Consider the following 143,207-nt stretch of genomic DNA (forward strand, 5'->3'; position numbering starts at 1 on the left):
TGCATGCTATATAATACTGCTAGGAGTAGAGTGCAGAATTCCCTAAGAAAGGTTGTGGGTATGGAGGAAATAATGGGCATCTCTTGCGAAGTATCTCTCAGCAAACTTCATCTATGTTACTTTTTTCCTCAAGCTCCACATGGTGCCAAGATGGCTGCAGCAGCTCCAGCCACTACATTCTCTTGAATTCAAGTGCAGTGAAAGAGAGCCAGGCTCTTCTGATAGCTCCTCCAAAAGTCCTGAGCCAATTTTGTCACTCAAGGGCAAGACATGCTTTAATTGAGTAGGCCTGGATCATAGACTCCATATGTAGAGTTTCCGAAACTGTTTCCAAAAGAATGGATCTTGGGGTGTGTGTGTGTGTGTGTGTGTGTGTGTGTGCACGCACGCGCGCGCATGTGCATGTTTCGGGGTTGGAGGGGATAAATAATACTCTCCACTAAACTCACCAAATACCAGATTTGGAGATTCCCAGGAGCCTCAAGAGGATGAGGGTGGTGTTCTGAGCAATGGATGGTGTGTGCTGGTCACTGGAAGGCACAGCCCGTTTCTAAACAAGAGTAAGTCACCTCCTTCACCTCTTAGGCAGTTTTCACCAGCTTCTCCAGGCTCTAAGTTCTGGCTGCGTCTATCCTCCCTCATGGATCTCTGTCACACCACATCATGATTGCTGGGTTGGCATCCTGCTCCTATAAGAGGCAGCCACCAGCAGTACTGCCAGGATACCTCTTCAACACTAATTATGGCAACAATAATAACTTCTCTAGAAATCCACACTGTCCTGTCAGAGTCCCTGGAGTGGGCTGGAAGAGGAAAGGCCAGTCCCTCCTTCCCCAATACCTATCTTATCCTTGGTACTTCTGGCTATTTCTCATCCCCACAAGATCCCCTTTCTATTTGACATTTCTATTGACAACTGGCTGTAACTGGCCCCCAGTGAGGGTCATTTAGAATACCTGACTTCTGAAGACTGGCAATTATGTTGCATGAAACAAACAGACATCCTCAGCCTGAGGATGGCTCTGGCTTGTGTGGGAAGTAGCCAGTCTGGCAGGAGTGAGGAGAAGTAGGCATCAGAAGCCCAAAATCCTGTCTTGGCCTCAGAGCCATTCATCAGAGGCTGATATTTCCTTCATTGCTGGCCCAGGGCCAGGGGAGTGAGTGGCTCATTTCTGTTGCATTACGATTTGAATCCACATGCAAACCAGAGGGCTGCGTCTATAAATAAGATATTATAGTTAAATCAATATTGATTATTAGGAGTTAGTGTTATATTTAAGGCCATAAAACTGAATAAATATTATGGTAAAAGTGTCCTAAATCTCATGGGCAAAACCAATGAGACATGGGCCTTGGACTATTGGAACCATGACCCCATTCCCCCACTCCCTGAAAGGAACTTTCAAGCAGGTAGCTATCCCTGATGGGGGGCAAGGGAAAGTCAAAGTATGGGACAATGGTCATGTCCTCCAATGCATTTCTCAGCCATCTTCTTAACTTTATTCAGACCTTGCTACATGTCATTCATGTCACTCATGTCACTCATAGGCTCAGCTGATTCCCATGACTGGTAGTAAAAGGGTAGCTTGTTCACAATAATCACTATTGTACTCACCAACTTTATTTTTCTAAGAAAAGCATTTTTCTGGCTTAAATAGTATTTTGTGTTTATTATAGAAATCATAGAAAAGGCAATAAACAAAAAGAAGATATTAAAATATCTTTTTTTTTTTAAGATTCCATCTATTTATTTGACAGAGAGAGATCACAAGTAGGCAGAGAGAGAGGAGGAAGCAGGCTCCCTGCTGAGCAGAGAGCCCAATGCAGGACTCGATCCCAGGACTCTGAGATCATGACCTGAGCTGAAGGCAGAGGCTTTAACCCACTGAGACACCCAGGCGCCTGAAGATATTAAAATATCTTACCAGAATCTTATTCTCCAGAGATAATCACTGTTAACATTTTTGGTATATATCCTTCCAGTCATTTTTCTCTGCACGTGTGCACATTTTCTTTTTTTTGAAGATTTTATTTATTCATTTGACAGACAGAGATCACAAGTAGGCAGAGAGGCAAGCAGAGAGAGAGGAAGGGAAGAAGGCTCCCTGCTGAGCAGAGAGCCCGATGTGGGGCCTGATCCCTGGACCCTGGGATCTGACCTGAGCCGAAGGCAGAGGCTTTAACCCACTGAGCCACCCAGGCACCCCGTGTGTACTTTTTCTAATAGGGTGGGAATATGCAGGCTATTTTGCAATCCAGGCAGATTACCTTGTATTGTGTATACTAAAATTTATTTACTGATCCCCTTATTACTGTATATTTAGATCGTTTCCAGTACTAATTAAATTACTTTTCAGTTTTGTTCATTCATTTATAAGTAGAACTAAAAAGTCCTTAACTTTGAGAAAATAAGCCTTTGTTTTTCCAGATGGCTAAGAGGAATGAAGCCTGAGACAAGAACAAAGTGCCGTGTCCAGCAGAACACAGGAAGTCACTATGCCCCTGCTCGTCGCATGGAGCAGAGGCAGAAGCACTCAGTGACTGGCTCTAGTGGACACTGACATCAGTCAGGCCTCCCCAGTCAGTCTCTGCCATGCATCGCCTCTCCCGGCAGAACCTGGAGTCCTCCAGAGGGCTTTCTCTGCCCCATCATAGAATGGCTCAGCCTGAAGAATGTGGGGCTGTCTTCCTCCCAGTGAACACAGGTTGGAAATAATCATTATTGCATACAGTCATGACAGGAGGTAACTGCCCATGTCCACTGCCCACTGCTCTTCACCAGCTAAGGACGTAAAGACGATCATACCTTTCATCCATCATCCACGGAGGAGACGTGACCTAAAGTCTGCCGGTAGTCACTGTCTCCCAGGACACTTGATCTCGAGCAAGTGCCACAAGGATCAGAGGGCCCTTTGGAGGTGAATTCCAGCAGTATCAGAAAAACCATGTCACCAGAAGTCCTTTCCTCTCCCATCTGCTTTAGCTAAGGACCAGTTTCTCAGCTCCCGGCTTCCAGAATCCCAGGCTTCCAGAGCCTCCCTGGTTCCTGCCTTTCCCAGGCCTGGTCTCCCAGCTCCCTTTTGGTTAGTTATGCTGAGTTAATTCTGTTGCTTTCACACAAGAATCCTAACCTACTTCATCCCCACTCACTCATTCTTCCAGAGTCAGGTCAGATGTCAACGCCTCACTGAAGTCTTCCTAGGTGCCCTAAACGTAATCAATAGTATATTTCTGCTTCACTCTCACACCCACAGCTTATAACTTCTACACCTGGTATTTACCTATATTATAGGTAATTTTTAACAGACACAGAGCCAGGTCATGTCTTCCACCATAATGATGGGCGCTTGTTGAATGAATAAATAAATAAACAAACATGCATTTCAGTGAGACTAGGAATAACATATTTTGTGTTCAACCATCAACTGATTAACCAATGTTAACAGAGACACTCGCTGTTGTTCAGTATTTAATTCAAATGAAAAGTCACAAGTGTTTCCATCTTCTGCAGCTGTGAACAGTGAAGTAGTCCTGGTCAGTTGGGAAAATATGGACATTAAATTGTAGGTATTTCCTAGTGCTTTTATACTTGCATTCAGCATTAGTTGGTGCATCTGGCTATTATTAGACCCAAGTATGCCTCAGGTGCCTCTGTGATTCTATATCAAGAATCATGAACTGGCCACCTGCAGGCCAAATGCCTCCCCAAAGCCTCCAAAAGTTGCCTACAGCTTTGTTGGGTCCACACTGGTATTTTTTTAATTGATTAGTTACCAACATTTAAAAATCAGATTACACACACACACACACACACACAAAATCCAGATTTCTGACTTTTCTTGAGAACGTAGAGGATCTAGCAACACCAATTTCCATTCCCTGCATGTCAACCATCTGCTGGAGCTAAGCCTGGCTACCCACCCCCAACCCAGACTCAAGCCTTTTATGGAACATAAAATCTCCCCCACAAAGCCCACTTCACACATCCCCTCACTGGCCTGTGAAGTCTCTGCTCACTATGGCTTTACGGATGGAAAGATGGCTGGTTGGGGGTATTACAGAAGGGCAATGTCCTCCTGCTGAGTAGAAGTTTCCAGGTATCATAGTCAGTCATAGGAGAAGGCATATGCAGATTTTCTCCTTTCCATCCCTCCCTTCCACATTGGAGAATTCACCTGCTTCTGTGAAACTAAAACCAAGGGGCACCTGGGTGCCTCGGTCAGTTAAGCATCTGACTCTTGATTTGGACTCACCTCATAACCTCAGTGTTGTGAGACTGAGCCCCACATTGAGCTCTACACTCAGCATGGAGTCTGCTTGTTATTCTCCCTCTCCATCTCCCTCTGCCCCTCCCCACCATGCGCTCCCTCTCTCACTCTCTCTCTTTCTCCCTCTCTTTCAAATAAATAAGTAAAATCTTTTAAAAATAACAAAATAAAATCAAGCTCTTCTTTTCTCTGTTAGCTTCCAGAGGCAAAGGCCTGTCCTTCCCAATAGGCCAGGGAGGGGTATTCTGACACCAAGAGTCTCCAAAGTCTAAATAGAACCAGTTCGGGACAGACCTTCCCATTCTGCCTCATAATAATGTAAACCACAGCCCAGTAGGCACCACTGGATTCTTCAGCCTTAAGGTCATGTAAGGAACACCTCTTATCACTTGTCTGGATAAGACAGGGCAACAGGGATGAGGGCTGATGGCTTTCCAGCCTGCTTGCTCTTAGGACAAAGCACAGTTTGAGGGGGCAGTGAGAGTATGGGAAAAAGACCAGCTGGGTCCAATCCCTCCCCATGGCTCAGTCATGATGAGTTCACCCAGTTGGCTCAACCCTAGGCCAGGCTGCCTCCACACAAAACAAGTTTGATCCTCAGCCCCTCTATGAGCTGACATTGTCAGACCCAGGAAGGAGAGGGGTTGGTAGTCAGAACTCTGGGGTGACCCTGAGTGGAATAGGAAGAGGACCTAGGGTGCAACCCCAAGCAACTCAAAATCTAACAAAGCAGACAAAGCAGAAGTGGTGAAGGACCCTGAGAAGGAGTGTCTGAAAAGACAGGGGAAGAGCTGGGAGAGTGTTGCTAGGAAGAAATATGTCAAGGAGAAGAAAGTGGTCAACAGTTTCAAAGGCAAGAGAGAGCCTCAAGATACAGAGTGGGAATACTGCCCTTGTAATTTGAGGTTTATTGGGAGCCCCCTTAGAGTAGTGGTTGGCTCTGGATCACACCAGACTAGAGTGTGTTGAAGAGTGATTAAGAGGGAAATATCAGGGACACTTGGGTGGCTCAGTTGGTTAAGTGACAGCCTTCAGCTCAGATCATTATCCTGGAGTCCCAGGGTTGAGTCCCACATCAGACTCCCTGGGAGTCTCCTTCTTCCTCTGACCTTCCCCCCACCCCCTCATTCTCTCTCTTTCTCTCTCTCATTCTTTCTCAAATAAGTAAATAAAATCTCCAAAAAAAAAAAAAGAGGGAAATATCCAGAGACAATGATGGAGTAGAAATTCTTCTAATCAATCTGGCTTCAAATAGAAGGTCAAAGATACAGTAATAACCAGAGAAGACAAAGGTCAAAGAATGACTTTTAATTGGAGGGCACCTGGGTGGCTCAGTCATTGGGTATCCAACTCCTGATCTCAGTTCAGATCTTGATCTCAGGGTCATGAGCTCAAGCCCCATGTTGAGCATGCAGCCTACTTAAAAAAAAAAAAAAGGAATGACTTTTTATTGGAAAAGACTGACATAAATGTGGCCAAACCTTTGATTGTATGCGACTCTATAACATGGTTTAAGTTCTTTCCCAAATTCCAGGTACCAAGTTCCTCCACCAACATGGGAGAGTAAAAGGAGAAAATGACTGTGAAAAAGAAGTGTTGAGTGATGCTGTAGATAATATAACCTCTTGGAGGGGTGGAGGGTGGATGCTGCATGCTGCAGGGCTCTGCTGTAATGGTCTTTGAATTTCTCTCCCTCTCTGGCTCTGATAAACAGAAGCTGAGCATCACCCTGTAATAATAATAAAAAGACATGACAACTGTTATCCAGAATCTACTTACAGCTTTATCACCAACTACATGACTCCACTTCAGGCCTCGGTTTCTCCGTCTGAACTTTAAGGACATTGACCTAGAACTTTTCTGAGAATCCACCCCCTTTGACACTCTTTCTGAAGTTAGTCTGCCTGGATTTAATCCCAGCCCTGCTATCTTCTATTTGTGTGACTTGGCTGAGTTACTTAAATTTTCTGTGCCTTGCGGCGCTTGGGTGGCTCAGTCATTGGGCATCTGCCTTCAGCTCAGGTCAGGATCCCAGAGTCCTGGGATTGAGCCCCACATCGGGCTCACTGCTCAACAGGAAGCCTGCTTCTCCCTCTCCCACTCCCCCTGGCTGTGTGTCCTCTCTCACTGTGTCTCTCTCTGTCAAATAAATAAAATCGTTTAAAAAAGAATTTCTATACCTTATTTCCTCATTATTAAAACAGGGCTAATAATTGTCCTACCTCCTGGGTTTGTTGTGAGAATGAAATGAAGATTAACATATATAACATCTTTTGGATAGTGTCCAGGACCTAGAAGAACACTATACAGGCATTGACTAATGTTACCATTATGGTAGTCACTTGGCCCAGGAGAGACACCCAATGAATAAATGAAGTATTCTGGTCTCATTTAAAAGGGCAGGAGAATTTGCAGTGGTATAGATAGAGCCAGAGAGTATAATGCTAAGTGATATGAGTGAGTCAGAGAAAGACAAATACTGCATGATCTCATTCATAGGTGGAATTTAAGAAAGAAAATAAATGAGCAAAGGAAAAAAAAAAAGAGAGAGAGAGAGAGAGAGAAACAAACCAAGTAACAGACTCTTAACTATAGAGAACAAGCTGATGGTTACCAGAGGGGAAGTGGGGGTGGGGGGTGGGGGGGGTGAAATAGGTGACAGGGATTAAGGAGTGTACTTGTGATGAGCACAGCATGATTAAAGTAAAACCTCAAAGGGGGTGGGGGAGTGGGGGTGGGGTGGGGGACACATAGGAGAAAGGAAAATCTAAAACAGGGGTGGACAAACTTTCTGTAAAGGACCAGATGGTAAGTATTTCAAGTTTTGTGGGATATCTGGTCTATTGCTACAACTCAATTCTACTGTTATGGTAGAAAATAGCTACACACATGTTAACAAATAGGTATGACTGTCTTCCAATAAAACTTTATTTATAAAAATGGGCAGTGGGCCCAATTTGCAGACCCCTATTCTCAAACAATGGACCCTGGGAAGAAGGATGGTGAGTTTTCCTCTGTGGTGAGAAACTTTCAGGCCTCCAAACCCAGACCAGAGGTCTGACCACTCCTGGCTATAAACTCACTAAGAAAGTAAAGCTCCCAACTCACAGAACAAGCAAATAATAAACGAGTTTTGAAAATAATTAAAATTGAAAATTGATTGTCTAGGCCAGAGCAGATTTATGCAAAGGGCCCCTGCTCCATGGGGAGTGGAAGAAGGGTTTCTAAGCTCTGTGTTGAACAAGCTAAGCATTTTTTCAGATTATTCCCAGCATAATATGCCAAAGGGAATAGGCTCCATTTATTATTTCCTTAAAAAAATCAATGGGCTGAAACATTCCCTCTAGACCTATAATATTTATTTCAATGTTCTGTCAATAAATATAACAAGGTTAGCTTTCTATCAGTTTAGTTGGAAGAATCATTTGAGGGAAGTTCTATTTGTTAAGCTCGATTACAGAAAGCAATCAATAGGGGAAAATTCCCTGGTCACTATAGGCAAGAAATATAGAGCTCAGAGGAGCCATCCCAGAAAGGAGATTGATGCCACTGCCCCATAATCTCTCCTTCCTTCCCCCAGAAGCAGGAGATGTGGGTGCAACATTGAGTTATGGAGTGTCAGCCTAGAGCAGTCCCCATTTGGCACTAATAAGGAAACTGAGACCCAGAGAGAGAAAAGGAATACTCAGAGTCACCGAGTAATAAAACCTAAACTAAAATCTAGATATTTTGATCTCAGATTTCTCCCAGATCTTGAGTCATTCAGTTTACTTGGGTTGAACTGTGGGAAACAGAGACCTATAGAGAGAGAATGTTTTTCCCTTTCATTTGAATTCAGCTTCACTGAAGAGAACTTTCCAAACACAGTAAAGGTAGAAGGTCTCAGAAGGGTATTGAAAGGACAAAGGAGGGGTGCCTGGGTGGTGCAATCAGTTAAGCATCTGCCTCTTGGTTTCAGCTCAGGTCATGATCTCTGGGTCATAGGATTGACCCCCATGTAGGACTCTGCACTAGTGTGGAGTCTGCTTAAGATTCTCTCCTTCCTCTCCCTCTGCCCCTCCCCTCATGCTCATGCTCTTTCTCTCTCTTAAATAAATACATAAGAAAGGACAGAGGAGAAATATGCCCTCTGTGAGGTGGGGATATCTGGATATGTAGAGATTTAGGGGAGATGTTTCACCATTTTTCCCTAGCCCTCTAATGCACACCCACACACACATAGGCACACACATATATGCACTCCTGGTTGGGTCGGGCAGTATGTCCTCTCTCCTAGAACCTGAGTCTTACCTTTAGGCATTATTGCAGGAATGTGCGAGATGAACTCACTCAACTATACCTAAGCCTTTCAAAAAATGAGTCATGAGGTACATGGGATTTGGGATCAGAAGACTTGACAAGATGGCTCAACTGCACCATATTCTTGGCTAGGTGAAGTCATTCACCTCTCTAAGATTCTCTGCCCAATGTGTAAAATGGGAATAACAATGATGACATCTTACTCATAAGGTAGAGGAAGTATAAGGAATATATGATATTGCTGGACAGATTAAAATAATTATGAGTATGATTGATTGCTTATTATTAATAGAATTTACTGAATGTTGGGTGCCTGGGTGGCTCAGTGGGTTAAGCCGCTGCCTTCGGCTCAGGTCATGATCTCAGAGTCCTGGGATCGAGTCCCGCATTGGCCTCTCTGCTCAGCAGGGAGCCTGCTTCCTCCTCTCTCTCTCTGTCTGCCTCTCTGCCTACTTGTGATCTCTCTCTGTCAAATAAATAAATAAAATCTTTAAAAAAAAAAAAAGAATTTACTGAATGTTTTCTGTGTACCACACATTGAGCTGATACTTGTTTTATCACATTCAATTTTTACAACAACACTATAAAGATGACATGAATATCTCCATGCTACAAGTATGGGAAATAAGGCTTGGAAGTTAAATAACTTTCCCAAGGTCACAAAGCTAGGAAATGGGGGAGTGATGTGAACCCAAGTTAACCAACTCCAAACCTATCCTATAGCCACTACAATTAGGACTATAGTAGGTCCTGATCCAGAGGAGAAAGTTGCCTTCTTTATCCTTCCCCTACCCCGCAGACACCATCTCATTCAGAAGAGCTGTGTCCTGCAAAAGCAGTCCTGAGAGGAAAGTATATAGAGATACAAGCCTTTCTCGAGAAATAAAAAAGGTCTCAAGTACACAACCTAACCCTACACCAAAAGGAGCTGGAGAAAGAACATCAAAGAAAGCCTAAACCCAGGAGGAGAAGAGAAATAATAAAGATCAGAGCAGAAATCAATAAAATAGAAACCAAAAGAACAGTAGAACAAATCAATGAAACTAGGAGCTGGTTCTTTGAAAGAATTAAGATTGATAAACCCCTGGCCAGACTAACCAAAAAGAAAAGAGAAAGGACCCAAATTATTAAAATCATGAATGAAAGAGGAGAGATCACAACCAAAGAAATACAAACAATTATAAGAACATATTATAAGCAACTATACACCAGCAAAGTTGACAATCTGGAAGAAATGGATGCATTCCTAGAATCATACAAACTACCAAAGCTGAACCAGGAAGAAATAGAAAACCTAAACAGATCCATAACCAGTAAGGAGATTGAAGCATTCATCAAAAATCTCCCAACAAATAAGAGCCCAGGGCCAGACGGCTTCCCAGGGTAATTCTACCAAACCTTTAACGAATTAATACCTGTTCTCCTGAAACTGTTCCAAAAAACAGAAATGGAAAAAAAAAAAATCCAAACTCATTTTATGACGCCAGCATTACCTTGATCCCCAAACCAGACAAAGACCCTATCAAAAAGGAGAGTTACAGACCAATATCCTTGAAGAACACGAATGTAAAAATTCTTACCAAAATACTAGCCAATACAAGCCAACAGTACATTAAAAGGATTATTCACCACGACCAAGTGGGATTTATTCCAGGGCTGCAAGTTTGGTTCAACATTCACAAATCAATCAATGTAGTACAATACATTGATAAAAGAAAGAACAAGAACCATATGATACTCTCATTAGATGCTGAAAAAGCATTTGACAAAGTACAACATCCTTTCTTAATCAAAACTCTTCAAAGTGTAGGGATAGAGGGTACATACCTCAATATCATCAAAGCCATCTATGAAAAACCCACAGCAAATATCATTCTCAGTGGGGGAAAACTGAGAGCTTTTCTTCCAAGGTCAGGAACACAGCAGAGATGTTCACTATCACCACTGCTATTCAACACAGTACTAGAAGTCCTAGCCTCAGCAATCAGACAACAAAAAGAAATAAAAAGCATCCAAATCAGCAAGGAAGAAGTCAAGTTCTCACTCTTTGCAGATGATATGATACTTTATGTGGAAACCCAAATGACTCCACCCCAAAACTGCTAGAACTCATACAGGAAGTCAGTCAAGTGTCAGGATATAAAACAATGCACAGAAATCAGTTGCATTTCTATATACCAACAGCAAGACAGAAGAAAGAGAAATTAAGGAGTCAATCCCACTTACAATTGCACCCAAAACTACAAAATACCTAGGAATAAACTTAACCTAGGAGGCAAAGAGTCTGCACTCAGAAAACTATAAAGTACTAATGAAAGAAATTGAGGAAGGCACAAAGGAATGGAAAAATGTTCCATGCTCGTGGATTGGAGAACAAATATTGTGAAAATGTCTATGCTACATAAAGCAATCTACACATTTAATGCAATTCCTATCAAAATACCATCAATTTTTTTCAAAGAAATGGAACAAATTATCCTAAAATTTATATGGAACCAGAAAAGACCCCGAATAGCCAGAGGAATGATGAAAAAGAAAGCCAAAGTTGGCATCACAATTCCAGACTTCAAGCTCTATTACAAAGCTGTCATCATCAAGACAGTATGGTACTGGCATAAAAACAGACACATAGATCAATGGAACAGAATAGAGAGCCCAGAAATAGACCCTCAACTCTATGATCAACTAATCTTTGACAAAGCAGGAAAGAATGTCCAATGGAAAAAAGACAGTCTATTCAACAAATGGTGCTGGGAAAATTGGACAGCCACATGCAGAAAAATAAAACTGGACCATTTCCTTACATCACACACAAAAATAGACTCAAAATGGATGAAAGACCTCAATGTGAGACAAGAATCCATCAAAATCCTTGAGGAGAACACAGGCAGCAACCTCTTCAACCTCAACAGCAGCTATTTCTTCCAAGAAACATTGCCAAAGGCAAGGGAAGCAAGGGCAAAAATGAACTATTGGGACTTCATCAAGATCAAAAGCTTTTGCACAGCAAAGGAAACAGTCAACAAAACCAAAAGACAACTGACAGAAAGGGAGAAGATATTTGCAAATGACATATCAGATAAAGGGTTAGTATCCAAAATCTATAAAGAACTTATCAAACTCAACATCCAAAGAACAAATAATCCAGTCACAATAGAGCACAACATGAACAGACATTTCTGCAAAAAAGACATCCAGATGGCCAACAGACACTAGAAAAAGTGCTCCACATCACTCAGCATCAGGGAAATACAAATCAAAACCACAATGAAATACCACTTCACACCAGTCAGAATGGCTAAAATTAACAAGTTAGGAAACAACAGATGTTGGTGAGGATGCGGAGAAAGGGGAACCCTCCTACACTGTTGGTGGGAATGCAAGCTGGTGCTGTCGCTCTGGAAAACAGCATGGAGGTTCCTTAAAAAGTTGAAAATTGAACTACCCTATGACCCAGCAATCATGCTACTTGGTATTTACCCTAAAGACAAAAACGTGGTGATCTGAAGGAGCATGTGCACCCAAATGTTTATAGCAGCAATGTCCACAATAGCCAAACTATGGGAAGAACCTAGATGTCCATCAACAGATGAATGGATAAAGAAGATGTGATATACACACACACACACACACACACACACACACACACTGGAATACTATGCAGCCATCCAAAGAAATGAAATCTTGCTATTTGCAACAATGTGGAAGGAACTAGAGGGTATTATGCTGAGCAAAATAAGTCAATCTGAGAAAGACAGTTATCATATTGATTGCTCTGATATGAGGAATTTGTGAGGCAGGGCGGGAGGTTGTGGGGGGTAGGGAAGGAAAAAAATGAAATAAGGTGGGATCAGGAGAGACACAAACCATAAGAGACTCTTAATCTCCCAAAACAAACTGAGGGTTCCTGGGGGATGGAGGTAGGAATAGGGTGGTTGGGTTATGGACATTGGGGAGGGTATGTGCTATGGTGAGTGCTGTGAAATGTGTAAGTCTGATGATTCACAGACCTGTACCCCTGAGGCAAATAATACATTTTATGTTAATAAAAATAATTTTTAAAAAAAGAAGAAGAAGAAGAGAGGCTGTGTCCTAGATACATGTGGGTCTTCATTTCTTACCTCTAGGTCATCTCCATGGCCTTGAATATCCAATAAGGCTTTAGTGAGTCAATTGCTTTGTGGACACTGTCCAAAGCCATACCCCTTCTGTAGAAGACTTGGCATTTTAGCTAACCAGTCCTTCACCTAGAGACTAAATGGTCCCAAACAGAAAGTAACACTGACTGTCCTGGTTATCACTGAGGTTGGGTGTTATTGTTGGAATTTGGGGAAAAGGTAGACAATAGAAATACAAATACACCCAACAGACTGCTAACACTACTACTTTGGTGTTCCTCCACATATCTAAAACTAAATTGAATGTCCCTCCAAGCAGTCAAGGAGGGTTTCTCCAAGCCAGAAACCTGGGAATCATCAGACTACCTCTCAGCAGGTCTAGCATACACTTCTTCCCCTTGGTACAAATATAGTCACACTACTTTGTTAACTTGAACCCCTCAGCTGACTGATAGCAAGAAATCTGGTCTTGTGAAGAGTTATCTTCCACTCTACTTCCTTGCATATCCCCTACCAAGTATTTCTAGGAATCTTAAGGGCTGCCATCATCTTCCCACAAATCTGTCCTAACTCCTGTTCATTGCAGTGATAATCAGCTAAATACCACCACCTTGGGAGTTTTGCAGAGCCATTTGAACAGAACTAGAACTCAGAGCCTTTGTACTACTAAAGAGAACAGTCTATGTTAGATTGAGCTTGAAGGTCCCACCACAGAGTTCTTGAGCATCACATTGCTAATACATAATGACAAATGTCTTTGACTTAAACATGCAGCCTTTTCCTCCCAGAAGATAACTGCCAAAAAGATCTCAGCAGGGCTTGTCTACAGCCACTGGCCAGCCTTAGAGAGAACAAGGAGTACACAGACAAGCATGTGCACGCACTAAGACTAACAAAGTGATCTGAAACAAATAATAGAACACTTCCTGTCCTATTGATTCTTTTCCCTAAATATCTCAAGTCCATCTAAAGTCCATCTACTGATCTCTCCATCTCCACCACTACCATCATATGAGTTCAAACCACCACCATCTCTTTTGAGACTCTTAAAATTGCCTCCTAACTAGATTTCCCAGTCCACTTTGGCCCCTCCAATCCATTCTCTGGGCAGCCACCAGAGTCATCTTTGTAAAATGCAAATCTGATTATGTACTACCCTTGCTTAAAACTCTGCAATGGATTTCACTGCACTTAGGACAAAATTTAAAATCCTACTGTTTTGGGGTGCCAGGGTGGCTCAGTCAGCTAAATGTCTGCCTTGGCTCAGGTCATGATCCCAGGGTCCTGGGATCAAGTCCTGAATCAGGCTCCCTGCTTAGCTGGGCATCTGCTTTTTCATCGCCCTCTGCCTGTTATTCCCCCTGCTTGTGCTCTCTCTATCTCTTTTTCTCTCACTTTTTGACAAATAAATAAAATATTTTTTATAAAATAAAATAATAAGATAAAATAAAATAAAATCCTACTGTCTTATTCTGTTCCCCCAAAAGCAGACCATGAGACATAGATGTGGGTGCAGGAGACAGTCTCAAGAAGCACAAGTAAAGTAGGGAATGAGGACAGTTCTTAGGAAGCAGAAGTTTTAGACTTGCTACCTGTTGACTCCATTATGTAGCAGCAATCCTAGCTCCTTTCCTCATAGGCTGGTCTACCACCTATGGTAGGTGAGGAATCCAAAACAACTAGCTAGAAATCTTTGTTCTAGGTTCAGTGAAACCCTTACTATTTTCCCTGGTGGAGGTAATTCACCCAGAGGGACTAAGACCTCTAGTCCCACAGAGCCTTAAGATCCTAGGACAGGAAGCACAAGTTTCCCCAGGTTGGGCCCTGGTGAGAGGGCCCAATCCGACTTTCACCCCTTAATTTTCAAATCCATATATTTTAGCTATCGGAACACAACACCACTTAATAGCCATTGGTGTAATGTATATGCTTCATCCTGGAAGACAATGCCAGGGTATCACTTCTCAAGATGCCCCCTTACTGGGTTTTTCAGAGAACATTACAGCATTCTATCAGGCTGACAGCTTCCTGGTGATATGATAGGACCAATGAATTCCAATGTCATGTGTCCACTGTCATACCTCCTTTGCTGAAAGGTGTTCCTTGATATGGTGTGGAATCCCATGTCAGTAAGTCGAACACTCTGTAAGCCTTTGGATAGTGGTGCTAGAATAAATAGTTCAGGCAGGGAAGATATATCCATATCTAGAGTGTCATCTCAATAAGGACAAAATGCTACCCCTTGCAACGGCACTTGCCACCAAGTAAGCCCTCATCCTCCACTAGGATCAGTATTATACTGAGAGTTCAGTGTTGGTTCTGGTGCTGACAGGTCATACATAGAGCAGCCACAATAGCTGGAGACACCTTGGTGAGAAGCAGCCCATGCTACTGGGGTCATGCACAGGCTCCACACTTACCACAATTCTACTCTTTACATGGGCCCATAATGTATGTATGGAATGGCTGAGGACAGAGACTGGCTGACACCCAATGGAGAAGTCTCCTTGTCCCCAAGTTATCTAATGTCTTTTCTACACTGGATACTCTCTGGTGAGCATTAATATGAAATACAAAAATCTGAAAATCTTGTGTCCATTCCTATAGGGCCATCCACACCTCTTATCTTCAAGACTTCTAATCTCTGAATATTCAATCTTGCTTCTTCCAAGTCCTTGATCAATTAGCCAGCCAATTCACCTTTGCCCAGTACTTTATGTATATGGTCACCTGAGACCACATGACCCTTCATAAAAAGTTAACAACCAAATATACTACCTGAAGCTTTACCCAGTTGAAGATTTCCGCTCAGCACTGTCCTTTAGGGCCACCAACATATTGAGTTGACTTACCTGTGAAATAACCCAGGATTTCCCCTTTTCCAACACCTAGTCATGGAAGGTGATAGATATGAGCTGAGAGGAAGGTGTTGGTTCATCAAAGATGGATGACATAGGAGGCTAAGCCACCTGACCTGTTCTTACTTGTGCCCTCCTGACTTGTTCAGATCTGACTCTATCATATAATGGATTACTGATGCATCTACCCTACTTTATGACTCAGATTTGATAATACCTAGCTCATGATATGCAGCTCTGGCTGTAGAGTTACTTGATAGTCCATGATCAGGTGCTCTGTCTCTGCTAGGATGCAGTAACAACCCAGGAGTTGGAGTAGTTTTCTACAACAGGAAGCATAGCCTAACTCTCTTAATCTAGTGCTCCTCCTAATTGGGCTTCTCAGAATCCACCATAGATACCTCTAACACTAGTTACCAGGTCACATGAACCAAGTACTGGGACAGTTTACACTGCAGCACAGGCTTGTTATTGAACTCTCTTTTGATCTAGGACCCATTCAAAACTGGCAATCTCCTGAGCCCCTGAATAAATGGATTATAATACTATTTCCAAGTGTGGCATGCACTGCCCCAAAACTCTGAAGAGTCCCACCAAGCACTATGTGTCTTTCTTAGTGGCAGAACATTCAAGGAACACCTCTGTAAGATTTACCAATCTGTCAAGCTATAAATCTTTTTAGGACTTATCTCCCACCTCCTGACATGCTTGTCTCTTAGTAGGCTATCCGGAGTACTTGCCACTTCTTATTCATTGTGTTTGATGAGAACAATGCCATCAACATAATGGATTCACATGGTGGTTTTGGACTATCAAGACAATTAGGGTCCCTTTACACTATACTATGGCAGAAAGCAAGAAAATGAACATAGCCTTGGGGCAAGACAGTGACTATGTATTGCTGTCCTTCCCATGTGAATACGAACTGCTTCTACTCCTTCTTCCTGATGTGAGTTGAAAAGATCAAATGTTGCATATTAAATGCTGGAGGCTATGTTGATCTGTTCTAGTAAAGATACCATATTCAGCATAGCAGCTACAACTGGGGTCCATTTGATTTAGCAGTCCACTGTAACCATCCATGAGCAATCTGTATTTTTCAGAGGCCATACCAATGAATTGAGTGGGAGTCTGATGGGGAAAATTAACCCTGAATATTTAAGTGTTTGTTACTGATACTAATTTCTACAATGCCATCTAAGATATGGAACCGCTTCAGATTTAACATCTTAGCCAAGAAGCAAGAACATTTTTAAAGGCCTCCTCTTGGGCTTCTTGCCATAATGGTTAGGGAACCAATGTAAAGGTTTTGGCAACTACTAAGTGTACCTATTCTAATTATATACTCAGAAACCAGGAAATGAACAGAGTCTATGTGGGTTTAAGAGTCTAAGCTAGGGCTCTCAATATCCCCTGACTGAAAAATGGGAGCCATTGAAGCATTTGGGTTCCCAGCTCAGACCTTAAATTCCATGACCCTCAAAAGAGCTTCAAGTTCTTCTTTCCCCTAGTATTACTCTAAAGCATAGCCATAGGTTCCTTTGGAGGAAGATTGGGGAAATGTTTATTGCATACACTTGAAGGGATATTGCAGTGTCCTTTCTCGAGGGGACTTGGTCTCTTCTTAAATCAATGGGCTCCGTTTGAAAACTGGCTCTGATCTAAAAAATGAGTAAAGATTAATTATTTTCTGTTGCAGAGGTTGACATAAGCCTTTTACTCATCCACAAGCCAAGCAATACCCTTATTGGCTGCCAATATATCTAGCCCTTAAGAACATGATCTATTGGCTATCATCAAGTTCCCTTTGGGTCAAAGCCCCTAGCAGCTACTGCAGCCTTCACAGCTTAATGTGATATTGACCCTTTCCACTGTTAGTTAACTGCTAGCACCTGACCTCTGCAATTCCAAAATTCTATCCTCCTCATTGTAATCAGGGAGCCCAGTCCCATGGTAGCCTCTCTTACCATCAACCCTGACCTTCAGAAGATAGCCACCACTGAGCCCCTCAGTGATGCCATATGCTCTAAACTGCACATTCCTTGTTGCCTTAGTGAAGGGAATATCCTCTGAACCCTTTCAGAGAACACGGTCAGCTGGTCTTACAATCTCATACACATATCTGAATCCTCTGACCATTTCCTTAATACTCTACCAGCACATCCCAGCATCACCAATTTACTGCTGTCAACCTTTATGTCCAAGCTTCATAGAGACAATCTGTCAGTATATTAGCACTGACTCTAATGCCTTTGCCAGACATGAAATTCTGATTCCCAGGAAAGCATTCTTACATTAATAAACACTCCCTGATCTAGATATGGTCCCACTCTCCCCCACCCTATTCGAAAACCTTCAGGATCTACCTCTGTGTGTATTCCCCTGGAACATACTGAGAGTTCATGCAGCTCTTCTGGTAAATAAGCTATTTCCTTCTAGCTCAGAATCCGTACTCCCCTACTCAAGCTATGCTGAGAGCTGACCCCAGTTAGTTTTTCTACTTCCATAGTGACCTTGGGAGTCACATATTAAAGATGGGAGAGCCATAAGTTGGAAGGAGCCTGGACTCCTAATTGCTACTTGGTAGAAAGTCACCAGTGAGCAGAAACACCTATTTTGGAAGCAAGAAATAATCTTTTATTCGTTAAGATACTGAGATCTTAAGATTTATCTGTTACAGCAGCAGGATAAAACTAATATAAGATTAGTTACCTTGGCTTATATAACCTTAACTAACATAATGCTCTAGTTACCCCACCCCCATGCTTTAAAACTCACAAAACAAACTGACTCAAGGCTCCAAAGATAGAAGGAAATTTTTCCTCAAAGCTAAATTCTACTTTAGACCTCTTCATTTTTTGCTCCAGGATTAACCTCCTCACAAGATGATTGAAATTGGGAATGTCAGCCCCTTCCAAAAGAAATCTCACCTTATACACACACACACCTACAAAGACGTATCAGGCCTAAAGCCCCAACTATATAATTGAATAATAAACTAATAATATATTTTCCAAAATCTAAGCTTTCAGTTTTAATATGGGTCATCACTGGCCCACAAGTCGGGCTAGGCTGTGCTCAGCCCAGTTTCTTGTTATTCTCCCATCTTTTCAAAAAGTCTTACTGTGCTCCTCTTATTTAAAAAAAAAAAAAATTTTTTTAATCAAAAGAAAAGGAGGCGTGCCTGGGTGGCTCAGTGGCTTAAAGCCTCTGCCTTTGGCTCAGGTCATAATCCCAGGGTCCTAGGATCAAGACCCACATCGGCTCTCTGCTCGGCAGGGAACCTGCTTCCTCCTCTCTCTCTGCCTGTTTCTCTGTCTACTTGTGATCTCTGTCTGTCAAATAAAGAAATAAAATATTCTTTAAAAAAAAATTTTTTTTTAAATAGATTTTTGATCAAAAGAATAGGAAGGAAGGAGAAAAAGATGAAAAGGAAAAAGAGGAGGAGAGCTCAGGGAATGTTTGTAAAGGATGCTACTGCACCCTCTCCACCCCACAAATTACCCACACTGGACACTTCAGAAGGCATCTCTTGCTTTGTCATAGTCAGGCCTGAGAGGTAGCGTCATGGTTGAGAAAGAACTCAATATCCAGAGTCCACAGGACAAATTCTGGACCTGAATCAGCTGCTCGCTGGCTCTTCATTTTGTCAACTCACTGAGTTTTGGGTTTCGCATCTGGAGTTAATTCTTATTTCCCAAGCCACACAAGCCAGAGGTAAAAATGAGATCAAATAATAACCCAAAAGATACAGAAATGGATGTGCCATCACCTATGCCAATGTCCCTGCCATTATTGCTGCCATGGAACCACTGTCAACCCTCTTCAGTCATTCATGCATTAAGTATATATGCATGTGCAGGGGTACAAGAATAACAAGGAACTCACAGCCCTTGCTCTAGGGGAAGAAACAAGTTCTCGTCAGATAATCAAATAAATTAGTGCATAATTACAAACTGATGTAAATATTCTGAAGGAAAGCAAAACCATTCTATGAGAGCAAATAAAGAATAAGTTGGTTTAAATGCTTCTCTGAGGACCTAACACTTGAACTGACATCTGAAGCGTGAGGAGGAGCTAACTAGGCAAGAGAGAGGGGGTGGAGGAAGAACACCCCAAGCAGATGGTAGAACAGGTGCCCGGGCTCTGCAGTGGAGGGACAGGGACATGAAAGGATTGGTGGACATAAAAGGCCAGCATGGAGAGATCACAGAGGCCAAGGGAAAGACAGCCATGAAATGAGGCTGGGAGGCAGGCAATGGCCAGGTCCTGCGGACCTTAAAACCTATTAAAGAGTTCGGTCTTCCTGGTAAAACCAATGAGAGGACCGTGAAGGATTTAGACAGGGGGAAGTAACATGACCAGATTGCTATTTGGAAAGGATCACTTTGGCTTGCGGTGTAGACAATGGATTGGAAGCAGCAGGTATAGAATCAGAGGTAAGCGAGGAGCCCTTCATAGTAATCCAGGCAGGAGATGATGAAGGCTTAGACCATGGGTGTAAAATCAACAGGACCTGGGCGGTGGGTGGATAATGGGTGAAGAGCAGCTGCTGCTGACATCTTGTGCTCTCAGCGTCTCATGAAATTTTCAAGGTTCTTTTGGTTTTGAACAATGGAATCTCATTTTACATCGGGGTGAGATTTTTAAGTCTGTGCCTACGACAAGAATTGCATATAGTCAAAAGTATCATTGAAAAACTCTTAAACCACTCATAAAGTCCAATATCCATGGATTCATTTACACAGCCATGAAGAGGAATTTTTAGACATGCTAAAGGTAGAGAGGCATTGAACTAGAATAAAGAAAGCCACAGAAGGAAAGCCCATATGCAAATGTCTGCGCATTCATTTCTCTCTGTGCTTAAGACAACTATTCAAATCCCTAGCAGTGAATGGCGGGGTGGGGGGAGAGGTTGGTTGGGGATGTGGGTGGGGAAGTAATTAATATATAGGGAGAAAGGGTAGGAATCTTTAAAATGCTCCTATTTCCCTGAACATTTATTTCATCCAGTTTTAATAGCAAGCCTTTATAATTCTAACACTTACTAACAGACTATTTTCTTATACTAGGGGCCTAGTGTAGGACTTCCACCTCAATCCACTCCGCACTATACTCCTCCTTCCCCAAAGGTGAGTTCTTTCCCAAGAGCCCTGTCCCTATCCCACTCCAGATCTACCTGAATGCTAAGATGAACTCAGCTTGGGTCAAGCCAGGACCCTGGTATCAGTCAGGATACAAAGTCATGCTACTGTAACAAACGACACCTGAATCTTAGTAGTTTCAGACAAAAAAGATGGTTTCTTATTCAAGTCATTTGCATTTCATGGGTTGGTTGGGGCTCTGTTCTATGTCTCCTCACTCAACTAATGAAGCAGACATCATTTCCAATATTTCCAATCACCAAGGCAGAGAGAAGGAGCTCTGGAAAGGCCTTAACACAGCAATTAAATATCCAGACATGGCACGAGTCACTTCCACTTACAACTCATTGGCCAGAATTAATAACCAGGCTTCACCCAACCACAAGAGGGCCAAGAAGTACAATTCTTCCATGTGTTCAGCAGGTGCATAGCCAGAAATATTTGACAAACAACACTAATGACTTCCACATGCTCTAAATGTACAATAACAAGAGAGAGGAAATACGAGCTTTAATTATTAAGTCTGTGTTTGGATCCCAGGCCCTGTGCAACCATGTGGCTGAATAAAATGTGCCCCACTCATGCCCCAGGGGGTGGAGTCTATGCCCAGAAATAGACTCCCAAACAGCATTTGAATCATCTATCTTGGAAATTAAAGAGATGTTCCAATAGAGGCAGCTGACAGCCTGGGGCTTGGCTGCACTACCTCTCTACCCCCTCCCCAGGCTCTATGGGGACCAACACAGCATGAGATTTATTGGGGTTGGAGCTCACTCTGTCACCAAAAATCTCTAACAGCTCTTGGAAGTGCCTGGGCTTAGAGGCAATGGATATGCAGTTGAATCCCTGCCCTTGAGGAGCTCCCAACATAATGACTATTATGTACTATGGTAGATAGTTTCCAAATATGGTCATCAACCACTCCCTTTCATTCCCAGACACAAATGATGCTCTTCCCTTCAACAGGTGGAGCATATTTCCCCTCTCCTTGAATCTGGCAGGCCTGGTGACTTGCTTTGACCAATAGAATGCAACAGAAGTGAGGTTCTAAACTTTATAAACCCAAGACTTAAAAGGAATGGCCATTTCCAGTTCTTCCCCCCTTGAAACCCAGCCACCATACTGGAAGGAGGCCAAAGCTAGACTACTGAATGATTGGAAGCTGGAGGAGAGAGTCCATTTGGAGAGTCTAGTCACAGCAGGGCTCCCAGCTGAGTATAGCCACACAGGTGACCTCACTACACAGATGGAGCAGAACTGTCCAGTTGAGGATGAATAACTCATAAACTCATAAGCAAAAGTCAATCACACTAAAGTTTTGTGAAGGTTTGTTTCATAACAGCAGATAAGTGCAAAACATACAATTACCAGATTCATATGCACAGTTCTGGGGGATCCCAGAGAAAGAGGATTTTAAGAGGTGTTTTAGATTGGGTTCTTTGGAAACAGACATTGAAAAAGAGTTGCACAAGATTTATTGGGTCATGCAGGTCGCCCTGGAGAAATATATCTATAGAAGTGAGGAAATTAGAATTGGATTACCAATGCGGTTGCATCTGAGGCCTCAGCCAATCCTCTAAGATGCCCTAGAGGTGGAAAGAAATTCAGAGTTGTCCCAAATTCAGGCAAAGGGGACTGGGTCTTGTATCCCCTCCTCAGCGGGCACCCACTGTGGGCTGGCCCTAGCAAGGAGGCATAACCGTAGTCAAGACATCTCTCTGCAGCTGAGAACAGTCCCTATGAAGGGATGCAACTGTCAGCCCTAAGAGCCAGTGTTCTCAGTAGCTGAGGATAGAGGTGCTAGCCCACACAAGAGGAGAGCTGGGAGGATAACACAGTTTCTTCCACAAGGAGTGATTCTGTGGCAGTCAAAAGGGGACAGGGAAATGCCTGGTGAAATGAGGGAGGGGAGCAAGTGTGCAGGCAAAGGAAACAGCAAAAATGAAGGCTCAGATGTGGGAATATGCATGACAAGTACAAAGAGAAGAATCTATAGAATAGAGAGTAAGGGATGAAACAACACCAAGCACAAAAATGTGGACTTTGTCCAGGGGCAGGTTTTGTTGTTGGGTTCCCAGAAGGTGAGGGGCCATAGACCCTGGAGACTTGGTTGGGGTGGCTCGGCCATGATGTGATGCAGGGCACCTTGCGAGGCAGAAGCTTCTACCTTACCTTCAAGCATGGGGAAGGCATGGGACACCCTGTTGCCTGAGAGGGCTCCATGTGACCTGGAATTTCAAGGCATTCAAGTGCATCAACCCAACTGTTAGAGCCCCACTCCTTCCCCATCAAGGCCCTGACCAATCAAGGCATAACCAACTTGCTATGTTAAGAATTCAACTTTCTCTGGAAATCTGCAGCTCTTATAATTAATTCCTGGGCCAAACCTTAGTTTTTTTCTGCCCTCCAGCTGCAGAAGAAAGTCTCTTTATCTGATGGCAAGGAAGCCCTCTGGCTTTCACACTGCACCTTAAACTGGTGATTAATCACCCTCCGACTTTAGTTGTCTTTTTCCAATGCACCGACAGCCCCCAGAAACAACCGTCTGATTCCATAGTCTTTATAATTATTACTTCCTCTGAGCCTCTCAGATGCCTGTGATAATACTCCCACCCGTATTTTCCCATCCCAGTTCACCACTGGTAAAAAGTTTTAACAATTGTGCTGCTAGAGCATGTCAGGGGCCATTAGTACGTCCGCCCACCTCCAGCGAGAGGGTTCCCATTACCAACTGGCCAGTGAGCGATACAATTCCATCCCATTTGAGAGTCTGTTTCCTAGGAACCACTCCCAACTCCAACTGTAGTAAGTCAGGTTCTCTAGAAACAGATGGAAGATGGAGATTGGCACGCAAAGGGCTTATTGGGATCTTGGTACAACATCCGTGGAAGAGGGAGGACAGCAGGACTGGGCAGAGGGGGAAGTTGAACTCTTATGCATTTGCAAACAGAAATCTGTCAGTCCTACGGAAATCTCTAGAGCAGGTATGGCCCTTTAGAGATGTCCCAAAATGAAGGGAGAATAATTCATTCAGTCATTGAATTTGAACTGCCTCTAGAGAGGGACATAACCTTGGGAGGGGACATTCCCTTTGGCCAAAGATCATTCTTAAGGAGAAATCAGCTGAACACTGTTGGCCACCAGTGCTCCCATCGGCTGGAAGAATGAGTATGTCAATCCCAAAAGAAGAAACTGAAGGCATATACCACAGCATCCACTATACCCAGAGAGTGATCTTAGACAACACAAGATGGGCAGTGGTGGTCAGTATCAGTTGTTGAGGTCAAGTAAGTGTCCACTGGATTTGACCATAGGGAGGTCCCTGGAGACCAGGAAGCACGCTTATTCAGGAGAACAAGGAGGGAGAATCCAAGCAGAAGGCACAGAGTGAACAGAAGTGGGGAAGGGGAGATGACTCTTAACCTCTTCAGACCCCACTAATGGCTACCTTCCTACATGGACCTAATGCCTAGAATAAGTTATCATTTATGTGTGGCTCTGAGTATAGACTGCATGATCTCCATACAAACATGTACGCAGAGGCATGTCCACACCCAGCTATGCATTGAAACTTCCTGAGGTGGGGATTTCAGCCATCAGCTTGTGAGCAAGTCTCTATCTTCATTAGCGCTGCACATCAGACTTGCAGAAGCAGAGCTCACCTCTTCCTGAACACCTGGAAGGTCAAGGTACCCCAGCTAGTGTCCCAGCTTTGTTGTTAAGCCTGGTCAGAATCCTGGCAACAACCCAAAGCAAGGAGACCCTGAGACACTGAACAGCACCAACAACAGTAATGTTTAGTGATTACCGGCTTTGCTCGGTACCTTCTAAGTACTTTAGAAGCATTAATTCATTTCACCCTCTCCAAACCCTGTGAAGTGAGTATTTCAAGTATTCCATTTTACAGATGAAGAAGCAAAGGCTCCCAGAAGTAAGACAACTTGCCCAGGGTTGCAGAACAGGGGATTTGATTCCAAAAGAGCCTGCTTACCTTGAGACAAGCAGGACATTGAGGATGGGCGGGCTCATTCACTCACTCAGCAAATATTTAGGGCCAAAACTGTTTTAGTTTAGGAAATATCAGGGAGCTATGCCCACAGAGAGCCCTTCCCTCCTGGGGCTCATTTTCTAGCAGAAGAGACAACATAAGCAGAATACTGTAACATCTACTCATTTACATATGTCAAAAGGTTCTGTGTGTGCTTTAAATGTCTCCCAGTTTCCCCACTGAGGCACTCACTCCCCAGCTGCTGGGAGTGCTGGTTGCCCCCAGCAGTCAGCTGAGTGTCTCTCCTTCAGAACTGACCTCGGAGAAAACAGCTGTCCCACACAAGACCCTTCCCCTCCCTGGGGAGCCCATGGCCAATGTCTGGTCCAAAAGGGGTCACAAAAACCCCAGTGCTCCCTCCTCGGTGTGGAAAAAAGTCATCCGATCCCTAATCCTTCCCTCTGCTTGGTTCTGCTTCCTCCACTCCCATGGGTCTTGGTCTGAGAGCCCTCCCCAGCAACCTTCCTGCAAGCAAGGCTAAATCAGAGTCTCTTTCCTGTGCACCCAACCCATGACAGAAGGTCTATATTCTGTGGGGGGGGGGGGGGGAGAAAAAAAAATCAGAGCCCAGCAAGGGGCCTTGGGAGTGTGGGGGCTGAAAGCGCAGCAGATTGCGGAGTTCGGTGAAATAGTTAAGGTGATGGCATGAAGGAGTAATAATCAGGCAAAGACTTGAAGAAGGAAAGGGAGTGAGGTCCTCAACTCTTTCCCTGAAAGGAGCAGAAGAGCTGACATGACCCGACTTGATACTTCCTGGGGCTGCTGCATAGAAAGGGCCAGAAGCAGGCGGGCCGGTTGGGAGGTCCTTTCAGTAAAAAAGGGGAAAAGGTTAGTGGATTTAGAGAGGGCGGTGGCTGCTGAGACTTTGAGAATTGCTCAGAATAGGGATGTACCTCTCAAATCCAGCCAGCTTAATCTGCCGATGGACTGGAGGTAGGAAGTGAGATACAGAGAAGAATCGAGAACGATGCCAAGGGGTTTAAGATATTGTGATTTATAATAAGAAATATATATTTGGTCTCGTAAGCATTCTTGGCACAGAACTCCTAAAACCCTTGGCATTTCCTAAGTGTTGACAGCGATTAAGCTGTCCTTTATTATGTCAATGAGGTGACTTTTGGAAAGCCCCTAGGTAACCCCGGGATGGGGGCTGGTTGCCAGGGGACCCAACCGCAGGATTAGAACGTTGGAACTTTCAATTCCATTCCCTACCCCCACCCCCTGGGAGGGGAGAGAGGATAGAGATTGAATTCAGTCACCAATGGCCAATGATTTCATCAATCGGTCCTAGGTAATGAAGCCTCCATTTAAAAAAAAAAAAAAAAAAGATGAGGTTCAGAGAGCTTCTGAGGTGGTGAACAGGTGGGATGCAGGGAGAGAGGGCGTGGAAGTTCCCCATCCTTTCCTCATACCTTTGCCCTCTGCATCTCTTCTATCTGGCTGTTGCTGAGTTATACCCTTTTATAATAAACTCGTGATCTAGTAAGTAAATCCATTTCCCGAGTTCTGGGAGCTGCTCTAGTAAATTAATCAAAGGAGCCTAGTGGGGTGGGAACCTCTGATTTGTAGCTGATGGCTCAGAAGACAGGTGACAGCCTGGACTAGCAATGGGCATCTGAAACGGGGGACTGGGCCCTTAACCTGTAGGATCTGGCGCTATCTCCAGGTAGATTGTGTCAGAAATGGGTTGAACTGTAGGACAGCAGCCAGTATCAGAGACTTGCTTGGTGGGGCGGGGAAAACACGAGTTGTAATTGCTATGAGAATGACAGTATGTCCTGAGCAACGAACGGAAGGAAAGACTTGCCAAGTGCCGACGTGGTAAAGACTGCAGGTGAGGCAGGTCTCGGGAGACCAGAAGGTCCACTCTGGACAAGCTGACTCTAAGATTTGTAGAGTACCAACCCCGGACCAAGTAGCCAGCTGAGCTCTGTGACACAGTCCAGTCCCATTGGGTCTAACAGGTGGTGTTCAGGGACGGAGCAGGAGTGGGTGACATGGAGGGCTCCATGGCACGGGGCCTGACTCTGTAATCCTGTCACCTGCTATTCCACGACCCATTCCAAGCTATGATGGCAGCCTGATTCTGGGGGTGCCAGACAGAAACCCTGACAAGAAGTCACCGAGTGATAATAAAGAGTCAGACGGCACCTGCGTGGGATTGAGTGGAGAGTATATCTGGAGGTAAGAGATGGGGTCTGAGCAAAAAATGCATCCCTGTATGCAGAATGATGATTGGAGTATGTGTGAGTGCTTGTGTGTGTGCTTTTGTGTGTGTGCATGCTTCTACGGTGTGTGTATATGTGTCTCTATACGCATGCTTCTAGGAGCGTGTGGACATGTGACAGTGCAGTCCAGGGGCTGGACACACCCTGGAGTGTGCAAGTGTGTATGTGAAAGTCACACACCGATATGGGCAAGCAAACGTTGCCAGCTCCAGGCCTGGCACACCGCAGACACAGTTAGTTGTGGAACAGCTTCTATCAGCATTCAGAACAGAGCACCTGGGTCACCCAGATGGTGGGGGTGAAAGGCCCCTTAGCCACCTTGTGCCTTCGGGGTCCCCTCAAAGTCCCTGCAGTTCCCCCATTCTCTGCCCTCCTGCTCCCCTATGCTGCGATCAGGCTGGGCTGGGAAAACTGCCGGCACAGCTCCGGGGAGGGAGGGTGGTTAACTCTCCAATTGCCATTAAACATAATCAGGAAGAAATCTGTGCAGAGCCCAGTGCTCTGGCCGATAAGTGATTCCCCAGAACAACAGATAAAAGCCTGGCACTAAAGTGCAGCCAGAAACGATGTGTAATTGGGATGAAAGAACCCTTAAATCTGCATGCTGCTTTTAACTTAGGAGGTTTAAATTACAATTAATAGTTCCCTTGAAGAAGGCAGGAGGGAAAACAGAGGAATTCCAAGGCTGTGAGCTCAGAGCCCTGGTCTCCATCCTCGCTCTTGCTCTTCTGTGTCGGGGGGGGGGGGGGGGGGGGGGGGGGGGGGGGGGGGAGGATGCTGGGAGGGTTCAGAAGGAAGGAGAAAAGGGGAGATTTTCAGGGTCTCGGACCCCCTGACGGGTTGCATCCTTTACAATTCTTAAACTTGCCAGTTCCCAAACAAGCTCATCCAAACCCCTGATCATTTGTCCGGCCCCCCTCACAGCATTTCTTGGATAATGCCAATGGCAAAAATTATCATCCCCAGGGCACCTGGGTGGCTCAGTGGGTTAAAGCCTCTGCCTTCAGCTCAGGTCATGATCCCTAAGCAGGGAGCCTGCTTCCTCCTCTCTCTGACTGCCTCTCTGCCTACTTATAATCTCTGTCTGTCAAAAAAATAAATAAAATCTTTAAAAAAAAATTATCATCCCCATTCCACAGAGGGGGGAACCGTGCAGAAACGCCTGTGCTAGAGGTCTGAGGTACAGATAATTCACCTGCATCTCCAAAACTGGGAGGGATCTGAAAGCTCATCCCTCCTTACAATTCCCTGGGGGATACGGAGGCCCAGAGATGAGAAGGTATTTGCCCCACATCACACAAGGCAACCATGTGGAGTCAGCACTAGAACCCAGGCCTCCTGACTCCAGCAGCCCTTCCCTCCTTTGTAGCTCTGACCAATGAACTCAGTGTTCTCCGTGGAGAGGACGGTTCTCTGCACCAGCCACGCAGACCCTTCCTTCCCCCACCTGCTCCCAAGAGGAGTGATGGAGCCCTGACTGTACTGACCTGAGGAAGGTTGGCAGTCCCCCCTGCCCCTCTCCATCTTTGCCAGCCCTGGTCTGGGCTATCCCCCTTCACCCCAGCACACAAACTTGCCAAGTTTCCCTCTGCCCAGGACTTCCTGCTTTCTGCTCCCATATGTCACGCCCTGGGCTCTTCCTCTGGGTTCTGGCCCTAAGGGCAAACCGTGGACAGTAGTGCTGTGGACAGGTGTTCAGGTGGGTGACACCAGGGCATAAATCAGAATCATGAAGCCGGCTGGCTACTTTCCAGGAACGAGGCTTTGGGTCCTTAGACGACCCCACTGGAGAGTCAGAGAGAGCCCCGAGAGCTGCCTGGGCACTCACAGTGCTGGCTAAGGGGCTGCCCCTGGCCCTCGGCTGGGCGCACAGACTCCTGTCTTGGTGGGAACTCAAAAGCTCCCTCCCATGAGCCCATGAGTGTCTGGGTGCCTAAACCCACTGTCCATGGCTTCGGAATGTGTTCTCTGGGCTAGCCTGCTTCAGTCCCCCATCTCCCCGTAGAAAGTGCTGCTTGCTGCCTGCTCTTGGCCCTTCAAAGTCAGGCAAATTCTAAAAGAGCTTTTTTCTAAGACTGCCAAATTGTGTAAGCACATACATGCACGTGTGTGAGAGAGAGGGAGAGCAAGCACCATGCATAGGGGCATCTGTGCTTATGGGACACCTGTCTGTGCATGAGTGGGCATACGTGTGCATATATGTGTGCGTGTGTGCACTGTGTGCGTGCGTGTGTGTGTTCTGTGCGTGAGTCCTTTTAAAAGAACACAGCGGGATCCGCTCGGGGCCCTGTGTAGCTGAGCCTTATTTATAGCTCTCCTCTGTCTGGTTCGTTTCCTCTAACTTCCCTGCAGAATGATATGAATGAAAATGACACTATTGACTATCTTGGTAACCATAAAAGACCTTATAGAAATAAGATTTTTATAGTCGGTGGACTGGGAGAATCAAAAGACTAAGAGTTATGGACCCGGAGGATCGGGGAGAAGCAAGCGGAGACGGTAGGAGAGGTCCCCACGGTGGGTCGTCTGCGGGTTTTTTAAAACAAACTCATATAAATAAAGTGATTGTCTTGAAAGAGTTATGAGAGCCCTGAAGCTGGTGGGCAATATCTCCGTGGCCTCGGCGAAGGCGGGAGGGCGGGCGAGCGGGCTGCCTGAAAGGAAGCCCCCTCTCAGCTGAGCTTCTACTCCCGGCCTCCCAGAGGCGAGAAGGATGCCCGGCAGGACCAGCGCCACCCTTGTTTTTCCCAGGAAAGAATATAAACCCCCACATGGGTTCAGACGCCTGCTGGGTCCGGCTGGGCAGCCCCTCCAAGCTGGAATGGGAAGACCACGCCCCTTCCAACCAAGGCTGAATGTGTAAGCCCCGCCCAGCGGCCCTCCCCCCAACACTGTTCACGGTGTGCCTCCGCAGCAGCGTTCTAGGCTGAGCCCGCCCTCCTCCACTGTGGCAAAATTCAAAGCCACTGGCACCACGTTTTACTGGGGCCCGTTTTACATTTGTCCTTCAGAGATGAGCAAGACTCCATCCTACCCTCAAGGAGCTCCCTCTCTCGGGTTGGGAGCAGGGAGAAGGGAAGGGTAGGCAGGAGGAGGCAGAGCGGAAGTTTAGGAGGCAAGTGAAGTGCTCGCACAGGCACACAGGTGCACACGCATACAGGTGCACACGCACACGGGTACGCACGCACAGGGATGCACACACACGGGTATACAGGTGCACACGCACATGGGTACACACACAGGTGCACATGGGTACACAAGCACACAGGTGCACGCATGGGTATACACGCACACGTGTGCACACGCACATGGATACCCACGCACACAGGGACACAGGAGTGCAACTACAGACAGCAGTGTTGAAACTTGGCAATGAAACTTCTGCTGTTGTTCATCCCAACAAACCGGGTGCTGGGCCCTGGGCACACTGAGCGGTATTAAACCCAACCCCCATCCCAGAGGAGAAGCACACGCCCAGTGAGGAAGAGGACACTGATGGGAACACAGCCACAGCACAGATGGGAAGGGCTGAAAGGCACAAATTGCCCAGGGAGCAAGGACTACCTCTGCCTGGGGGTCAAATGTCAAAAGACATTTCTGGGGATGGGAAGGGCAGGGAGGTCACTAAGAAGAGAAGGAAGGGCATGTCTGGCAGGGGGGATGGTAAATGCAAGGGCCTGGACGTGAACAAGTACAAAGCAGCTTGGGAAATGGCTCAGGTTTCCAGAAAGATCGCCAACAGGAGGCTTCGGACCAGGGGGAAGGGATGTTTGGAGGGAATATAGGGGCTGGGTCTTGATTGTTTACCATAGCTCTTCTTCTGGGGAAAGTAGGGCCACGTGGAATCACCTTGTAGGGAGCGGGGGTGGGAGGAATGTTATGGTCACAGTCATGTCTTGGAAATGTCACAGTGGACACAGGGAGGTCAGAGAGAAGGGGTGACCTGGCCCAGGCACTCAGGCAGTGGCAGTGGCAGTGACATTGGAGAGAGTCACATCAGAGGTAGAAAGTCAAGATAAGGCGGGAAGGGCTCCTCCCAGCTTTGCATCCGAGAACTGCTCCAGTCCAGCTAATGGATTTTCAGACAAAGAGCAGGACTATGCACTTAGCTGTCAAGCAGTCCGCTGCCCAGCTACCCTGGTGCTTCTCCTTCACTCTCCTCTCTCCTTCCGGTCCTTCCAACCACCACCACCACCCCCCCACCCCGCCACTTGTTCCCAGCCCTCTGGAGCAACACCATGTCCCTGCCCTCTTCCACGCAAAAGGGACAATTCTGAAAACCAGACAGAAGCCTCTCCATCTGGTCGGGGGGCCCTTGGAAATAACAACCCGGCCCAAGAGGCCACCTTGCCTCTGCATTCCTCGCCCTAGGGACCTGGGGACGTGGGGTAAAGGCCAAGGAGTGCCCGTGGCATTGCCAACACCCTGACTCCTTGTCTGCCGGCATCGATCGCGCTGCTTCCTGACCTTTCAGAAGGAGAGGTGCCCTGAATTCCATGCCAGAACAGAGCCTAGAGCCAGTGGTGATGACTCCAGGAGTCCAGCGCCCTTGCCGCAGCCCCTCTGGGATGGGGTGCATCTGGGGGAGCAGTCTGGCCCCTGTCAGCCGGCCTGAGCGTGTCTGAATCGAGGCTAGAGGAGCGGGGCTCGATTCACACCGACTCAAGCCGTAGGCGAGTTTATGGTTCTTGATTACACCCAGCAGGGAGGCCTTCTTAGTGATGAGAGAGAAAATATTCCACAACCTGTCTTTGCAATGTGCTGATCTCTTGGAGAGAGGGAGAGCGGGAGGGAGTGGGGGAGGGGTTGAGAGAGAGAGATTTATGAAATATGAGTGAGGAGATTAGTTTTTTTTTAATTCAGGGTTCCCCAAAACCGCCTCAACATTTCTTCTTTCCCATCATTTGTTTTTGCCTCCATGTAACTTGGAGGCAAAATGACCCCTATGAGCCTCCGGAGGCAGGTGGAAATCTTTGAAGTATGGCAGGGGGGCCACTCTCAGGGTTCCAAGCTGCTTCAGAGGGGACCAGGGCAGCACTGCCTCTCCCGAAGGCCCCTTCTCTACCCAACGGGTTCCTCACATTCTGCTTTATACTCAAACTGCCCCCACTGCACACACTCAGTGCCCAAACACGGTGCCTGGCTCACGGTCCCAGCTAAGGCACGGACAAAGGGAAGAATGGCTGTGTATCTGCTCTCCCTCCCTGGGCGGAGACCTCCTGTGTCTCCCACAGCCCAGGGCCAGTGCCTTGCACGAAGTCAGCCCGGATTATGTGTTCTGAAGAAATGAGGAAGCGCAGGAGAGAGTCCACACCCTGTCCGGCTTCCTCGTGCTGGCTAAGCTGTCCTTCACTCTGCATGCTATTTCTGAAGTTCATTCTGGTTTTCAGTGATGCATCATATGCCCCCAGAAAACTGGGATACCAGGGGAAGAGAGGGGGCTCTGTGCTTTTGTTTCTTAAGAATTCGTGGGAACTAGAATTTTAAATTGTTGCATCTGAAAGCACCTCCCAGGGGATGGCCATGGTGGGGTACGGGGTGAGGGGATCCCTCAACGTCTGCAAGAATGCCGAGGTCTTCCCTCCCAAGCCATTAGAAAGGAGTCTGGGGGCTGATGCTGTGCCCTTTCCTCTACTCTCACCTGTCAACCCCAGCAAGCTCCCCTACGACCCATTAAAGACCCCTGCCACTTCCCTCTGCCTCATTCAGCTTGCTGGAGGGATGGTGGGGGTCCGCTCAGAAGGAAACATAAACAACAGAACTGGAACCTCCAAGAGAAGACCTGGGATCCTCTCTGAGCGGACAGAGCGCCCCCTGCGAAGGGTGGGTAGATGGCACACTGGCCACAATGGCAAGAGAGGAGGCTCTCCCCAGGGCCAACCCTTCAAGGAAACTACAAGACCTTCAAAGCCTCCAAGTTCAGTGTCTGCTGGGAACGTTAGGCATTGGGCATCTGGTGGACCCCGAGGCGCCCTGGGTCAGCAATCAGGGCTCTCCGCCGCTGCCAGCATCCCCAGCCGGGCCAGTGCCCACCTGCCTTCTTCTGCCCCCCGGGCTGCACCCCGAGGCTGCCAAGGACCGGCGTCAGCCAGCCCCTCGCCTCTGGTTCTGTGCACAGTGCGACCCACCAAAGGGTGGGGGGGCAGCGCCACGGGGACGGTGCCCCAGCTCCAAAACTTTACACTGAAAGTTAATCCACTGAAGCGTAGCCCAAAATAAGCGCGCTGCCTAATGTGCCGGGAACTGGCGGTCGCAAGGCCAGACTGGAGCGGATGTCTGTGCATCTCCGCCCGGAGCCTGCATTTAGCGCCAGCGAGGGAGTCTGGGCTGGAGCGCTGCTTTCACACCGACTCGAGCCGTGAGTTTATGGATCTTGATTGCACCCAGCAGGGAATCCTTTTTAGTGATGAGAGAAAAAATATTCAACAACCTGTCTTTGCATTGGGTGTGTTGGACACACTTCCCTGCTTCGGAATCAGACATATGCCCGTGGTGGGAGTAAAACGGCTGTCAGCAGGCCAGAAACACTCCTCTCCCGTCCCGTCCCCGCGGTGGGGGCTGCGGCCGGCCCAGCTCCTCCGGGAGGGGAGAGGCAACCCCCCACCCAGCGCGGCCCTCCCCACCCCGCCTGGGCCGCCGCCCCCCTCCCGGCCGCGGGGAGCGTGCCTGGGCAGTCCTCGGGGAGCCGGCTCCCGCGTGGGGCCCGCTGACAGCGAGCCCGGTAGAATATTGTATTAGTTGGTTGTGAGCTGTGTTCTCGTCAGGGTATCTGAGTTTCACAGAACAGACGGGGTGAGAGTTTTTGTGCTATATCCAGATTGGCTTAAAATAATGCCGTTTTTGTAGCTTATTAAACCACAGAAACTACACCAAAGTCATCTACGCTGCTGCCAGCAAACTCTCGGAGTTGGGGTTGGGGTAAGAGCTGAGCTCAGCCTGGGGCTCAGGCCCTGCCGCCCAGTTGGGGGACCTGGGGGTGCAGAGGGGAGGAGAAGGGAAGTGGCCATCTTTTCGTGACACTTCCTTTGGGAGCCAGGTTGGGGGGGTGTCTGTGGCAACACTGGGGCAGAACCCCAGAACCCCTCTGGGACATCTAAGAGAGCATGGGGCTGGGGGCCTGCAGACACAGGGGCCCCTGGGGGCTGAGACACTGCGCTGAGACAAGAGAAGGTAGGTGGAGGAATGGCAGGTCCCAGACCCTATCTAGGCAGGGTGATGGGCACCTGAGTTTCAGCCTCTGTCCCAGGACTGCAGGAGACAGATGGGACCTGGGACACCAGGAAGGGGAAGGGTAAAGCCAAGCAGTAAAGCATCAGCACCCCTCCCTGGCCAGGAAGACCTCCCCTTTCTTGTCCCCTCTCCCAGACCCCAAAGAAAGCTGTATCCTCTCCCTGTGGAGAAGATGGAAATAAGGGGGAAGGGGTCCTACAAGAAATGCCAAAACAGCCTTATTCTAGATCATCCTGCCCCAATCTGGGCAATCCTAACCAGGGCTTAACTACTGTGAGCTTCACAACAAGCCTATAAGATATATGTCGTCATCATCCCTGATCCTCAGAAGAGGAAACTAAGGCTCAGAGAGGTGGAGTGATTTGCCCACGAACACCCAGCTTCAGAGTGGTCCCATCGCAACTTGAATCCCCGAACGACCACAGAAGGAGAGCTCTAACCACTGTGCCCCAGTCCCTGAGCACTTGAGACTTAAAGATGAATCATGATCAGCTCTAGTTCTTGTACATTCCCATGTGACGTGTTTAGAAACGAGCACACCTAAAGACAATGAGAAGTATTTGAGGTGAAACCAACACTCCCCATTTCCTGATGGATGTGTCTGCTGGCCATGCCTCTGACCTCCTGGCTCCCCAGCCTAAAGTGTCGGTTAGGAGAGAAAACGGGGCCCACCTGTATCTCTCCAGGGCTCAGGGATGCCCTGGCTACTTCTCACAGGCACCTTGTCTCGGACCCCTGGGCCACAGGCTGCCCTGCCCTCCGGAGGGACCCATGGGTGTGGCAGGAGCTGCTCTCCCCCATCCCAGATGCCTGCAAACCTATGAGCCAATTCTCAGCAACTCCCCGCCCCCTCCCTCCCCACCAGATATCCAGGCTACCACCAGATAGGACGGCTTTGACCTCCCAGAGAGCAACCCCTTGACTTCCCCCACCACCACCCTATCCTGGCCCAGGCCCCACCGCCCTTTTATGTGAATGGTCACCTCCACTCAGCTCACCGCTCCCCCGCCCCAACTCCAGTCTCTCTCTCTTCTACGTGGTTGCCAGCGTGCACCATGTAACCACACTGCCCTCCCAACATAACGCCCTTCTTGAGGGCTCCCACCACCCACGCTATAGGCCGGAGGTCTTACCCCTCAGCCTAGCCTGCCGAGACCCTTCACAAACCACATTACTCACCCCTGTGCCTCCAGTCCGGTGCACCCCATACACCAACCATGCAGAGTAACCGGCCCCCCAAACCAGAGCTCCTTTGACACCTCCCTGCTGTGGCTCAGTTACAACCCCTTGCCTGATACTCAGGCTTTATAGGGTTAACTTCGTATCCACAAAGGAACCTGACACAGAGATAGAAAATCAAAATAGCGGTCCAAAGGCTCCCCGTGTGAATCAGAGACCACGCCCTCCAGGTCCAGCAGGCAGTGCCTCTCAGGGGTTCAGATTTGGGCGCAATTCCCAGCCCTAGTATTTGGGCATATCATTTTTTTTAAGTGCCTCAGTTTCCCTATCTGTAAAATGGGGAGGATAATAATACCTAACTCCTCAATTGCTTGTGAAGATTAAAATAGGTGATCTATATAAAGGCTTGAAACAGGCTTCGCATACAGTAAGCATTATGTAAATGTAGGCTGCCATTATTATTATTATTATTATTCCCATCATCACCATCACCATCACCTCACATGGCCCATCCGAGCCCCGCTCCTTTTGACTTTGATCTCTGATGACCCTAACAAATTCTCCCTCCCTCTCCTCTCTTCTTCCCTCTCTCTACCCCCCTCTCCATCTCTTTCACATGCCCACCTTCACACATGTATGTACCCAGATTCATATATTCAGATGTGCACGGGCACACACACACATGCGTAGAAGCGCCCACATGCTCACACACCACCTCCTCACCCTCCGAACTTGTCTTGCACGTTGAGGTCCTCTGCAGCCCCAGCCTCAGGGCCCTGGGCTCTACCTCTCTACGCCTTTGCCACATCCGAATTCAAAGTCAGGAGCTCCCCAAGAGCCCTGCCCAGGCTCTCACTGTGACCCAGAGAATTAGGCACAGCCTATCCCCAACCAGAACCCGGCCAGCTGCACTGCTCCGCGGCTGGGGTGCAGGTAACTGGTGGACAGGGGAGTAGGGCTGGGGCAGCATGATCAGCAGGCACGTGGGCAGAGGGTGTCTCCAGGGGGATGTGGTTGCCTCCTTTTTCACCTTCTGCTCCGGCACATCCCAGCCAGTCCTGCATGTCAAACCCTGGGGCAGGAGGTCCCACCGGAATCAGAAGTGTCTGTTTCCTGGGCAGTTGGCTGTGGTCTGCTCTACAAAGTGCTAAGGGCTTTGGAGACCTTCATTCATTAGTGGTAGGCAGGGCTTCCCTCCCGACCTCACAGAAGCTTCTAGACGAGGCCCTTTCCCACCAGGAACCTTTCATCACACCCAGCTAAGGCTCACTTCTATGCATCCAAGCCTCTCTTTTGGGGTGAGGGGCAGGGGATGGAGGACTTGGAGTGGGGCAGAACTGAGTTCAAACCATAACCTCCCTACTGTGTGATTTCCAGGACATCCCTCCATCTCTCTGAGCCTGTTTCCTCCTGGAGACAAGAATCTGTACGAGGTCTGTTGTGGGGAGTGACAAGGAAAATGAGTAAGAACATGCCAGAGAATTCTGAAGCACCAGACCATAAAGGTTGTTTACCGTCACCTTGGGCACTGCACTCGCGTCCTCCGTTTGCTCCCGGCGCGCAGATCCGTCTTCTGCCCTGCTCTGCGCCCCAGGAGCCTCTCCAATACGAACGGTGTCACCCAGGATCCCCACCCACTGGCTTCCAGTCCAGACCAGCTAATATTCAGCACCAGCAGGAGATGGGAGGGCAGGAAAAGAGAGAGATAGGGAATGCATCTCTGTTTCTCCCCGGTCTCACCGGATCCCAGCACTGGCTATGATGGTCCATAGCCACGGCTCTGTCAAGTGGTCCCTCTTCTGTCCCTCCTTCTCTTGCCTCACCCCTAAAGGTAGCCACAGCTTCCTCTCCCAATTACTAATGTGCAGATGGTTCACTATCCTTTGTTCTTTCTCTTATACCTGCTCTCCCTCTCGAATCAAACCATCCTTGGCTAAGCCTCTTGGGTGTGCCGATTGTCCCCTACCGATCCCAGTTCTGATTGTAACTGGACCTACCAGCATGTACCCTGCTCACTCCAGCTGTTCTATGTCTTAAAGACACCCTGGGCTCACAGCTCTGCCATCTCTGCTTGCTGAGTCTCTGTGGCTTTGGGTCACTGAGGACTCACAGGATAGAGTTAGAGAAGACAGGAAGGGACTGGAAAAATTCTAGGGTGGCCGCCCCACTATTCTTTGCAGGGGAAGGAGCTTCCACCATGCCCTTGCTGCCAATGCTGCCTCCAGGCAGAGTGGATAGCCTCTCTGGGTGAAGACCTGCCCAGACCCTGAAGCTCAAGGACAGCCTCTGGGAGACCCGTCCAGGAGAGGCCTTTGTCCCCAACACCTGGAGCTCAGCGTCTGCTTTGCCTGTGCAGGGGAAGCTCTGGTTTAATTAAGGATCTTAGGAGAGAATTCTTTCTTGTTATTTTCTGAATAAATTAAGGAAGTAACTTTGATGCAATATCATTTTCATCTAATCAGGAACATTCCGAAATTACCATATTGTTTTCCATTAGAAACCCCATCAGCCCCCAAATCAGATAACCAGCCTGGAGGTTGCCAAGGCCCCTCTGTCCTGGGGCTGTTGCGTGCTGCGGGGACAAAACAGGACTCGTAGCTCCTGACACAAGCCCTTACTGGGAGCCCAAGACTGCTCAGGCCTCCTGACAAGGCTTCTCAGTCCTGGCCAGGGCTGGGGAGGGGTCCGCCAGGCCAAGGGCAAAGGGGGAGGGGCCTGGGAGCCCTGCAGAGCAGGTTGAGTTGGATCAGAACCTGCCTCCTGATCAGAAGCTGATCAGAACCTGATCAGCTTCCTGGCAGTTGGGCTGGGAAGGAGGAGAGGTCAGGCTGCTAATCTCGGGCCCCCCCCGTCTCAGCCTGGGCAGCCTCACAGGGACGAGAGGAAGGGAACTTACGGAGTCCCAGCTGGCTGGCACCAAGGGCCAAGAGAAGGGGAACCTGGGGATACAGCTGCTAAGAAAGGGCTGAAGACCACCCACATGAGGTGGGGCCAGAGGCTGCTGGGGATTTGCGAAATCTCCCCTGCAAAGCTGATTTCCCATCTCTGACATAGCTCCCTGAAGGCTCAAGCTGAGGGTGTTGAGACCACAGCCAGCCCGGGGCCCGTGGAGGGGAGATGGGAGGGTCCCAGGCTGGACTGCGGTCCACAGAGCCTTTGCCCTTCACAGCCGAATGGCAGCTGAGGCCGGCAGGAATCCGGGGCTGACCCCACCCACCTTTCTGAAGCTCCATGCGGTGTGGACAGCATCCCAGCATGCACTGAGAAAGACCCAAGCCCACCCTTAAGAGAAGAGGGTGATTTTGTTAGACGTGCCTGGTGACCAGGTCAGAATCTCTTTCTGTTGGTCTGTTCCTCCCTGTGGCTCTTCTCAGTCTCTGTGACTTTCTTGAACTCCTATGTGTCTCTCCCTCCTCTCTCCCTTCCCCTCCCCTCCGTCCCCGTCTCCTCTCTCATTCTTTCCTGTGTCCCTTCCCACCATGCCCCGGGCCTTCCAGAAGCCAAGGAGAGCCTTACCCAGAATGCAGTGGGGACACCCCACCATCACCCCCGTCCCACCCCTGCGACCGCCCGCGGGTTCTGCCTGGCTCCTCATCGCCCCGGGGCATTTTCCAAAGCTGGAAAGCAAAGGAGGGGAGAAGCAAGGGAGAGATGGGAGCCTCTCCACAACCCTCCCGATGCTGCCCCAGAACCAAAAAGTGATGTCATGCCAGTGTGAAGGAGGAAGACAAGGGGGTGCTAGAGAATGACAGGGAGGAGGAGGGTGGCTGTCATGTGGCGGAGAAAAGTGTGTGTGAGGGCAGATGGGGGTGAACAGGTGGGGGAGGGTCCAGGGAGGATGCAACCCTGGGGCAGACTGGGAGCCCGCCTGAGGGTCTGGCTAAGCCCCAGATGCTCTTTGAAAGTGGTGAGCTATTCTCCTTGCCTCTGGGCCCCGGAGCTCAGCAGAGGGCCAGGCACATGGAAAGCCCAGGGAACACTTGCTGAGCTGAATCAATAACTCAGAGAATAATACGAACTACAACACACCATCCCTCATCAGCACGCGGAGGAAGGGGGCTCTGGAGTCTGGATGGCAGCTCTCATCCACGAGGCTGGGGAAGGCAGCCACCAGGAGGCACTGTGAGGACCAAGGTTGTGGTCTTCGGCACAGGGACTGGGTTTGGGACTCCGAGCCCTCCGGAACCCAGCATGTCCAGAAAAGGCTAGCCGCTAACAGGTGGATCCATTCATTCGTTGTGCAAAGCTATCTCAAGGTGGCTGTTTGTGCAATGCTCTTGGGTGAGGTCCGCTTGCCTCCCTGTGAGTGTGGGCGTGGGTTTGGGGTGTGCACGGAGGTAGTGGGCACAAGTGTAAGTCAGTCAGGAGTAGGTATGGCTGTAGACCAAGTGGGACGAGGAGCATGTGTGGGAAGGACCTGCGTGGGAAGGCTTAAATGGAAACAGCCGAGAGACAGGACAGAGTGGGGACAGTAGAAGGGGTCCGAGGGCAGCCCACAGCACCAAGACTCAGGGCGAGCTCCCACAGCTGCTGTTTCGCTCACTTTCTGCTTTAGGCCATCAGAGGTGGGGGCATTTTCTCCTAGAGACCCCCACCGAGAATCTTGCTCGGCCCCCACCGCTCCTGGCGGGGAGGGGCCCCTCCCATCTGAGCCCACAGTTAACCACTTGGCACAAACCGCCCACTTTACCATATGGCCTCTATCCAGAGTTACCAAGAGGTGCTTTAATACATCTGGTTCTATGAATACTTCCCACAGTCTCTTCTGGGCTTCTTCAGCTTTGATTTCCAAATCAGCACTCGCTAGCCAGCTGCCCGGCTGTCACGCACTGCCAGGAACCATCTTCCTGTTCTTTACCTCCTGCCCAGAGTTGAGCCAGGTCTCTAAGCTCCTTGGCCCCTGGGTAGTAACAACCTTCCTTCTTTCTTGACCCCACTCCCCAGCCTCAAGCCTCCCTCCCTGCTTCTCCAAATGCCCCAGCCCCAGGGAGCCAAAGAAGGTCCCTGGATCCCCTAAGAGACCACAGCATTGGCCCCCAGACAGCCTAGAGGAAGTGCCCAGAGAGGTACCTGGCCTGAGTCCTGGCTGGGACCCAGCCCGGCGCGTAGGGACGCCCTTGCTGTGGCTGGCTGAAGCTTGTTGGCGAAGCCGGCCTGGGGGTGCCTGGGAGCGGGTGGGGAGGGTGGCCTGACAAGGCTCAGAGAGCGGGCACACCCTGGGTGAGGTCATGCCTGCCTCACACCTCTGGTATTCTGGCTGATCGCTATCTCCTCCCCCAGCCCTCGGGGTTACTCTGCTGCCTCTGCCCAGATGGGGCTCCGAAGAGGTGCTGATAGGGCAGAGCCCCGCTGGAAGCCAGGGGGAGCCTCCACAAGCCCTGGCTGCTGGTCTGTGGTTCCCACCGCCACCCCCGCCATTCCTCCCGCCCCGGCAGATGGACAGAGTCAGGGCCGCCAGCCCGTGGGAGAGATGTCTGCTCCCCAGCACACCACCTCCACTATGGTAAACCCCGTCCCCTGGCTGGCTGTTCTCCCTCCCACCGCTCCCCTGGGAAGCCAGGCCGGGAGGAGGGAGCCCCAGGGGCCAGGTTGCAGAGGGCTTCCCCCTTGGGAACACACCTAGTCACCTCCCACCCCGCCCTTGAGGCCCCGCTCACCTCTACCTCAACCAAACTGGATCCGTTCCAACAGCCTTTATCAATAGGGGAACCGTAGGATTTATCACGTAAACTGGAGAGCGAGAGGGTGAGAATCACCCGCTGAGATCACACGCTGAGCTCGTCAAAGGCAAACTAGGTATGTGACCCACTGTGGGCCGGAGCCCCAAGAAGACACGTGGGCATTCCAGTGAGCTTTGGCTCTGAGCAAACCTGACTCTTTGGCCTGGGGTTCTCGGGAACAAAGACATGTCCAGCTCTGGATCCTTTTTCTTTTAAATTCTTTTATTTTTCTTAATTTTTTTTTTTTAAAGTATCCCCTATACCCAACATGGGGCTCAAATTCATGACTCTGAGGGGAAGAGCTGCAGGTTCTACCGACGACATCATCCAGGTGCCCCTTCTTAATTATTTCTTTTTCAGCCCTGGGCCCTTTTTCTTAACAGAATGGTGGGGTCGGGAGGGGGCTCCTTAGGGAACAGAAAGAGAGGACAAATACCAGCCGCTCTCAGGAAACTCACTTATGCTTCCTGTTCTCTTTACGCTCCTCATCCCTGGACGCGTCCCTGAATCAGGGAAGCTGTGGACCTAAAATGAAGGCAGACCACATTTTTCCAGGGGGACATGATCTTTCTGGGTGACTGCTGACTTCCCCCTTCCTTCCCACCCTCATACCCCCAACACACACACCCCTTTACTGGGTCTCCTTCTATCTGCCTCCCTCATACACAACAGGGAAGCCAATGGGTCTCCAAGTGTGGTTCCCGATCAGTTGCGTTAGCATCGTCTGGGAGCTCCCTAGAAAACCAGACTCTTGGGCCCCACCCAGACCTACTAAGCCAGAAGCCTTTCAATCTGCATCAGTTGAGAAGCTCTGCTCTACTCCTCTCAAACTTGAATGGATGTAGAGATCACCTGGGGATCCCACTATAATAGAGATTCTGGAGCGGAGGCAGAATGTGGCTCAGAAGGTCTGGGAGGGACCCAATATTCTGCATTTCTTAGAAGCTCCCAGGTGAGGCAGGTGTTAGTCCACAGATTTCCCCCCACCCCACCCCATCCCAGCTTGGAATAGTAAAGCCCTGGACACCCTAACTCTCAACCCTGGCTGCACTTTCAAACCACCTGGGGCGCCTTTAAAACTTCCGCTGCCTGAGTCTTGTCTCCAGAGATTCTGGTTTCATTGATCTGAAGTGAGACTGAGGCACGGGTAGGTCTTTAAATCTCCACAGGTGATTCTAGTACAATCTGAAGTTCTTAGCCAAGGGCGGTAAGAAGTGCTCAGCGCACAGACACACACACACACACCCCGCCCTCACCCTCTGGGTTCCTCCTTCTCTCTCCGGTCTTCCGGATCCCCTTCCACCTCTGCCTGCCCACGTCTGGCAGACACTGGACACACAGAAGCACAAGCACGTGGACACACAGAGAGATGTGAGGACAGACAGACTCTGCAGCAGAAGCAGCAGGCAGGAGAAGGCTGCAGGCACCGCAGACACAGGTAATCCATCTGTACGGTGTATGTGTTGTAAACCCCTGCAGGTGTGGAGAGAGAGACAGGCACACACGGGCGAGCACATGCCTTCAGGAGCACACACCAGCCGCAGGAGAGTCAAAGACCTCCTCCGTCTGTCTCCAGTGCTATGACTCTCGGTCCTGTCATTGCTCCAGAGGAGGGGGCCTGAGTCTGTCCCTAACTATCAGCAAACGGGGGGAGCCCAGGCTTAGACCCCCTCCTCTCCCTCGACACCACAGAAGTACTGTGGTGCGACCAGAGGTCTCCCAGGGAACCCGTTAGTGGCCGGCTGACTCAGCCTCAGGATCCCCTGGGGGGCTCAGGGGTGCTGATGCATCCTAGAGGCTGTGGGTGCCCTCCGCCCCTCAGCCCAGTGCAGTGCTGCTACGTTGGGGCCCCCTTTGAATTTCCAGTCGTGAGTCCTGCCCCCCACCCCGTGTGCCGGTGGGGGGGCCCCCCCGCAGACAGGCCTGATTGATGACTCAGGGGGTCTGTGGCTGCCGCAGGCCTATTTTATGATGTCATTAGGCAGCTCCGGCCGCGGGAAGGAATCCCTCCTGACATCATAAAGGACTTGATATTTCGCTAATGTTATCTTGGCGGCGTGTCGCCCTGACATTTTCTCTCTGCAGCGCTCCCCCCAGGACCGGGACTTGTCTAACTACAGCCTGGAAAAAATGCAAAACAGACAAATGCACCCTCGGGGGACAGCGGGAGAAAGCTAATAGACCAGTCCCCGGCTCCCCACCCACGGAGGTGGTTTAGGTGGGAAGCATGATGTGTTTGTCAAGGGGGACCCGAGGCTGCCTTCCTACGGCGGCGCTCCTGCCTTGGGCCCTGCCTGCTCAGCCGCGGGCGGAAGGCAGGTGCTGCTGCTCCAGGACCAGCTCGGCGGCCCAGAGGCTATGGGACTTGGGCTAAGCCCTCACCCTCCTGCACCACAGTGGCCCCTTCCACACCACAGGGGCTTGACCATTTCAGACCATCTTAGAAGGCTCTGGGGAGGGCAGCAGTGCCGCACAGGTACGGAGGGACGACGCCCTAGGCTCTGAGCTGAAACACTAGACACCTGCGGGGAGGCTGGGTGGTTTGGTTTGCAAGCTTCCCCCACCCCCGGGAATGGTTTTGGGGGCCAGACTCAGAATAGCAAGAGGTTTGGGGGACAGACTCAGCAGAAAGTGCCATCTTCTCCTTCCCAGGGTGGCACAGGTGGGTCAGGTCTTGGAAAAGGAGAAAGATCCAACAGCCACAGGTACCCTTCCTAGATCCACCTCCAAAAGGACCCCAGGCTAAATCAACCAAAAATCTTCTCCTACCTGAGCAGCAATCGCCCACAGCACCCAGACCCCAGAATCCCCGGCAGATGGGCCTCCAGCTGACCCTGACCACGCCTGGGGGCAGGGAGCTCATTCCTTCCCCCACGCAGCCCAGTCATCTCCCTCCCCGTGGCTTCCCACAAAGGGTCCAGATTCTGTTTTGTGGGCATGGTGGGAAGGGGCTGCTCCCTCCACCTCAGGAGAGCCCCACCAAGACAGGCACAAACACCGTGCCCTGGCCCCACCCTCCAAGCGTGCCGGAGGAGAAGCCCGGCTTTGTGCTCTTTTCAAAGACTGGAGTATCTTCAAAGAGCATAACCGACCATTTTAACCTGGGGTCCAGGGTTGGGACTGCAGTTCAATGGAATGAGTTTCTTCTGTAATCCTGTGTATCTTTTGCATTTAAAACACTGTTTGAGAAGGTTCTACAGGCTCCGCCAGACTGCTAAAGAAGTCCATGGCATTTGGGGGGGGAAAAAAAGTTAAGTCTGTTCCAGACTCTGGACAAAGCCACTTTTAGCCATGAATGCATTCTTTGGAGAGCTTGCTCTGGCCTGGGTGTGTGTCTCACCTCTGGAGAAGGCCCGCCAGCACCACCCATCTTTGAAGAAACTACTATAAAGGAAAGATGGATAAGACCAAGACCCACTTCCAGGTGCGACCTTGACGATGGTGCTTTTTCTGTGCCCTCGGGTGACTATGCGCCGCCAGATTCCTAGGCTCCTGGATCTGAGTAGGAATCAATGGCACCGCTGAGCACTGTTCAAGATGAGCAGGCAAAGAGGGACCAGACCCAATCCCAGCTTCGGAAATTTCCCACCGGGTAAGTAGGCTTACTCCAGCCACACCCCGCTGCCCACCCTTCCCAGCACACCGAGGGCTCCCTGCGTGCTCAGCTCTGCGTGCACTGCTGCTCCCTGAGCCTGAGTGCCCATCCCATGCCCTTCTAGTAGCTAACCTTCCCTCAGCCTCCCAGTGCCTGGTTGTATTACTCACTTGACCCTGAGGGCCCATGTCCCAGGGAGAGACCCAGCTGAGCCTCCAAGAAGGACCACCTTGGCCTTGGATGCACTTGTAGCTATGGTGCATGGAGATAGAAGATAGCCAATGCCGGTGTTGACTCACCCATATCCAGGTGAGGCTGCCTGAGAATGGACTGGGGCAACTGGGCAGGGAGGTCCAGTTGGGGAAGCCTGGAATCCAAACCCAAATAGGTGGGGGAGGGCTGGGTCAGGAATCAGCACTTGGGCACTTCCTCCTGAGTTGGTGGCCCCCTACAGGACTGCTGCGGGGCAGAGGAGAGAGGGCAGTTTTCCTCCCAAGGGCCCCACTGCCTTGTTAAGGGAGTCATTTCTGAAGCCACGCCCTTCCAGAGCCGCCAAACAAGGATAACCCCTGATTGCCCAAGCCGGTAGATGGCCACTCGACACTCTCCAAAACGATGAGCAGTTCATTCATTCAGCAAAAATGTATTGAGTGCCCATTATTTGCCAGATGATGGAAACGAAGACAAAAATTCTTGTTCTCAAAGAGCTTACATTCTCAGGGCGCCTGGGAGCTCCATCAGTTAAGCATTGACTCTTGATTTCGGCTCAGGTCATGATCTCAGGGTCTGTGTTCAGTGGGGAATCAGCTTGAGATTCTCTCTCTCCCTCTCCCTCTGCCCCTGCCCCCAACTCACATGCTCTCTCTCAAATAAATAAATCTTTTTTTAAAAAGCTTACATTCTCTTGGGAAGACAAGCAACATGGAAAATAAATAGGTAAAAAGTATAGTATGGTATTCCTAGAATGTTATACGAGCTGTAAATAAAACTAAGGAAGAGCAGGGTGTTTGTCACAGAGAAGGTAACATTTGAATAAAGACCTAAACAGGGTGACAGAGGGAGCCAGGAAGAGATCTGAGGGAAGAGCATTCCAGCAAAGGACACAGCACATACAAAGGTCCTGAGGCAGGGACACGGCTGGCACATTTGGGGAACAGGGATTGTAATGCAGTTAGAGAGAAGTGAAAGGGAGGAAACAGAGACCCTCACACATAGGGAGATTGAGCATGTGAGGCTGGAAAAGCTGCTGTGATGACTTCGACTTTCCTCCACAGGAGGGGGAAGGAGTGAAGGTCCTGAGCAGGCAAGTGATGTGCTAGGACTTGAATGTTAACAGGATCAGCATGGCTGCTGTGAGGGACCAGACCACCGAGGAGCAGGGAGAATACTGACGCAGCCTTCTGCTGGGACAGCGGCAGTAGAGGTGGCGGCTGGGTTCTGGGCGTGTTCTAAAGGGGGAATACTGAACGCAGGCACTGCTGATGGCTCTGGCGTTATTTCTGCACAACCGACCTATGAAGCACGTCATTTGTCCCCATCGTTGAAAAGGACAGAAAAGGAAACTCGGGTCCAGAAAGGTCACACAGCCAGTGAGTGAGTCAACACGGTTTTATCCCAGTCTGAAGCCCGACTTCTTCACACTCCGCTTCGGCGCCTGCCTGGGCAGGCTTCCAGCAAGGAGGACATCTAGCCAAAAGACCCCAAGAGAGGGGAGCAAAGTCAGGATACTTACCAGCAGAGAAGTGTCCCTAAAATGTCATCTTACCCAGCTTTCTCTATACATTAAAGCTCGAATGATACTTATTGGTCTTAAGTGCTTTTATTTTCACTCACAGTTTCCAACTTTTAATCAATCTTTTTTTATTTTAAATTCCATCCAAAACCATCGGTGAAGGGAGAGGACTGTCAGGGGAGGGGAGGCATTTGATGACGGCAAGATAAGAGCTGAGGCACCGGAATGATCCATCACACTCCTGTTCCAGCACAGCTGTGAGCTGGGGCTTGGGAGCCTGGGGCAGGTAGGGAAGACAGTCCCTGTCCCTGCAGGACAGCCACACGTGCAGGGAACCATATCCAGGTGAGGCTGCCTGGGAATGGACTGAGGCAACTGGGCAGGGAGGTCTAGTCGGGGAAACCTAGAATCCAAACCCAGACAGGGGTCAGGGAGCCCCAAGTCACATCCCAGAAAAGTTCCAGTTGATGGCAGAGGGATCATCAACAAACAGTTGAGCTGGGGCACACATGCTCCAAAGTCCAAGCCAACAGATCTTCCAGCAGGTGGTCAGGCCTCCCTTTAGCAGGAAAGAGGGCTGGGAGGGACACCACAAAGGAAAGGAGAAAAGGTCTTCTGATCTCGCTCTCACTGCTGCTGGGGGTGAGGATTAATACGCAGCGGGCGAGATGATAACTTTAAAAGGCCAGGAGCTTGTGTGGCTCTGAGGTTGAGTCCACGTGGGAGATGGATGTAGGGAGCCCCCCTCCAGAGGCTGAAGTGGGCTTCCAAGTCTCATCTGTTATCGCCACAGCAGCCTGGGCCGGATCTACAAGAGCGAGCTGCATGAAGGAGAGAAAAGTGGAGAAAGGGAGCTAGGGCAGCTACATCCAAGAGTCCATCCTGCTCACCTTGATGCAGCCATGCCTGCATTCGGAAGTCGATACCAACACCCTCACAGGTAGATGTCCATACCCAGAAATGCACCTGCTGAGGGGCACAGCCAAGGAAGCACTCACTAATGCATGCAAAGGGCAGACTTCTAGATACTGACAATGCACACAGAAGTACAAGGGTCCCGGAGAGGACACACATGCTGAACAGCGATGCTTACATCGATGACAACAGAAAGGTGTGGAGTCATGTCCACAGATCCTGGCAGAGGGGGCAGCCGTGCATCAGGACGGACACACAGCTGCACATGCAGTGAAAGATACATACACATGGACACCCGTTCATACAAGTGGATATGTATAAACACACATACACAGAAACTGACAGATGTGTACACGCAAGCTGTTCACCTACACACAGATGTGCAGACACACACACACCCAGACACACAGATGTGCACAACTACCTAGATCTATCTATCCTTATATTGATATGTGATTCATATATGCACATTATTAAGAACACATGTTCCCGGATGTACCCTGGGCTGCGTGCACACACACACAGGCACGCACAAGGACATAGTCAATATGCAGGCACATGCACAGGGGCTCGGCATCCCTGAGCTGACCAGCTTCAAGCCAGGTGCTCCCCTGACCCACCCCTGCCAGCCACCAAGCCCTGGTTGGCTCCTCCAGGTACTCAGGCCCTGCCACATCTCCTGTCCGCCTGCTGGCCCCCCGCCAGGCCTCAGGCTCCTGGAAGGCAATTGCCCCACTCTCCCAGGTGCCGACTCAGCCACATTTCACACCCAGCTGTGGAGCCAGGCCAGTGAAGCTTGCTGGAGCCTGCTTGGGGCAGCAGCGCGGGGGCGGCGGGAGGGAGCCAAGATCCTGTAGTGGCAGAGAGAAGAGCAGCCTCAGCTGCCGTGCAGGCCTGCCTGGCAAGGCTTGCTCCCTCAACTCCAAGTCATCCACCCTCTGTAGGCCTCGGCCTCCCCACCTCTGAAATGGGACAATGTGCCCGTTCCGCTGACGATGTCAAGTGTCCATATCACGTCCCGGATGAAAGAGAGATTTTGCCTCACCTTCTCTTGTCTTTGTCTTAAAGTAACTCGGAGACACAGGGCGAACTGCCCCTGTGTTACACTAGGGAGCAGAGCTCTAGAAGGGGAACTGCAGGGAGCAGACAGGACGGTAATCCGGGTGCCCGCTGCAAACTCCAGGTCGTTCCCGGTCAGGAATTACGCAGCACAGAAGCTGCCGGTCCCATCCCTTGCCCACAGCAGACATCATTAATCGATCACAGTCTCTTCGGGGGAACCCAGACTTGGCCTGGACATCCTTCTCCGTGCACCGCTCCAGGCAGACATGCGTAATTGACCAGAGTTGGCAGCTAGGTTGACATTCGCTGCCGTGCTGTCGCTACCTCTAATTCATCTAATTCCGAGGGCGGATGGGGCAACTGAATGCTTTGGAAGAACATGGGCGGTGTGCCTATCAGAGGCATTTTAGCACTATTTCCAAAGGCTATTGACATCCTAGGTTCCCCCCACCTCCGCAATCTCATGACCTACACTGGGGTGCAGGTTTAGGGACAGGTCCCTGCCGTTGCTCTGTCTCACAGAGGGAGACACCGAAGTTCCGGCGAGTGCATCCAGGGTCACACAGCTAACAGCCAGAGTGGGAGTGGGATTCAAGCCTCGACTCCTGTCTCAGTGCTCTTGGACCACCCCTGGCCCCCTGCCAGCTGGGCCAGGCCAGAGTGTGTGGGCCTGGGGGAGCCAGCGAAGCAGGGTGGGGGCAAGAGGGGCCAGTCTCCTCCCAGCAGAAAGGAATCGACCCTCCAACTAATTGGTTCAGAGTGCTTCTTTTGACCCTAATTAGCTATTTGTCATGTCCCCATTTGCATACCAGAAAAGATGCAAATTTGCATATTTGTAAATGAGGCTGAGCCTGGATGTGGGTTCTGGAAGAGCTCCGCGGTTGCTGGCAGGCGGGGAGGCAGCTGGCTCTTGCCACTGAAGCATGGGCCGTGGATTGAGGAGATTTGGAAGACAGCTCCTTGGCTTGGGTCTGCAAGGTGCTCTCAGAGGAGGTCAGACAAGATGGCCCGCTTCGCTCCCTCCCCTGGGGCCAAGTGGTGGGCAGGGAGAATGGGTGAGCCCAACGCTGCTATTTTGATTAGATGAAACAAGGAGGGGGGAATATAAAGTAATTTCAGGACGCTCTGTGCTGGGAAGCCTTCTGTTCCCGTCCTTGGATAGAATCTGTAACACTTGCAAAGGGGGGGATGTCTCCCTCCACCTCGCTAGAGAGGATGAGGTTTAGAAGGGAATGGAGGTCAGGGGGAATCACACACTCTCTCTCTCTCTCTCTCTCTCTCTCACACACACACACACACACACACACATACACATACACACTCTCCCACACTCTCAGATGCACACATACACTTGTGCACACATCTACAATTCACTTGGACATGCACGCACACACACCACACCCACAAGCCTCTGCCCCCCAGGAGCACCCTTACACACAACACCCCAGACCCACAGAGATACACACACAACTCTAACTAGAGAGGCACATTCGCACATGCAGACATTCCCAGACTTCCCGCCACATACACATTCACGCCCTTACACATACAGACACACACTCAAACACTTGAACATAGATGTAGGCATACAGACTCACTTAAGCTGTGCATAAATATTTACATACACACACACACACACACACACAGATATACACGAGAACATCCTTGCTAAGACCAAATTCCCTGGCAAATTCTGGAAATTAGGAGCCCTTTGCCAGAGCTTCTGATGCCTCGATGGGAGACCAGAGAAGCGAGATGGACATCCTTCCTAGAAAGGGAGCAGGTGTAGCCCCAGGGAATCAGACCCCGAGGAGTGACTGGTTCTTTCTCTAGGAAAGCAAGGACTAGCAAACACCCTGGTGCCTTCTGGGTTTTTGTCTAGGGCTCAGAGCAGGGTCTGGGTGAGCCTTGACAAGCAGGAGAGCATGGCAGGGGGCTCGGGGGGAGCAATGCTACAGTGTTGGGGCCTGCCGTGCTTTGAGAAGGAAAGGATCATGCTTCCTCTGATTTCCATGCTGACCTCAGCGGCCAGCGTGGAATGAGGCGGCACAGAGCTGCCACCCCTTCGGGCATGTGGGCACCAAGAGGCCGAGCTCGAAGGGAGCCTCAGACCCATAAAGCTTCCCAGGATTTGGGGCCCGGGTGCTGGACATGGGGACCCAGCAGCCCAGAGTCAGGTACAGAAGGCTTCCACCACTGCTCCCGTCCCCAGCATCTCCTCCCCAATGCCCGCACCCCAAAAGGCAAGCTAAATAGCTCCGTATTTGTAAATTAAATATAGCTGTACTCCAGCTTTCCAAAGAGCTGGGAAGGAGAGAAGGAGAAAGAAAAAGAGAGAGAGGAAGAGAAGAAAAGCTGCCGCCCTCAGGAAAGTCTGGCTGGTACAGATTGCCTGAGTCATGAATATTCATCTGGCGAATGAGGAGAGCGGGAGTCTGCATAACAGCTCCACCCACCCAACTGAAAGAAATGTCACCGCCTTTGCCAATAAAGTGCCAAAGGAAGCCGGTGGAGGCTGCCAGCCAGACGGTGCCAAACTGCTGACTTCCACTCCCAGGCGTGGAGAAAGCACATTGTTTCCGGCCCAAGGAGCCGCCACTCGGGGCTGGGGGAACGGAGCTGGCTGCTCCGAGAGAACCAGGAAGAAAAGTGACACCCGCCACCCACGGGAAGCCTGGTGGGCAGCGCGCCTGGGGCCCAGCCCTCCCCAGCGCCTCTCCAAAGAGGGGCTCAAGCCAACCATTCAAGGGTGACCATTCTGGCCGACCACCGAGGCCCCAGCTCCCGACCGAGAGCTCCGGGAAGGAATCTCAAGAGGGTCTCCTGGATGGTGACCAGAGCCCAGAGGCTGGGGGACAAAATGGGTGTCACTTTGGGGCCTAGAAGTCCACGGTCACCTTGGCTCCATTTTGCAGAAGGGGACACCCCAAATGCAGGTGACTCTCCCCTCTTGGGGTCAATCCTATTGTCTCTTCTTTCAGGAGCTCTTCTGTGACCCCTTTCCTTAGGACAGTCTGGCTTTCCGTCCCCAGCCTCCCCATCCTGAAAGCTTGCCTGGATGCCAGTCCTTTTCCTGCCCAAGGTTGCTTCCCCGCGCCCCTCCCCAGGGCTGTGAGCGTGGGGGTCCGGGGCCTTGGCTGACGAGGCAGGCCAGTGTTCCAACCCAGCACAAGATTCAGAGATGGCCTCTTGAGCAGTTTGGCCAACAGAGGCATTTTTCCTCCATCCATTCCCCTCCCAGGCCGTTTCCACATCCTTGGGTCCTTTCTGTTGCCCCGACCTTGCTCATCATGCCCCCAGGAGGTCAGGCCTCCTGTTCCTGCAGCTCAGTCTGGGCCCGTTGGCATGAGGACAAGCGCTGAGTGGCTGGCCTCCTTTCCCTAGGCCCTGCGCCCCATGAAGAGAGCAGAGACGTTTCAGCCCCCTCGGCACCCCATCCTCATGGCGGCACCCACTCCGTGGTGTTACAAACTGGCCTCGCCTGCCCACCAGTCGGCCACAGCTGGCTCCGTCCCGTAATTGCCTAAATGAATGGAATAAGTGGAGCCGGAGAGAGGACGTTCTCTTAGTACAGAAAAGCGATTAGGGTTGTGGGCGTCTCCAGCTGCGGCTCCGATTATGTAAAGTTTGGGATGTGTATTTGGGACTTAATGAGAATATTTATGTGTTCGCTTCTTACCTTCACAGAACTGCTCATTTCAAGCACTGCAAGTACTCTTGGGCTGAGTACGTAGCAACACGAGCCAGGGGACAGGCTCCAAGGGAGCAGCACCACCTCTGGGGAGCTGCGCTCTCGGGGTTCATGGACCCCCCAGAAATCAAGGAGGACACCCATCTGGAGCCTGGCTCCCTTCTACAGCTTTCCTTGGCAAGTCCGTGTTCTGCTCAAGGTCTCCGGGGACTGAAACTCCTTTTTCGCTTCCTTCATGGTTAAAGTATTAGCAACTGTTGGAAAGTTCTTCCTGGAACTGAACCAAAATCTGCCTCTTCGCCACATGCCTGAATTGGCCCAAACCTCGTCCCTGGGACCGCACAGGACAGGTCACTCCATCTGTCCCAGGTCAGCCACGAGTCCTGCAAAAGGTAAATGGGTGTTGAATTGAAAAATTTGCTGTGGTTAAGTAAGTTTGGGGAAATTCTACATCAGTTTCTTTGCTGCAGGACTTCTCTGAGCCATGGGGCCTCTGGGGTTCCTGGGCATCTGCCTTGGGCTCAGGTCATGATCCCAGAGTTCTAGGATGGAGCCCCGCTTCAGGCTCACTGCTTGTCAGGGAGTCTCCTTCTCCTTCTGCCCCATCCCCCTGTTTGTGCTCCCCACCGCCTCTCTCTCTCAAATAAATAAATAAGTTATTTTTTTTTTAAAAGGACATACCTGAGCCTTTCCTGTGCTCACACGCATGAAGCTGAGGGTTAATGTCTTTGCTCACAGAAGCCTTTTCTGCAGAACAACCTCATCTAAAGAGCACATTTTAGGAAACACGACTTCGGCACGTTAAGAGCAAACATTTAATTCCTTGGCCTGAGCTCCTTCAACATTTCTCCTCCACTGGGCATGATGCCTGGGCCTCTCCCCACTCTGGTCCCCCGCTACAAATGAGCTCTGCCATGTGCCCGCGTCCCTCCACAACTCCAGACAAGTTCTGGCCACCAACCATCCAGAAGAGCCTTTACCTTCACTCTCCAAGATTCCATTTTCCCACTGATGTGATCAAAACACCACCGGGAGGATAGGCGCTGAACCTCCCTGAGTGTCTCCCCTGAAAGTCCCCCCACAAGCCACAATTGGACCTCAATTCCTTATTCTGCTCTCAGACCCTGTTCTCAGACTCCCTCTATCCCTGCTGTTCCTGCCATGTCTTCCCTGGACAGCATGATGGTAAGTCATGGTGTGCCCCCAAAATATCTGGGCACCAACTAGTAATTCCCACGCAGTCAGGCTTTTTCACGGCATCACCCAAAGAATACACTTGTCCCAGCATCTAGTCCCCACAGACTCACAGACAGAGCACCCCAGTCATGCTGGGCTCCAAGATCCGGCAGGCTTGCGGGGCCCAGGCCATAGCCCACACCTGCACCAGGGGACCCTGGCTCCACCAGGCCTCCCCTCTCCTGTACCTTTAATCACTCCCTCTGTGCCTGCCTTCTCATCATCCCTCAAGTATGTGTTCAAGCCCAGGCATGGAGAAGAGGCTCATCTCACCGGCCCAGTCCAATAGATTCTAGTGGTTCCCTGGCCTGGCTGTTGGGAAAAAGGCATCGTCGAAACTTCCTCAGGTTCTATAGGCTGGTTAGTGATGCCCGTTAGGGTTGGGGAAGGGGCACGGCGGTGCCCACGCTGGTTCATGTCATTCCCCCAACAAAGCTCAGTCCCTTTCCCTCCAATCTACTTTCCCGAGCTAGCATGCTCTTTTCTCCCATAACAAACACCCACACATAATACGCCCACGCATGGCCCCATTCTCCCATCCAAACTGCTCCCTCCAAGGTCACCAACAGACTCCTTTCTATCAAGTCCTATACCGGACTTGCCCTGTTGCCGAGTGCCTCTGCAGCATTAGCTATGGTGGACCTTTCTCTGGAAATTCACCCCCCACCCCCGCCCGCCCCGTGGATTTCCAAGGCAATCTGTGTCCCCGGTGGTTCCTCACCTTCCCGACCATTCATACGGCTCTTCTCCCACTTCATCAATGCGGCCATGTTCCGGGGCCCGATTTTCCAGCCTTCTTCTGCTCCTACCGAGGCACACCCTCCCTCTGAGATCTCGTCCACAGCTTGGTCCTTGGTAAAAGCCCCCTGAGCCCCTCACATGTCCTCCTAGGATCAGTCCTGCTGCCTACAGGCCACCGCCAAGAGCCAAAGGTCTGAAAACCCAGCACCTTCTCTCTCCTCCAGAATGGGCTCCCACGCTGGGGTTTCCACAATGCATAATCAGGCTCAAGGATCACATTCCTGGCCTGCGTCTTGACTCCTTAACTGCATCCACGAAACCACCACGTACCAAGTCCTCTTATTTAATATTTATCTAATTTCCAAAATAAAAACATAGTTTTATTATTTATTCTGACTGAAGAACATGATATATCATCAGTATATAAAAAAAAAATCAAACCAATACTTAAAAGTATGAAAAAGAAAGTAAAAATCACTCAAAATCCTACCACCCAGATATAACCACTCCAGCATTTTGGTGAACAGCCTTCCAGACATATCTCTATGCATATATACACACAGAGATCTATGTATATAATTTATAGATGAGGGATTGTATTATACATACTGTTCTCACTGACACCTGCTTTTCTCTCTCAACAATATGTCATAGACATCTTTCTATGTCAATAAATAGAGCTCTACAAAATTATTTTAATTACTTCATAGTATTCCATTGTATGTAGTATCAGACTTTATTTAGCTGGGTCTCTATTGATCCTTTAGAATGTTGTCAAGACTTCATTGTCGTAAACAATATTGTGGTAAATATCCATGCGCTTATCTCTTTGTTTATCTTGTGCAATTACCTCCTTAGGATAAAGTCCTACAAATGAAATTGCTGCGATAAGAGTATGCTATTTCCAGGGTTCCTGGGTGGCTCAGTTGTTGAGTGTCTGCCTTTGTTTCAGGTCATGATCCCTTGGTGCTGGAATCAAGTCCTACATCAGGCTCCCTGCTCAGTGGGAAGCCTGCTTTTCCCTCTCCCACTCCCCTGCTTGTGCTCCCTCTCTTAATGTATCTCTGTCAAATAAATGTGTTTTTTTTTTTTTAAAGAATATGCTATTTCCAACTGTGCCGCTCTGCCCTTTCAGCAAATGTACAACAATGTACTTCTCATTAACACCAGCATGTCTGCCCACACCCTCTCCAGCCCCAGGTTTCGATGTTTGGCCAAATTAGACAGCAAAAGACACTCATTTTTACTGTCTTTCCTTAAATTTTTAGTGAAAGTAAATGAGTATCTTTTCATGGGTTTTGTTGTTTGGGGGTTTTTTTGGTTTGTTTTTGTTTTTGTTTTTGGTCATTTGTAATTATTTTCTTTGTGAATTGCCTGTTCGTGTCTTTTGCCCATTTTTCTAATTAGATATTTATCTTTTTCTTAATGAATGGTAAGAGTTCTTTGCATATTTGAGATCAGATTAAACAATTATCTCTCATATATGCTTTCCCTTTCTTCAGTTTTCTTTTAATGGTCTTTCTGGTACTTAAATTTTTAATCTTCATATATTCAAATTTATCAATCTTTTCTTTTATGATTTCTGAGTATCCCAGCATGTTTAGAAGGAAAGTCCCTAACTTAAGATGACCAAAATAGTCATTCATATTTATTCATTTGTATTCATGAATACTCTGTAGTCTTCAGGGCTTGGTCTTATTGGAGTAAGACAGAAAACCAGCTTGCGTTGTAATGGCTGGCCCATGCCAGCACCATTTATAAAATAGCCTATATTAGGGATGCCTGGGTGGCTTAGTTGGTTAAAATAGCCCATATTTTCCCAACTCGATAGAAATACCATTTTATCATACACAAAATTCCCTTAAATACTTGTATCTTTTCCAAGCTCTGTATTCTGTCCCAGTGATCTATGCTTACATAAGAAGTTTAATTATTGTCCCTTTATAAAACATTTTAATACCTGAGAGGGTAAATATTCATCATTTTTCTTTTCAAGAATTTCCCTTAGCTACTCTACTTTTTTACTTTTTCAGATTAGCTTTATATTATTTTTGATAAATTTTTAAAAATCCTGTTGGAATATTGATTGGATTATCTTAATTTTGTACATTCACTTAAGGAGCATGGACAGACTTATGGCATTAAATCTTTTCACCCAAGAACTAGGGATAATTATCCAAGTTTCTTTTCTTTTTTCTTTTAAGATTTTATTTATTTATTTGTCAGAGAGAGAGAGAGAGAGAGAGCGAGCACAGGCAGACAGAGTGGCAGGCAGAGTCAGAGGGAGAAGCAGGCTCCCTGCGGAGCAAGGAGCCCGATGTGGGACTCGATCCCATGACGCTGGGATGATGACCTGAGCTGAAGGCAGCTGCTTAACCAACTGAGCCACCCAGGCGTCCCTCCAAGTTTCTTTTCTATCCCTCAGGAGGTCTTTCTGCTTTTCCTCATGCAAATTCTATATGTTTCTTATAAAGTTTATTTCCAGACATTTTGTGTTATTATTTTCTTCTTCATGGTATGGACAAGGCCTTTTATTTTACCTTCTAGGTAGTCATTTTGTAAATAGAAAAGCTATTAGTTTTTGTATATTGTTTTGTTACTGGCCATTTTACTAAACTTTATTTTTTCTGTCTGTTTTCAGGAAATTGTCTTGGGTTTTCCAGATAAATAATCATCTTATCTGCAAACTAGAATTATTTTCTCTCCTCTTCCAATATGTATCTTTTTTATTTCTTGTCTAATTATAATGCCTAGCAGTTTAGGGAAAGTGTTTTTTAAAATACTGATAACAACAGCTGCTGTGGTCTAGTTTCTAACTTTAATAAGAATATATCTAGGATTTCACCAACCTAATGTCTCCTGTGAATCCTTTCTACTCCTGTGACCACTATCCTGGTCCAGCCTGTATTAATCTGTCATCTGTGTCATCACAAACGGGATGAACAAGGGTACAGGCTTTGAAGTCAGATGACCTGGGTTCAGGTCCTGACGGTCATTTAGCAACCAGACAATCTTGTTAAGTTATTCAAGATCATTGAAATTCCAAAAAAGGAGGGGGGCAGTTGTGAGGACTAAGTTAGATAATCCACACGCTATGTGCAATATCTGTAAATGATGATGTTTTTAGGTCTTTGCCCCCAACTCCTCCTTCCAATCCTACCCCTATTCCATTCTTAGGTTGACCTTTCCCAATACCACTGGGCTCATAGCACTCTACCACACCCTCCCCTGCTCACAAGACTGCAATTATCCCTCACTGCCTACAGAATGAAGGCCCAAACTCTAAACTTGTGTCTGAGATCTTCCATTATTCAACTCCAACTATCTTCCAGCCTGACTTCCTATAACCCCAGACCACCCCCTCATCACACATCCCTCCCAAACCTTTACTCCATCCTAGATGTTCTCCTCACTAATGGCTGCCTAATACCACACAGGTCCTCACTCTACACTCAGATCCCTATATCAGCATTTATATGTATCACAAGTAATACAAAATTAAAATCTAAATGGATTTAATAAAGTAGATTTAGCAGCTCACTTAATAGAATAGTCCAGATGCAACAGCCTTCAGGCACAGTTTGATCAGGGCTGGAGCAACATTTTTCTGTGATGTTTCAGGCTCTTCCCACCTCCATATGTTTATAATAGTCTCCGGTTGTGTTCCCAGTCACCAGATGCCTGCCAGGAATTAGATCCACAAGCTACCTCATTCAAATCCAGATAGAGAGATTGGATGTCTTTCTCTAGTCATCTAACAAAAATTCTGGCCTTTGTCTCACTGGGCCAATATAAACCAATCCTTGTGACTGTGTGTTGACTGGTGTAGAAACAACCCGTGTGCCAAAAATGGGTCTGGGAGAGAAGGATTATCTTGATTGCCGCCTAGGACTCCCCTCCAGAGCCACACAACCATTGGAGATGGGTCAGGGGTCAATGACCTCAACTGCATTACAACCTCTTCTGCCTCACTCTCCTGGGACTCGGGCTTCCTTTAAAGCCCCAGAGTTCTGATAATGTGCCCAATCCCTTTTAGTTCCCAGACTCTCTGCTCAACACATGGTAAGCACGGCCATATAGAATTTATTTATAGAGTCATTTGTCTGTTCCTCCCAATTAGTAATCACAGAACTGATTAATAAAGTCTACGAAACACTTTATACAAGGTAGCCCTTTCGACCTTCACAACAACCCTCTGAGACTCAGAGAGCTTAAGTGACTTGCCCTGTGTCACAAAGCCAGAAATGATGTTGCCCCAAATGCCACTGCAGTAAGCTTGCGCTCCCTCTCTCTCACACAGACATGCACCCCCACACACTCTGTCCTCTAACCGCCCACTCAGGCCCAACCCAAAGATGCAAAAACCCAACCCCCTGGCACGACCTCCTTTTTCCCACTTCACCCCAATTTCTAGAGCTCTTAGACTTCCTCCAAAAAGTACAAAGAAAGTTTTCTTGCCAGACAGCAGTTTCTAAGATTTGTGTGACAAGGCTGGGTACAATTCAAATGACTCTGGGTGATTTAATCTGCTTGGGGCTGGGGTGGTAAATCAGTGCAGCCCAGGCTGCCACAGCCGTCCCAGAAACCCATGAGCCGAGCTGCTGGTAGGCGTTTATCTGCAGATCTGCAGGTGAGGGGCCTGGAAGCGTGAACCGCGGCCCAGGGAGTTCCCCTCTGCTGCACTCGGAATACATCTGGAGGGTCCTACGACCCACAGCCTCTTCCCGGCCTACATGTTCCACCAGGAAATAGCTTTCCCAAGGATGCGCCCCGACTCCTCTTCTCACCTCCCCGCTGCTCCCCTCACCCCGCTCTCAGAACAGCCCCCCGCCCCCGCCCCCAAGTCCAAGCCCCCACTGGGCGTCTCGGGGAAGGAGAGCAGCGTCCTAGGTCAAGCTCCCACTGAAACTGCAGCCTGGCTGCCAGGTCCTCGCGCCCCCACACACACCCATTACCTCATTTCATCTCCACAACAACTTAATGAGCGAGGCATGTCCGTCCTCAGTTTACAGGTGACTTAATTGAGGTTCAGAGCGATTAAATAACTCGCCCAGGGTTATTACACACTGGGCAAGGGGGCAGAGCCAAGATTTAAATCCAGATGCCTCAGACTCCCAAATCCTCCTCCTGGGGCATCCGCCCCTCTGTGGAGGCCAAGGGGAAAGGAGACAGCAGTGTTCCCTGGAACTGTGTCCTTTGAGAAAAGAGCGGACAGTCCCCGACTGAAGGGGAGTTGTTGCTTGGAGTGAAGGAAACGAGAGTTTTTCCCATACACGAGAGATGTCAAAGGAGAAGGTAGGCACACTGCTGTATGCTGAGCCCTGAGTCTCCTGCTGTATGCTGAGCAGGTGTGCCCACATGGGAGCCCTGTGCCAGGCATCCGACACCCAGCATCTTCCCCAGGAGTCCAGCAGCAGTGGGCGACAGATAAACATTCCCCAACACGCAGGCTGGAAGACACAGAGTCCCCATTTGCAGCATTTGCCCACTTCTGGGATGTAAGTACTCCCACCATGGCCAGCTTGGAGCCACCCATGGGACGTCCCTGACCACAATGCTGAGAAGAAATCCCTTCGGTCGGTTCTGGAGCCAGCAGGAATGCACGCCAGCACACCACTGCTGTAAGTGAGGTTTATTAAACCCGCTCAACAGATGAGACTCTACAAAAAGGCACTCGGGCCTGAAATCCACTTCTTGGCAACTTTCTAAACCCACGTCTGTCCACAGCCTCATGCTCCCTGAACCAGGGGCAGCACAAAGGGCAGAAGGAGACCAGAGGGCCGAAGTCCAGCAGACTAAGATTCAACATCAGGAAGAACTTTCTGAATGTCCCTCCAGGCTGCCAGGAAGGCAGTGTCTCACCAAGCCCGGCACGCACTGAATGCTCCAGAAAGAATCAATGAAGAAATGAGTCATCGAATAAATGACAAAGCCATTACATTGACTCTTCAAACTCACCAAATCCAAAACTGAATTCATTCATTTTCTTTCCCCAGAAACCTAACCCCCTCCTCCCCCAGTGTTTCCTGTCTCGGTGAGGACCACCAAGCCAGAAACCCTGGGGTCCCTTGACTCTCCTTCTTCCTTGCTCCTCACACATAAGCAATCAACAAATCCTATCTCATCCACGTCCTGGTTCCTCCTGAACAGATGCTATCTGTAACATACCCGCTCTGTCCCACGGTTCAGACTGTCACCATCTCTCTCTGAGCGGACGCAGTATGCCCTAACTGCCCTCCTGGCACTCCCCCAGGCCTGTACCCACTCCCAGCTCGTGTCAATTGCATCATCAATGCTGTCCACATGATCTGTCAAAGTCGGCCCTCTGAGCATGTCCATGGCTCCTCATTACCCAGAGCATGGAATGGAAGTCCCTGGTCCTCCAAGGTCTGACCTCATCTCCCACTCCTATCTGATCCCTTTCCTCTTTGTCTACTACACATTGGTGCTGATTCTGGAACAACACCAGACTACACAGGGTCCTCTACATATCCTCCTGGCCCTGTTCATTTTACACTCCCTCCCCCTCCCACCTCCCTTCTCTTCACCTCAAAAACTCCTTTAAGACTGAAGTAAGATGATCTAGAAGATGATTCCTGGGGGCCTTTCAGACTAATATTTTATGATGACTCTAATGCCAAGTCCTCACAGTCAAAGCCTTCTGGATTTTACAGTCACCACCTCTCTTCGTGGGACCCTACAAGGGTCTTTAGGGGACTTCTAGTTCAAGTCCATCATTTTATAGAAAGAAAATCTCTGGCCCAGAGAGGGAAAGGCATTTGCCCAAGACCACACAGCAAGTCAGCAGTGACAGAGGCAGGGCAAGGAGCTGGCACCTGCATCTCAGCCCAGGACTCTTTCAGCCACACACTCTCCACCCTGATCCCCTGATGCCAGCACAACCATCCTGACTGCCCCACCCCAACTCACCTCTGCACACCCAAGCTAGATTAGCATCTTTCCTGCCTCTGCTCACACAGCAACAAGGCCATTCCCTCACCTCCATTCAGCTTCCAGGGCATTCCACCTCCAGGAAGCCCACCCTGTTTATCAAGCCAAACCCACCCACCTCCCACATCCTTTCCCAAACCCCCTGTATTGGTCAGAACCCAGCAAGTACAGTTTGATTCACTCACAGTGGTCAGTATCTTGTCCCATCTTGCCAGGTAGGACACACCAATATCTCATCTTCTTATTTTCCTTCTCCTCCTTCTCCTTCTACATCCTCCAGCTGATACCCAACTGTTCAAGGTAACAGAGAATAGTGAAAAGAACATCTGAGGTCAGGCCCATGTAGGGTCAGATCCCAGTTTGGTAGATCCCTGACTGCTCAATCTTTATCCGTCTGTGCCTCGACCTTCCTTATCTCTAAAATGGGTCCTATCTCCCAGGGTTGCTCTACAGACTGAATGACGTCACCCATGTTACAGGTCTAGTACTTGGTGGGCTCTCAATAAATGACAGCTCCTTTCCCCACTGCCTTGCTCAGTGAATCCCCAAGACACTTGGAGAGAAAAGCTCCTCTGGGCTGGGAGGTGGGCAGACTTGTGGACATTTTCTCTCCCTCCCATTTCCAACAGGCGATGAGCAGCCTGTGTGCAGAAACACGGGGCGTATCCAACCCCCTTCCCCACCCCTAACAATCTGCTTTAACCTTCCTATCTCAAATGCCTTGTTTATTTTAATAGCACCCGTTTCACTTTTCTGTGCATGCAAAAAAAGAAAAAAAAAACTTATAAAAACAGATTTAAGAGGAAAAGAAGTATTTCATATCTGCAGCCCTGTTTCTTTCTCAGGAAAAAGTGGCTGTGATTCTGGCAGGAGAGAGGGAAGCTCAACAGCTTCACTTCACCGCAGCTGCCAGAAGAAGTGCATTTCAGAGTGGAACAGAACCTCCAAATTAAACAGTATATCTCCCAGCCAGGCGCTTCCTGTGCCCGATTCAGCTTGGCAGGTGACACCCCAGCTCGAGCAGGGATCCAGCCCCGACATGAGCAACTCGCGAGGCTCTCTGTTCCTGCCCACCTCCAGCGCAGAAGATCTGGCCCGGCCCGGCCCGGCCCTGGCAGAATGCTGACCTCCAGGATGAGGCTCCAAGAGGGGGAGGAGACCGCTGGAAAGGGAGTGGACATGCCTGGCCAGTGGCCAAGGGGACCAGGACCCCTCCCAGTCCCTGAACATTCAGGGACTGGCCCTTTCCTCTTCCCAGATGAGGGAGGTTTAGCATAAAGATCAGACCCAAGTTCAGGAAATCTGCGGCTATTTCCCCTCCTTCAAAGCTGTCATTTCAGAGGGCTACTCTGGGTGGAATCCAAGGGTCAAACTCCAGAAGGGCTCTGCTCCATCCCCCACAAACTCCCCCTGAAAAGATGAAGAACTGAGAAAGCAGAAAATAGCACTCGGCCTTCAAATATGCACAATAGAGACTACTCCAGGGCAGAAAGCTGGCTGGGCCAGGACAGTGGTCCCCCTCCCTTGTCCCAAACCCCATACCTTTATTAACGTAGCCTAGCGATTCATACTGAACTTACTGTCCTTTGAACTCCTAAATTGCTTTCTCATTTTTTCCAGTAGACAAAATGAGCCCCACATTTATCCCTATGACATTTCATCATGCTAAATTCGCCTTATCACTCTCCATTGTTGAGATCTTCCAGGATCCCGTCTGTGCTCTCTGAGTTTTGCTCCGTCCTTTTTCTCTGTTCTGTCACCTCCTGCTGTGACAGGTCTACACCCTTTATATCTCCTTCTGGGTCCTTGGCCTATACTGGTCAGAACAGGGTGAAGGCAGAGCCCCAAAGCTGCCTCTAAAGGCCTTCACAGACTGACCCAGTGCTCCCTCTCTGAACATCCCCGGGCCGCCATTTAGCCAGATGGGAGCCCCCTCCATGCCCTCACAGCCATCCACTGTGTCCTCGAGAGCTGGAGAGACCCTACGTAGCATCTCAGGAGGCAATGCGATGCTACAGAAAGATCCAGGCTGGAATTGTAGCCCCGTCAATCTTGGGAAAGTCATTTAAATTCCTGGATCCTCCATGCCTCAACTGTACAATGGAGACCATCACCTCTAGCGCAGGACTTGTGAGATTAAGATCGTGTATGAGAAGTATTTAGCTCACAACCCAATAAATAACCTGTCCCTCTCCACTCCACACGAGCTCATTTCCTCACCCACCAGTCATGCAGCTGTCAAGAACCTGAAAGATTTGCCCGGTCTTAGTGAACCCAAGCTGGCTCTAGCCTTCTTCTGGCTCTGGCCTTCTTCTCTAAGCATCACAGATGCCACCATTCATACAAGGCCCTCATGCTAATCTGAAATCAGCCAAAGCCCTGGATCTGTTTTACGTGAACTCCTATCAAGGCAGGCTTCCCTTCCTGAACCTGTGTAATTGTTTATTCTTTTTAAAGATTTGTTTATTTGAGAAAGAGAGAGTTCAAGGGTGCACCCACGAATAGGGGGAGGGGCAGAGCAAGAGGGACACAGAGACTCTCAAGCAGACTCCCCATCGAGCACGGAGTCCCATGCCGGGCTTGATCTTACGACCCTGAGATCGTGAACTGAGCCAAAATCAAGAGTCAGACACTTAACTGACTGAGCCACCCAGGAGCCCCTCTGTCATGGTTAAAATAAACCAGTAACAGTAGTGATAACAGTCTAATCCTTCCAATCCCACTATGAAATAAAAAGGATCTCCATCTTACCCATAAAGAAACTAAGGTGCAGAGACCTTTGAAAAATTACACAGCGGGCAAGAGTGAAAGCTAAGCACAGCTCTGTCTGACCCCGAACACCATCCTCTCAATATTAGATCATTTTTCCTAAATGCCAGCCTAAGGGGGTGGGGGGCAGACTTTGTCTCTAACCCTCTTGCATTAGTCTTTTTTGGCCTTGGCCTTGAGTTGGTTGAGCAACTTTGGGTCCTGATATTGTCAGCCACAGGGGTGGGCATGCCTCATGTCCACCTCCCGGCAGCTCTGTGCCCACCACTTTCACATAATAAAAGAGACTGGACTGAGGCGCCAAGCCCATTGCTCCCTGTGACCGGGACAAGTGGGTTCCTTGTCTTGCCCACTGGAGCTGATCTCCACATGTACATCCTAAGCTCCTTGACTCCTTACCCTTAACTCCCCCACAGCCTAAGTACAGAGCCAGGCTGGCCCCTCTTCCCCAGCCCTTCACCAGGACACAACCACCTACCTGCTGCCCAGCCCTGACATCTCTGAACTGACCACTGAATCCCCAGTGGCCAGGATTCCCTCCATCCAAGAGGCACCCCAAGGCCCCTCTTCCCAGCCACGTGTCCAGACTCTCCAGATGCCGAGCGCAGCCCCCAGCATGGCTATCTTCCAGGACGGACCACTAGCCTTCACCCCCTGACTCCTCCTCGCCCAGGGGACAGACTGGTTGCAGGGAAAGGGAATTCCCTGTTTGGGGCCCAGTATGCCTATGGGAAAAGGAGGGAATGGACCCAGGAAGCTGCTAGGGCTGGGGCTCGGCCTAGGGCCACCAAAAGGGCAACCAGTCAAGGAAAGGACTCCTGGAGATCCCAGAGGAAGCTCTAGTGGGTCTGTGGGCAGACCCTTGATCATGTCCGGTCTGGATGCCCAGAATCTGGAGCCTCTCTCAGAAAACTGCCCAACAGTCCTCAGAGGATGGAGCTTTGGAGCAAACCCACGTGCCTCCCAAACACAGCCACCCTACAGTCAAAAACACAGCCCTTCTTCACGCACAACCCGCAAACACTTGCTTTACAAACCCATTCACAAAATACACTGTGAAAATCCACTCAAACAGAAGACCATCAAGTCACTGAGTACACAGGGACCAAGCACATGCCACCTGCCAGGCACCGTCCTAGGCATGGGGGACACATCAGTAACAAAACCAGACAAAGGTCCTACCCTTTGAGAGCTCTCTCATTCTCACCGGGACACCAACAGTAAAAAATAAACTTAAATAAGTAAATCACAGAGTGTACTGGAAGGTGATAAGGACAGGAGAGAAATTAAAACCAGGCAAAGGGAAATCGGGGGGCCCTGGAGAGGGCAGGCAGCAATTTTAAGTAGGGTGGTCAGGGCCTCATTGCGAAAGGGACACCTGAGAGTTCTTAGCCACATCTGCATGGCCCGAGGCTTCTGGGTTGACAGCACAGTTCTAGACATTTCCATTCACGTTACCTCCCACAGTCAGGTAGATGTTCCCAGCCACAAACACCAGAAAACCTGCTTAGGGAACCAAACACCACAAACCTGGGCCACTCCTGGCAAGAAGGTTGATAAACGCCACCAAGTCCGTGGGGACGACCACAAGACCCACCTCTTCTGGCTCATGTCTTCTCTTTCTTCCTCCAAGTACTGCCTAAACCCACTGTCTTCACCTCGCCTTCTCCACCTCCCTCCTGGACACCCTGAAGTCTGTTCCTCCGTCCTCAGGGCTCCCTCAGAACCGTTCCTGGAAAGGGAGGCAATACTCTCTTTCCTAAGAAGTACCTTCCCCTCCTGCCTGGCTTTCCACACTTGATCTGCTCCTTGCTGATGGCACCTGCTACTGGCCCATGCATGGGACTTTATGATTAACAGCATTTTCAGGCAAGGAAAGAAAGGGACACATAGGAGAACGCTTGAAGGAGACGATAGAGTCATTCATTCATTTGTGCGTTTGTTGCATGAGTATGTATTGAACATTCACAAGGTCACCTGCGCCAGAGATGGTTCTAACGGGGTCGGGGGAGGGAGACACCTGTGAGCAGAGGAGCTGAACATCCTGCCCTCATAGAGATTACGCTCTGGCAGGGAGAGAGAAACCATCAACAAAATAAACACATAAACAAAGAGTGACTTTCAATGGTGACCAGCATTATGGAGAAGATTCAAGTGGAAAAGGGTAGGGAGGGGACGCAATTTAAAATAAGGATGTCCTCTGACCCCAGGGTCCTGGAATCCGAGCCCTGCATCGGGGCTCTCTGCTCAGCAGGGAGCCTGCTTCCCTTCCTCTCTCTGCCTGCCTCTCTGCCTACTTGTGACCCCTGTCTGTCAAATGAATAAATAAAATCTTAAAAAATAAGTAAATAAATAAGACAAAATAAAATAAGGATGTCCTCACTCTCGCGAACACTTCCATTAAGCAAAACATACCCACAGATCACTTCTCAAACTCACTGTCTCTCTCACACACACACCCACGCACGCACACACACAAACACACATATAACACACCTCCCCCTGAACAGACACACCAACACACTCAGCATGCACACACAACCCCAAGCCCAGTTTACTCAGAAACACACCCTCAAGGTCACACAGAGACTAGAAAGTCAGAACAGGACCCTCGGTGGCCAGAAGGAAAGGCAGGCCAGCGAGAGACTGCTACTTGCCCGGGGCTAGCAGCGGGCCAGTGACATGCCAGGTATGACTCTGGCTCCAAGTTCTTTCCAATACACCACACTCTCCCCTGTCCATTGGCCACCACCCTCAGCATGTGACAGAGGTTCCCACACTTGTCAAGACGCACAGGGAGGCACACAGGCTTGCATGGGGACACACGCATGCGCACAGACATGCACATTCACACCCAAACGCAAGCCTCATCCCCTTCACGCTCAGCCTCTCCCACTGACCCCGTACATGCCAACTGTCCCCGCCACCACTGCATTTTCCTCCAGCCCGAACCCAGGGCCATGGGTGCCCCGGATCGCATGTGTGTCATACAAAAGCATCATATGTGAACGTGTACATGTGTGGTTGGCTAATGCAGTGGACACATTTGTATATACATGCACCAGGGTGGGGGGAGGTTGCAATGTGTGAGCATTGTATATGCATGTATACGTGTGTGCAGGTGCACGTCTATGCACGTGTGGGCACGCTCTCAGGAAGAAAGAGAAATGTATCATCTAAATCTTGCTTCTCTGGGGGATGAAAGCAAAGCAAAGTTCGGGTTTAAATCACACCACCACGGGCAGGAGGGGTTCCCTTGCCTTCCATGATTATCTGCATGTGGTGTGCAGCGGAATGGGCTGCCAGGCAGGAGGCAGCGAGCGACCCGTCAGCAGGGAGTCATTTGTTGTCTCCAGGCCCTCGGGACCTGCCGTGGCTGCTCCAGGAGCGGGAGACCCGGAGTGCAGCGGCAAGGAGCCCCTGCCTGTCCCAGGCGCTGGGAGATGGGATAGGAAGGGGCTGACATCCAACTCAGGCTTCCTTGTGCTACAGAAAAGCAGAGACCAGGAAAGAACCTCCAGGCCAGAGAGAAGCCCAGGTGCTTCTTGGCCTAGAAGGAGAAGGGGTCCCGGCAAAGGGTAGACGGGGCCCTAGGGCAGCCCTCGCTCCAGGCAACCTCTCCGGGAAGTCAGAGCCAGAGGCGGTTTACCTGACTTTCCTCCCTGGGTCGGCACCTCTTCCCCATCTCTATCTCCATCCCTCTTTGTCTTGGTGGGATTGCTCTTTGTCTCTCCCTATCTCTCAGTCTCTGGGATTCTTTTATCTCCCTGTGTCTGACCGATCAGGTTTCTCCCTCCATCTGCCTGGCTGGCCCACTTCAAGTTCCTCCATCAGCTCTAACTTCAAGGCTTCCCCCTGTTGACCCCTGTCCCCTGTGGTCATGCTGGGGACACATCACACATCTCCCAGAGCATGTCATCCCCCTCGAGCCTCTCATCATTTGGGGGGACAGGCTGAGAGAGCCAGGACTAGAAATCCCATTGTACAGATGAGGAAACTGAGCCCCCTAAAACTAGGAAGCTTGCCCAACACCACGCAGCAGACATGGAATTAAAAATCCAAGTGTGTTTCCTGGGCACTCAGCCTCCCCTAACTCCACACTGCCTGGAAGCATGAGCAGGTCTCCCCAGTACCCCCGCCCCTAAAGCGAAGAGAATTTAAGAACTTGGTGACAAAACAAAACCAAAACCAAAACCAAAAACAACTCATCACCAGACCAAGCCTTGAAACTGCCTCCAACTCACTGGAAATTGTAGAAAACGTTAAGTGCCGAGATGGGAGGCACGGGGTGTCTGCATGTCCTCCCACAGACACCGCATCAGCACCAGGCTCTGCCCCCGAGTCCAAAGTGTCCTTATGTCCCACATTCCCTGGGCCCACCTGGAACAGATGGGCTTCCCGCTTCTTGAGAAGGTGCCTCCAGAGGTCTCAGTCTCCCCATCTGTACAATGGGAACCGTGGGTCTTGCTCTCACTGCTGAGCCAAGGCCCCTGCACCTGAAACACAGCAGCTCCTCTTCCTCTCCGGGACCCTGGTCCCTAAAAGACCTCTGACTTCAGCCACCTCCGAAGGATCCCTGTGCTCCCGGGGGGCCCACATGGGCTTTGACCACGTGGCAGCCCGGCAGCGACAGCGAGGCTGCGGGCCCGGAAACCGAGCCCCATCTGCGGCAAGTCCACCAGCCTCCCGAAGCCTCCACCGCCGCCTCCAGCCCCCACCCGAGAGGCGTCAGCACCAACGACCCGCCAGGGCCTGCCCATTTTCCTTTCTTTTCATTGCTGGCTCCGCACACGGTTATAGAAGCAGGTCTCCACAGAGTAATTTACTGGCAGAATCTCTCCCAGAATCCAGCTTGAAACCAAGCTGTAAAAACAGCTTCGAGTGTAAATAATTCATGCAGACAATATGACTTTTTTATGTAAATTCGGTGCATTAACCCTCTATTATAATGATGGACGACAGATAGGGGCGACGTTGCCTTGGTAAGAGCTAATGGATGGCCGCCATAAATTCACAGCACATTTTATTGTGTTGCTGGAAATTGTGCCTTCAGGCAATGCTGTTTACTTTTATGTAAAACTCTAGGTTCCCTAAATATTACAAATATTTTACATCTAGCTCCTCAGCATTTGGGCTCTGCCCACAAATCAAGCTTTCTCCATGTGAGTTGTAATTAAAGGTTTGTTGTTTTTTTTTTTCCTGGGACAATTATCTCCAACTATAAAGAGAAATATTTTTCCCCTTTAGATGTTCCGTCATTGACTTATTAACAAATCCTTTGAAGAAGGAGGTGGGAAGCCACTCGCTGTGATACTTGGCACGAGTGGATCGGCACAAGAAGGGGCGCTGTGGGTCCAAGAGCTTGGTGGCTGGCTTTTATGTCTGCCTGCCACTCTGGTTTATTTACACATATGATATTCTGGGCCTTCCTCCCACCCCCCCCCCTTTCCTTTCTATAATTCATGACCACTTTAGCAGGGTAATTCCTCCAGCCACCTTTGCAAGAGATTGGCCCCTTGCAAGCCCCCTGCCCACGCTCCTCTGGGGGTGTAGACAGCGGGACCTCACGCCTGTAAGGGTCAAAAGCAGAGTCTTCACAGTTGGCTGCCTGTACGCAAGCTGATTCACCCCTTTCTTGCCCCACCCCCACCCCGACCCGCTCACAGGGCCCAGAGCGCCTGGGACCGAAGCTCGGGTTGCCTGCGTTGATTCTCATCCAGTCCAAAGTGCTGGAGATGCTTTTTTGGCCCTCGGTCCCAGCCCAGGCAGAAGTCATGAGGATGCCATGGAGTCTTGCACGACGTCTGGGAAGAGGAAGGCCGAGAACCTCAGAAGCTTCTTAATGAAGGGAGGCAACAGCTGGAGCATCAGCCCTCTTTAAAAATCACCCTCACCCCTGTTTGTTATCGTCATCAATATTAATGGCCACTCTGTTAATATTCATATAGCCACATTAACATCATCCAGAAGCTCCTGGGATCTCGAAGCCCTTCTAATGGCACGTGGATTCTGCCTCCAGGGTCCCCACCCTCTCTGCCCGTCCCTCCCCACGGGCCTAACACCCATCCAACACCCATCCCAAACCACCCTCCTCTCTGAGCAGCACCTGCCTTCGGAAAGCCAGAGCCACACGGGATTTGGAGTGATCTTAAAGTCCCAGGGGCTCTGCCGTGAGGATGGCACGGGAGAGAGACGTTTCCTGCCTCTCCCAGGGGGCACAGGAAGGTTCTGACAAAGGTGGCTCAAGAAAGAGAGATAGTTCATTTCCCCCTAAGGGCTCATTTCCTGCAGAGTCAAAAAAAAAAAAAAAAAAAAAAGCCACGTTGGTTAAAAACAAAGATGAGATATCATTTTTCATCCATTAGATTGGCAAAGATAATTATAATAATAATGGCAACAGCAGCGACCAGCTTGCTTCTTGTACATGGGCGCTGTGCTTAACCCTCCGTGCCTGCTCTTAACTGAATCTCATCACACCTTTACGGACAGCAGGATGTAGTGTGAGATGAAACGGAGACTCTGCTTACCCTCTGACCAGCAAGTCCAGTTTTAGGAATCACCTGCCTGTTCACAGTTGAAACCACCGCTCCCTCTAAGCAAAACCCTCTTGCCGTTCTCTTCCGCGTCCTCCTGTCCTTTCCCTCTCTCTCCCCTGACCCTGTCTCTTGCCCATTCATCTTTGGACCTCGTTGTCACTGCCTCAGAGAAGCCCTCCCTGACTCCCGAGTCTAGGTTACCTTCTCTTGTCTTACTCTCTCCCGGCTTGAACTTTTCTTTCATGCTTTGAGCACTTTTCCTTTGTATTCCCTATCACGTGCTTATTGGATCATGATTTGTGTGTAAGCGCTCAAGCCATAAGCTCATTGCACAAAACCACTGTCTCCCCTGCCGGCAGGGGCTGGATGTCCCGTCTACTCACTACATCACAAACTCTGTAAAAGCAAGTACTGACTGTGTTGTTTTACTCACCATTTCCATCCCTAGCCTGGCACTGGATTGGCATGTAGGATGCACTGGATAACATCTGTGGTGGGAATGAACAAATGAATGAATGAGTGAATGAACGAATGAATGAATGAGTGATTGAATGAAAGAATGAATGAATGAACAAATGAATGAGTGAATGAATGAATGAACGAATGAATGAGTGATTGAATGAGTGAATGAAATTCACAAAGATACATGCACATGGAAGTTCATTGCAGGGATATTTGTAAAAGCCAAACAATTGGAGGAGTACACACCACTATTAGCTGGGGACTGGGTCAGTAAAGGGAGGTCCCTCCGTGCACACACGCAGGCATTCAAACTGAGAGGTGGGTCTCCGTGTATTGATATGAACGGTGTCCATGACATATTGCTGAGTGGGGGAAAAAAAAACAGGTGACAGAACAGCATGTGTCGTCTGATCTCACTCGGGGTAGAGCTGCATACGTAGAATCTATTTGTGTATATTTATGCACAGAGAGAAGTCTGGAAGGACGTTCACCAAAATGTTATGTGGTTATCTCTGGATGGTGAAATCTGAGGTGATTTTTACATTTTTCTTTGAACTTTTCCATATTGTCTGAATTTTTTGCAAGGAGCATATGTATCCTTTTTTACCAAATGATAAAGCTGCTTTCAAAAGAAAAAGTATAGGTACATTGGGCAAGAATGGGGGGTTGCCCTGGGAGGGGCTCCATCAGAGGCCGGGGGGCGACCAGAGAGAAGCCGGGGCTAGGGGCTGACTGCCCTCTGGCATGGGCTGGACACACCCCCCACTGAGACCCCAACGGGGATGTGGGGGGAGACATTTCAGGCCAGAGCCCACCCCCACCACCCCAGCCCTTCTCCAGGCACACCATGCCTGTCCAGAGTGGAGTTTCTAAATAGGGATTTCCACATTTGATTCTTCTGACATGCTTTACCGCCTCAGAGCTGTTTTGCAAAATTCATAGCGGTTTTCACAGGCTCCGAGCTTCCTGGGACCAATTCCATTTTGAACAATAGCGGAGTGTCTGCTTACGGGCGGGGTCGACCCACCCCAGAGCAGCCTCCCAGCGTCTGTGAGCTGGGACTATGGGGCTGAGTGTCGAGGCCACAGCATGAAAATACATGAGCTTGCCCTTGTCCTCGTCCTCACCCTCCTCCTGTGGAGGAGAGAGGGGGAGGAAAGCAGCTGCCCCCCTCCCTGCCCTCTGGTGCCGGAGGGGACTCTCCCCCCAGGAGGTGAGCGGAACAAAGCCCTTCCCAACATCCCTCCCTTCTGACGTGGATCACCTCCTGTGGGGGTTTCTTGACCTAAGAACCACCTAAAGCCCTCAGAAGCTAATTGACTTGGCCAAGTCAAGGTCGCAGGGCAAGAAAATGGCAGGGTGCAGGACGGAAACCAGAGCTCCTGCTGTTTGCCCAGTGCAAGCATGCCTTAATTTTAAAAAGGCTTGGTGCCCCATTCCTAAGATCAATCCATGAGGTACAGCGGCACGGTCATTACCCCCAAACGAAGCCATAAAAGACCCATTCCTGGGCTCCCTGGCCTTAGCCCTGCCTTCCCTCACTCAGTACCCAGGATGATTTCTACACAATGTACTCACCAGCTATTCCTCTGCTTAAAAGGTTTCTATGGCTTCACACTGCCTATTGGTGGGGGGGCTCCTAAGCTTCTTAGCCTGATGCTTAAGGTCTTTTGTGATATGGCCCCAGTAGCACTCCAACCACACCTATCCCCACTCCTCCCCCTGGACCCCTGCTCCGAATGACTTCAAATTCCCCCAGCCCTCCCTGCTGTCCTACCTCCACACCTTAACCCATGTTGCTCCCTCCCTACTTCTCCCAGAAAACTCCTACTCATCCTCTAGGACCTGGGAGTCACCTCATCTGGGAAGTCTTCCCTAATTCACCCCTGCTCCCAAGAAGATCCCATCCATCCGTGCCTCCCTCGGTTCCCCAGCCCCCTGTTACTATTCATTCAATTGAGACTTCATTCAACAAGTATTCATTGACTACCTACTATGCACTGGCCCTTCTCATGGCATCCACTACACATAGTGTGTGTTTCTGGAAGTTCCTTAAGGGCAAGAACGCATTACCAAGGTCCAGCCCCGTCCTGTTTCCTAACTATGTGGCAAAGGCACAGACCATCAGCCCCATTTCACAAATCCAAAAATCAGGGATCCCTTGGCAGGCCACGGGCATGGGCAAGAAAAGAAAGGGTTTCCTAAAATGCAAACTTCACATGGCAACCCCCCGACTGTCAGTGACCCCCCCCCTCCACTGCTATCCCCAAACATGTCACCTGCTCAGCCCACCTCCAGGCCCCTGCAAGGGCAGGCCTGGCTCTTTCCCCTCTCCTACATTCTCCCGTCTTCCTAAGCTTTTCCTCATTTTACCCAGATTCCCCCTCTCTTCCCACTGGGCCTCTGCATCTGATTTTATCCCCATCTACGACAATCTTCTGCCTTGCTCATCTTGGTCTCTCAGATGCCTGATACATAGTGAATGCGTGAATAAATGAATTAATGAATGATATCTCATAGGTGTTGCAGCCTCAAGATGTCTAAAACACACCATCTTCCCTCCAAAGAGAACACCTTCCTTCCTCCTTCTGTGTCCACAACCATCCAATCACGGGGGCCACAGATCCGGTGGCACCCCAGCTCTTCCCCTCCCCCCACCCATTATCTAATCAATTTCTGCCTACTATTGATGCTGATTCAGCAATCGTCTCTGAACCCCTCTCCTCCCCTTCATTCCCACTGCCTGGGCTCAGGGTTATCCCCCAGCAGCCCGGCCCCCATGTTTCCTTTCCAGAACTGCCTCCCACTCTAGTCCTCCCTCCCTGCAGAAGCTACAGCCACGCTCCACCCTGCCCCCCTCCTTCTTAAAGGCCTTCACTGGCTCCCTATTGCCCTAGGAGGTGCCCCCCGGATGATCTGCTCCAGGTACCCCGACTCCTGCCAGCTCGCTCCTGCGGGATCTCCCACCCATCAGAATGGAGCAGACTACTTCGTGTCTGCTCTCCCTCAGCCTGGCTCCTCCTCTGGGCATCAGCTAACCCCTCCTCATCCTCCAACATGTGCTCAACCATTGTCTCCCCAGAGCAGCTTTTCCTAACCCCACCTCTGACCCCACAGCATCTCCTTCTCAGGGCTGAGGGCCCTCCTCTGCGGCCCCCATGAGCCATCGCCTATTCATGGGCTCATGTCCCCCACGTTGCTGGGAGCTCCCAACGGGCGGGATATCTAGTGCCCGGGGAACACGGATCATTGTGGTTTGGGGCACGGGAGGTTTCGTTTCCCAGCTGACAGACAAGGAACTAGAGGGGCACAGTTGGCACCACTTTCCCAGGGCCTCAGAGCTGGCCAGCCGTGGCGCCTCAGCTGGACCCCAGCCGTCACTGTTTGCAGTGGGCTGTTCTTTCCACTGCATTTCACCTCCTTCTGTGAGCTGCCCTAGCAAGCATCACACATGCACACGTGCTCACACACACATGTGCGCGCACACACACACATCTACATGTATATGCGTGCACACGGGCACATCCAAACACTCACAGAGAGCAGACCCGACGGGCACGCCTGATGACACGCACACGGGCACCTACGTGCAAGCGCCCCCTGATGTCTGCATATGAACGTGAACATACAGATGTGTGCACACAGTACGCACATGCAGAACCCCCACAGAGGCACCCAGACACACAGACAGACACGCACACCTGCCCGCTCACAAACACTAAAATGCCTGCGGGCACAGCCTGCGGAGATGCATACGCATGCGCCTTCAGAGGTGCACGCGCGTAAACCCACCCACCTGAGACCGGCGCCCTGGCACACACAGACATGGAGACGCCCTCACGTACCCCACGTGGGCCTTCGTCCGCGCACGGGCCACACGTGCACATGCACGCACACACAAGGACAGATAGGCATACCCACGGGCCCCATGACAAGGCGGCACGCACATGGGCTGGCGTGCACAGAGAGCGGTTAGTGAATGCTAGTGAACGCTAGTGAAGGGCACGGGTCAATGGAGCTGTCTGCCAGGGGCGGGGGGCCTGTCTGAGGTACCTTGGGGCGCTCTCATTTTTGCAACTCAGGAAGGCAGCTGACATACCAGCCCGGCTGTGATGGTATTTTGCATAAATGCTAATGTATTAATTACCATGTACAGTACACAGAGCTGCCATTTAAAAGAAAAAGTTAAGACTTTTTAATTCAAAAGCCCCATGCGGGGTGGTGGGGGTGGGGGGCCTGCCCCACATGGTGACTGGAAACAGGCAGGGCAGCCTGGCCCACCCCCACTGTCCCTGCACTCAGGTCCCCACCTGGGGGCTTCCCGCCAGACCTCTGCCTCCGGGGGCTTGGTGCTCTTTGGGGGGGCCACAATGGTGCCTCTGGAGCCCAGGGTCTGGAAGGGGGTGGTGGAGGGCAGGTAATGCCTGAGCTGGCAGAGGTGGTGGTCCTGGGTGGGGGGGTCGCTGTTTCCTCCATTCAGTTCATTCTCTGCAAGATAACTGGAGGAACCTTTTAAGCCAATGCAACAGCTTATGTCCTGGCCAGGCTTTAATCCTTTCAAAGGCCTCCCCTGGCTCCTGGAGTCAAGTTCACACTCCCTAGAAGGGCCTTCGGGAGGCAGTGCCCAGGGACCATTTCTCTCCTACCTCCTGAGCCCACTGCCACCACACCCTTCTTTCCTCCCCAGACACCTAAGCTGCCAGCCCTCCCCCTCAGCGCCCCCAGGCTTCCGTCTTGGGCCACCATCCTGGGGATGCCTCTGGACCACCCCCCAGGAGCCCCCTCTCTTCAGTCTCTCTCCTTACATCACTAAGGGTTCTTGGGACCCGCTTTGTTGGTTTTCCTTGCTCAGCACTACCCAGCGCCCCCACCGCAGAGGGAGTCCTGGGAAGCTGGATCTTGGCTGTGCTCCCCTCATCTCTATACTGCAGCGCCTTGGACAGGGGTTGGCACTTGGTAGATGTTCCATTAACCACTTGTTAAATGAGGGAAGGAGCTGTAAGGAGAGGGCTGCCCTTTCCAGCCAGCACCCCTCGAGATGAGAGCTCAGGCAGGGGTATTGTCTCCACCTGCCTGGCAGGACGGTCCTGGCTCTTCCACCTCCCACAGCAGGCTCACGTCCCAGAGCGGCAGGCATGTCCAGCATCCCGTGACACTTTGGACACCAGGGTCGAGGCCCCTCGACAGTCCTGTGAAGGGAGTGTACCCTCGAGTGGTACTATAAGCAGCGACAACAAGTCGCTCCTCAACCTCTCCCTCTCCCTTCATAGCCACCATCTCTCATGAGCCCTGCCAGGGAGTCACCGTTTCCCCAATTTCGAAAGAAATTCGGGCTCCGAGATGTAGGCGATTCACCCAGAGTCCCACAGCTGGTCAAAGGAGGCAGAACTGAAATCCACGTTCGACGCCCGGCGTGGGGTTCCTCCACTATACCGCTGACCTCTCCCCTGCACCCTGCAGGCTCCTGGCAGCTGGGGCACAACAGCGACAGAAGGCCCTAAACAGGCCCCACACACACCACGTCTCCTCCCCACTGGAGCAGGGGGGCCAAAGTGGTCCTGCCAGGCAGGCCAGGAAGGTACCTGGGACCAAGCTGGCTCCCCGGCCAACACAGATTGGAGCCCTCCTTCCCACACCCACTCAGCTGCCAGGATAGCAGCACACTAGCTGCTCCCTCCCTCCCAACCCCAACCTCTCTCCCCTCCATCCATCATCTCTCATTTATACTTCCATGATAGCCTCCGATCCAAACCCTCAGATCTGCCTACCGCCCAAAGCCATCTTCCCTCAGCTCAACTCCTATTTCCCTCTCCGATGACTTCCCCACGCCCCACACCAGCTCCCCCAGTCACTGCCCTTAAAGCGGTTTGTAAATGTGCATCATTGTCTAAGAATGCACACTGGTTCTGCCATGTCCTAGCTGTGCCGCCTTGAGCGAGTCACCCAACCTCTCTGTGCCTCGACTGCCTGATCAATACGATGGGCAAAATCACCTTGTCCTCAGAGGGCTGTTGTAAGGCTAAAATGAGTTAAAAGGTATAGAGCACCAAAAGCAGTGCCTAGAATCTAAAAAAAAAAAACAGATGTAAGAGTTTGTTGTTATTTATAATTGGTTTTCGTGGTATCTGGATTCCCGTCTTTCCCCTCCGTGAAATTATAAACTCCGTGAGGATGGGGCGGCTGTGCAGAATCTTCTTGGAAGCAACTCCAGCCCCTCACGGCCTGTGGCCTTTGTGCTACTCTCCCCCTTCTGCCTGGGTGTGGGCCCAGGGGGAGAATAGGAGCATGCCCTCAGCAGGAAATGCTGTCAGCCTCGAGTTCCAGCCCTGATGGAAATGACAGGCGGCAGCCAGAGAGGACGGCTCCCCGTGGAGGGCTGCGTGGAGGACTGCGTAGGGGCTGTACCCTGCAGAGCCCCAAGTTCCCGGGGAGCGCCTGCAGGGCCCCAGCTCCCTTTGTCCGGAGGTCAGGAGCAGCTGGCCAGCTGCGGGGGAGTTCCGCTGCCCTACTCCGGCCAGCGGCCCAGATGTGCGTGTTTGCACAGCCGAGTCCGGGCTCTGAAAGAGCCTTGTTGGGCATCATGAAAGGGGGTTTGTGTGAGGCAGACGGCCTCCGCACCCCAGCCTGCCTGCCTCCAAGACAGCGAGCAGGAATGCAGCCCGCAGGAAGCCCTTCCTACCAGGCTTGCCAAGTGCCTTTCTCATGCCTGAGAGGTCAGGGCCACGGCCAGGATCGGGTATGAGGATCGGGTGCCAATTGCAGACTAGATGCCTGGGTTCCTGTCCTTCCTCAGTTTCCTCTCCTGTAAGCCAGGGGGAGGCTCCAACCTCTCCTTCCACTCAGGGGTGGCGGGGGATGGAGGGAGCATATGGGGAAGATGGGAAGCTTACGGCCTTATATGCAGAATAGCAGCATGACTAAGAGCTCTGGAGTCAGGAAGTCCGGCAAAGAATTTTCCCATCTGTGGACCTCGGTTTTTCACCTGTAAATGAGGATCATAGCTACTACCTCCCCCGGGTTGTCCCAGGGATGAAATGACATAACAGGAAGGGAGGACGGAGCATGTGCTGATGCATAATAGGTCCTCAATAGCTCTGTGTTCTCCTCCTTCTCTCTTCACTGGGCTCCAAAAGGGGGAATCTGAGGTTGTTGAGTGCATTGAGGATGTGGGCTCCTTCCTCCCACTGTTGCAGAAGAAAACCCGTGGCCGGAGGACCCCACACCAGGCACGGTGCCCAGCATCTGGGCAGACTGTGTGCCAGGCATAGGACTATTTCCAGGTAGAAAAGTTTCTGCTCCCCAGCGTAGTCCCTGGGCACAGGGAGTCCTGGATGCCCAGATACAGCCCATCCTTGTGGCCAGTCCAGCCTTGGGCAGGGCCAGTCCCGTGTTCAGCTGGTTTGCTGGGCAGTGCTGTCCTTGAATACAGTTGGTCACTGGGCAGTGTTAGTCTCTGGACATAGATGGCCCCTGGAAACAGTCTTTGAGCACAGTCAGATGACATACAGTCAGTCCCTGGGCACAGACATTCTCTGGTATAGTCAGTCCCCGGGTATCAGTGGCCCATGGGTCCAGCCAGCCCTCAGGATGGCAGGGAAGACAGACTGAGTCCCAAGGCAAAGATGAGCTGCAGACACCATAAATCCTCCAAGGGTCACTGAGAGCAGTCATTCCCCTGAGAACAGCTGTTTCTGGGCTCAGTTGGTCCTTGGGCATGGGGTCCCTATGCCTCATCATTCCATAGGCATGGTCAGTCCCTGGAGATGGCTGCTTCCTGGGCCCTGTCGCCCCCCGCCCCAGGGCACAGCAATCCCTAGGCATGGGCAGTGGTCAGTCTCTGGACACCATTGTTTCTGGGTTCAGTTGGCCGGAGACAGGTTTTGACCTTAGGACAAACTGGACCCCAACACAGTCCCTTGAGATCCCCCCCCTTGATTAACATGCTTAGACCCATCACCCCTCTCCTTTGGGGCCCAATCCCTCTTCTGAGGGCCTGAAGAACTGGGACCCACCACAGGGAGAGGAAGGATCCTCTGGAGTCCCAAGAGCCCTGGCATGGCCTGCTTCATGGCAGGTGGAGGTGGCAGGATAGGAGAGTGGTGGAAAGAGAACCAGGCTGGGAGAAGCAGAGAACTAGCTCTCTCAAGCAGTTTGCCTCAATGCAGGGGAGGGGACAGAACACATGGTAGAAAAGGCCCTGGCCTGGAGCTGGAGACCCTCCTTCTCTCTGCCCTGCCCTCTCTGTGTTCTCTAGACATACAGGATGGATCCCACAGGCCTGTGGAAGGAGCACAGCTGGACTGCTACTGAATGTCGGCCTGCCCTTGGGTACAGGTGCTGGACGGGTTCCTTCTAGTTCTGAGGAATTCATTCCCAACCAGGTGGCCATTGCTGTTCAGTCCCCAGCATCTTCACAGCCTTGGGCATGGTACTGAAGGGGATCGGGAGGTGGCCAGACCTGGGTGCTATCAGCTCTGGGCAACCGCCCCTTCTAGCTTTCTGACTCTTCCTGGGTCTGATCAGTCCCGCAGCTCCATCACGACCCACTCCGGCTGGGAACAGAGCAGCAAGCTCCCGGGGTGGGGCTCTAGCCCACATGGAGGCCCTGTCCCCAAGCCCGTGAGTTACTCATTCCCTTCAGCCCCCATTATTCTCTGAAGGGGGCATGGTTTCTGCACAATGATAATGTGATGTGGCATCCCATTAGCCAGCACCTGCCTTTTTCTGCCCACCTTCCTCCCCCACCCCCCACGCACATCAATGTTTAATTGAATTGCCAGCATAGTGGTGCAAGTCACATCTGTTTCGGGGTTAGGGAATGGAGTGAACAACACTTGCCAGTCCCCCATTACGGGGGGGCAGTACCCCCACACACGAACCCTGCCATCCCAGACAAGCCAGTGCTCGGGGACCATTCTAGATCAGCACACTGGGATCCCCGGGGTTTGCACCCTCAACAAGGAACTGAAGGCAAAGCTGACCTCTAGGACAGGAATGGGCGAGGGGAGAGCACGCGGCAAGGGGATTCTATGCCGATGGAGAAGGGAAATTGATGACAGGGTGCTCTGGGGGAGTTGGCCCAGCCAGGGCTCCCCAGCTGAGGTCTTCCTGTTGCAGACCCACAGGGGTGCAAGGGCTGGCCTCTGTAAGGTTAATAATAATCTACTTACACTTTCTCTCTCCCTGGTATCCCAACCAAAGCCATTTGACTGGGAGTCCGGGAGAAGAACCTCCACCAAGAGCCAAAACCCTAAGGCTGAAGAGACAAACAGACCTAAACTAGGTCAATCCAGTTCAGGCTGGTCCCAACTGACTGCAACTAGCTCTGACTGATCCAAGCTGGCTCAAGTCAAACCAGACCTGTCGGGGCCAATTCCAAACACATGGAGCTGGCCAAGACTCGATGAAGTTGAATCAAACTGGTTGTGACCTGCTCGCACCCCCTGGAGCCATGGGAAGACCGGCGATTCAACACCTACTTCTTTTGTGCTGTCTTCTGCGTCCTAGAGCTTTACGTGTCCCTTCCTCGGAAAACCACTCGAATCCTTCTCCTTCTGTGTTCGGTATGATTTGTTTTTATTTTAATTCCAGTATCACTAACATACAGCGTTGTAATGAATGTTTTAATCCAAGCATCGCATCACAGTCAGAGGATGTAACACGTTTATCTTCCCTGCTATTAAGGTGATTACTTGGTTAAGTGCAAGAGCTGTCAACAACTTGGGTTGAAGTCCCCACTGCAGTTCCCCGGTGGGGAGATCTTGAACAAGTTACCTACTTCTGCTTACTCGGTCTCTCATGTAAAAAACTCAGCTCATTATAGAACTTGCCTCAGAGAGGACAGTTTTGAAAATTAAGATTATATATAGGGACGCTGTGCCTGGTATGTAATAACCAGTCAATACATAGAAGTTATTCATATCTTATTATTATTCCTTGGCTCTGACCTCACATGGCACAGCCTCGGATGACCAAGATTCAGAGTCCTGCATGGCCACTGCCTCGGTACGTGAACTTGAATAATTCACTTGAGTTCTCTAAAGCCTCAGTTTCCCCAGCTGAAAATGAGAGCACTGGGGCACCTGGGTGGCTGAGTGGGTTAAAGCCTCTGCCTTTGGCCTAGGTCATGATGTCAGGGTCCTGGGATCGAGCCCCACATCAGGCTCTCTGCTTACCAGGGACCCTGCTTCCCCCTCTCTCTGCCTGCCTCTCTGCCTACCTGTGATTCTGTCTCTCTGTCAAATAAATAAATAAAATCTTAAAAAAAAAAAAAAAAGAAAGAAAGAAAAGAAAATGAGAGCACTAACACCTGCCCCCCAAGGGTCATTTTGAGGAGGAAATAAAATGAGCAAAGCACTTAGCACCATGTCTGGGACATGGTAAACACAGTACTCCATATATATTAGCTATTACTATATGAATGAGCAACACTTAAATAATGTTAATTCCACGCTAAATGTTCTATGTATGTTCATTCAATTAATTCTTAGAACAACCCTAAGAGGTAGAAACAATATAATCCCCAATTTCAGCAGAGGAAGCTAAGGTATCACCATGCCTCATGACTCTGAAATATTTAGGAAGGAGAGGAAAATTGTGCATTTGTCAAGGTGGAGGGCGGTGAGAGATTGAGCAGAGGACAAGTACAAGTCCTGGAGTCAGATGGTGGTCAAAAAGCAGGCAGGCTTTGAAGTCACATCTTCAACGCAGATAGTTTCTAGGCTCCTCATCTCTCCATGGGAATAATAATCCTTATCGGAGAGAATCGTGAGAATCAAATTAGATACCATTCATAGCTTGCACAGAGTAGGTGCTCTTCTTTCCTTCCACAACAACATTGGGCATTCAAAATGGTGTGCATGTGCACAGTGAGATTTATCTGGGGTGACCCCTGGCTAGCACACCATCTTAACAGGACATCTGCCCATGTAAGCTACCCATCTCTAAGCTACCCATCTCTAAGGTGGCATCTGACCCAAACTGCCTGTGTCTTACGGCAATAACATCTGGAACACATGGCCCCCAAGTCACCATGACAAGGAAAAAGAGCTGGAATGTCACTCACCAGCTCTCCAGTGTTTCCTTCCACAATGTCACATATAACTTCAGCTCACAGACCACTGGCCAGATCGGTCACATGGTTCTGCCGGGACACGAGGAAGCAGGGAAATACGAGGATCACATGAATTCAACAAGAAGTACATGTCTCTGCTATAAGGATGAAGCTATCCATCCCAGCTGGGCTGCACCATTAAAGGTCTAATATCCAACCTAAAGGAGCTGATGGTTCTGAAAGTTCTACCAGTCTTAAGCCATTTCTAGAGTGCTATATCCAGTTCTAGGTATTGACTTTTCAGAGACCCCCCACATGCATGAGATGCCCAGAAAAAGAGGATACCAAATCAAAGATGGGCCTTGAAATCTACCCTTGTGAGGAAGAGTTGTGAAGATGCTTGGCCTGGAAGAGAAGAGGCCTCAGATATCTAGTTTCAGATTCTTTAAAAAGCTGTCATAGGATACAAAAGAATGAAACTACTCTGTGGGTCTCCATAGAGCAGAGCCCAGACCAGTGGAAGTTACATATACATGTCCATGAGGGAAAGTCAGGGCTGAGCACTTTTAAAAGATTAGCACAGGAGAGAGTGAATTCCCTGCCCCCAAGAACATGCAGAATATACAAACAGAGACCAGAAACCATTTGGTTTGGATGCTGTGGAAGAATTTAGGTATCTAAAGGAGTTAGAATAGACATCCTGTAAGAGTCTTTACAGATAGACTTTAGATGGCAGGGGTTGGGATCACAGTTCATTCAGACTCTAAGCTCAGTCTCACAAGGAACCAGGAAGGATGCCAGACCCCAGAGCCCCTGTTAGGTTAGGCTAGGCTTTGCTACAGGAACAGCACCAAAAACGAAAAACAAAAGTTCTGTGGTTTAACGAATACAGGTTCATCTCTCTGGGGCAGGATGGACTGTCCAGATGCATTGTCCCTGGACTCTTCTCCCATGCCTCTGGTGAGAAACCCTGACGTCTGGGTGCCTCCCACTCTCAGGGACACTTATGAAGGACACCCAACGTGAAAACAAATAAAGTAAATCACCCCTATCAGAGCTATAAGTAATAATCAATAATTCAATAGCCTTGATAAAGTCTTGCTGGAGAGCGCTTCAGAGAGAAGGCACGGGTCTGAGTTTCATGGTTAATTCAATGTCAATTAGCTGATTGCTAACTTCCCTCCAGCGAAATCGCATGCAGTGCAGGGGAGAGGAAATCAAACGTGCTCTCGCTTTAACAAGCCTGGTGTTTCAATCATTCATCTCTGGCCGCGGGCTCAGAACCAATGCCAACAGACCGTTCCTTCACAGTTTTATCAACCATGTTCTGTGTGTCACTGTGTTTCAGCTGCCCTTAATTGTCCAGGACCATCTCTGGGAACCAGGACTTCTTGAAATCCAAAGTCAGGAGAGGAGCTTTCTACTTTCTGGAAGGTTGTGGGACCCCACAACTCCCGAAACTCAGTTTCCCCAAGATAATCTTTTCTTCCGAGGGATACTGGTATCAGTCTGTGTGACAATACAGGCAAAGTAAAGAGCAGACAGACTGGCACATAGTAGGTGCTCAATTAGGGTAGTTTTCATCTGCACTGACAAATCCTGGGGTGAGTACTTCGCTCACCTCCATACCTCCACGCCCTTGTAGAGGCCATGGCCGCCTTCAGCACCATGGCCAGAGTCTCTATCCAGAGGCTAGAGAAGAGAGGGGAGAAGCAGGATGAGAAGATGCTACAAAGCTCAGAGCTGGAGGACCAGGGTAAAAATCAGTGTGATGGGATCCTGGGAATCACTGAGGCATATTGCTTCCCTTTGCATAGGAGAAAACAGGCCAGAGAGGGTGAGGAACTCGCCCAGGTCTCCTGGCTCAGCATTTCCACATCTCATGCTGTTCTATAGATGGAAAGGTCAGGATTCTGAGTCCCCTTCTCCTTCCTAGGAATCTCTAGATGGTAGAACCCAGGAAGAGAGTTATTAATGTGCAAAGAGACCTAGGAAAGGGCTGCCTGGGGGAACAGATGGCTGCAGGAGACCAGGGCTCTCCCTGGGGGTTCTGCCCTGGTCTGGAATTCCTGGAAAGTGCCCTTTGCTTATCTCTTCTTCCCACAGTTCTGAGCTGGAGATTTAATTGGTCATTCCCATGCCTAGCACTGTGCACAACACTGCAAAGTAGGTAGGAAGGCTCCTGACACACAGCCAGCACCTTCTCTTGGAAGGCAGATATATATCTCTCACAAGTGTGTAGCATGCTGTGATGGTTAGTTTTATGTGTCAACTTGACTGGGCTAAGGGATGCCCAGATAGATGGTGAGATATTATTTCTAGATGTGTCTCCCAGAAGATCATCCTTACCTAGAAGTTGGAGGGGGGGACATCACCCAACCCACTGAGGGCCTGAATAGAACAAAAAGGCAGAAGAAGGGCAAATTTGCTCTCTGGCGAGCTCAGACATCCATCTTCTCCTGCCCTTGGACATCTGTGCTTCTGACTCTCAGGCCTTCAGACTTGGACTGGGACTTGACTCTCCCACTTCTCAGGCCTCTGGGTTTGGACCAGAACTACTCCACCAACTTTCTGGGCCTCCAGTCTCCAGACTGCAGGCAGAGCATTGGACTTAGCCTCCATAACTGCATGAGCCAACCCGCCTAATGAATCTCTTTCTGTATATCTATATCTATCTATCTATCTATCTATCCATCCTACTCTTCAGTTTCTCCAAAGACCCCGACCAGTACACATGTCCAGACCTTGTGGACTGTGCCCAAGTGTGTAACGACTCAGATATTTTGTCCTGGACAAGACGGAAATGTTCCTTCTATGACACACAGGTCCTCGGGACCCCCATCCTTCCCCGGGGTATGCAGGAAGGCCACCGTCCCCAATCTCCTCTCTCCCAGGCTGCCCTTGGGTTTGGATCCTAGCTCCACCATGTACTCGCTGAAGGATGCTGAAAAACCACTGAATCTTTCAGAGCTCCAGATTCTTCGTGTAAAAGGCGCGAATCGTGACAGTACCGAAATCATCAGTTGTTGAGGGGATTAAATGAGATAACTCATGCAACATGCTTACCACGGTACCCAGTAGAAAATATTGGTTGTTCATAAATAGTAGTGGCCTTTTTTTAAATGAAAGTTTCTCTTGGAAAAATTCCAAGCCTTCAGCATATCCCAGGAGTCTGTCCACAGTAAAATTAGTGTGAAAACACTCAAGGGGCCCCTGGGTCCCTGTACCCGCCCTGGGTCAGACAGTGTCAGGCTCAGTCTGAGGCCACGTTCAGGGGTTAGTGCTGGGCCAGGTTCAGGGCCAGTCTGGGCCTGGGCTAGGGCTCCGTGTAAGGTCAGAGTTCAGGTTCAGTTGGGGCCTAATCAGGAGTCCACTGCTGACTCATAACACAGCCTTGGGAAAGTGTCTTCCCTATTGGCCTCGGTTCCCTCACCGGTAAAATGGAACAACGATCCCAACCCAGCGTGCCTCACGGAGGTGTCAGGAGGGTGCCATCAGATCATGCATGTGAAGCTTCACGTGCCCTCCGAGATCAGCGTCACTGCTCCGTGTTACCTGTATTTCTCTGGACCCCAGACCTGCCGGGCAGGAGAGTGCTCTCCTTGTCTCCATGCGTCCCTGGTGGAAGCCATTCCCAGGATCAGAGCAAGAAGGCAGAGGACTGGGGTGCAGGGCGGGGAGGCCCCCCAAGGCTCTGCTGCTCTTCCCGGGAGCTGGGAACAGAAGGCTTAGAATTCACGGCACACATATTTGCTGACTTCTCTGCACTCTGCCAGCTTCAGGCATTCACTTCCCAGAAGTTTATTTGAGGAGACGCAGATGAGCCGGATTTGGGTTCAGCAGACCTGCCCAGACAAACAGGCTGAGCCCTTTCTCACTCCCTCTCTCACACACATTATGCCTGGCTCCGTTTCTCTTTGTCTGTCTGTCCCTCCGTGACGACCTGCTCTGCGGTCTCTCTTGCTCCTGCCGCTCTTTATTCTCCATTTGATCCCCTGCTCCAGAGTCAATCCCTGCCCTTCTCAGCCTCGAGTTGTGCCCTGGGAGGCTGACCCCGGCAGACTGCGTGGCCCCGGTGCCCCTTGGTGGGGTTCAGCTAGCGGGAGGCACTGGCAGAGATTACCGGGAGGGGGAGAGGTCAGGGATTCCGTCCCCACCCTCTCTTTCCCGAGCAACGTTTCTAGCAGTAGCTACGTTTCTCCATGACTACACTTTGCATGAGGCGTCTGTCCTCCACAGCACCCGCCCTTGTTGGGCTGTGATAGTGCCCTCTCCCCCACCCCATCCTATCAGCCCTAAAGGTGGTTAGGGCTTCCCACTATTGCCAGCCTCTGGGGCGTCAGCTGCTCCCTAAGCTCCGCCCATGCCTTGTAAATAACCCATCTATTACAGTCTCTACATGTGAACCATTTGAGGTGAAATCTGCTTCCTGCCAGGACCCTAACCAAACACCCCTTCAACCCCATCCACAGTTTTCAGCACCCTCAATATTCCTCACCTTATCTCCGCTCAAGTTCTCCTAAACCCAGGGTGGGAGATATTAAGATTGCTTCTGTCACATGCCTTAGTGGAGGCCACTCCAGGGTGGTCCCTGCCTTAACAAACGTGCGCGTGCGCACACACACATACAGAACCAAGAGCCCCTTCTCTTCTTCCCAGCAGGTCAGGGAGAACTAAGGACAGCTTGGCACCCAGAGTCAGAAGTATTGAGCTCTAGCACCCCCTTTGCCACAAACCAGCTAAAGTATTTAATAACCTCCATCTCCGCCCATAGAACATAAAGAAACGCACACTTCTCAAGCTGTTCAAAGATCTGGTGGGCTGATGAATGTGTATGTGGTTTGCAAACTGTAACCATGACACAGCAATGAGAAATTATTACTGAGTCACCACAAGGAAGCCAACAGGACCACGGCTTCGGGAAGTGGGGCAAAGGGACGGCAGACCTAGAGGACAGCCATCACCTGGGGACCACGGCTGCTCCCCACCCCAAGGGTAAAAAGGAACCACAGCTCTCCCAAGGCTAGCGATCTTGGGGTTAAGGTTGGAGCTGGACTAAGCTGAAATGGGGGGTGAGGCTGTGCTTGAAATTCAGGCTGGGATCAGATTTAGGATGGGGCTGAGGTCTGGTTAGTGAGGCTGAAGTCAGGGCTGGATGTGTATTCTAACTGGGGCTGAGATCTGAGTTGGAGGTGGGTTAGGGGCTGTAGCTGGGACTGGACATTGAGCCAGGTCTGGGGATGAAGAAGCTGAGACCGGCACTGAGCTGGGGCCTGGGCACAAGCTGCTGGAACCCTCCCTACCCATGCAGACCTCCACTGGGCTGTGGAGATGTCGGAATACCGACAGCTCCTCCTCCCCACCCTGGGGTGACTACTTCATTCATTTATTATTTCATTCAATGAAAAATGTATTATTTGTCACCATTACATGCCAAGTACTGTACCAGATGCTGGAAATGCACCGGTAAAGCCAAGCAGACATGGCCACTACCCTCCGGGAGCTTACATTTTAAAAAGGAAGAAAGAAGAAAGACAATAACCTGACAACCACAGAACCAGATGTGTAATTACAGGTGAGCAAAGGGCTATGAAGCAAAAGCCCAGGGAGCCACGTGTGAGAGATCACAGCAGAGAACCATGGAAGGCCACTGAATATTGATACGCCCAACATCTTTCAAAGTTTATACAGGGGAACAGATGACAGAGGGATTGACTCCAGCTGGTATCTAAGGAAGGCTTCCTGGAAGAGGCGGCATTGTGTTGGGTTCTCCACAGTCTCCTCCATCCATGAAGTTAGGAGGCGTTGGATGCAGTGGCTCTGATGTCAGTAATCCTGGGCTCAAAGCCAGACTATCTAGGTACAAACCAGTTGAGCTGGGGAGCCTTCAACAAAGAACTTGCCCTCTCTGAGCCTCCATCCTACCCTCTACAGTGGAGACAGCAGTTCCCACTTTGTGGGCTTGTGTGAGGATTCAAGATGATATGTGTGAAGTTCCCAGCACATGTGAGTTGCTCAGTGTTACCTCCTTCCCCCTTTCCAAGGCTGAGAGGCTAGCAGGAGCTCAGTGCAAGCAGCAGACCCCCCATAGGCGACCACACGGGGTCCAGATCTTCAGGCTCCAGCCGCCACCCCGACAGGCCCAGGCATGATTTCTCCCCAGAGTTCATGCTCCCCAGAGTGCAGGCATGATTTACACAGCCATCAGGACAACTCCAAATTGGACTAAAACCTAATGACTGGAAACGAGACGAGTAATGAAATTCTACGCAGAAAATTTACAGGGGAGATTTATTAGGTAGGTTTTATTTACGATGCTGAGCACTTAGGGCTCAGGGTGGGGTGTGGCATCAGAAGAATAAATCCAGTCCGCCTACCCCCAGCCCGCATCACCTCTGCTCAGCCATCCTAGACTCTTGATAGGTGGGAGACCTCGCAGCACCCCCTGTACCTACTGAATTCACAACCTCCCCTTGCTGGCCAGGCTCTTTCCTGCTTTACTGCCCCGTCTCTGTCCTGCCAGTCTCCCCAGACCCCAGAATTCTCACTATCTTTGGGAAGACACCTGTATCGTTCTGGGGCAGGCTGGACCTCAGAAATGCAGAGGGGAGTGGCTGAAAGGCAGAAGTTTCAGTGCTTAGTCCCTAATGAGTCTGATCTTGGAACAAGTCCTCCCTGAGGGGTGAGGGGGCAGGCAGAGCAGGCAGCAGAAACCCAAGGACGGTGCCCTTCCAGACTGGCAGTGGGCAGGGCCTTCTTACGGTCAGGATGGTGGAACAGCTTGTAGGAGTCTAGAGGGGAAACAGGCAATTCGGGGCTGCATCTGGGTCTACAAGTTGCCAAAACACCCAGTCAAGACTGCAAGACTGTTTTTAGCTACAGAAAGTGGAGTCCTCTCCTGCTGCCTCCCCTCACATCTGTCCCTCTCCTAAGTAGAGGGCAAAGTCACTGCCCCTCTTCACCCTCTCTGTGCCTCCTCCTCAAAAACTCCCACCAGCCTTTGCTTTCTCCCACCTGCTTCTCTAGGGTCCAATAACTCTAACCTATTTTCCCCTTTATTCACCTTACTCCAAGCACAGTGGCCTCCTTGTTGCTCAAACATGCCCAGTAAAGTTCCTGCCTCAGGACCTTTGCACTGCCCAGAATGCTCTCACTTCTTTCCCAAGAAACAACATAGCGTGCTCCCTCACTTCCCTAAACATCACTTTCTCAGAGAAGGCTGACAGGCTCCTGACTTACCAAAACTTCAACCTCCTCCCGGACACTCCCCATCCTCCTTCCCTGCTTTATTTTCTTCTCCTTAATATGTATCACTAAATGCTTTATATTTCTTTGTCTTGTTCACTGTATGCCTCCCCCATGAGAACACAAGCTCCAAGAGGACAAAGATTTTTGTCTCTTGTGCTTGCCACCATCATCCGCAGCTCCTAACGCAGAGCGTTTATGGAAGGCACCGGTACAAACTTTGCTCGCTGATCACGCCTCGCCTCTAACAACAGTAAGTGCCCCTTAGGGAGTGTACGAATGAGTCTGTGGTGTGCTAAGCACAGTGCCAAGGGGTGCCTGTGACAACTTCCATGAGTGGCTGCTCCAGGGCCGGTACTGGGGGCACCAGATGAATGAGACCCAGGCACAGTGTCCGAGGAGCTCTTAATCTGGGTGGGGGCAGGAGAAACCCAGACTGGAGAAGAGCACTTCCATGTACTCAAAGCCCAGCCCTGGCAGGACAACAGTGGAAGCACAGAGCCAGGGAGGGGGCTCAGCTCTGCCATCTGCCAGCCGTGGGACTTCAAAGGCCCCTCCACCTTTCTGTACCTCATCTGTAAAATGGAAATAATACAGGCCAATTGTTGCGTGGCTGTGAAGATGAATGGAGGGAGGAAAGCTGTTTGAACAGACCTAGAACATAGGGAAGTATACAATAAATGCTAGCCATCATTATTACTACTTTTATTATTGTTAATGAAAATGGACAAAGTAGAAGAGAAAAGAGTTCTAGGGAGCAACCTGGGCAGAGGTTAAAGGCAGAAGTACAGGCACATTCCAGGTGAGAAGAGCCCTTCCATGCCAGCCTCAGGACCGCACTGGTCAAAGTCTACCCACGCACTTGGGGGTGGTGGGGGGTCCTGATTGTTAACAGGGATCCATTACTGTGGGGTGAATACTCCCACCAAGACCAATTTTTAAACTACCAATGTCATCATGGAAAGGAAGTTGGGAAGGAGATGCACAGTGGGGCCCTGCAGGCCCACACAGTGACCTCAGGCCTGCAGGAGGCTCAGAAGGACAGCCTCCATCCACCCCAGCACACCCCGATCCCTGATAGGGCCAGCACCCATCTGTACCGGGCCCTTGGCCCTCGAGTTAGGCTCTAGAAGGGAAAATGATAAGGCTCTGGGGAGGGGGGTGGGAAGAGACCAGCTCCGATGCAGCTTGAGGTCCATGTGTGGCCAGACCTGAGAGGGCCCTGCTCCAGGAAATCTTGGGAACCAGTACCAGCGTGTGTGTGTGTTGTGTGTTGTGTGTGTCCTGGTGTGTGTGTGTGCGCGTGTGCGTGTCCTCTCTCTCTGGGACACACGCGCGCTGTGCGCACTCCACCCCTGAAGCCTTAGCCCTGAGCCCCACGCCACCTGGATTATGAGCACATCTGCCTCGGGGGAGGCCCGGGCGACCGGAGCCCCTTGGAATCCTAGAGGAACAGGGAGGGGTCTTCCCAGAGGCCCACCTCCCACACAAATTCCCCCGCAGAGAGCCTTAGTCTCCCCCTGTGGGCTCAGATCGGGGAAGCTCTGGAAAGCAACTTCAGAGGCTTGGGGCTGGGCCAGCCCCCGCAGAGCAGCTCTACTGACTGGGGAGGGGCCCTGGAGCTCCGGCTTTGCCACCTTGCTCCCCTCCCTCCCACCCACCCTCCCCAGCAGGTTATCAGCGTGAAAACAGGAAGGCTGGCAAGTGCTATTAATAATACATGAAGCCAGCTCTGCCCCCGATCAGGCGGGCAGGCAGAGGCGGGAGGCAGCTCCAGCCCCCAGGTGAGGGAGGAGTGCCAGGCTGCTGGGGGCCTGCCTGGCTGGGCCCCGGGGAGCAGGGGGGGGTGGGGGCGGGGGTAGGGGGAGCTGCTCTCTTCCTTCCCCCATTTGCTTTGTGCCTGTCCAACACCCAAGACTGGGCAGGGGCGCTCCCTCCGTTTATTGACTGTCATTTCCCCTCCTCAGAAACACTGCCTGGTCCTGCAGAAGCTGAGAACAGTGAAGAAATCTTCCCGCCTGGGATACAGGAGAGGGTCAGAGGAGTAACACAAGATTTGGTGTCAAACTGATCAGGATCTGAATCTTGGCCCAAGCCCACCTACTGTGTGACTTCAGAGAAATCAGTTTACTTCTCTGAACATTGGATTCTTCATCTACAAAATCGGAGACTACTAAGGAACTGGTGAGAATAAACAAAAGGATAAGTGTAAAACCACAGTCCCCTGGTAGTTTTTCAGTATGTGGGCAGATGGGAAGTATTATTTCTGTGACCATGAACTTGAGCAAGTTTCTTTCTTCCTGAGCCGAGCTCTTCACATCTATAAAATGAGGAGGCTGAACCAGGTGATCTCCAAGAGCCTTCCAAGTGCGGGTGGGATTTCCATGACTATAGGGCCAGAGATGGGGTTCAGAAGCTCCAGAGACCCCACAGCCCTCTGGTAGCCCCCTCTCTGAAAATTGCTACCCCTCCCCCAGAATGCATCTGCACTAAGACTCAGGATGTCTGGCGTCTGGTCCACTCTGGCCTCCGTTTCCCTAGCTATGATATAGGGACAGCAATCCTGTCTTAGCTCTCTAGGAAGGGGTGAGCAGAGGGCAGGTCCAGGAGGGGAAAGGAAAGAGCCAGAGTGTCCTGGGAAGACTGAGGCAGCCTTGATTCTGAGTCATCAGCAGAGAATCAAAGTGAGCTCAGGGCTTAGGGGATCACCAACTCTTTCCACCAGCACTTGCTCATTCATTCTCCAAATACTTCTGGGGCCCCTGAAGGTTTTGGTAGCAGCTCTCTGCCCTGATTTGCCTCTACCTTCTGTTTACTCTGTAAGACTCCTTCACAAGCTCCCTTTCCTCTAACAGCCCTTTAAAGGAAGGGGTCCCCCAAGTTCTGTTCTTGACCCTTTCCTCTTCCATGCCCACTCTCACCGGACCTTCCTCTTCCCCCACAGACCCATCTCCCCCAACAACCCAGACCTCTTTCCCCAGAGTAGATTTCCCTCCAGCTCCAGACCTGTGGAAGCAACGGCCCCAGGGACTTTCCATGCTCATACTTGACCAGCATCTCAAACTCGGCAAGACCTGAGTCCAGCTCACCCTTGGCCCCAGCCCCTCCCTAATCTGGTTTCTGGGACCTGCACTCGCTCTGAGCGAGTGGACTTCAGCCTGAGGACTCCCTTCTGCGCCACCCAGCTCCCCGCAGCTGCCTGCAGACTCACCCTGCCCAGAGAGAAGCAAAGGTCATTTCCGCCCTTGGTCCCGTAACACCAAGGGAACCCAGGCCCTGGAATCAGAAGATAAAGGTTCAAGCCCCCGCTGTGTGCTTACTAGCACCACCACCCAGAGAGCCTCAAAAAGCCTCTGCTTCTGCACATGGGGTGACAACACCCCTGCCTTGTGCTGTGGGGTTCTCGTGAGGATTAAGGGATAGGCTGCAGAGGATGCATTTAGAATGCCCCAAGAACACATCAACAAGCATCAAGTCGATGATGACCGGGATGGGGGGGGGCGGGGGGGGGTTCCTGCTCACGACCAAGCCTCAGGCTGGAAACAAAGAAGTAAACACAGACCTAGCCCTTAAGGAGCCTGCAGTCAAGCAGGAGAGGTTGTCACACAAAATAATAATAATAAAAATAACTATAAAACAAGCAATGAATGCTTACACACTTGTAGGATCAATGAGTCATTTGGGTGCTCAGAGGAGGGTGGGATTAACTCTGCCTGAGAGTCAGGGGCTCTGTACTGGGAGAGGGCGTTTGAGCTGGGACCACAGGAATAAGGTAACAGTTCCTCAAGCAGAGAAAAGGCAGAGCAGCCTCTCAGACACCAAAGCCCCACTCGTTCTGAACAAGGTGCCCCTTCTAAGGAATACAGAAGATAGAAAAACTAGTCAGAGCCCAGAGAGCACTCTTACCCCCACCCCATGTGGTAGGCAGGCGGGTGGGCCGGTGGGCACAGCCTGACTTGCCCCAGGTACCAAAGCAGCAGAGACTCTTACAGGTGGCTCAGCCAGCAGAGGACTCTGCAACTTGCTCCAAACCCATGTCAAGTTTCTAGGGTTCCTCTCTCCCTTCTGCTGTATTCCCAAATCCAAGGTCTGTCATGGCCACGACCTGCTCCCTGGGCCACTTGCTCGGCCCAACACCATGTGAGTAGTGTCCTAGCCTAGCAGCACTGTGCTCTTGCCTGAGCCCTGGGAAGACCAGCCCTCCTGCCCCTCCAGTTTCATCTCCCCCTACCCCCATCCCAGGGTTTCCTAGGGGCCTCAGAGTCTGGATGCACAGGAGAGGGAACAACCAATGGACAGCGAGTCCCTGTGCATGGAACTCTCCAGCACTCAGAAAATCAGATGCCAGTGCTGCCTCCCCACAGCCAGGCCTGACAACTATATTTCCTGTGACCTTGGGCACAATTTTATCTTTCTGAATCTCAGTGGTGTCATCAGTAACTCAGTCACTCAACCAAGATTCATTGACCATCTATTCTATTCTGGGTCTAATTCTAGGAACAGGGACTATTTTGGTGAGGAAGACAGACCAAGTTCCAGCTTCATAAGGCTTACACTCTTTTTTTTCTTTTTTTTTTCTTTTTTTTTTCTTTTTTTTTAATGAGCAGAGGGAAAAGGAGAAGCAGGTTGCTGGCTGAGCAGGGACCCTAAAGTGGGATCCAATCCCAAGACCCCAGGATCACGACCTGAGCCCAAGGCAGAAGCTTAACCAACTGAGCCACCCAGGTGCCCTGACAAGGCTTACATTCTAACTGGGAAAACAAACAATCAAAATGTAACCAATTGAATAGGTAATGTAATATTACATGAGGGTAAATGCTCTGCCCAGGGGATTAGAGAGGAACTGGGAGGCATGTGTTTTCTTGAGGGTGGACAGAAAAGGTCCACCTGAGAAGGAGACACTAGAGAAGAAATCTGAATCGAATGGGGGAGTGAACATGTGAAGAGCTGGGGAAATCACTCTTGGCAGAGGGGATAGCAAGTGCAAAGGCCCTGAGGTAGGAACGAGCTTAGCCAGTTTAAGGAGTTCCATGGTGGCCAGTGGGGCAGGAACAAGGGAACAAGGGAGAGAACAGTACGAATGAAGATCTGTAAGGAAGCGAGAGATGGCTCATCCAGGGCCCCGAAAGCCACGACAAGCACTCAGGTTTCACATTGTGTGAGATGGGAGCATGCAAAGGTTGCAAGCAGAGGGGGAACATGACCCATCCAAGATTTTAAAGGATCCTTCTGACTATTTTTTCTTTTTTAAGATTTTATTTATTTATTTGACAGAGAGAGACACAGCAAGAGAGGAAACACAAGCAGGGGGAGTGGGAGAAGGAGAAGCAGGCTCCCTGCTGAGCAGGGAGCCTGATGTGGGGCTCAATCCCAGGATCCTGGGACCATGACCTGAGCCAAAGGCAGATGCTTAACAACTGAGCCCTCCAGGCGCCCCAGGATCTTTCCGGCAATTATGTCAACAACAGACCCTGGGGCAGCATTGTCCAATGGAAATACTATGCAAGCACACATGTAATTTATAATTTTCTAACTGCCACTAACCAAAAAAGAAAGAAAGAAACAAGTGAAATTAATTTCAATAATATATTTTATTTTATCCAAAATATTATCATCTTAATATATCACCTATATTAAAAAATATTAGAGATATCTAAATTCTTCTTTTTCCTACCAAAGTGTCTGACATCCAGTGAGTACTTTGTACTTGCAGCATATCTCCATTTGGACTAGTCACATTCCAAATCACACCAGCGACATGGGGACACTATGAGGGACAACAGAGTTCTAGAGGGTCAGGAGTGAAAACAGGACGGCCAGGTAAAGGCAACTGCCAGGGTGCAGAAAGGCGGGGCTTAGAATTGAGCGCCGACAGGGGAAGGAGCTAGATTCCTGGGCTCAGCGCCAGGGGCTCCTCCTTAGAACCTCATTGACCTCTCCTCTGATCGCTTGAGACCCAAAGAGGCTTGCCCCTGGCCCCAACGACAAGACTGGGGTCAAGGGTATGACCTTGGAGCAGTTGTCACCTCTGAGATTGTCCCACCCTGAGCGAGCACAGCCCCATTGTCTGCAGATGCCACCAAGGCAGCTGGGACCTGTCTGATCCCCTGGCCCTGGCCCCCAAGATGGGGGAGAAAAGAGACTTGAGCTCAGCCGAGGAACTGGACACCAGAGCCTAGGTGCTTCCCTCAGCCTAGGAGCACCAGTCTGGCTGTGGGCTAACCCTCCCCAGCCTTGTCTGCAAAGTGAGGGGCTAACCCAACGCGAGGCATGCAGGGCAACACGTGAGACCCCTTGCTGACCCAAGGAAGTAAATGCTCGCCTCATGTGTGTGCGCCTCTTAGATGTGGGCCGTGCCATCTCACCAGCCTGCAGGGGCAAGTGCTCTTCTATGGATAACAAAGTCGTACTTAACAACAGCGAACATTCACAGGCTACAGGCTACCGAGTGTCAAACAGCCTTTCCAAACCTGCTGAGCTCCTCCCCTGGGGCATGCTGGGGCCCCAGCCCTTTTGAGCTTACCCTCAAGAAACAGGTTTCCTGTGAGTGCTCCTCCTGGGGTGGGGAGAGTGTTTCTGCCTGGGATGGAAGAGGGGGGACGGACAACCCCTCCTGCTCCTTCTTCTCCCAGATCTACACAGACACCCATGTGCAGAATCCAGCCCAGAAGGAGGGCGATGAAGGGTCAGATGAAAACAAGGCTGTTGGGGAGTGAGGCTGAGCGGTGCCCAGGCTGGGGCCCAATGGTTGGACTTAGTGCCACCACTGAGAGTCCCTGGAAATGCTCAGAGACTGTGAGCTTTGCACGAAGGAGATTACTGTCCCACACTCTTGGGAACAACAGTAAGACAGGGAAGCAACACTAGGCAAAGGAAGAAATGCCCATGCAACGTATTCACACCCCCGGAGCCGGGCTCATGGGCAGCTCTAGACCTGGGACAGCCCTTCCCAAGTGTCCCAGGCTGAAGGACCTGACCTTTGCATACCCCTCACCAACTGACCAGCTGCTCAATGCAGGCTGCTCCCAGGGAGGGGATAGGAGTCTGGGTGACCTGCCCCCTTCCACCAAGTCACTAAAAGCAATTCTTGGAGACAGCAGTCAACAGCTCACATGACTACAGTTAGGCAGCCTGGGGACAGGAGACGGAGGAAGAGAAGCCTCCCGATCTGGATGGTGTCCTGCTTGTTGGATGAGGAGCCCTAATGTCATGGCGGCAGGAGCCTCAAGCATCAGCCGGCCAAGTCCATAAACGGCCACTGAGGACAGCCAGGAAAGGCTCTGTCCCCAGAGGGACGCAGGCCCAGCCATCCCAGCGGGGAGCTCTGTCTCTAAGTCACTCAGCCCACGGGGCCCCTCGTGCAGGTCCCAGGCCCTGATCCCAGCTCTGCAGCTCCCCTCCCCCACTGCTGCCCACAACAGAATGCGTCCCTGCCCCCATCAGAGTCCGTCTCAGCAGGCTATTGTGGGGCTTGAATGAGCTTAAGCAAGTGGAAAAGTTTTGTTCCTTGTCGCTGCTATCCACATGGGAGGGGCCGTTATTAAGCTCCACACTTCCTGCCTTTGGAAGAGCTGCTCCCCCCGGCCCACAGCTTTCCTCCTTTGCCCTGGCCGTTCTCTCCACCCTTCAAATCTTCCTTCCCCCACCTGATTCTGTCTGCATCTTTCTGACTCTCTCTCTCTGCATCTCAATCTCTATATCCCTCTGCCTCTGCGCCTCACGCTGTCCTCCTTCGGATCTTTGTATGTGACCCCTCCTGTCCCCGTTTCACCTCCAAGCACAGCAGCTCAGAGCCACCCCAAGATGTATGCCCGGGTCTGGCAGGATTGGGGACGGCGGGGGGGGGGGGGGGGATGGCCTCAACTCCTGATTCCACAGCAGCTCCCCAGCTTAGAGCTCAGCAGGCCACCTCTCCTGTGTCCCTGCTGCCCCTCTCGGCTCCTGCTCTGCCCCTGGTTTCCCAGCCTGTTTGTTTAACTACAGTAGTGTGGAGAAGCTCCACAGCGACACAACTTTCCCACTCCCAACGCTTCAGGGGCTGGCAAGGGGCCAGCAGCTCCTGCAGCAGCCCAGGCAGGCTGCCAAGCAGCAAGACCCCGCCCTGGAGCAGCACAGCCTCCTCTAGGCGGGGCCACAGTGAGGGTCCCAAGACTGGCCCAGCAGGGGTAGGAGCAGCTTTCGAGATTCTCCCTTCCCCGGGGCCCCAGGGTGCCCACACCTGGCAGCTGCTGACAACCCCACCACCTAGACAGAGCTTTTCCTTTGTGGCTCAATAGAAATGGGAGCCCCACTTCTCAAGGAGATTCTCTAAGAACCAGGTGGGGAGAGGAATTAACATAAACAGAAGGGTCACGAATGTATAAACACTGAAAAGCTCTCCAACAACATGCACTCAATAAGCATAGCTGAACTAGTGACTATGATAGGCATTCAGTCTGCAGTGTGCCAGGTAGATGGCGGGGGGGATGGGCGGATAGGTGGGTAGATGAGGGGATGGATGGGTGGGTGGGTGGGTGGATGGATGGACGGACGGACGATCGTGAACAGGGGAATGGGTGGATGGATGGATGGATGGATGGATAGATAGATGGGTAAGTACCTGGGTAGGTGGATGGATGGAGATAGGTAAGTGGGTGGGTGAGTGGGTGGGTGGATGGATGGATGGATGGATGAACAGGTGGATGGATGGATGGACAGACAGATGAGTGAATGGGGGAATAGGTGGGTGGGTGGACGGACGGACGGACGGATGGATGGATGGATGGACAGACAGATGGGTGAATGGGGGAATAGATGGATGGATGGATGGATGGATGGATGGATGGATGGATGGATGGACAGACGATGGGTGAATGGGGGAATAGGTGGGATGGATGGATGGATGGATGGATGGATGGATGGATGGATGTGTGTATGGATGGGTGGATGGATGAATGGGTAGATGCCTAGGTAGGTGGACGGATGGATAGGTGGATGGGTGGGTGGATGGATGGACAGACAGTTGGGTGAATGGGGGAATAGGTGGTTGGAAGGATGGGTGGGTGGGTGGGTGGGTGGGTGGATAGGTGGATGGGTAGGTGCCTGGGTAGGTGGGTGGGTGGGTGGGCGAGTAGATAGTGGATAGGTAAATGGTTTGCAGATTAGCAAGCCAATCAGTATCAGACCTCCCTTTTCCTTCGACCCACCCAGAAAACCCCCTTTGCCAGATTTCTTTATTCACCAAAGACTGATTAAAGCACCAGACTCCCCCCTTGGCCTCTGAATTTCAAGCAACTTTTTTAATTCCTCTTCTCTGTCCCTTTTCCAGTGGGAGAGAGTGAGGAGCCCAGGTCACAGACACAGCGGGGTATGTGGTCAGGAACTAAGAGACCCACAACAGCCAAGGCCTGTACTATACTCTGATTATCTTAAGGAAAGGACAGAGGGAGCCAGGTAGGGTAAGCACCACCCATGCTGCTTCCAGCAGAGTTAGCAAAGCACAGGGAGTGTTTTGGGACAGGGCCATCAGACAGCAGGAATGAAACCTTTTCTTCTCCCTGCCAGGAGGCTCACCCCAAGCTGAGACTGGGCTTACTGAGCAGAGCCCAGAGGACCGAGCTTGAGCTATGCAGGGGCTGGAGGGCACCAGGATCTGAGCAGTGGAGGCTTGGGAGTGGGGGAGTGTACCAGGAAGATGTGGCTGAGAGTCCCAGGGAGAGGAAATTCTGAGGCAGGCCAGGCTGGATGGGATTAACAAAGGCACCTCACCCTCTCTAGCTGTGGTCTGCTGGGAACCTTCCAGAAAGCTCAGGGCCTGACCCTGAGCAAGATCCAGCCAGAACCCAAAATAACTCTGGAGCAGCGATGTTCTCAGGACCACCCTGCCTCACCCATTGTGGCGATCCTGGTCTTTCTGGGTGGCAGAGGCTAGGGGCCCCCATATGGCTGGGAGATGGGAAGAGATTGGAGGAATCAAATGGAGCCCAACTCTCTCCCCAGGCTTCCTCACCACCACCCCTGCCGTGTTTTGCAGAGATTTTAAAAAGTAAGATATGGAAAATGCTTAGGAACAGAGTCTTCACCCAGTAAGTGTTCAGCCATCAGTACCTAAGGATGGTATCTGGCACAGCGCAAGCACTAAATATTTGTTGAATTAGTGTATAAATGAATGTAGACCTGGAGGGCATTATGCTAAATAAAATAAATCAGACAGGGAAAAAATATATATGGTTTTGCTTATACGTGCAATCTAAAAAACAAAGCAAACGGGAGTGCCTGGGTGGCTCAGGCGGTTAAGTGTCTGCCTTCAGTTCAGGTCATGATCCCAGGGTCCTGGAATCGAGCCCCGCATTGGGCTCCCTGCTCAGTGGGGAGTCTGCTTCTCTTTCTCCCTCTGCCTGCCTCTCTGCCTACTTGTGCTCTCTCTGTCAAGCAAATAAATAAAATCTTTAAGAATAATTAATTAATTAATTAATTTAAAAAATGGAAAACAAAGCAAATGAACAAACAAAACTCATAAACACAGAGAACAAAATAGTGGTTGCCGGGGGTGGCAGGGTAGGGGGCAGATGAGGTGGGTGACAGGGGTCAAGAGGTATAAGCTCCCAGCTGTAAAATAAGTAAGTCACGGGGATGTCATGTACAGCAGGATGACTACAGTCGATAATATTGGAGTGCATATTTCTAAGTTGCCGAGAGAGTAAAAGTTATCACGAAAAAAAAAAAAAAAAAAGTTCTTATCACGAGAAAAAAAATTGTAACTTTGCATGATAAAGAATGGTAACTAGGCTTATTGTGGTGATCATGGCCCAGTGTATGCAAATATTGAATCATTATGCTCTCTGAAATTAATATGTTCTATTTAAATTATGTCTCAATAAAATATATCTATATTATATATAGATACAGATATATAGAAATATATAAAGGAAATTTTCTATACTATCCCCCCAAAAAGTATGAATGATAAGTAAATTTTGCTCCCACTTAGCTACTCTACTTCAAATATTAGAAGATACAAATCAATATTGTCTCTATAGCTAGCAAGGAAGATGTATACATTAAGCTTGTTCCAACCCCAGGGCCTTTGCACTTGTTGTCCCTTCTGCCAGCAGTGATTTCCCTCACATCTTTACAGGGTTCATGCCCTCACTTGACTCCAGTCTCTGCTGCTGGAAATGAGAAAGGGCCCTTATCACTGGTCTGCTCATGGAACTCCCCCTCTCCCCAAAGTTGTCTCTCCTTCCCCAGTCAAGTACTGTCACCAAGCACAAGCGCGCACACACGCACACACATCTAGGCAATCCTCACTAGACAGTTTCAGTGCCCTTACCCTATCCAGAGCTAGAACTTGAGCCAAAGGAGGTCTGGCCTGGCAGATGATCCCTCCTGTGCGCTGGTGACCATTTGTGTCTATTCATGACAAGGGCTCACTCAACCCACAGAGGAGGTCATGCTCTGTCCTCAATCACTCCTCCCTTCCCAATTAGCCTTCGCAAAAACCATGGTAGCATGCAAACAACAGAGTCCAATGGATCAGGATTTAAGAATCCTTGCTCTACCACTTAAGGAAAAAAAAGTATTTTATTGAGCACTTACTGTGAGCCCGCCTCTGTGCTAATCTCCCTACACACCTGAGCTCATTTAACCCCCATAACAATTAGGCAAGATAGTTGTTATCTTTATTTTACACCTGGCTGAGGCAGAAAAAACTGGCGAAGTGCTGCGGCTCTGGAATGAGGCGGAACTGGGTTCAAATCTGTCCTCCTCCACTTACTTGCTGTGTGGCCTTGGGCAAGTCACTGCAGCTCTCTGAGTCTCTGCTTCCTCCTCTGTAATGAGGAGATAAGATAGTCACTGCCTTTGATCCTGCTGAGGATCAAAGAAGGTAATGGATGAAAGCACCGCACGGTGCCAGTCAGGCAGCCTTCCATCACGCTCGGGGCCTGCCCTTCCCTCCTTATCTCGCCAGCTCCCCTGCCAGCATTTGCAGGCTGGGACTGGTCTTCCCCAGGGTGCCAGGCACAGGGCTGGGCACAGCCAGCACACAGACTATTCTTGCTGATTGGCAGATTTTCCCAAGGCCTTGATTGCAGAGACCACGGCCTCTCCAGAGTACCCCAGTCAGGGACTCTTGCCCTGGGCAGCACCAGCGGGAGGGACTCTGGAGGGAGGCCCCCTCCTACCTCGGAACCTCTCCCTTGTTTGGAAGCCCTTCACCACCATGCATCCTATCCTGAACCCCGGATCCTACCCTAGTTCCCCGGAGTCTGAGTTCCTACCTAGACAGCTTGGCTGGCAGCTTGGCTTCTCCAAGACAGTGGACCTACAGGCTCACTGGTCACTCACCCCAGGGCTTGGAGCTCTGACCCTGCCCCAGGCCCTCAGCAGGACCCTGCCCTATGCGGACAGACACTCCCACTTCTATCAGCTGTCCAAATCACCCACGCCAGAACCCTGGGCTCTCGTCTGCTTACCACTCAACCCTCTGGCCACCACCCACCTACCCACAGCTGTCACTTTCATCCCACCCATGAGCCCACACGTGCACACCCCGAGCCCACAGCCAGCCTCCAGTAGCCATGCCCTCGCCAGGACCTGGAAGCCCAGCAGAAAAATCACTGAGGCACTTTGACATGCATCAAAGGCGCTCATAAATAAATATGTGTAAATTGCATGCAAACCAAGGTGGGGATTTACATCTTTCATTGCTGGGTCAGCATCTCCCAGTACCAGTGAGGCTGCCTGTGGCTCAGGGGCTTTGGAACAAGAGCTCTTGCATCTAGGGGTCCAAAGAACAATCCCAGATTCTCGAACTTCCGAGTCAAGCGCATCAGCCACCATTGGCTGAGTGCCTACTGCATGGCGTTTCCCCCAGACCCGAGATCCCGCACACACCCACCCAGCCTGTGAAGCGTTTTAGAGTCGCCCTGGGGGCCCAGGAAGCACCTTCCGCATTTGGACAACCATCACTAATCCCGCCTAGGAGCCCCATTTTCTTCTGAGTGCTTTGGTGAGGCTGCCGTGTATGAACCCAGGTAGGAGCACTTAGCACAGTTCCTGCCCAGAGCGAACACTTGGTAAATCTTCACTATTATTAAAGAGAGTGTGTCTATGCAAACGTATTCTGGAAAGACATAGCCAGGAGGAGTAGTTACGAGGGGTGAGGTAGAGAGATGAACGGAGGGCTTCCACTTCCTGTTTCAAGTATTTCCGAGGTAAAGGGTTTTTGCAAAGGAGCCTGTATTGCCTTTATCATCAGCAAAAACTATAAAGATGTTCCAGTTTGGTGGAATAAAACACTACCAAGGCACAGACCTGTCCTGGGAACATTCACTTCTCAGCCACCTCCCCACCGTTCTGCACCTCTCCCCACTCTCCTGGGAATCCACATCCCTCTGGACCTGGGGGGGTGGGCAGCTAGGTTCGACCAGGGGGAGCAGTTTGCTCTGGACACGACATTTATATTCATAACACGTCACGTGACATCCCCTGTCTGGCAGGACAAGCGAACCTCGGAACCCTAGAACTTTTCTGAACACCAGCTCAGCCAGGCCTTGGTTCTCCCACCTGCCATCAAGGACTGGGCCCCGGGCAGAGGACTCCTTGCTCGGATTCAGTCCCAGCTCCACAGTTCACAGAGAGGCTGTCACGTCTGGATTCACCTTTGCTGCTCTTGCCCACTCCCACTGGCAGCCGCTGTGTGGGACCTTTGGATCCCATATAACTTCACTCTGGTCATGGATAGAGAACATGGGGCAGGATCAGGCCCTTGCCCCGGGTGCCCTGGGCCTAGTATCCAGCACCCTGTAGCTTGAGTCGGCTCACAGGGACAAATAAGAAGATACACCCTCTTCTCTGAAGCCCACTTCTTCTAAAACTGAAAGCTAGTCTCTACTTCCTCCTGACAATAAAAGCCCGTATCTGCCATTTCCAAGTCCCCCTCCCCCAATTTACAAAGAGAAGGAAATGAGATCACAGTGGAACAACCACGTGCTCATTCAGCCACATTCTTAACTGGTACCACTACAGACCAGGAACTGGGCTGGGTGCCGAAGAGACAGATGAAACAGAGCCAGCTGCCCCCAGGAGCTCCCGAGCCCATAGGAGAGACAGATGCACAGAAAGGAATGACACAGTGCAGGCCCAGAAATGCTCCCACCGAGGTGGTCTGTGCAATACGGTGTGGGAGCAAGGCCAAGGTCATGATTTCCTGTAGAATGAGAGCAAGAAGACTTCCCAGAGCATGGGACCCTTGAACTTGAACTTGAAGAATTGGGGGAGGGGGCATTCCACAGAGAGGGAACTGCGCGTGCAAAGCTAGGACGCCCTTAAGACCCCGTGTTTTTGTGGGAACAGAAACTCCGTGCTGCTGGATTCAGAGGGTAGGCAGAGGCAGGACCCCTGGGGATATACACAGTAAAGAGCAATGGAGGCTTCCTGGGAGGCAAGCGACATGTCCAAGTTGTGTCTTGGGGGAGGACTCTGACTTGATTCAACACAAGGAACGGAGACTCATACTAGACGTCCTCGGCCAGTCACCAGACTTTATGACTTACTCACTCCCCTCACACATTCTTTCAACCTCACTCTCCTGGAGCCACCAGGGTGTAGGCTTTGGCTCTCCCTTGAGGTACCCAGCGCCAACAGGCCAATGGGCCTACAAATAGAGGTAAACCGAGGCACTCTACCGAAGGGTCCTCACCTGGTCGAAAGGAGAGGAGGGCCGTGAGTCTGATGTACGCTCTTTTCTCAGCCACAGACCAAAGTTGAGACGGAGGGTGATTTTATCTGCGATGACAAGTCCAGCCCCGGGCTCAGACAGGTATTGTTCCGGGCTCGGCAGACATCCCCAAGTCAGACAGATGTCCAGGGCTCAAACAGACATTGCCCCCAGGCCAGGAAGATGTTGCGCCAGGCCCGGGCAGATGCTGTGCCAGGTTCAGACACATGTCCTGGGCCCAGACAGAAGCTGTCCCGGGGCCAGATAATGTGCTGGGCTCAGCCAGGTGTCCCAGCCTCAAACAGATGTTGTCTCTAGCCCAGGCAGATGCTACCCTAAGCTCAGACAGATGTCTGCCACCAGACATACATAAAGATGCTAAGAGGTCCCTGGGAAAATATAATTCCTAAATCCTCCTTTGCCACTTCCACCCTCCACCTGCTACCCCCAAGAAAGCGGAGGACAGCCAGCACCGAGCCCGACCAACTCTCTCCGGAGGCCCCAACTTGCAACAGCCAAGGAACCCTCATGTCCCTCCCTCAGACTCCAGGCAAGTCCACTACGCAGAGGGGAGGAAGGCACATAGAGCAGGGCGATGAGTGGGGCACACGCGCAGGAGTCCAGGGTATCTGTGCGAGCCTCGGCAAGCGTGCCCAGGCTCCCTGAGCTGACTACAGGCTGGGCGGGGGGGGGGGGGGAATACAGTCCCCTGGAGGGGGTTGGGGGACTAAAGGAAGGAGCAGGTGGATGCGAGGACCAGGCCCCCTAAGTCTTACCTCTAACCCACACTCTGAGCCTGGCTGGAGGGAAAAGGTCCTGTGACCTCATCCCCGTACTCCTATCTCTGCCCAACACCCTAAGAAGATCATTACTTGCTCATTTGAGGGTAATGACTTCCTTCTCCAGAGCTGGGCGGCATGAGGCTAGGGAGAGGGGACCAGGAGGCTGGCCCAGGGTGGACAGAAAATGAGGGACAGGCCCATTCACCAGCAAAGCTGGAAGAATGACCCTCCGTCTCCAAGAGCCTTTACAGGGGCACCCTGGAGACCTTTCTCCTCATGACCTCACAGCTCCTGTCAGGAGCTATCGTGGTGCACACTTCAGCTGTGCAGAAGTTGGTGCTCAGGAACCATGGAGTGCTGGATGTTCCTGGTCCATGGGTTGGGCAGGCAGCCACTAAAGGTGGGAGGGGAAGAGGTGTTTCAGTGAGAGCCTAAACACCCCATCTGTCCTGGAAGGGGGGCTGGGGGCAGGGGGGCTGGGGACTCCCTTCAGACTCAGTCACTCCAAGCAAAGCTGGGGACCAAGCCGTTCATGAACATGTAAATTAACCTTGAGCCAACCCCCAGCAGGTGAAGTTGGGACCTTCCTCCTGCTCTCCAGAGCTACCTGGAAGCTGAGAAGGGTCAGGGGTGATCTTTAAAAACCACTCTCAAACAGAAACTCCTGACACAATTATAAATGCTAATGCACACACATTAACACCAACCAAGCACAGGGACCTTAACACAAGCACACCAATACTTTAGGGAAATCCATTAAATACGAACACACGAATTCACAAAAGCCCACCAACATTGAGCCACCACACACACAAACACACCAAGCCCCCCACCCATGACTGTAAACGCTGTACCACACACAAACACAAGGGAACCCCCTTCCTCCTCTGCACCCCGCCCAAGCTGCCCACTCCCCACCTTCAGTCAGGGCACAGAGTCAACATGGGGGCCCAGGAGGTCACCTCACTCTTCTGATGAAGGTGACAAGGACTTCAATGACCATTCACTGATCTCACTCCACCCGGCGGTGGTGAATTTTGCAGCCACCCCGGATGAAAAAGTGTGTTTAAAAAAAAATTTATAAAGAAAGGAAGAAACTCAAACCCAGCCCCAGCCTTTCAGAGTGATTAATCCCCGCTAATGATTTACCGATTTGCAGAGAGCGTGTTCTGCATAACCGGATTGTGGGCATTAACACCAGCTCAGACGCTGCCATTCTGCTAAAAATGAAAGTAAATTTTAAGAGCAATTGACCACCCCTAATTTGAATATTCTACTGATGCACTGGGAGGACCCCACCCCCACCCACATGGCTTAGGGGCTTGGGGGAGGTGGGGGCGGCGGGACACGGAAGCAGCAAGGAAAGGTTCATCCCTAAGAGATATTTCACCTTCCATCCCTCTTTCCCTTAACCCAGACGGAGAAATAGGGAATCTTAGATTAAACTGAGGAGGCTGCTTCTTCCTCCTCTGCCACAGGCAGCAGAGCCCCTTCTACCCCTCCCCTCCTCTTCACCATCTTGCCATCACAGGCAGGACAGAAGGACAGAAGGGGCAGGTAGGACACCTGGAGGGGTTGAGTACAGAGGGGAAGAGGTGAGGGCTTGACAGCTCGGCAACAGTGATCCTACCCCATGTGGGAGAGCTTTCTGGATGATGGCAGGCATTGTGAATCTGGCACAGAGGAAGCGGATGGACACAGTGACCCCAGTACAGCCCTGGGGTGGGGGGGCACCTGTGACCCTAGGGCCCTGCCAGACTCTTTCAGTCAAAAACACAATCCAGCCCAGGAAGAGCAGGGTGTGGGCGTAGGCACTCCCGACGCCGCTGAGCGAGAACGGGTTGGAGAAGCAGGCAGGTTCCACTCCTGCTCACACAGGCTCTTACTCACCCCAAGCAGCCGGGGAAAAAACCCAGATCCCACGTCCCAAATTCCCATCGGGGTGATGATCTCATCTCGCCTTCACAAACAACCCACCAGGGACCACCCTGCCCAGTTTACAGATGAGGACACTGAGGCTTAGACCGGTCCAACGTCATCCAGCAGGCCTGAGTTTGAGCCGAGATGGAACCCAGGACCCTTGACGCTCTGAAAATGCAGGATCCAGGGCATAAAGAGAAGACTGGCAGAAGGGAAAAGAAGCAGCTGTGAGTGCCAGCCACGTCCTCTTCTCCCCACTCCCAGCTGGGTCTGTCCCCTACTCACAAAAGCTCAAAGCCCATGCACACAGGAGGGTATCCTAAGACACCTGCTCCCCCAGGAGCCCTCCCCGTGAGCCCAGATCTGCCTCTCCTTAGCTTTTCTTGGCACTCATGACTTACAGTAAGGAATCCAGGGGGAGGGTCCTGGAGCTTGTCTTCCCCCCAAGCAGTGAAAGGCCTTGGATCTCCAGATGCAACCGCTCTCAGCGTTTCCCGAACTCCAAGTGCCCACTGATCGGACTGACAAGACGCAGCACAGGGACTCAGAGGCCAAGGGGGGAGGCAGCCAGACCCAGCTGCCCCCTCTGCCTCCCTCCCAGACCTTGCTCAGTGTGCCGTTGCGTTGGTTCGCCCATCTGGGGCATGTGTCTGGAATATTACAGAGCACAGGCGCTGGTGGGGAGTGTGCTTGTCTTCTAGAGGCCGCATCTGAATCTCTCAAGCAGGAGCGTGAATGTAGATCACAGAGTTAGTGTCTGTGACTCAGGCCTTTGCAGAGAGAACACGTGGGGCTGGAGTTCACCCCTGCAGAGCCTCCCCTGCCGCCTGCCCCTCCCGGCAGTGCGACCCCCGACAGGGAGGGCCCCATCTGCTGGAGGCTCGGTGACCTGTGTCAAATGAGCAGGCGCTCGGTCACACTCCAGAGCCCGGAGGAGGCCGCCGGGCTCTGGGAAAGCCCAGGCAGCTCCAGGGCTGGGGGTGGGCTGAGCAGGGGCCCCGCTGGGGAGGGAGGGCCACAAGCTTCTGAGACTGGCGGCAGCCTGGCTGGGAGCTGCCCTCCGCAGACAAGGAAAGTGAAGAAGGAAAAAAAAAAAAAAAGGAAAAAAAGAAATATATGTATATATATGAAAGAAAGGGCTTCCCTGCTTCCGTGGGACCAGCACTGCTGCCATAAGGCAAGGGCCAAACTCTGAGCTGGGCACGGGCCCCCCTCTGCCTTCTGACCCCTTGTGCGGGATATATTAGTTCCATGGTGGGGGGCGGGGAGATACATCTGTGTGTCTCCATGACGCGCAGGGTTGGCCTCTTTGTATCTGAGCACTGGGGGAGACAGTGTGAGTGTGTCTGTGTGTTCACATTTGCGGGTACCAGGGTGTACCTGTGTGTGGGAACTGGCCTGCCAGGTGAGAGCTTCCATGCTTGTGACCCCTGGGCCAGCAGGTCTCCGATATTTCTGTGTCACTGAAGCAATGCCTACTCGAGCCTCCTGCAGCCCGTGTGCACGTTCTGGGCACGTTTCCTTTGGGATGCATGTCTGTATTTATCGTTGTGTGTTGGTTTGTGTTGACTCTGAATTCCATCCTAATGGGATGACTCCATGTGTCCCTACTGTGAATCTGGGTGTTTGTCCCTAGGCTAAATTGCATGTCTATATCTGTGTGTTGTGTGTGTGAATGCATGGCCATCTGCATGCCTAAACCGTTCAGCATCTACACGGGTCAGGTGGTAGTCCGACTGCCATGCCCCAATTTCTCCCCGTCGGCTCTCTGGGGAAGGGGGGGTTCCCCTAGAGAGGGGCTGTTGAACTGTGGGCATCTCTGCCAATGGGTATGTCAGAGCCCCTGGGGTCCTACCCAAACCTCCAGAAGCAGAAGCAAGTTGGATATCAAGACCTCTGGGGGGAGCCCAACTCTCAAATACAAGAAACTGTTAACTCCAGACTAAATCCATGCATTATAGAGGGTCTAAAACTTCCAAAACGGAGAAAGGAATGTTATCCTTCCCTAGTCCACACAGCCAGCCCCGAGGGTGCTAATACTGGAGCTTGGGCATCATCCTGAGAAGCAGGGATTGCTGTCTTATTTTAAGATGACAAAACTGAAGCTAAAACCAGTGAAGCAGACCGGCCAAAGTCACAGATGTGCTGGGGGATGGGGGTAGGGGGAACTGGGAAGGAGTCTTGCTGCCTGACAAACTGGTCACCTAGGAGCCAGGCTTTGCTGCAGGCACCCCTCAATTCAGTACACACCTGAGAACCCGGCTTCAGAAGCCCCAGCTGACCCTGGTCTGTCCCCACAGAACTACCAGGGATGGGGCTGTGGTTTCTCTCTGCTGCGACCGCCAAAGCCAGTGCCTCCACTGGCGCCCGCCCCCATCCCATAGCAGTGGGAGCAGGCGTGATGAAGAGTGGGACCTGCAGCCTCAGAGAAGCCCAGTTTCTTAAATTTTTTTTTTGTTTATTTATTTGACAGAGATCACAAGTAGGCAAGTAAGCAGAGAGGCAGGCGGGGGCGGGGGGGGGGGGGGTGCGGAGGAAGCAGGCTCCCTGCTGAGCAGAGAGCCCAATGCGGGGCTCATGACCCAAGCCAAAGGCAGAGGCTTAACCCACTGAGCCACCCAGGTGCCCCAACAAGCCCCAGTTTCTTCATCTCCACCCCAGGAATAATAATCTCAGGGCCCTTCTACAGGGCTGAGAGGTGCAGATAAAATGTGAATAAATGCAGAAGCACTCGCTAAACCATCGTGCCCATGGGTCACTGTTCTTCAAGTCTCAGTAGCAGTTCAAAGGCTGAACATCATACACCTGACTGCTGTCCAGACACTTCCCTTCCTCTAACAGGAACTGAGAGATTCACAGAATCAGACAGCTACAAGAGCCTGAGAGGTCAGGTGGGCCAAACCTCCACAACCGCACTCTCCAGATAAAGAAACGGAGATTTGCAGAGCGCCTGGGTGGCTCAGTGGGTTAAACCCTTTGCCTTTGGCTCAGGTCATGATTCCAAGGTCCTGGGATCGAGCCCCGCATCCGGCTCTCTGCTCAGCAGGGAGCCTGCTTCCTCCTCTCTCTCTGCCTGCCTCTCTGCCTACCTGTGATCTCTCTCTCTCTCTCCTCTCTCTCTCTCTCTGTCAAATAAATAAATAAAATCTAAAAAAAAAAAAAAAAGAGAGAGAGAGAGAGAAATGAAAGAAACTGAGATTTGCTTAGAAAGGGGGAAGTAACATGCCCATTCACTGGCCTTGCATAATAGAAACAACCAGAGTAAAAGCCTTTTCTGAGAGCTTTTCACCCCCATTTTCTCAGACTACCCACTGACTCCCCTCAGGAGGCAGGTGGGCTGCCTACACTACAGTTAGTCCCCATTTACAGGGAGGAAAACCCAGAGCCTCAGACACTGGACCAGAGCTATTCTTGCCCAGAAAGATAGAAGCAGGTCCAGGTTGGAAGCCCAAGCTTCGGGGTCATGCTGGTTGGGTTAGGGCTGGCGTGAGAGGCGCTTTCAATACAGAACTCCCACCTTGGCCCTACCTCCTGGGCTTGAGGAGGGGTCAGGAAGGCAAGTGCTTTATGGTCTTATGAAAGAAAGGTGACTCAAGGTGACCATGTCTTGGGCCAGAGTCCAGGAAAGCCAAGCATCCCTAGCTGGGTTCAGACACCGAGGGTCTAGAGGAGCAGTCTGTACCCAGTACGACCCCTGTCACTATGGACTCTGCCCCAGCCACCCTGAGGACCATTCCCACTGCAACTGTTGTCCAAGCCCCCATTACCTTTATTCATTCACTGAGGCTCTATTTACAGTCCTAACTTGCCCAGTAGGGTCTAGCTGGACCTCCAGCTCAGTTCTATGATCTGGGACCCCAGGGCTCTGGAATCTAGGGCTCCACTGGAGGTAAGACCAGAGGGGGAAAAAGAGTGGGCTGTCAGGTGGAAGCCTCAGTGCAGGAAAGTGGAGGCTACAACTCATTACACTCGGCCTCCAGCCCCGTGTGGGGCTTAGAGGCACGGAGTGGCTGCGTTGAGGTCCAAGTCCACTGAGGCTCTTTCAAGGAGCCCTCTCACTGCTGGGGAGATGAGAAGATGCCGGAATTGCACACTCCGCCTTCCTAGCAAGGCTTCCTCCATCTCAGTTCCCTTTTCAGCAGCCCCCAACCAAGTCCGTTAAACTCCAGCTCAGAGCTCCAGCGAGGCTGGACAGCTCCTGGCCTGCATGCAGGATTTCTGAAGTGCCAGCCGCCCTTTCCCAAGTCCACGCCACTCCTCACCTGGAGCAAGTTTCGCGTCCGGGCATGACCCGGTCATGACCTCGGCCAGTGAGTCGGTCACGCAGAGGGAAGGAGCGAGAAGGCAGCAGCCGCGTGGGACAGATACCCAGGGGCGAGTATGTCCACCACCCCCATCGGCGGCGTTTTCCCCAAGCCTAGGTCTCCACCTCGAGGTCCTCTCACTCGGAAAGCCCGGAACGCGGCCTGGTTACGGGAGCTCGCGTCTCCCCGCAGCATCGCAGCATTGCTGCGGTGCGTACCCCCAGCCGCCCACGCAGTTCTCACCTGGTCCGCGTAGCCCGGAGGAAGGGGAACCTGCACGAGGCGGAAAGCCAGAGCCGGTCGGACTCGGCCCGCGCCGGACGCGCTCTCGGGGCCGCCGTACGTTGGCGGAGTTGCGACGCTAGGTCTAGAAGGAGAAGAGGGAAAACGGGACGGGCCCGGGAGGCGGGCAGAGGAGAGCTCCGTGCAGGCTGGAAGCGCGGGAGGCGAGGAGGCCGAGGGGAGCAACGGCGCCGGAACCGAGCCGGGACCCGCGCCGCCTCCCGCTCGCCGCCGCCGAGACCCGCGGGAATCCCGGCCCGCCGGCAGCGGCACTGCGGAGGGAGGAGAGCGGGGCTCCGCTGCTTCTCGGAGCCCTAGCGCCTCCCGGAGCCCGCAATCCCTGCCGCTGCCTCTTGGCCGCCCGGGCAGGAGACGGGCGGGAATTCAGTTCGCGTGGAGTGTGGGACCTGCCGGGCTCCGAGTCTCCTGCTCCGGGGGTAAGCGGGGCCCACGCAGCCAGGACGAGAGGGGGTGCGGTCCCAGTGCCACCCCCGCGCCACTCCCCACGTGGCGGCCGCGCCCCCGGGGCGTGAGTATGTACGCGGACGGTAGGGGGGCCGTGAATGAAGCCCCAGCGGCCAATCAGCACGGCGGGCGCGCGGGACCCCGGGAGCGAGGCCCAATGGCGAGCTCTGGGCGGCAGGGCCGGGCGGCGGGCGGACGCGGGGGGCGGGGGCCGTGGCCGGGGGGCGGGAGGCGGCTCCGCGGGCAGCCAATGGGCGGCGGGTGGGGTGGGGCTCCGGAGCGCCGAGCGGGTCGGGGCTTTAAGCCGGCGGAGCGCGGCGGCGGGGCCCGCAGACGGAGAGGAGCGGCGGCGGCGGCGCGGCGCAGGGCGCGGGGCGGCATGGCCACCACCGCGCAGTACCTGCCGCGGGGCCCCGGTGGCGGAGCCGGGGGCACGGGACCGCTTATGCACCCGGACGCCGCGGCGGCAGCGGCGGCGGCGGCGGCCGCCGAGCGGCTGCACGCGGGGGCCGCGTACCGCGAAGTGCAGAAGCTGATGCACCACGAGTGGCTGGGCGCGGGCGCGGGCCACCCCGTGGGCCTAGCGCACCCCCAGTGGCTACCCACGGGAGGAGGCGGCGGCGGCGACTGGGCCGGGGGCCCGCACCTGGAACACGGCAAGGCGGGCGGTGGCGGCACCGGCCGAGCCGACGACGGCGGCGGCGGAGGAGGAGGTTTCCACGCGCGCCTGGTGCACCAGGGGGCGGCCCACGCGGGCGCTGCATGGGCGCAGGGCGGCACGGCGCACCACTTGGGCCCGGCCATGTCGCCGTCCCCAGGGGCCGGCGGGGGCCACCAGCCCCAGCCGCTCGGGCTGTACGCGCAGGCGGCCTACCCGGGGGGCGGCGGCGGCGGCCTGGCCGGGATGCTGGCGGCAGGCGGCGGCGGTGCGGGACCCGGCCTGCACCACGCGCTGCACGAGGACGGCCACGAGGCGCAGCTGGAGCCGTCGCCTCCGCCGCACCTGGGCGCCCACGGACACGCACACGGACATGCACACGCGGGCGGCTTGCACGCGGCGGCGGCGCACCTGCACCCGGGCGCGGGCGGCGGTGGCTCGTCGGTGGGCGAGCACTCGGACGAGGACGCGCCCAGCTCGGACGACCTGGAGCAGTTCGCCAAGCAGTTCAAGCAGCGGCGCATCAAGCTGGGCTTCACACAGGCCGACGTGGGGCTGGCGCTGGGAACACTGTACGGTAACGTGTTCTCGCAGACCACCATCTGCCGCTTCGAGGCCCTGCAGCTGAGCTTCAAGAACATGTGCAAGCTCAAGCCGCTGCTCAACAAGTGGCTGGAGGAGACCGACTCGTCCAGCGGCAGCCCCACCAACCTGGACAAGATCGCGGCGCAGGGCCGCAAGCGAAAGAAGCGCACGTCCATCGAGGTGGGGGTGAAAGGCGCGCTCGAGAGCCACTTTCTCAAGTGTCCCAAGCCTTCGGCGCACGAGATCACCGGCCTGGCCGACAGCCTGCAGCTGGAGAAGGAGGTGGTGCGCGTCTGGTTCTGCAACCGGCGGCAGAAGGAGAAGCGCATGACCCCGGCGGCCGGCGCCGGCCACCCGCCCATGGACGACGTTTACGCACCGGGCGAGCTGGGGCCGGGCGGGGGCGGTGCATCGCCGCCCTCGGCGCCCCCGCCGCCCCCCCCGGCCGCGCTGCACCACCACCACCACCACACACTGCCCGGCTCGGTGCAGTGACCCCGCGGGCCGGGCCCCCGCCGGCGCGCAGCGAGGCGCCGCGCGGCCTGAACTCTTTTTGTTCGGTTGCTTTGGATTTTACAAAAAGCCCAGAAACTTTCGAACAAAACCAAACACCCGGACGACCCTCTCTGGCGAGCGGCGAAGACAGCCGATAGGCTGAGTCGCCCGAGCCCCGGGAGAGAGGAGCGAAGATCCGGAACGCGCCAACTCACCCCGGGCATCCTGCCCGCCGCCTGCTCCCTGCCCCCATCCCCTCGACGACCCCCGCCCCTGCCCCACCCCGGGCTGTTCGGGGCCGGATCCCGGCAGCGGCCTCCCCACAGCGACAGGTAACGCGGTACGGGGTTAGGGATCCCCGGGAGAGAGGACGAAGAGAGGAGGTTCCCTATCCCTCTCCCCGGCGCGGACTCCCAAGCCTGCGGGTCGAGGGTGGGGGACTGTCACTTAATTCGCTCCACGCCTCTTCTCTCCCACAAGGATGCGCCCCATCCCCTTACCCTTCCTCCGGGCTTGGTTTTTTACGGTTTTTATTTATTCATGGAGCCTCCCGGCTCCTGGGGTCCTTCTAACTCCGCCCGCGCCCTTAATTTAAATCGCTGTATACTGTATTTATCGGGGCCCCGGAGGGGAGGCCGCGAGAGCCGCGTCTGTGTATAAAAGCAGGAAATAGCCAAAGCTTTAATCTAGCCTAATTTATTTTTTTCCCTTATCTTCCCCTGCCCTACCCCCCAAAAAGCAAAACAAAAACAACAAAAAAAAACTAACAAAAAAAAAAATTCGAGTGTTCATTTTTCGTTTCGTTTTATCCGAGCTGCGATTCGGTTCCCGGCCACGCGGGAGGGGTCTGCGCTCCCACACACAGCCCACGGGAAGAGGCTCCTGCCCGGCTGCAGACTGACCGCTGCACAGCAGGGCCCCCGCTCCCCGCGGGGCCCTGCCCTCCTGGCCACCGACAAACGAAACTTGAAAAAGTTGGAGATATTTTTTGACCAGCTGTAGAAATAAGCCGTTCCCCTTAGAACCTTCTGCCTGATTCCCTGCAGCTTCCGCCTGCTCCCTTTCTGACCCCACCTGGGATGCGGGATGCTGGGGCGGCCAGGAGAAAAATTCCCCAAGTTTGGGGTGAGGTGGGAACCATGTAAATATGTGAGATATGTACACACATTTTGTGCTTGGTTTTTATTTTTTGGTTTTTCCGGGCTGCCCTCCATCCCCATCCGAAAGGATTTTGTACACTGAATAATCCGAAAAAAAAAAATATTTTAATATGATTTCCAGATTTCTGACCCATCTCTATTTATTTTCTGGATGTGTTTGGAGCTTCCCCCTTCTCCATTTCTTGTTCTGTTTGTTACCGTTTGGATTTAAATTTTGTTATTTTATTTTTCTTATTTTTCAGAACAATGTTTTGGTGCATTCTTTGTATCTTTATTGCAAAAAATAATAATAATAATAATGTAGACTGGGAAGTTCCCTTTATATTTATGTTATAGTAAATATTTTATTACTCACATAAACATGTACCCCAGGGCTGTGTCCTGTCCTTTTTACTACCAGGGTTGGGTCGGTGTGCGGGTGAAGTGTTGGGATACCCTGGCTAACCTCCCCTGAAGTTCTGGCCACACTATCTGGGACAAAGGTGACCATGCAGACCTTCTTTCAGGCCCCTATGAGGACTGCCTGCTACTTGGGCAACGAGTGAGCGTAGGGGAGATGAAGCTGCTTCGTGTACCCTCCTGTAAACAGACTATCCTGAGACCAAACCAGGGCCTCCGACACTGTAGACACCACACTGAATCTGGGACAAACAGCCATTCCTCAGGTACAACTCGACTGCTTCTCAGCCAAGGAAGAAGACTGCCTCACCTGGACCAGCAGCCTGGCACCTCTGAGTGCCCCGCGGCCCCCAAGACATCAGGCCCTGGCTTCAGTTTCACTTTGTGCTCCACGTGTGGAGTCCAGGCCAGCTCTACCCTTCCAAGTCAGGGGGCTGTTGGAAGCGGGGTCAGGCCACGCCAGTCCGCCCCAGCTGGCTCTCCACCCACAAACACATGATGCCCAAACCTAACCTGGATCCACGGGGAGTCCTAACAGCTTCCACATCGGCCCTGCAGGATGTAAGTGGGCCTGGGAAGGGAGTCCTGCCTGCTTGCTTAGGCAAAAGCCGGTCCCCTTCCTCTGCGAACAAACGGTCTGGCCCAACTTCCCTCTGTGGAGGAATGAGAACACAGACAACTGTGCCCCCACAAAGCCCTCCCATCTCTCCAGGGAGGGATGCCCAAGGAACCCCCCAGCCCCAACACTCAGGGAGTGATGCGTATGCCAAAAGGAAGATTCGGCGGTTGTGCAGCCCTGACCTGGGGGTCAGGGGGAGACATAGTCTCAGACATCTCCCCCCTCAAGCTTTCAGCAGCAACGTCTTCCCCCTCCCCAGAATCCTGATGTGTGGAGGTGGATCGGGGTTCCAGAGCCAAACCCCAAGATTTACCTGTGTCCCCATCAAGATCCTCTTTTTCCTTTAAAACAACTTTTAAAGAGACGAATGAATTAGCTCTTCTTGCCTCCTCACTAGACGCAGTTCCTTTCCCTTCTCAGAAGAAACCTCATGAGGTTTCTTTCACTTTTCATGGACACAAAGCCTGAAGCAGCACGACTGCTTGATGGGGGTGGGGGGAGAAAGTTGTGTCCTTAATGAGTGTGTGTGTGTGTGTGTGTGTGTGTGTGTGTGTGTCCCTGCTTCCAGGGAAGCAGCCCAAGCCCAGGGCTGGAAGAGGCCTTGGCTCCAGCCGACGCATCCAGGCATCCAGACAGGTGTTCCCCCGGCCGCCAGCTTGGTGGTCCCCAACAAAACCGAGGCTTTGGGATGATGGCACCAGGCTGAGAGTTCCCAGTGACTTTCTGGGCTCTGACCCTCAGTCTCAGGAGGAACTGTCTCTGCAAGTACAACGGCCGCCAAGATTTTCCAAGGCTCTACTCACCGCTGCTTTCTTTTTCCTCCCTCCTTCTGTCCAGGCTAGTGGGCGCTGAGCCCTGTGATTGGCACCCGTGTCCCAGCCATCACCCACCCTGGCGGGCCAGTGAGCATCCTCAGGCTTACAGATGGGGCCGGGGATGTCACGGCCAGGTGATGGCATGGCCTCCATTTCCTGCTCCACTAAGTACAGAACTTCAAATCAGTCCCGCACTCCCCCACACTGTCTCCTTATTTCTCCATTCCTGGATTTGTCCCAACCTCGGGGCCCTGAAATGGAAGCAAGCGAAGCTCAGGGCTCCCTGCTGCCTGCTCCGCCCTGAGCCTCAGCAGGTTTGGAGGTCGGGAAGGCGACAGGGAATACAGGGGCCTTTCACTGGCCTCTGTCTGCAGCTGACACCAATTGACTGATTGATTTCCTAATTGTCTGCTTAATCCCGTACAAGAGGGTGGATTTATTATTTAAGCAAGTCAACTCAAAAAACAGCAAAACAATGTGGCCTCCCAAGAACCAGCGGCAGCTGAGGAGAACAAAAAAATGGGAAGAAAAAAAAAGTGGAAACGAGGATGGAAGAAAAGCTTCCACGCTGTGAAGATTTTTACTTAATGAGACAGCAGCCTAGGACAGCTACCCAAGGACCAAGCCCTTGGTCAGAGAACTCCCCAGGGCTCCTTTCCCCAGTCTCCAGCCTGGGGTGACTATAGGACCCGCAGCACATTTGACTGTGGAAGGAGAAACCAGAGGGAGACAGAGATTTGGCCCTGGCGTCATCTTCCCTCCCTGGCTCGAGTATGGGTACGGTTTAGGAAAGGTCTCGCCATCCCGCATGGATGCGGAGCCACCACTCCCGAGAGCCCCCGACTCACCCTCCTTCAAGGGAGGCAGACAGCCCTGGCCTCAGCATACAAGGAAACCCAAGCGTTCCCGAGCACAGAGCGTCCTCTGAGCCCATGTCTCTTCCCTTCTCTCTTGAAGAAAAGTATTGTCTATGATCATGTGGCCACAGATTGTGTTCATTAAGAGAGCATCTCTCTCCCCATAGGAACCTCAGTGTGTTGGTGTGTGAACCACTGTGCCTGCAAATCCAAGCCACTCCCAGAGATCCAGAAAGGAAGACCACACTACGCCACGAATGCTTGGAGCTGGGAGAACACTGCTAGTGGGGGGGGGGGGGGTAGCTAAAACGGGAAGAAGGAAGGTGGCCACTGTGGTCACCTGTGCTCCCCAAGGCAAACGCAGAAGGTGCCTGGCCCTAAACCCCAAGGACGTCTGTATTCTGCCCCCCCCACCTCCTGCCCCAGGAGGTTGTACTGGCTTATATGTGGCATAGCTCAGGTCCTGTGCAATCACCCCTTGACTCCAGGACCCGACTGGGCACCCACAGGACTCGCTGACTCCCAACCACCGGTACCTACTCCCCAGAGCTGTTTGGAATCCAGTCTCCTCTGATGAGGCTCTGGGCCTGCATGGGAGGGTCAAGATCCCAGTGATGACCCAGGTTCAGGCTTTTCCCAGCAGGGCTTGAGCTCCAGAAAGCTCCAAATACAAGACCCATCTGAGCAAGGGTAGGAGTGAGGGCAGTAGGCTGGTTATCTGGCCCAGCTGCTCCCCTAAGCTTAGCGAACAGGAGTCACCCAGGGCCTCCAACTTAGTTACTGAAGCCAGAGGAGCCAACAGTCTTGTCCCTGGAGCTACTGTTTGGCCGGCCCTTCCGGGGCTCCATGTGGGAGGACTGCCCTCTATTGGTCCCTGAGCTGGGACATGGCCGCGGTCACCAGGGCCAAGCTCACAGCTAAGGATCCTCCCAAAGTTCTGCTTCAAGTTGGCTACTCTATGGGGGGTCGGGTGCCAGGTAGAGCAGAGGCAACTGTCACCTCCAAGAAAGCAAGCCTGAGTCACACACACACACACACACACACACACACACACACACACACACAGGCTTGCCCACACCCTTCCTTCGCCCATCACCCCACCCATTCCCCCAGCCATTCTCAGGAATTCACCATCACATCGCCTCCTGTCTCTCTCCCACTCACACCCATCCTCAGCCCTCCTCCCCTCAGCCAACTGAAACCCCGAGCCCGCCCTTGCGAGCTTGCCCGCTCACACACTCATGGTCACACCCGTACCACCGTAATGCTTCCCTGGGACCAACCCTGTGGTCTCCGGCACCGAGCTCTCCAGAGCTACCTGGCACTTGTAAACATTCGATTGAACACACACAACCATGCTTTGCAGCATTGGACCAGGGCCCTTTCTCTCAGAATTTGAAAGCACTTACCCCACAAACTGCTTTCCAATCCCTGCCCATCATTGTCCCCAGCTCCTCCCAGATCTCTCCTGCTCCCTTCAGATAATTAAAGTTAGGCTGTGTGTTTGTATGTATGTGTGATCTTATTTTTTAAACACACACCCCCACACGTACATATGCGTGTATATATACAAACACACACAGCAATTAGATCTATCCTTTCCTGCCGTCGTCCCTCTTGTGCAGCAAAACCTCAGCAATGCACATGTCCCCACATCACCACGCAATGAACCATCCCCTGGTCCTAGGCACCTGATGTCACTCACACACACACACACACATGCACATGCACACGCACACGCACTACTCTCACAGTCGTACCCACCCCACAGCTCCCTGGTGTTTCTCCAGGGACACGACCCACCTCCCACCCACCTCCAGGGCATCTGAACGGGCTCCCTTCAGATGAGCTAAGTACCAGGAGGGCTCTGCTTCCACGCCCCCCAAGCACACAGCCAGTGGACATGTCTTTAGCTGAGCCTGACCAGGGTGGGTCTGGGTATTATTAGGCTGCACAGACAGCACGGAGGCATATGGTCTCGTACACAAGAAATAATGTTCATGTTAAATCAGACCTCATGCATAATGCATGGTGCCTGATCTCACATTATTTTGGGTGTTCGTCAAAATCAGTGTTCTTTCTTGTGAGGGCTCCTGAAAAGAAGGGGGAAAGACGTTTGCTAATTGCACCCACAGCCTGGACCCAGGGAGCCCAGAGTGCCCTGGGAGCGCCCCTCTGGCCCCACGTCACCCACCGGTGGGGCTCGACCCTCTGTCCCCTCTGTTTTTCCCTGTGGAAGGAGGGGCTGACTGGGGTTTGTAGCAGGCGTGAGGCCCCGTGTTATTTTTATTTCTTTTCTCTCGGCTCTCTGTCCCCGGAGGGTTCTGGGGAATAGCGGTGGCTCCGTCGTTCTCACACCCGATTCATTTGCCGTTTTATGAACTCCCCGTTGATTCATCGCCTCCCTAAGTCAATGATTCACTCCTGATGGCTTTTCAGAAATCCTTCTTCAAAGGCTCCAGATTATTCAGCTCTGAACGGGAGCAGACCCAGACCCCGCGCAGCTACTGCTCTCCCTGTTTTGGGTGGGAAATTGTCACGGTGTTTGGCCTTTCCCTGGGACTGGCCACCCTGACGGGAGGGAGTGTTTCCTCCATGTGGAAGCTGCTAGAGTTGACCCCAGGGAGCTTGTGGGCAGACCTGGTTCTCCAGGAAGACCTCCTCCAACCGTTGTGAGTCACCTGCCTTCTCCCATTGTCATTAAAGTGCCCAGGGAAGCTCTGCATCTTACATCTAATGGCAAGCAGACAGCAGAAGGGCGAAGCACAGGATCTGTAGCACCAGACAGATCGGGTACAAATCCTGGCTCTTCCTCTTTGCAGCTGTGTGACTTCAGGCCAGCTACTTACCCTTTCTGTGCCTTGGTTCCGTGATACGTTGACAAGGACAATTCCTACATCATAGAGCAATTTTGAGAATTAAGTGGGGTGACGCACAGAAAGTGCTTGGCATCAGTAGGTGATGAATGAAAGCTGCATGGGGCCCATGCAGGGCCTTGTACAGAAACAAGTGATCGGGAAAGACAACCAAAATGTAATGAACGTTGACCATGGCCCCCACCCTGCCCAACACTTTCTGACACAATACTTATCCAGCACTTACTTCGTACTTACTTTCATTATTTCGCATTACTTACTCTTATTTTGCAGATGAGCAAACTGGGACCCAAAGAGTTTTAGTGACCTATTCAAGGCAGCATGACTAGTTAACAATCAAAGCTGCAATAAAACCTACTTTATCTGACACCTTGGTTCTATTTAGGTTCTATTTACATTCCCAGCTGGGGCAAAGAGCAGCAGCCAGTGCTTGGGGGCATGTACCCAAAGCAGAGGAGCTTCCAGAACTCAAGACTGGGCCAGAGAGAGAAGCTTGGGGATGAAGCGTGTGGGAGCTAATGGACTAGGCTCTGCTCCTGTTCTCCACCACCTTGCCATCAGGTAAGTCCCATGAGGCCCAGGGCAGTTGGATGCCTTGCCTGGGATCACCCAAGAGGTCAAGAAGCCCTCCCGATGTGTCCATTTGGAGAGCTGCATACTGAGCAATCACATATAGAGGCAAAGAAGGTGGGCCCTGGTGTCTGCGGCTTTCATTCTGGCTACACCACCTGCTGCCTGTACTGTGGGACCTCAGGCAAGCTACTTATGCTCTCCATACCTCAGTTTCCTCATCTATCAAAAGAAAATGATAGTACCTGCCTGGCAGGACTGCTGAGAAATATACATAAACACTTCAAAGAGTGCCTGGCATGTTGTAAGTACACATTAAATGTCAGCTATAAAATTAATTTCATATGTACTATATATTATTATATTATTGCTGGGCTGAATCAGTGTGGAAAAAATGATGCCTAGTGATTCCCCCGCCCCTAGAATTATTGCTCTTATTTCTCAAAACCGCTCTGGAAAGACAAGTACAAGGTCTCCATCCCCACTCCTCAGATGAGGAAATAGAGACCCAAAGACATTGAGGGACTTGCCGAAAAGGACCCAGAAACTTAGCAGGTGCAGTCTCCCAACTTATCCCTTACTTCTGCCTCTTCATGGTAACCCCATGTCCCCAAGAATGTATACTGAGCTCCTTCTAAGGCTCTGTGTAGGATCTGGGGAGATAGCTCCCACATGGTCAGAGAATACCTCATAGATGGTACCATCAATTAAGCTGGGTCATGAAGAATGAATACGAGTTTGCCTTGGAGCTCCCTGCTCAGGGCTTGATCCCAAGGGAGCAAAACCACTCAGCCCCAGTGCCCTCAAGACCCCACTCATTGCCCCTTCCTGAACTTTATCCTTCTTTCTCCCCTACCCAGGACCCTTCCACTAATGGGCTCTTACTTCCTCCTCCGATCCAAGCACAGAAGACTCAACTCGGGATTAAGGGTCCCCTTGACCCTGGGGAGCCACCTGCTATGAGACTAAGTCTGACTATAGATTCCTTCAGATCCCACCCTACTGAGAGGCTGACCACCAAACTATGCTACAGGGCATCCTTACATCAAAGATAGCGTCCAGGTACCTGAATCCAGGCCTCACTCCATTGTCCATCTTCCATATAACCCAAGTTGGGTCATCCCTGGAGTTCAATATGTGAAGTGGGCATTCCCTCATTTATCTTTCCATCTAGCCAGCCAGCCAGCCAGCTAGCCATCCTACATCCATCCACTAGCTCATCCATTCATCAATCCACCCATCACTCATCCATTCACCCATGAAACCCTCAACCACCTTCAACCAACCATCCATTCATCTACCCAACCATCCATCCACTCATTCAATCATCCAGTTTAACAATCAGGCCCTATGTTGAGCACTGAGAACACAGAGATAAATCTGACCAAGACCCCTGTCCTTAAAACACTCCTGGATTTGCTTCTTCTCCTCCGCACCTCTCAGTCATGTAGTGTAGCATGTGAGGGCCCAAGTGAGACCATTATTTGGGAGGAAACAATAAGGCTATTGTTACATCTATGCATCTTAGGTGTCAAAGCACCAAGAACCTCCACGCTCCATTTCTTCAGGGCCCCATAGAAAATACAGTCAGTATGGCTTCTGTATGGCCCTAGGAGGCCTTAGGCTCTGATTTCTCACTCTAGGGATACAGAGCGCTGATCTGAACTAGAGAGATTTCAAAGGAAGTAGAGGACAGGAAGGCACTTATGAACATGACTTCTGCTAAGGCCAAAGAGCACAACTGAGTCTCAGTTTTTCTACCAGAAATGGCAGCAGCATCTCAGCACCAGGGACATATGGAGAAATGTTCTGGTCCCAGGCCTGTCACCACCTAGCTGTGTGAATTTAAGTAGTCCCCGCGATTCTCCAGACCTCAATTTCCCCACCAGTGTAATGTGAGTGGTGGTCCTCTCAGCTCTGAGGTAGACCCTCTCAATCACTGTTTCCCTTCTAGCCTGGGTGGGCCCGCCCCTCTGACAATGGGGCCTCTCTGAGTGGCCCACACATGAGGAAGGGTAGGAGATGATGTGGTGGGTGTCCACAGCCCAGAGTCCTCTGACTATTCAACATCCGCCACCGCCCACCACCCCCCCGCTGCGGGCACAAACAACCCTTAGTCGCCTCCCCCTCCCACCCCCCAGAATCTGGGCACAGCTGGGGCTTGCTATGCCCTGGCCACCCCATGAATCACCCCTCTATGGTCCCATGGGGGAGTGGTCCAGGGAGCATCCTACGCCCCCCATGGGGTGAGAGCCAGAATCACAGCCCTCAAGTAGGCAGTGTCCACAGGAACAATGGGGGCCTGTGGCTCACAGCAGGAATGCAGCCATTGTCCTGCCCTGGCCCCCAACCCCAGGGCCTCAGGTCCCCAGGCCAGGCAGGCTGGCGTGGGTCGGTGCGTCAGGCACTCGTGTGCCAGGGCCAGGACACATGGCCTGCCGGTTCCCCTCTCTGGGCAGGCGGGTGGGTGGGCCCATGGGCCGGACCCCATCCAATCCGGTGCAAAGAGGGAAGAGAAGCAAGAGGGCCCAAAGAAGCCAAGGCAGCCTCCAACCAACCCATCCCTGGGGTACTTGGAGCAGACTCAGAGAAGGGGCCTCGCAGCTCTGAGACCTAAGCTATACATCACAGTGGGGAGGGGCACCACATTAGAATAATGCAGGATTGGAGTGGGGTTGCTATAGCGACGTATTAGGGCAATACATCTAGGGAGCCCCGGCCCCTTGGTGATGTATGACTCTGCTGAGCTGAGGGGAGCAGGGGGAGGGGATCTATCCCGCCCCTCCGAGGGGAGCACAGACACCAAACATTCTCTTCACTGGGGGAGAACATCTGCCTTGGACTCCAAAAATAGGCTTCTCTGAATCCCGTCAAGACTGAAAGAGATGCTCTGCCAACCCAACCTCCAACAACCCCACCTTCGTCCGTGCTCTACTCCGCCTCAACTGCAGATCCTGGCCTCAGCCTCCGCCCCAGCCTCAGCCCGGCTGTGCCCCATGCCAACCTCAGCCCCAGCCTCCGTCCCAGCCGCCTCCAAGCTCTGTCCTTTCTGCTTCAGTGCAAAGGACCACTCCTGCACGATCTCCCCAGCATCCAGTGGGATTAACAGAACTATATTGGGGGGGGGGGGGCAAAAAAAGGAATAGAGGAGGTGGAAATGTCCAGAAATGCTCCTCAGCCAAACCACTCAAAGCTGTTAATTTGAGAGATGCCTAGAGAAGAAGTCTGAGGGCACGTATGCTGTCCCTTTCTCACCCACGGGCCTCCTTGTGCTAGTATCTGGGCACCCGTCCCCATCTGATCCCAGGTCTGGAAATTTAACTTCCCTCCACAAAGCACCAGGGCCACCAAGGGGATGCAGGGTAGACTAGCCCTGAAGAAAAAAAGTTTTACGGGGCTCCCCACAAAGGAGAGCTCATTTAAAAATCTTTGCGTAATGTTCATAATGTTATTTGGCAAAGTCAGGCCTTGGGCTCTCTTTCAAACTGCTGGGTCAAGTCATTCGTAGTGGCTTGCCCCAGCTCAGAGGCCCTGGCCCTCAATCCCCGGGAGACCTCAGGGAAAGACTCTCCTGGGAGAGCCTCCATTGGTACATCTGCCTGAGCATCTCAGTGAGGAAGAGGACAGATAACCCCACATAAGGATCAGAGGTATGCATATGAGCACCCCTGCCTCTATCAGGACTCTCCCTGCGCACACCCTTGTCTGTGGTTAGCTTTTACTGTATACGTGTATGTGTTGGTGCACACGTGTGCACGCACCTTGCCTCCTCACTGAAGAGTAATTTTTCCATTAACTTCATTGATCATGATAATTACACCACCCAAAAGAAGTCTTTTTTCCTTTGGAGAGTGCCCACGGCCCTGTGCCAGAGAGGGCGCTACGGCTCCACAAGAGGTAGAAGATGCTTGCCAGAGAAGTCGCCCCCTCTCCCACAGATGACACAGGTCACACAGTAAGCCCAGGGAAGGAGCGCGGCTCTCCCCACGGACACACATGTCCACCCTGCCCAAGAAGACACGTGCATAGACACACACGCATGCCCACTTTGGCCCTATACTGGCGTTGTCCCCACAGCAAAAACTAGGTTCATCCTTGATTGGAAAGAACCCACAAAGTGTGTTTCTCTCACTGTCCTTCATCCTCGGGATGCCTCCTTGCTCACACTCTCACACACATGCTCACACACAGTACACACACACACTCACACACAAATGGAGCAAAGAGAAAGGGAAGAGAGAGACTGAAAGAAGGTAGGTGAAGAGAGTGTGTGTGCCCAGAGGGCAGTGCCTCGGGCGGGGGCGGCAGGGTGCCCAGGGCACTGAGTGGGCAGGAGAGCTTCATGGCTTCCTCTCTTCCCTAGCCAACGACCAAAGGTCAGCCCTGGCGGCTCAGCCACGTGCAGTCCATCCACCCCCATCAAGTCATGTGAGGCCAGAACCAAGTCCTCATCAACATGCTATTGTCCTACAGGGCCCAGCCTTGGGCTGAACCGGACCAGCCCCCTCCAGCCCAACTAGTCAGTGCCCCTCCAGAACTGATGGTCTCTACCCAATGGGACCCTCTGAGGGGGGTTCTTTCAGCCCCTATCTTGAGAGTCTTTCAGCCCCTACCTGGGTGATGATCCCCAGAATTCTTTAGGGCTTTCCATCCCCTTCTGAGAAATGGGAAGAAGCCCGCTTTCCATTTGCACTGAGAGTGCCTGAGTGGGAGCCACAGAGTAGGGGGGAGGAAGGGCCCTCTTTCCCGTGTTCCCTCCGAGGGGCACATACACTATCCCATGTCACCCCTCCCTGCCCATTCCCCCAAATGCTCTGGAGGGGAGAGTAAAGCAGAGCGGGTTGAAAAGTTGCCCTGAAGGTCATCTTGAACGTCAGCACTGGGAGGGGCCTCACAGCCCCTTGTGCCCTGGCTCCTAGCCTGGACCACAACACAGGCTCCATTGACTCCTGGGCACCCTTTTTCCCAAGATGCACGCAAAGCTGTGGGCTTGTGGTTCCTGCCCACGGGCCCCTGTGCCCACAGGGCTCCATGGAGCCTGGGCCCACAGGACCCACCCAGGGAAAGAAGCCAGAGCTGGCTGGATGGCTGGCCGTGGGTGGACCCAGCTCCCAAAGGGCTGGCCTTCTTCCGAAGGAGGAAGGGATGGATACCGCACCAGCGCAAGAATCTCTTGGATCTGGGCTGAAGGCCCTCATGGCCAACCTCCAGACCCTGCCCTGGCATGGAACCAAAGATACTGGGAACCTGGCTGGGACAGATTCTTCGCCAGCACCACCTGTACCCATCCTGTATTCCTTGCAAAAACAGGGAACCCCCGCCCCCACCCCCGAGACTAAACCTGGGGTAAAGCCGCCCTGGCCCACCCTCTGTCTCCTAGAAAGGAAGTCCAGGAGAGAGAAGATGGTATGTCTGGGGGAGGGGGCTTGGAGGAAAGCTGGGGCAGGAAGGGGAGGGCTGTCCCAGCAGGATGACAGAGAGATGATTAAACCCACAGAGAAGATTGATAAGGGAGCTGAACAGCTGCAGCTCTGCAAGGTGGGCTGGGGACAAATCTCATCTTGTCCTGGCAGCACTCAGAGCACTGGGGGGCTGGGACAGCCAGGATGAGCTCATGACCTCCACAAGCTCCCAGGGCAGGGATGGGGGACGGGGGGAGGGGGGGCGCTCCCACCTTCTTCCTCTCAAAGGCCTCTGATGGTGGCTCCCAGAACCCAGCCCCCATTCCTGCCACCCTCCCCACTTAACACCCCAGTGCACCTGGGCAGTGTGCCCCTTCTCACCGGCGCCCCCTTCACCCACAGCCTCTCTGCCACAGCTCTCACTCTCGTTATTATTAGATGTGATTTACAGCGGAAACGCTGAGTCAGACAAACTCAAACTCCCCAGACGGAAGCAGTGGCAGAGGACAGTCCAGGGGAGGCAGCCCTCTCTGGACAACGTCCTCAGAAGCCATCGAGCAGGTGAGGCTCCAGGAGGGGCTGGAGGTTCACCTCTCCCATTTCTCCTTGTTTGCTCCAGGCCCAAGATCCTCACCTGGGTCTCCTGGGACATCCAGATCCCCTTTCTGACCCCCACCCAGCCTCTTGGTCTATTCCTGTCCACCCAGATCTGCCTTGGCAAGTCTGGGAGAGCAGCCCAGGGATCCCAAAGTCTTAAAATCCGGGTGGTTCTACTGAGCCATTTCCTCAAACCAGGGCCCGTGGTTCAGAAGGTAGCCCGATTCCCAGAGATGGAGACAGGCAGGAAAAGTGCACTGTTGGGGTCCCAGCCCCCCACTCTGCAAGCAGCAAACACGGGCACGGTGCGTTCATGTGGGCGTCCAAAGGCACAAGAACGAGCGGGGAGCACGCACTCCTGCCTCCACCTTGCTCAGAAGAGCTCAGTGGGCAGGTCCATCTTCACTCCCTGGGTCTCTGACTCCCTGGCAGGGAGGAACTGGGCATTGTTGCCAAAAATAAACGTTCCCTCTCCCGCTCCCTGGCTCTCAGCTCCCGCTCATTAGGATGCGTGGCGTTTGGCTGCGGTCCCACACCTTGCAGCTCATTATAAATATGCAGTCGCTGCTGGCGCTACCCCAATCATCTCTGCAATCAGAGCTTTTAATTAGGTTAATTAAATTGTATCAAATCTCGCAGGGACGCAGTTCACTGATGCTGATGAGGCAGCCAAAACAGACCCCAGCTCCCCCGCTAATGAAGGCCGCTGCCTGCCTGCGCAGTGAGGGAGCCCGAGCGCATAATAAACGGGCGCGTCCTTTGGGAGGAGCCGCTGCCCAGGCCCAGCTTTGGGGACCTAGCAGGAGGTCTGCCTCAAGCCCACCAGGCTCCAGCTGCAGCAGAGACTCCCATCCTGGGGACCATCCCCTTCACTTGAGAGCTAACTGGGGCAGCTCTGGGAGCCCGGGCTGGTGGGCAGTGTCAGGGCCCCGAGCCACTTCTACACAAGAAACTGGGTGTGCCCCCAAGACCCAATGATCTCATCTGAGGTTCCCTCTTTACCTCTCCCCCAGAATGACCCAACAAGGCCAGGACTCCCATCTCCTAAACACACACACACTTAGCCCTGTCACTTTCCCTCTCAATTGTCTTATAAGCCAGAGAGGCCAGGCTGGGACTGGAAAGCTCACCCAGCCATCGCTGGCCTAGTCTCCATCTGCCATGGAGGCCATCTGCCCCTGTCGGGGGTCAGGCAGGGAGTGGCTTATAATACTACCAGCCAGTAACAGGAGGAGGTGGCCCCCCAGTCTCCGTGTGCCAGATGGACCCTGTAGCTTCCCACCTACCACCCCACCTAAAGAGCCCTCTCTGAGGGAGGGACTTGCCCTCGACCGCCTGGGATCAAATTAGCTAAAGATATGAGATGGTTTCCTCCCCTAACCCCTGCCGCTCTGGAACAGACTGGCCCCACCCCTTGGCAATACTACTGGCTCCAGAGCCAGAGGGCTCTGCAAAGGCTCTCCCCTGCCTTTAAGCAGGAAGGCAAATGCTGCGACCTCCAAAGGGGCTGTCCCCAATACTCTACTCGCCCTAGCTCCAACCCCCACCTCTTAACCCCTGTCACTGGTCTCTGTGGCTGAGCAGATGAGGAGAGGGGATGGGGAAATTTCCAGTGCTCTTGGGACATGTTTCTGCTGTAAAAGCTGGGGGTTTTTGTTTTGTTTTGTTTTTGGTTTGGAAAGGGTTTTTTTTCCACTCAGTAATGTAAAAACATGAAACCTGAAACCAACCCCCTACATTTGTCACCTCAAAAGAGAAGCCTTTGGGGTAACTGGGAGAAAGCTAAAAATGAGTCAGGCTGATTCAGGGCGGGGGGGGGGGCCGCCCAGCTGCCTCCGGGGCACCACAATTTCATTAATACTTATGATCGGAGCATGGCCATCAGGTGACAGATAACAGGAGGAATGGAAAGGGCTTCCTTCCCACCCTTAACCCCAAACACAGCAGTCCCCAGATAGATTCCTCTTGCCTAGAAATAGCCAGGTCCAGCTCTGTTCTGGCCCAATGTCTACTACCACCAAAGCAGGGGACTCAGGACTGTACCACAGGCCTGACACCAAATACTGTGCTCCCCGACACAAGAGAGGAAAGGGCTCTCAGCATTATCAGAGCTATCAAGTGAAGCAGACAAGACTGGTCAGAGACTACTAGGTAAACTTTGGTTACGAGAGATACAGAGGAGACAGAACTCTCCAAATGTAATGATGGTGGATCCAGGAAAGAAGAACACAGAGATTCCATAGAGTCTGAAGAAGCAGGAGAGATTTCTTTTTCTTCCTCTCCAACCGGAGCAGTTTAGGAAAGAACAAGAAGCATGACCCGTGCAGCCTCTTGAGCTTCCACACTCTACAGGGTGGACTTGGGAAAGCCAGCTCTGCCTCTCAGGCTGTCGAAGCTTCTCCCCAATCCTTCCATGCACTTTCTGCTGAGACAGACCCACAGAGCTGGGTGAGAACCCCGCCAACAGGGAGGTCTGGTGACGGGCTCGGTGAGAGCGCACACCCTCTGACCCCAGGAGGCAGCCACCCAAGCCCAAGAAACCTGCCGGCTCAGCCCCAATAGTACTCCAGGTCCACCCCCAGTTCCTCCACTCACCTGGGGCTTTGAGCCAAGACTCCCCCCCAAGCTTTACACGCCCCCCACCCTTGCCCAACACCCTGTGCATGAGGCTGTGAATGGCCACGCTGGGAGAGCTTGAGGAAGGAGGCCGGCACCACACACCCACTTGCCTCACCAGTGCAAGTCTCGACAGGCCCTGGCCTCACCGGCCTCTACAGGCAGGCAGAGCAAGTCTGCGTCTGCTGGCTGCCTTCCCTGCTGGAGGACGTGCAGTTCCAATTGTTCACTGCCCCACAGCCAGCAGGGGGGAGAGCCAGACACAAACCCTCACAACTGCACATGGGGAGACCCCTACCATTTCCCGTTGAAACCACCCTCAATGTGGGACTCAACGATAAGCCTCCTCCATAGGCCTCACTAGAAATGAGGGGAAAGCCCTTTCCTGCCCAGGCCTTGTCTTGGGGCCACACTAATCTCAAAGTGGTGGAGCAAGCGTGGAGAATATCTTTTTTGCCAAGAGCTCTCCCCCATGGCATTAAATCCAATAAACAGGCACTGAGCACCAATGGAGCACAGGATGCTTCCAACAGAAGCCAAGAGTGCTAAGAGGGTAGACACCAGCACCCAGACAAATAACCCCAGCAAAGGGGCAGCAGCTCCACCTACTGGGCCTTTTCCTACCCTGTTGCCGATAATCAGTTCCCTCCAGAGTTAAAAAAAGATAAAATCCAAGAATAAAGCTAGGGCCTGACACTCTCCTGCTTAAGTCACAAGGGCTCTAAGAAGTGGCAACAGAGTGGGACTAAGGCAGGACAGCTGGGTTCTCTACTGGGGAGACCCGGGTGTCCCACAGCAGCTAACGTAGCTGACACTCTGGAGACCTCATTTGTACAAGAGACCTGAACCACACAAGTTCTGACTCAGAGAAATGCTTTCCACCTCCGTAGGCTGCCCACGTTCATTCCCCTTGGCCTAGCCATAGCAGGCTCCACCAAGAGCCCAAAACAGCCGCTGGGCCTGGAGGGGTGGATCCTAAGGAAACAATAGTCTTTCCCCTTCCCAAGCAGCCAGGAATCTGAAGCCCCGCTGAGCACCAAAGCATGAAGTCCTGGCCTGTTTTTAGGACACATGAGGCTGGAGCATGTCTTGGGTTAGTCACAAGGGAAAGCCACTCTCTCCTAGGGCCTCAGAGACAGACCTCAATAGAACAGCAGTTCAGGACACCCAGTTTTATCCCCTCACAGTTCTCTGCCTCCAACCTGGCACTTGCAGTACTCCAACCGGCCTGTGCACATACCTCTTCAGGTATCATTGTGTTCCTATGCAACATGTGAGGACCCCGTGTGTCACCTGTGGACAGGAGGCATGTTCGTGTACCAGAGGGTACACAGATGTGCATGCACCTTTATGAGGTCTGAGCTGCATCCTGTGTGTCAAGTACCTTTGTGTAATGTAAACTCCAACAAAAAGGAATCAGGTATACTCCTTACCTCCTACCCAGCAGGGACAAGTGACAGAGCAGCAGTACCAAGCTGTTCTGTGTCAAGAACAGATTTCTGCTTAGTCTGCCCACCCCTCTGTCCAACACCCATGGGATAAATCCCTTCCCTGGCTCAGAACTCAGTCCCCCAGACCCTTCATGTTGTAAGACCATCAACATGTACTTAGCTCACCACCCCCCAAGAGGGAAACACACAGACTGGGAAGCACTTCCTTCCTTAAGGCAAAAGCTGCTAGCTTCTATTCCCCAGCCCTCTTCCTCTTTTCCAGGGATCCCAGATCTAAATCCCACTGGGTACACCCTGAGGAAACAGGCTTTCATTTTATACTTTGTACAGGAGCCTAGCAGTCATAAGAACATACTGTTTTAACGACGATTTTTTTCTTTTTCTTTTTTTTTTTTTTTTGACTCTTTAAAATCCAGGCACAGCTGTTCCTCCTCCAGGGGGTGAGGTGTAAGCAAGCCTCCCAGAACCCTGCTCCTCCCACCTTTGCTTTAAGCATGCTCAGCCCTGTCTTGACAGCCTCAGCCTACCTCCCCTCCATGGGCAGGGAGGGGTGAGACTCTGGGAAGAAAGCTGCTACACATGCCCTGGAGTCCCTATCGCCAGGGCAAAGGCCTGAACCAAGCCATTTATAGCCTTGGAATCATGAGTTGGCCAGAAATGCAGAGGGCAGGAACAGAAGGCCCTGTCTGTTTGACTGAGCTTCATCAATAAGGAGGTGCCACTGTGGCTTCCTAGTTCCAAGGTTTCTATCTGTAGCTATAAAGTATAAGAGAAAAAAAAAATTCCTCCTTGGCTAATTTATGAAGCCACCTGAACAGCCAATAAACACAGAAGGAAGGAGGGTAAAATTGGTCTATCCACCGGATAGGACATGCAAATAAATAATAAAAATATTTATTTTAATTTTTACTACGAACATATATTATTTTTTAAAAATTTAGTGATGTAACAAAATGGAAGGGCTAATTTAAGTAAAAAAAGGTATAAAACTGTTTGCTATAATTATACTTACAGAACACAAAAATAAAGCAAAAAAAAAAACAAAACAAAACAAAAAACAGTACATGCCTTTACAGAAGGGAGAAAATAAAGCAGAACATTCACAATATTGTTCACTTCCAATGCCCTAGCTCCTAGCACTAATAACTATTTGGTGTTCTTCAGTAAGTACTGGGGTTAGAGAGGAATTCATTTTTTTCCAAAATTTGTCATAATGAGATTACAGAACGGTCAGCATGAAGAAAATACATAGGGGGGCGCCTGGGTGGCTCAGTGGGTTCAAGCCTCTGCCTTCGGCTCAGGTCATGATCCCAGGGTTCTGGGATCAAGCCCCGCATGGGGCTCTCTGCTCAGCGGGGAGCCTGCTTCCTCCTCTCTCTGCCTGCCTCTCCTGCCTACTTGTGATTTCTGTCTCTCAAATAAACGAATAAAATCTTTAAAAAAAAAAAAAGAAAATACATAGGTATATAAAGATATATTGGGGCATGATTTCATACCCCAAAAAAAGTAAGACAAAGGAAAGCGTTTAAATGTTGTTCGCAGAAAGATATCAAATGCCAGATCTGTAATAAATTAAAGTTACAAACAGGAAAAACCATGTCATTCAGACTAATGGAATGTGAAGTTAGGAAAAAAACAATTATTTTCCATGTGGAATGACAAAGCTTATCTATACCACTTCAACGTTTTCGACGACTTTGGAATTTGTAAATAGCTGGAGAGTTCACGGTTTGTTTCTTCACCTTCACCTTCTGAGTTTTATCCTACAAAAGAGTAAAAAAGTTACCAGTAAACATCAGGAGAGGGTTTTGAAAAACAATTAGGTTAATAAACTACCATTAGAGAGGCCCTAGTTCAGTCCTTCTCAAAGTACAGAAGAGAAGAAGCCCACCACCCCAAAGTATCCCCAAACACAATCAATCCTTTTCTCCCCCAGGGACCTAGAATGCTACCAGTGTGTAGAAGTTCTTGGAAAAACTGAGAGGAGTGGTACTCAAATTAATTTTTTTGTAGGGCATATTCTCACAGAACCCTAGCTGAGAAAGGCAGATCTGAAGGATCTGACATTTAAAGGAACGGTACGAATATGAACGGGACACCGCATAATCCTTACTTGTGCTCTTTAACTACACAATGTTGTCTATTTTTAAACACCAGTGAGTGACACGCACTGTTTTGTTAACCTGTTTAAATGTTACACGTAGCTGCTCACAAGCTATAAAGTTCATGTGCTACCTGATCCTACCCTTGGCTGTTCCAGAGCACTGACTAATAAGCCCCTTATTACCCTTCTTAATCAAGGAACATTTCAACACTGTCAGAGTAACAGACACTGGCTCAAACCACTGCCCCTGAGGAGCAGACATTTTCACTGGGGTTGATTTACACACAGCTGAAATCCAGTTTCAGTTAAGACCTTTACAAGAGGAAGGGGGGGGGAGGAAGGCCTCAGGCTCTCTCTCCTCACCAGAAGATCTTTTCGTGTTTGAATTTTCTGTGCAATAACAAACAATTTCTTCTCACGTTCAATCCGCTGTGTCAGGCAGTTATACTGCTTTTGTCTTTCTTTAGCTATCCGCTGCGAAAAAAACACACACACATTTTCAATAAAATGAACAAGATATAAATAAATAAAAAACCTGCTTTTTAATCCACTTAAGTCCCAACGCATAAATGGTTTCATCAACTCCCTTCTCACTCAGAAATCAACATAACAAGGGACTATAAAATTGTCCATTTTAGGAACACCACATTCTAGAGCTAAGCAGAACCCTGGAGACTTGCCCAGGGACACGTGGTTCACCTGGAACAGAGTCAGGACTGTCCCGAGAGTCTCAGAGATCCCAGGAATCTTTCCACTACTACACTAAGCTGTTCAACCTCTATGTGAGCGTCCCGGTTACCTAAGGCAATACAGGAATGAGCCAGACCTGGAAACCCTACACAATGTGAACAGAGGACAGAAAGGCCACTGGCCAGTGTGCTGATGTCTGAGAACCACAGAACTCAGAGAGAGGGACTTTTCTGGTGAGAGCTGACCCAAGAACACTCCCTGCTGAATCCCCTTCAAAGGCCAGGGGTCCTTCAATTTGGGGGAATTATAAGCCCCTGAGAAACTCATGAAAGCTTTGGATTCTTTTTTTTTCATTCTTTCTTGAAATAAGCATGTACGTGTGTTGGTACAAATCTGTGCAAACATATATACCCATTTACACAAAGTATCAGAGTGGAAAGAGTGTTCACAGACTTCCTGAAGCCCACCCACTGACTGTCCACCCCTCCAAGTTACAGGTTAAAAATTCCCTTGCAATCACCCACCAGCAGACTTAATGAACATATTTTTGCTCTCAACAGAACCACCGAAAGAAACAATACCACTCGACAAAAATGGCAAGATCCAAACCTTCCCAACTTCTCAAAAGGCGTGTTGGTGAACTGTTTGTTCTGTTTGGAGCACTAATCTCTTTAGGGACTACCACAACACTTGAGAAGTGTTAGTGACACAGCTAATTGAAAATACAACTAATTGACAAACAGGGTTATCACGAGAACACTAGTCAGCCGGCTCCTCAGCTGGAAGTGTTATCTTCAAGAGGGGACTATGACTGGGCTTCAGATTTAAACAATTCACCAATTCTAGCACAGTCTCACAGCAGTGGTTTCAGACAGCTTTTGTTTTCACTTTATTACACAGACTGTCAAATTTATGGGATTACCCAATATAGTCAAACTAATTAGGGGTATTTATACTACTACAGCAAGTTTAGCTGCCTCTGAGCTAGAGAAACTGCTGTGAAATTAAACATTGGAAGCAAAGCTGATGCGGTGTAAATGATTCAAATCAAAACAGAACAGCTGTCTGCTTGAAACACATTGACAGCATTTTTTTAAATGAATCAGTCAGAAGTGAGAGTTCAACTCCAGAAGGCTTTGAGAAAAAAGCATGTCTTCTGCACAAATCCAGTTCCAGAGATGGAAGGCACCATAAGGAAAAGTCAATACAAAACTTTGGTTACAGGGCGCCTGGGTGCTCAGTGGGTTAAAGCCTCTGCCTTCGGCTCAGGTCATGATCCCAGGGTCCTGGGATTGAGCCCCACATCGGGCTCTCTGCTCTGCAGGGAGCCTGCTTCCTCCTCTCTCTCTCTGCCTGCCTCTCTGCCTATTTCTGATCTCTGTCTGTCAAATAAATAAATCTTAAACAAAACAAAACAAAACAAAAACTTTGGTTACAAATGCATAATACATAAAGACTTTCTGAGACATATGTTTGGTGCTAAAGGTGCGGTATCAGAATATACCCATCCCTTAATCTTCAGTGTCCCCTCCTCTCTCTGCATCAGTCACAAGCCTTAAAAGCACAAAGCCCAGAGTGAGAGGTGGGATTCAAATGCAAATCTAAAAGCCAGACCCTAAACTACTGACCATTAAGTCAAAAGTTCCCCAATCTTAAAAACCAAGGACCCAAAACCAAAAACAAAACCCCAAGGAACCCTCCTCCACTCCCATCCCCAATGCAGTGACAAAAACCAACCAACCAACCAATCCCAGATGCTCCTAAGCTCAAACTCAAAAAACAACAGAGGAAATTACCTTCAGTCGAGTCTGCTGGGTAACCCCCTTCACTTTCTCCTTCTGCAAAGTCTCTAGTGTTGGTCTGTTAAAGACTCTGTCAACAAGTTCCGGGGCTGTTCGCAGGTGAGTGGCAACATCAAACTGCTCAACTGAAAGTCAAGACAATTCTTAAGGCACCCTGTAATGCCAAACACAGACCAACACGCTAGAAATCCCAGAAACCCTCATATATTTCATACCTTCCTTTTTGGTGTCAAAAAAAAACACATGCTTATTCTGCTGCTTCCCCTGGAAATCCAGCAGATGGAGCTCTGATTTTAGTCTTTCAATTTTCTAGAATACAGAACATGATCCCATCTTACATTGGGTTCACCAGGGTATCAGAAATGAACGTGCACAAGTTTAAACCATTTCACATCATTATCACGGGCCACCAAAAAATGTGCCTCATTTTTTTAAAGGAAAAGGTAACTAAAATTTACCAAGCGCCAACCATATGTCAGGTACTGGGCTACACATTCCACAAAACTCACTTAACATTCCCATGAGATAGAAATAAGGCATCAATCTCTCAAAAAAGTTAATTTGTCCATAATCATGGGGCTAATAAATGGCAAAGCCAGAATTCAAACCTAAATAAGTCTCATTTCCAAACATGAACGCTTTTCACTCCACCATATTGACTATACTTCTAAATCACTACAAGCATCAAGAAGCACTTTTAATCTGTAAATGCCAGAAGAAATCAACTTACAATTTGATACCAGTGAATTTTTATTTTTCTTCAATAACAAAAATACACCAGAACAACGGGTTTCAATTATTACCTTAGCTTCCGCAACCCTTTTCATTTCTATATATTTGACATCCTGGGTTCTCATCAGTTTCAGTTGTTCTGGAGTTACTTCCTCCTTAGTCTCCTTAATAACGTGAACTCCATCCTAAAATCCAAATTTAAAACATACATTGCCTATTAGATTAAAATCATGAATAAGTCATTAACATAGCTCATGACTATGAGCTATGGTATTCGGTTGAATACCATATGCAACAGCGGTCCAGTACACAAAGCCCAAGATGCGTGTTCAATTTAGCACCTTGTCATCCACTCTAAGAACAGCTCCAGACATAAAACAACTCAGATTCCGGAGCAGAAATGCATGCTGTCCATGAAGGGGCAATTTGCCTTGGACAGGGACCAAGAACACCTGGACTAACTAGAGAAGGGCTAAGTAAAGGCCAAGGATCCTTCCTCTCCATCTCTTCTCCCATCCTTATTTTCTTTAATGAGGTGGAGCTCGGAATACATTAGGCACCCACCTGGAGTTTAACCCGAGTCATTTTGTAGTAGAATTCATCTGGATTTTTTTCAAGAGCCTTCTTCCGGAGAGCTCTGAGGTATTCCTGTTTTTTTCGGTAGTCACTAAAAGGTTAAATGAGGTTCACAACAAAAACAACAAACTCACAATGAGCAAACTTTAGAAGCATCGAAAGTTTACTTAAAATGAAACCCAAAAAAGCCAAAGCAATGACTAGATTTGATCCAGACTCCACAGTCATTGATGTTGAGCTACTGTCTGTGTAGGCTCCTCTCCTATCCCAAAACTCCCCTGAGATTAACATCTCACGTATTTTAGTGCCGTTTACCTCCTCACAGGGAAACACCAAACAAAGCACACATCAGAGCTCATTAGACAGGGTTCTCTTTTTTTCCCAAGATTTTATTTATTTGACAGAGAGAGAGAGAAAGAGAGATCACAAGTAGGCAGAGACGCAGGCAGAGGGAGGGGGGAAGCAGGCTCCCCGATGAGCAGAGAGCCTGATGCAGACTTCAATCCCAGGACCCCAAGACCATGACCCGAGCCAAAGGCAGAGGCCCAACCCACTGAGCCACCCAGGTACCCCTAGACAGGGTTCTAAAGCAAACTTGGGCACCAAGTGACCAAATAAGATTCAGAAACTCCACAGTGCAATACAGCATATGGACTAGAATCATGGACTCTGGAGCCAGACTATTAGGATGAAAATCTGGACTCTACCACTTCTGGCTAAGTAATGTGGGTAAATTAGTTAACCAATCCGTATCTCAATTTAATCTATAAAATGGGTATGATAGTAATAGCCTCCCAGAAGGTTACTGGGAGGAATGCGTAAGTATAAAAATTGCAAGTCTTCTAAAACACTGCCTGGTGCAGTAATAGCATTCAGTTATCATTATTAGCCTTAAAAACTCTGGGACGCAGAGCAATCCACTTAATCCATCACCATCTGTACCAGGAGCACAAAAGGACCTCAGCTGACAAGCATGGTTAACAAACAATTATAAAGTATTCTGCAAATAAAGTGCTAAAGGAAAAGAATGGGGGTAATTGTTTTATAAAATGTTTTCAGAGTTCATTATCACCCACGCTCAGTCTTATGAATCCATCTTTCACATCTCTTCATTCCACACCACACACGCAGTGATGTAAGAGACTCAATGACTGGAATTTTAGATTATATCTCGCATTTCAAGAAAAGGGAGAGGGAAAAAAAAGATTCAGCTTTTGGCTCACACACCAAGGCAGGAGCAAATCAAAGCCAATCTGAGAAAACTATCTAGAGCAACATAATTTAAAAAAGAAAAAAGAAAAAAAAATTTCACAATGCAACTACAGTTAAATAAATTATGCGCTGCCCAACAAAGAGAAAAGGTTAGGGTCACAGACAAGTATGTAACAGGTTGCCAGAGTTTTGGCCATTTTGTCAATGGCAAGAAATTATCCCGTCAGACACTTGAACAATTCAGCTGCAGTGCAGGGAAGCTGTCAGCTTTCTCGGCAGCGCCCCCACCAGAAAACTGAACTCACTCTGCACGAAGTTTGTAATCTTTCTTTTTCTCCAACAGGCCCAGATGTTTTCGAAAGCCAGGCTAGAAGACAAAAGAAAAAAAAAAAAAAACTCTTAGTTTCCTCAGCAAAAACATACTGAAATCAACATGACACCTGACAGGAACAAGAGTCTCTGGAGTGCTCAGTAAATCCATGTCCTTGGAGCCAACTTGCTACCCTGTTCCCTCCCCTCCCCCAACTGGGCTCTGCCCAAGGATGAGAGGTACCATACAGCCGCCAGAGAGGTCACAAGCACTGCCATAGTAGGCTTCCTGGCCTATTAAGGACAGAGAGAGAGGCAACAATGACTCGGCACTAAGCAAGTAGTTGCCAGCTGTACTAAAATTACTACAGACTTAATCCAAGGGTTTATAAAATACTATGAAGGGAAAACATAATAACAGGGAGGCAACTGTGGCAAGGGCACTAAATTTAGTTTGGAGAATGAGGTTCAAATCTAAGCTTTACCTCTTAACAACCTGTGACCTTGGGCAAGTCACTTAACTTCTCTGAGCTGCTGGTTCCTAATCATAAAATGAGAGTAACAGTACCTGCTTCTCATGATTATCATGAGGATTAAATGAGCCTATATGAGTGGGAGTGTCTGCACATGGCCTGGCACAAAGCAGGTACCCAGTATGTTACTATTATATCTTTGGTAAGGAATATGAGAGAAAAAGCCAAGTGTGACACAAAATACTTTTTCTTACACAGAACTTGGATAGTATGGAAGGACTGTATCTTGGCACCATCTTTCTACAAGCTATTTGTTGAGCAATTAATACATGTCAGTGTCTGTGCTAGCTGTTTCTGCCCACACGATAACAGGCCACAGTTATTAGACACCAACTCTGTTACAAAACAATCTGCTATGCTTGTTACAATCTCATTTAATCCCCACAACAAACAAGAGAAGTAGATAAAACACACAACTGTTATCCCAATTTTCCAAAAGGGGAATGAGGCTTGCCCAAGAACACAGAATAACTGGCAAAACTAGAACTGGAACCCGTTCCATATGGGGCCACAGTCTGTGCTCTTCCTCACCACACGAAGACTGCATCTTCTGCTCTGAATAATCTCAACTTTTGAAGAAGTACATAATACCTCTCTCTGTTTAAACTTCTCCAATAATTTAGATGAGATCTTTAGTCACGTCTCTTATCCTTGAAATGAATAATAAATAACTCAGTAATTAAAATAACACCAACACTAAAAAGAAATAATAGTAACAAACAGAACACAAGAACAGGTGCTGGTGAGGACATGGAGAAAAAGAAACCTTCTTACACTGGTGTTGGGAATGCAAACTGGTGCAGCCACTATGGAAAACAGTATGCAGCTTCCTCAAAAAGTTAAAAATAGAACTACTCTATGATCCAGGAATCACACTACTAGGTATCTATCCAAAAAATACAAAAACACTAATTCAAAGGGATCTGTGTTACAGGAGACCTGGCATTGCGTCATTAATAGCTCCTCTAAGTACACCTATCCCCTCCAATACAAAACACCAGCATCTCAGTAAAGGATCTAGAGAATAAAGTCTAAATTGACCCAAACATGGAGCTCTCTTGTCAACATGCTTACCCACCTCGCCAGCATGGCCTTCTCTTCATCTCTCCCACAAAGTCCCTCTATTCCTACTCAGACATGACCATGTCATGCTTATGGCCAGCCAAAGAAGCCCGGTCTTCTCTGTTAATCCAAATCAACTACTTACAACTGTGACTTTAGACACACTATTCAATCTCTTTAAGCATCAGAGTTCTCATCTGGAAAATGAGGATAATATCCACCTCACAGACATGCTGCAGATTTAAAGAACATGAACCTGTATAGCTGTTGGGCTGTACCTAGCATACAGTAAGTGCTCAAAATGCTATTATCGTTGCCTTTCAAGTCCAGCAAGTTCCATCGTGATGATTTCCCTCATCATCTCTACTCTTTGCTTTCAAATTCCTCATTTGGCATTCTTCACGTGTCATCTCTTATAAAGGTGCCTCTTAATTCATCTTTTAGTGGCCTCTGGATTCAAAACATGGGGCCTGATTCCTGGCTTTGCTGCTTGTCAGTACGCACTGTATGTCTTTGGGCAAGTTAACCTATCTGAGCCTTAGCTTCCCCATCTCCATATGTGAGAAAATAGTAATACCTACTTCCACATGGTGTGAGAGTTAAATGAGATAATGACAGTAAAGCATTCTGCACTTTTTCTGGCTCTGGCACACAACAAACATTTTCTATCATTAGTTTTACACAAGTCCACGAATAGGTTCAGACAGGGTGGCAAACAAATTACACTACTGCTCCCAGGACACCACTGAGCACATAGCAAGTGCACAATAAATGTCTGATAAATGCTATCAAGCAGGAAGACTGAACTGCAGTCAAGAGGCCTTAGTTCCATCCCATCAGTCAGAAACACAACCTTGCATGAGCCCTTCTCCCTCTTCCCCAACTGCCAAATGAAGCTGGACCAGATATCCCTAAGGGCCCTTCTGGATTGGTTACGATGTGATTTCTAAGCAAAGTAGACTGAATACACTGATTCTTCATATACTAAACGAATTTCTACTCAACCTTCTCAACACAGACACACCCTCCAAAGTCCTACAACTGTTTATCCACTTGAATTTGGTGTTTGTCACTAGGCAAGTCACTTCAGCTCCCTGGACCTCAGCTTCCTCATCTGTATAATGGGGACAGAAAACATCAACGTTACAGTGTGAGACATAAGCAAAAACGTACGTGGCGGAGCTTCATGGACTTTGCACAATGCCCACGCCAAACGGTGATAAAAACATTATCATCACCAACCTCTTGGGTCACAGACCCCCTATGCAGCGGGCAGGGCCCACAGATGGGATTCCAGTTCCAGCCCGTGTGCGCTCTGACCTCACCTTTCCCCCAGTCAAGCGCTTTATACAGTGTCTCACCCAACTCCCTCCCTGAAAACTCGCAAGACAGCCAATGCTCCCCCTAGAGCGAGAACGACGACCCCGGACCTCGCCAAGTCGCGAGGCTCCGCCCCAGGCACGCCCGCGTCTTCAGCATACATTTGAGTTTATTTACGTGCCCCCTTGACGTTGGGAAGGGACCGGGGCCCGCAAGTGGAAAGAGGGAGGAGGCGAGGGTAGCACATGAGGCCACGGGCCAGCACTCGTGGGGCCTGTGCAGTCCTACCTGGCTTCGCTCTCGGTGTTCCCGCTGCCGGGATTTAGCCGCCTTCCGAAAAGCCGCCGCCATGTCTGCTCACGCCTGGAAAAACTCGAGTAGACAACGCCTTCCCCGCAAACCCTCGGCGGCCGCGTCCGCCGATCCTACCGGAAATAGGCCGGGGCGCCAGCTGCCTAGAACAGCCCACGTCCTATCCGCAGCCTATCCGGCGCCTGCTTTTCCGGAACTACGTCCTCCAGCGGGGGCGTCCAGCTCCAAGCTGCTTCTGGGAAGTGTAGTTTCCTGGGTCTAGTCCCGTGACTCTGCAAGAGTCTGTTCTCATTCGCCAGAACTTGTGCACGTGTACCGAGATCTCGTTTTCGCGCTCGGCTCCGCGTTGGCTCCTGGGAACACGTGGCTGGCACTGCCCTCGGGCTGAGCAGGGCTTGGGTGTGCGCATGCGCAGTCACCTACCGCTCCGCTCCAATTACCCGATTTATGCCGTGCGTGACAAGGTACGAGTCGTGTGAATTTTTTATCCTGTGCGGGAAAGCGCACCCTATAGACAGGAGAACTTAAAGCCATGTTTGGCTCTGCCACTTACCAGCTGTGTGACTTTTGACAGGTCTTTGATTTTAATGAGCATCATTTTTCTCGTCCATAAAACAAGGATAATAATAGCGTGTTCTGCTTGCTTCACAGGACGGTCGAGAGGCTCACAGCTGAATGCAGGAGTTCTCTCCCGGCGGTAGTTAAAACCTTTGAGTCCCTCACACCCTGAAGGAATGGCTGGCTGACAGAATGAGTTTCAGAGGTGGTACAATGTAACGATTAGGACCAAAAACCACAGAGGTGTGTTCTGATCCTAACTGCCACCAGCCAAGGCAAAATTAGCTTCAATGAACCTCGATCTCCCCATCTGTAAAATGATAGTAATAATAGTATGTCCACGGAATTGTTGTAAGGATTAAAAGAACTAATACGTTTAAAGTGCTTAATGCTGTGTTCACCCCTTGAACGAGTTCACAATCAATTGGAGCAATGGTTGTTGTTGTTGTTACTAAAGCTACCAGTAAGGCTAGAGAGAGGGTTGGGCACCGTAGGGCACTTCAGAGGTGTTTGGTTTTCTTTTCTATCACATGAAGCTAACCCTCAGTGAGTTCAGCAATTGCACCCATTTGTCGTGACAGAGCTCACGCCTCCCACTGAGGCTCTCCGAGGAAATCCTCTCCTCAGTCTACGGAGGTGCCAGTCCAGCAGACGGGTGGGCATGACAAAGCTGAAAGTAGCTGAGATCTGCCATGTGAAAAGTTTTTTCCTGCCTCTCAGTCTGAGCCTTTTGCCCAACTCAGGTCATAGACTTTAGCAAACTTGCACCGCATTTGTGACTTAACTGTTGAAAGACAAGGCCCTTCGTGATCTGATCCACCATTCCAGCCCCAGCTCCGTTAAGGGACCCAGGAATCAGCCTTGGGTTTGAATCGCACAGCCACCGCTATCAGCTTGGATTTAGGGCACGTGGTCAAATTCTCTGAGCCCCGCCTCCTATCCTATCAGACAGAAATAATAACATAACCAATTCATACGCTTTTGTGAGAACCAAAGGAGGCAATGACTAACACTTAGCATGGTGCCTTGCTTGTAGAGGGCATTTAACAGGTTAATTCTCCCGCCCCACCCACCCCCAACCCTGCATACTCTTTAGAAGTCACTCACTTCACCCTCTACACCCACAGAGTATTGCGAGGCTTGGGTTCATGAGAATAGTGTTTCTGGGCAATCTAAAAGGGTGTCTGCTAAGCCATGAGGCCAGGCGGGGGCTCCAGGCAGCCCAGTGGGTAAGAGTGGGCAATATGCCCAGAGAAGGAAGGAAGTTTTCTCACTGGGGAAAGAAGGGCTTGTGATCACAAGCATCGGGGAGTGATTCAGCACCCACAGGAAACCAAGAGAGGCCTGTCAGTTGTCACTCAGG

General features: G+C 51.0%; 3 protein-coding genes and 1 long non-coding RNA gene across 6 annotated transcripts in view; 2 read left to right on the plus strand and 2 right to left on the minus strand.

Annotated features, from left to right (window-relative positions):
- Window positions 1-46,522: 46,522 nt before the first annotated feature.
- On the minus strand, window positions 46,523-111,710 carry LOC116567801. 3 transcript variants are annotated; one of them, XR_004276339.1, is made up of 4 exons: window positions 111,031-111,710; window positions 61,201-61,306; window positions 52,076-52,470; window positions 46,523-47,240 (listed from the first exon to the last, which is right to left on the minus strand). It is a non-coding gene; the product is annotated as an uncharacterized LOC116567801 (long non-coding RNA). The 3 variants fall into 3 exon arrangements; XR_004276340.1 differs by lacking the exon at window positions 111,031-111,710 and adding an exon at window positions 106,885-107,265; XR_004276338.1 differs by lacking the exon at window positions 61,201-61,306.
- Window positions 111,711-111,880: 170 nt separating this feature from the next.
- POU3F1 (POU class 3 homeobox 1) lies at window positions 111,881-114,799 on the plus strand. Its single transcript, XM_032303320.1, has one exon. The coding sequence runs from the start codon at window positions 111,914-111,916 to the stop codon at window positions 113,270-113,272; it is 1,359 nt and encodes a 452-aa protein (XP_032159211.1). The 5' UTR covers window positions 111,881-111,913; the 3' UTR covers window positions 113,273-114,799.
- A 17,275-nt stretch (window positions 114,800-132,074) lies between these two features.
- On the minus strand, window positions 132,075-141,424 carry UTP11 (UTP11 small subunit processome component). Its single transcript, XM_032302755.1, has 8 exons — window positions 141,263-141,424; window positions 138,056-138,117; window positions 136,527-136,629; window positions 136,034-136,147; window positions 135,446-135,539; window positions 135,225-135,355; window positions 133,102-133,212; window positions 132,075-132,397 (listed from the first exon to the last, which is right to left on the minus strand). The coding sequence occupies exons 1-8, from the start codon at window positions 141,323-141,325 to the stop codon at window positions 132,314-132,316; spliced, it is 762 nt and encodes a 253-aa protein (XP_032158646.1). The 5' UTR covers window positions 141,326-141,424; the 3' UTR covers window positions 132,075-132,313.
- A 241-nt stretch (window positions 141,425-141,665) lies between these two features.
- The window catches only part of FHL3 (four and a half LIM domains 3), a 12,264-nt gene continuing 10,722 nt past the window's right edge, over window positions 141,666-143,207 (plus strand). Inside the window, exons 1-2 of the mRNA XM_032301701.1 lie at window positions 141,666-141,750; window positions 141,938-142,049. The gene's annotated coding sequence lies outside the window, so the exon portion shown is untranslated. The remainder of the gene's footprint in view (window positions 141,751-141,937; window positions 142,050-143,207) is intronic.

Source organism: Mustela erminea, chromosome 10 (assembly GCF_009829155.1).
Source record: "Mustela erminea isolate mMusErm1 chromosome 10, mMusErm1.Pri, whole genome shotgun sequence".
Classification (NCBI taxonomy): domain Eukaryota; kingdom Metazoa; phylum Chordata; class Mammalia; order Carnivora; family Mustelidae; genus Mustela; species Mustela erminea.

Bases quoted from the DNA above. Each gene is read 5' to 3' on its own strand.
- POU3F1 (XM_032303320.1), top strand. From the start codon at position 111,914: ATGGCCACCACCGCGCAGTACCTGCCGCGGGGCCCCGGTGGCGGAGCC.
- UTP11 (XM_032302755.1), bottom strand. From the start codon at position 141,325: ATGGCGGCGGCTTTTCGGAAGGCGGCTAAATCCCGGCAGCGGGAACAC. The intron at 135,540-136,033 runs GTAATAATTGAA...TCTGTATTCTAG, and splicing joins AAAGGGTTGCGGAAGCTAAG to AAAATTGAAAGACTAAAATC. The intron at 133,213-135,224 runs GTAATTTCCTCT...TTTTTTTCGCAG, and splicing joins CCCAGCAGACTCGACTGAAG to CGGATAGCTAAAGAAAGACA.